Source organism: Diabrotica virgifera, chromosome 9, assembly GCF_917563875.1.
Source record: "Diabrotica virgifera virgifera chromosome 9, PGI_DIABVI_V3a".
Taxonomy (NCBI): domain Eukaryota; kingdom Metazoa; phylum Arthropoda; class Insecta; order Coleoptera; family Chrysomelidae; genus Diabrotica; species Diabrotica virgifera.
Genome location: NC_065451.1, coordinates 166,062,557 through 166,206,735, shown reverse-complemented (window position 1 = coordinate 166,206,735; position 144,179 = coordinate 166,062,557). Strand labels below are relative to the sequence as shown.

At 33.1% G+C, this 144,179-nt stretch overlaps 1 protein-coding gene across 1 annotated transcript; it reads right to left on the bottom strand.

The window, feature by feature from the left end:
• Positions 1–47,917: 47,917 nt before the first annotated feature.
• Positions 47,918–101,588, bottom strand: LOC126891572 (uncharacterized). Its single transcript, XM_050660747.1, has 2 exons — positions 100,950–101,588; positions 47,918–48,061 (listed from the first exon to the last, which is right to left on the bottom strand). Exons 1-2 carry the CDS (start codon positions 101,586–101,588, stop codon positions 47,918–47,920), a joined length of 783 nt encoding a protein of 260 aa, XP_050516704.1.
• Between the last annotated feature and the right edge of the window lie 42,591 nt (positions 101,589–144,179).

Sequence of the window (144,179 nt, the reverse complement as noted above, 5' to 3'; positions counted from 1 at the left end):
TTCGTACACCAGACATATATCATCTGCAAAGCCTAGATCTTCAAGCTGAATGAAAGCATTCCATCTAATTCCTGTTTTATTTTTCGTTGCCTTCTTCATGACCCAGTCAATTAAGATCAGAAATATGGTTGGAGATAGAATACACCCCTGTCTGACTCCACTGTCTATGTTGATTGGTTCTGTGAGTTTCCCATTGTGCATGATTTGTGCGGTATAGTTTTCATAGAACATTTTGATAATTCTTATATATTTTAGTTGAATTCCATATCTCTTTAATATTTCCCACATTTTTTCTCTGTTAATCCGGTCAAAGGCTTGTCTAAAGTCAATGAAATTTATATAGATTTTGCTCTGCCATTCTATTGTTTGTTCTACAATGTTTCTTAATGTGTTAATATGATCTGTGCATGCTTTATTACTTCTGAAGCCCGCTTGGTTTGGTCTTAACAACTGGTCTATAGTTTCTTTCATTCTTTCTAGTATCATCCTTGTCATGACTTTACTCACTGCAGAAAGTAGTGTTATTGCTCTCCAATTGTTGCAATTCGTTTGATCTCCCTTCTTGGGTATCTTTACAATTATACCTTTTTTCCAATCATCAGGTATTCTCTCCTCCTGCCATATTCTGTTTATTAGTACATACAGGATTTCTTCCGATGTTTCTCTATCTGCTTTCAGTAGTTCTGTGGTAATGTTATCTATTCCAGCTGCTTTCCCTCTTTTCAGCTGTTGTATTGCTTTACTTACTTCTTTTTTTGTGAATTCTGATTCGGTGAAGTTTAGTTCTTCCTTTATTTCTTCATTTTCCATTTCGTGTTCTATTGTACTGTTGGCATATACTTCTCTAAAATGTTCGATCCATCTCTCAACTATTTCCTTTTCATTCTTCAATATTTTCCCGTTCTTGTCTTTTACATGCTCAACGTTCATTTTTCCGCGCGAGCTTAGTTTTTTCGTCGTTTTATATAGAGTTCCCATGTCGTTGTTTTTTGCTGCTGTTTCTGCTTTTATTAACAGTTCTTCGTTATATTGTCTTTTGTCGTTTCTCGCACTTTTTTTAACTTCTTTATCTTTCTCTCTATATTCTCTCTTCATTTGTTCCCTATCTCTTAGATCATTTCTTAGCATTTTACATTTAAGTAGTTTCCTTTCGTTTATTTTTTCCCACGTGCTTTTCGATAACCATGGTTTATTACTTCTTTTTTGTATTCCTATCGTTTCTTTTGCTGCTTGTGTATATACATACTTGCATTTATCCCACAGTTCTTCTATCGTGGCATTTTCTGTGTTGTAAGTTTTATTATATAGTTCTCTTAACTTGGTCTTATATTCTTCAGTACTTTCATTTCCGTCTTTGAGCCAGTGAACGTTATCTTTCTCGTTGTTCCATTGGCGTTTTCTTACTTCTGGCTAGTTTGAGTTTGATTTTGGCTCTAATCAACATGTGGTCGGACCCTATGTCTGCCCCTCTCATTGCTCTAACATCTAAGAGTGAGTGCCTCCATGTCTTATCTATGGTTATGTGGTCAATCTGATTGTGTGTTTGTCCATCAGGGGATGTCCATGTTACTTTATGTATGCGTTTGTGTTGAAATATACTTCCACCTATGACTAAACTATTTTGGGTGCAGAAATCTATAAACATGTTACCATTCTCATTAATTTGTCCCAATCCTTCTTTCCCCATTACAGTTTCTCTTCCACTATTATTCGTTCCTATTTTGGCATTCATATCTCCGATTATCATCACAATATCTTTTTTATATTTATTTTGTATTTTATCGTATGCCATCTGTAGCTGTTGGTAAAACTCATCTTTTATGTCCTGTTCCTTTTCATTTGTTGGTGCATATACATTAACAATTATTAGATTTTTATATCTCGCTTTGAATCTAGCCATTATTATTCTATCCGAGATGGCTTCCCATTCTATTAGGGCATTTGTTGCTTCTTTTGAAATCATGAATGCAACACCACTCTCGTGTCGGTCTTTTTCGCCACATTTTCCCGAGTATATAACCGTTTTGGCGTGTTCAATTCTTGTTTTTCCACATCCCATCCATCTAATTTCAGATAATCCTAATATACTAATGTTATTTTTATCCATTTCTTTTGCCACTTGATGTGTTTTACTTGTTTCAAACATTGTTCGGACATTCCAACATCCTATGTAGGTTGTTTTTCTCAAATCCATTTCCGTGGCCATTTTCGTCATCGCGTTATCCGTCCTATTCCCGAGGCTTGTAGAGGTTTCTTTAGCAATATTATTTTTTATGTGGTGAGGTTGCTAACCTCACGCACAACCCTCCTCCTTTCTCATCCTGGGCTTGGGACCAGGCAATGGTGGAGTTATGTGTAGTATATGTGGTCCAAATTATATGCTTCTACCATTAATTACACAATAAAATTCTTATAATATTTGCACAAATCTGCCGCATATAGGTACAGGTGAAGATACGTTTTGCATTTATTAAATGGTTACTAACATAACTAAAAAGTGAAAACTATTTCCTAAAATCATTTTTACGCTCTTTTCAATGGTGGTATTAACTTTTTGAAAGATTAATACATACAGGGTGAAAGAATTGAAAAAAAAAACAGCATATTTTGACATAAAAACCAGGAAAAACACAACTTCTGGTAAACCAATTCTTTCGGTTCAAGATGTTGATCTTATACATCAAAAAAAGAACCTATATACCAAATTTGGTTAAAATCTGAGGTCTCGTTCAAAAGTTATCGTGCTATTAGTCACAATGTATAGTCGCCATTTTGAATCCCCGCCATTTTTGTAAAAGGCAAAATCTGAGATGGCCTCATATCTAAATTTGAACCTTTATATGTGCAGTATATGTGGTCCAAATTATATACTTCTATCATTAAATGCACAATTGTTTCAAATATCGGCTGCACTAAAACTTACGGTCATTATTGAAAAAATTTTAAAAATTTTCAAACAGAGTATATTTGTCAGTTCTACTCGTCTAGATGTAAGTTCTTCATGGTAAGCCATTTTAGGATTATTTATTGTTTTTAATATGTCATATTCCTTAATTTTCTTGCTTTAATAGATACTAGCATTCTACCTAGACATGTTTTGCCCTAGAGCTTTTTTTCGATATATTAATTAAGCATATTATGTTTTGTTTTTGTCGTTTTTTGAGGATTATACTGTTTATAAAAAAATGTCGATTAAAAAATTTTCGAAAATAAACACAGAAACTAAAATACCTACTCAAAATACACTTCAAAACACACTTCATAGTCTAGTCTAATTAGAAGCTTTTTGTAGTATGTATATAAATTTTCTAAACTTTGATTAAAGCATGGTATACCCGACTGCTACGATTTTCACTTTTAATTTTTTTCTTCTTTCTAGATGTCTTGGTACTAATACATATATACTTATCATAAAAGTAAAGCTACAATTAAAACTTTTAGTTCCATTTAGATGAGAGTTAATCGACAGCATTAACACATTAAAACATTAAATTCATTAGTCTTCGAACAGGATGCCATAATTTGAGCCTTCCGAACGTTGGTATATGAAAAACTGGCCGACTCATTCTCTACATTTATTTCCCTAAAGTCTCTTAATCAAAAATTTTTTAATTGCTCTATATAGACATTACCGCTTAAAGCAATTTCAACATTCATCTTCTGTGATCCGACCGCAGACCTACAGTGGCGGAACAAGGGCTTCTAAAAATAGGTCTTATTTACCAAACGATTTGAACCCAAATAAAGACAATTTTTATAATACAAAAATGCATATACCAGGTTTAAAATTATAGTTCATAATTCTGGTACTTCTGCATAATTCTAGAGTAAAAAAAGCAATAGACGCAGCTTGGGTTTAAGAAACTTTGTCCAAAAAAGTCCAAGGACCGTACAAATTTTTTATGCGATATCTTATATTTAATGAGAATTTAATTCGGTGCTGATAACTTACAAATTTTTTACAACAGAAGATAATATAATACTTTATGTATAACTTTTTATGGAAATATATAACACCGGAGTATAATAATTAGGGAGCGGATTTTATGCTAAATGCATATTGCTTGCATATTTCGCATATTTGAGAACTTTACCAAATTTTGCATATTTTTAAAGAAACTTGCATATTATGTGCCTTTTTTGAAAACATTTTTGTCCAAACCAAAAAAATTTTAAAATTTTTTAATTCGACACAAAATATTCTCCCGCACTTGCTGTCATATTTTTTCGAGAACTACCTGAAGTCGGCTCATTCACTACCTTTTCGGTTTTTCCGGATGCGTTTCCACCGCATCCAGTTAAAACGCATAGTGTGACAGGTCGGTCCGGTTGCGTTGGAAACGGATGTGTTTTGAGACATCGTCACGCGCTTACAAACTGCACCAGACTAAACGCATAGTGTGACACGTCGGTCCGGTTGCGTTGGAAACGGATGCGTTTCCACCGCATCCGGTAAAAACGCATAATGTGACACCGCACTTTCCCACAATGTGCGTCTAGTACGCTGTCATAAAATGATTGTAGGATGTTAAATACCCTATTGTTAAGAGAATATTTACACCTCTAAACATCGTTTTGCGATTCTCTAACGGAAATTTAAATATAATTTAAATCAGATCCCGTAAATCAGTAGAATTAGTCACCTTTAGGCCGATGCCACATTATGCGTTTTGACCGGATGCGTTTCCGCCGCATCCGGTGAAAACGCATAGTGTGACAGATCGATCCGGTTGCGTTGGAAACGGATGCGTTTTGAGTCATCGGTACGCGCTTACAAACTGCACCAGACTAAACGCATAGTGTGACAGGTCGGTCCGGTTGCGTTGGAAACGGATGCGTTTTCACCGCATCCGGTCAAAACGCATAATGTGGCATCGGCCTTAGTCGGTCAATGCGAATGTTTAGTTTTTGTTTAAAAGTACTTTTGTTTGTGAATAGTACAATACGCCGAAAGATTCTAGCCTGGTCTATTCCCAGATCAGAATCTATCCCCAGCTTCTTTACACCAATGGAAATTATTCTGCAAAGCATGTAATAGAATGGTGAGTTTAAGATTGCTTACTTCCTCTTTTTTCTTTAATAAATAATATTTGGCTGATTCCTCAACATTTTAAGTTTAAACAATTTGAAAAATTATGTGTTATTGCCGTAGATACCAACTTAGCGAAAATTTTCGGTTACACAACACGTCGGGACAGAACTACATAAGTCAAAATGCAAGAAGATGAGCAAATCGAAAGTAGTTTTGATCAGTTACCAATTGACAGTAGACAATCGTTGACGACTTCATCCAATGAACAATATAAATTTAAGTCGGATTTAAAAAAACTGGAAAATCCTATGGTTAAAGGTTTTTTGGAAATATATTGCAAGAAAAGGGGGGGGGGGCGACGAAAGTTCATTGAAAAAAATTACGTACCAGAAATTTACAACGATACCATAAAAAAGATTAAGAAGATAGTGGAAAATCGATACATTCATTTTATTGTAGATAAATATTTGGTTTCTCAAAATGCGCATTTTTTAAAATTTTTGTGCATATCTTGCGCATATTTCGTAATTTTTTACTGCATATGTATGCACATATTTCATCAAAATTGCTCGCATATAAATCCGCTCTCTAATAATAATAATATCGTATGGCATTTTTGCTGGGGAGATTCTTTCGGACAATTCCGACGCCATTTACATCTTTAACCCTGTTTCAACTAACCAGTGCCGATGTACACTAGCCCAGGGGGACCGACGGCTTTACGTGCTCTCCGAGGCACGGTGAGACGGCTCGTGTCGTTATTGGAAATGAAAATGGTGTGTCTTTGGCAGGGCTCGAACCCACGTGCACTGGCGTATGAGGCCAGCGAATATGCCGTTACTACACGGCCGCAACAATGGAGTGATTCCCACAGACTGGCTCAAGTCCATCTTTGTTGCGATACCTAAAAAACGCAATGCTAGAAAATGCTCAGAATATCGATTAATTAGCCTAATGAGCAACACTCTCAGATTTTACTAAGAATACTTCACATCAGAATTAGATGCAAATGAGAAAAAGATATAGATGATACCCGATTTGGTTTTAGAAATGCTGTGGGAACCAGAGAGGCATTTTTGCGCTAAATATCCTTTATTGCAAAATTATAAAAATAGATGACAAATAAACTAGTGTCATTAAAAATGTATACTGGAATCAAACTCCTACCGTAAAAATTAGAGATAACTCCATCGACGAAACCTCCATACAACGAGAAGTCAAACAAAGTTGCATTTTATTCGCATTGTATACTCGGACCAGTTACTTAAAAAGGCTTTTACGAGACAGCTATATAGAATAAAAATCAACGGAGAACTGCTCACTTACTTTTATGTTTTTTTACTTTTATGAAAATGAAAACATGTTGCAATAATCATCTCAGTTTACAACTAAGAAAAAGAATGCTTAAGCGCTATGTTTTGTCTGTACTTTTGACAACAAGAAAAATTATAAGGAAGCACTAAGGATGGTGAGCAAATATGGAGAACTGCCAAGGACTGTTAAACATCAAAAACTGTCTTATCTGTGACATAGTGCTGGGAAATCGATATATAATACTACAAATGATTATTAAAGACAAAATAGAGGGCCGTTAAAGTTTAGGAAGAAAACAAGTTTCTTGGTTAAAAAATTTCCAGAATAGCCGTTCCAGAGGCCATTAGGATAATGAAGACACTAGATTAGTGAACCTTCTATACACGTAGTTTTTCCAACTCCTTCCATTTTTGCCATCAGATTTTTGTCTATTTATATAGTCTTATTTGAGTTCTACATTATCGGTCGTCGTCATAGGTCCATAATCTGTTTTCCTATTTTTTTTTTTATTTACATAAAGTACCTCGACAACTATGGCCATTGGTACAAGAACACTAACATTAAATACATAATTAAATAACGAAAACATATTATAACAATTATATTACTTTAACTAATGACTATGGTATTAAATCTTCTTGTATAGCTAAGTAGTTTTTAAAAACGATATAGTTTTCATGATCTCTGTAGGGCTGTTGAGCATTTCTTTAACAGTAGGTTTCATATCAAGTGATGTATACAGGTTGGTGAAACAGTTACATTCGGTGAGGACGTGTTTCACAGTCAGGAAAACATTGCAATGGAGGCAAGTTGGACGAGTTTCTGAGGACATCAAGAAACCATGGGTAAGTTTGGTGTGGTTAATTCGGAGTCTTCTAATAATCGATGCTTCTCTTCTAGTTAGAAAGTCCAAGGAGAAATGACCAATATATGGTTGGAGTTCGTGTAAAGTTGTTTTACTCTGTTGCCATAAGTTTTGCCAGGCATCATTTACTGACTTTTTGAAAACGAGTTTGAGATCGCTAGCTAGTTGAATTGTAGTTATTCCGGTATTGAGGTTGGTAGCTTCTTTGGCAAAATGATCTGCTGTTTCATTACCAGTAATTCCAGTATGAGAAGGTAGCCATATGAGAGAGACTGTTACATCTTGAGCAGAGAGATTTTGGAAGATGTCATGAATGTTTTGAACCAATGGATGGTCAGTAAAAATTGTATTGATTGAATGGATAGATGAAAGGGAATCCGTACAAATGGCAACATGTCTGTTTTGATGGGAGATGCATTGAAATGCCAACAGAATACTATATAGTTCACCTGTGTAAACGCTACATGTTGAAGGTAGCCGAGAAGATCTTACAAGTTCATGTTTAGTGGTGACAGCACAGCCAACACCAGTGGTAGTTTTAGAAGCATCGGTAAACATAATTAAATCATATGATTTTTTTTTGTATGATTTCTAAAAATGCTTTCCTTACAAGACTGTTGGGTGATTCATGTTTGTTAAAGATGGTGAGGGAGATGTCTATTGAAGGAAGATGTTTAGTCCAGGGGGGAAGAGAAGGAATAGGAAATGAACTAGTCAACCGGAGGTCAATATTTTTAAGTAGTGGAGTAATTAATTGAGGTATAGGTTTTATGGTAACATGTTGAACATTGTTAGTAGAAGAAGAGGTATTGGATGTGGTAATTAGAGAATGGACGGGATTAAAGGGATTTGCGGATGTTGATGCAGTATATGAAAGAAGAAGAGATTGCCGTCTTAGGGTGAGAGGAGGTTCATTGGATTCACGGTATATACTGTCGATAGGACTGGAGCGAAAGGCACCAAGGCATAGACGAAGTGCGCTATTATGAACAGAGTTTAATAAATCTATGTCAGATTTAGAGGCTGAACAGTAAATAAAGCTTCCGTAGTCGAGCTTAGATCGGATGAGAGCTTTATAGACTCTTAATAAAGTAGTTTCATCGGCACCCCAATGAAGATGACTAAGGGTTTTTAGAACGTTCAATCTTTTAAAACAATTAGTTTTAAGCTCATGGATGTGATTTTTCCAATTTAACCTGGAGTCAAATATCATACCTAGAATTTTACACTCATTAACAACAGATAGAGGGGAATCGTTGAATAAAATTTGGGGCACGGAAGTGGAGGTCCTTCTGGAAAATTTTATTAATTTGGATTTACTTTGAGAGAGTGATAATCCTAGTTTATTAGATCTATCTTGAAGAAGATTTACAGCACCTTGTAAAAGTTTACATGTGATGGGAACAGATTTACCATGACAGTAAATGATTAGGTCATCAGCGTATTGAACATATTTTATGGGAGCAGGAAATGACTTGCATAACTCGTTGACTGCAAGAATGAATAGAGTTGAACTTAATACAGATCCTTGAGGGACACCTTGATTCTGAGGAAGAGATTGAGAAAGCTTACCGTTGACAAGGACTTTAAAGATTCTTCCAGTTAGAAAGTTTTTTATAAATGAGAGAATGTTACCATCCAAATTATAGTAGGATAATTTGTCAATTATTGCATTTCTAGAGATTGAATCAAAAGCTCCTTCAATGTCAAATATATTTGCTACGACATCTTGATGATTATTGATTGCTTGAGATATGTGTGTTTGAAGAAGAACAAGGTTTTCAAGAGTAGATCGGTGACGGCGGAAACCGGATTGAGCTTCAGGAAGAATATTATGTTTTTCAAGGAACCAAGTGAGTCTTTTATTTATCATTTTTTCAAGAAGTTTGCAAGTGGTACAAGTGAGAGATATTGGACGAAATGATTTAGGAGTTACGGAGGATTGATCAGGCTTTTTAATTGGAATTATTATAGAATTGCTCCAAATATCTGGGAATTTATGTGTGTTCCAGATAAGATTATAAATTTCGAGGAGTTTGGAGAGAGATGTATTGGAGAGATTTTTTAAAAAGATATAAGGGATGTCATCGGGTCCAGCAGCAGATTTTCTACATGTAGATAAAGCAAATTTTAGTTCATGAAGGGTAAAGGGGGCGTTGATAAACATAACATCATTTGTAGTTGATAAGGATGTGGAGGAAAATTTAGAGTGCAAATAACTGGGAGCGGAAACCGTATTACTTTTATTGAATTTATAGTCGAAATAATTTGCGAGTGTGTCGGAAATTACTTGGCTATCAGAGATAACTGAATTGTTGACAGTTAGGTGAGGAATCTTAAAGTTAGTTTTATTGCCTTGGATTTGTGAAATTTTCTTCCATATTTGAGTGGGGTTTGTATCGTGTCTTAGAGAGGAAGTGTAATTTTGCTATGAAGATCGTTTGCTTTGTTTGATAATGAATTTGGCTTTGGCTTTAAGTTGTTTGTGTAAAAAAAGATTTTGAGGGGTTTTATTTCGTCGATATCTATTTAAAGCATTTTTGGATAAACGAATGGCATTACTACAATCTGCGTTCCACCAGGGAACCATTTTGTGCGTAGACGAGATGGTTTTTTTACCGATATGAGATTCGGCAGCAGTGAGTAAGCATTCGTTAAAAATATTTAGAGTTATGTTAATATCCTCAGAAATAGTTATGGAAGATAATAATATATCGGTTGTTGAAGTAAATTCTGACCAATTAGCGTTTTTAATGTTCCAGAAATTTCTAGTAGTGGTTTCCTTATAGGAGGAGCTAGATATAATGATGGGAAAGTGGTTGCTATAATGAAGATCATCAAAAACTTCCCAGGAGAGAGAAGGTGCAATTTTGGGATCACAAAGGCTAAGATCAATGGCTGAGAATGAACCTGATGAAATATTAAAGGGGTTTTGGATCCAGTATTTAACAGAAAGGTATCTGAACAATTTAGAACATTTTCTATAACTTTGCCTTTACCAAAAGTATGGGGTGAGCCCCAAATTCTGTTATGGGCATTAAAGTCACCAACAAGAAGGTACGGATGGGGAAGTTGAAATATTAAGTCGACTAACTCTTCTTCGTTGAGGGGATGGTCAGGAGGAATGTAAATGCTGCAAATAGTAATTTTGTTTGGACACCAAGCAGTAACCGCCACTGCTTCTGAATTTGTAGTTAAAGGCAGGAGGGAGGACTTTAAATCACTAGATACAAATATTGAGGTACCACCGCTAGCTCTTGTACAGTTTGTGCGAATATGATGATATCCTTCAAAGTTTTTAAGTTTGCCTTGATGGTCGGTTTTAAAATTTGTTTCCTGGAGACAAAATATGTCGGGGTTATGAGAGGAAATAATCTTTTGAATTCTTTCTAGGCGAGGATAAAATCCATCGCAATTCCACTGTATCACACTGAATGTAACTAATTTTGAGAAGGAATGGAGGAGTCAGTTGTGTTACCATCTTCATTGAGCAGTTCAGTGAAATCAAGTTGATCGGAATAGAGTTGTTGCTTTATTTTCTTTACAAGGCGAGTTATACGATTTTTTAAAGATCTTTCTTTGACATTGGTATGGATTAGGACGAGGTCTTTCATTAAGGACGGTACATCAGTGGTAAATTTAATGGCTTCAGAAAGAGGGTCGTTTGTGACAAAGGAGTTTTCAAGAAATGCACTAAGTTGGGTTACATTAAGTGAAAAGGATTCTGGGCTATCTTCATATAGTTTAATAATAATAGAGAGAGATTCTTGATTAATTTTGTAACAGTCATGATCAGTTGATTTGGATTTTTTTGCTTTCTTTTTGGCAGGTTTTTGTATAGAAATTGATGAGGTCTCAGGTGGAAGTATTGAGTTAGGAATTGGAGGTGAAGTAGAAGTGGGTGATAGTTGAGGTGAAACAAAGTTACTGTCAGTAGAACGTGGTCTTTTTTCGCCAATTTTTTGATTACTTATCTCAAGATAGGAGGAAGGTGAAGGTATTTGTTCGGAAGATAAGTTAGAAACATTCGGAAGGGTGTTACAAGTAGTTAAAATGGCATGTGATGGTTGTTCAATATCTGATGAGTTAATTAGTATCGGAGGGGGCTCAAGGGAAGCAGAACTGTCTTGAATATTGGGACATGACTCTGCATTGTGTCCAACTTGTTTGCAAAGAAAGCATTCTAGTTTATCGGTTGATATAAATATTCTGTGAATTAAGTTATCAAAAATAACGGTAGTCGATGTTTGCAGAGAAAAATCATCACTGCTAGGTAAGATATAAGTTATGCGTCGGAAACTTAAAACATGGGCGTATTCATCATCAGGTGATCCACATTTAACGTAAGAAATAGGAGAGGTAAGTGTTAATCGTAGATCCTGAAGCGCTTTTTCAATTAAGGCGTGAGGAATAGACGGACTTACATAAGAAATTAGTAACCTTTTGGTAGGTGAAACCAGTCTGCGTATTGGAATAACTGTTGAATTAACTGAAATATTTTGATGAGTATTAAGAAGACTATCAACTTGCAATGAAGAAGACAGGTAAATACATATACGACCATGAGAGATTCTAGATGCGAAGTGTACGTTTTTGGGTTTAACAGTACTACCGACAGCTTTAATATAATCAAATAGTACAGTATTGGGCAGAGAAGGCATGAGGATCGCTTGGTCTCGAGAAGGCACAGACAATGGAGGCAAGGGAAGCGGTTTTGTAGAGGTAGCAGCTGCATAAGATTTGGGAACAGAAGTATTATTTGAATTATCGATATTGGATTGTATAATAGTAGTTGATGGGTCGGAAATTTGTGTGTGAGGTGAGTTTGAAGTTGGGTTTGACATGTTGCTGTGATCCTGGTTACCAAAACCACAAACAACTAGTTATATTTTAAAAAAGGTAAATTTAAGCTCAGATTACAGTCTGTAACTCAGTGATAGGCTTAATAATTTCTCAAATAATTGGTAAATCAAATAATATTCACCTAACTTCCAGTCAGCAGTCAAATCATGGTACTTTCCACTATAACCGTTTTTCTTAAGTTATCACTTGTATAAATCACTCTTTCTCCTAAACTGATATTGTGTTTCGAAAAGAAAAAGTGAAAATAAAAAGTCTAACATTTCGTTTTTGAAAACTATTTACAATCTCGAAGGATAAGAAATAAATTAAAGTATTTCCTTATAATTTTATTTGTTGTTTCATTTACGAAACCAATTCTTCCTATTTATGTGCCTGCCATGTCCTTTCATTTTTCAAAACTTTGGTTACCATCATATTTGTTCTAATTTTATTCACTGCCACTTTCAAAAACATGCTTCTACTAGTATTATATTCTTACATAACAATCATCCACACATAGCCACAATTGACCGGATTGACGTTATGAGCTCATACTTATATGTAGGATCATTGATAACAAACACAGGGTCACTACAGGAAAAAATAAAACGTAGATGTGATCCAGCAAAAGTTACCACAGTAAAAATGACCACAATATGGAAGGACTGTCAAATTGCAAGAGCGTTAAAGATGAGGTTAATAAACTGCTTAATATTCCCAATGCTGAGCTACGGATGTGAATCTTTGACCCTGAGAAAATCGGAAAGAAGAAAGATAGACGACAATGAAATGTTCTGTTGGAGACGAATGCTACGAATTCCTTGGACCGACCACAGAACAAATAATTCAATTTTAAGAGAGCTAAAAGTTAGCCAACGACTGTGCAGTAAAGGCCATCTCCAACAATTAAAATACTTTGGACATGTTATGAGAGCTAACACAAAAAACATGGAAAGACTAATTATACAAGGAAAGGTGAAAGACCGAAGATCACGAGCAAGATCCCCAACAAGATCGATCGATCAAATTACAGGAATATGCAAAAGACTTATGCATGAGTTAAAAGAAATGACCAAGGAAAGAGATCTTTGGAGACGGACAATACACGACATCACGTCGACCACTACACTTCCTCCGGGGAGTCGGTATTGAAGAGAGACTACTATTATACCAATCTAGCAGGTTTTTTGACCATGGCATCTTTCTTCGTCCGGTACCGCGTTTGCCTGCTATTTTCCCTTGCATATTACTTTGAAGCAACCTCTATTTGGAGCCTTTCATTACATGTCCAAAGTACTCAAGCAATATCCTCTTTGTGCTTTATATAATCTCGGTGGTCCTACGGAGCCGTTCTATTATAGTGGAGTTTCAAATATTTTGCAACCAAGCAATTTTTAAAATTCTTCTAGAGCACCACATTTTGATAGCCTCAAGGCGTTTTAAATCACTTTTATTCATAGATTATGACTCAAAACTAGTGTTGCCAAATGCAAGACCAAGACGAAACTTAGGCAGTTTTGGTCTTGGTCTTGCGCCAGTACACCTAGTCTTATGACGTAACCTATAGTTACGTTATGATTAGAAGGCGACTATTCTCATAACCCGGATAATTAATTGCAGAGAAGTCGTCTGCTGGGACAATGTACAAAATATTTTATTTTTACATTGTAATAATGACCTCTGATTGGAGTTCGGTCCTGGCAGGTATACTAGTTGGTGCGTATTTGTCAGCTCCAAACAAAATAGTTATTTAGATAGTAGCTAATGAGTAAAAATTTTTTATTTTCGCATATATAAGTGTATTATAGTGCGTTCAATTATTGTACGTAAGTACTCTTTAAAATTATATAAAGCCAAGTTATTTCACTGGAATTTATTATTTATCAGAAGTCGGTTTGATACAAAAAACCCTAAACACGTTTATTCGTTATCTATAACGACATGATAAAATCACCTGTTGTAAGACAGGTCCGTATTTCAGGATTTACTTAGTTTTGAATAATAAATAAAATATGTCAAATCCGACTGCCGGGACTTCTGACTACAGGAGCGCCCAAATGGAAAACACTACTAAAACTTATTCTACTGCCTTGATTGAACAACAATTTCCAACAAAAGAACAAGCCATTGTATTCCCATCCATTGAAAACCTTAAACTTCAAGATTATCTGATTTCACTAGGAAAGTTGATCGAGCCCAAAAATATCCTATTTTCCTCAAGGCTTTCTAACAACAGAGTGTGTATGTACCTTGCAAACAAAAATGTCGTTGAAAATTTCATGAATAACTATGGAGGATCCATAGAAATTAATAACCAAAAAGTCCAAGCACGCAAACTAATCACTCCATCACAAAGGCTAATTCTGTCAAACGCTTGTCCCTCCATACCGCATGCTGTATTAATTCAAGAAATTGAAAAATTGGGCCTTCAACCCATGTCTCCCATGTCATTTCTCAAGATAAGCGCCGGTTTGCCGGAATTCAACCACATTTATAGTTTTAGACGACAAATCTTTATCACACCACCGCTTGCCCCAATACCTGAATCCATATTAATGAATTATGATAACACCAACTATAGAATTTATTTTGCACAAGATTCCTTGATCTGTTTTTCATGTAAAAGGCCAGGCCACACTGCAGCAAATTGCAAAACAATCCAAGAATCAGTTTCTGAAAATTATAACCAAAACCCCCACTCCCAATCATCTTCGCAACCCATACCTTCCGAAATACTTTCAACCAACCCCTCAAAAACTCCAACCTCACAACCAATTATCAATATAGATACAACCCAGTCCACACAAAATAGCTCAAAACGCAGTTTGGATGACATTGTTACACCTCCTCTAGCGCAAGATGCTAATTCAGAAAACCAAAGTCTTGAACCATTTGTTAAACCTAATGTTGCTCCAGCTAAAAAACCAAAGAAAAGTAAGGGAAAGACTCCAACTCACGTACTCATGGAACCGACCAAGGCATTCATCTCAGAGCAAAACCCTTCATTTGTTCTTGATTTTGATCAAATATCCGATCTATTTGAAAATGTTTATGGTGCACAGGACCCAGTCAGCATCATAAAAAACTACACTAGCGAATTTGAAGCTTTAGTGAAAATGCTAACAGCAATATACCCGTATTTCAAACAAAGATCGATTAAAGCTAGATGTACAAAAATTAGAAAGAAACTATTGAAGCATTTACAGATGGCTTACTCGGATACTGAGGCATCAGAGACTGAAAGTGAGTTTTCTCAAGAATAGAGTCATGAACTTCTGTGACAATCCCAAATTTCAGTTTTATTTATTATAAATGGGCTTCTCATCAATTTTGCAGTGGAACATTAACGGTTTCTATAATAACCTTCCAATGCTCCAAATAATTCTGTCCAGACACAATCCAGATATAATTTGTCTTCAGGAGACTAATTTCAAAAATGAAAACATACAAGCTTTAAAAAAATTTAAAAATTACTGCAAAAACAGAACTAACCAAGATAAAGCCAGTGGTGGAGTAGCTATCTTTGTAAAAAAGTCAATTGAAACTACAGTAGTTCCTCTCCAAACTAATCTAGAAGCAATTTGCATTAAAGTTAACTCGAGTCCAAATATCTACGTTTGTAACTTATACTTACCTTCATCAACGCAAGTAGACTCAGAAGCATTAACTGAACTCTTACAACAAATTCCCCAACCCAGGCTTATTTTGGGCGATTTTAATGCTCACAACTTTTCATGGGGCTCTTCTACTATAAATACCAGAGGAAGATTGCTGGAAGAGATATTTGAACAGTCCAACCTTTCAGTCTTAAACGACGGCAGACCCACTAGATTTAATATACAGAACGGTGAATCTTCATGTATAGACCTTACGATATGCGAACCAGGTCTGACCCCACAGCTCACCTGGGATAGGCTGGATTTCTTGTATAACAGTGATCACTACCCAATTTTTATTCATAACAACAAAAACCAACGTGGACGGACATTTACCCCAAAATGGAATTTAAAAAAACCTAACTGGAATCTTTTTTCAAATTTAGTCGAAAGCGGTATGACCACATTTAAAAGCACCTCAAACATAGACGAGACCCTTAAGAACATTGTTACCATTATCACAGAAGCAGCAGAAAGAGCAATAGGAAAAACTTCATACATAAAACAACGCAACCCCGTCCCATGGTGGAACCATGAATGCAAAACAGCAGTTGAATCTAGCAAAAGAGCTTTTAACAAATACAAGCGCTACAAGACTCTCGAGAATAAAATTGAATATACAAAACAACGTGCAATAGCCAAGAAGACAACTAGAAATGCCAAACGCCAGTCATGGACTCAATATGTATCAACGTTAAATGCAAACACTCCAATGACTGAAGTATGGAACAAAGTCAGAAGAATATCTGGATTAAACAGCAATCAGAATATCAAAAGCCTCGAGAGAAATGGAAAGGCAGTTACTAGTAATACTGAGATTGCTAAAATCCTTGCTAACACATACAAAAACCGATCCAGTAATATTAATTATAAAAAATCTTTCATTAATTACAAACAACATGAAGAAAATAAGAAAATTAGCATTACTCCTAACACAGATGAACCGTTAAATTTACCCATTTCTCAATTAGAGTATACGGAAGCATTATCAAATATTAAAGAAACTAGCGCTGGCCCGGACGATATTCCTAGTATTTTTATTAAACACCTTCCAGCGAGCGCTCACAAACAACTTCTAGATCTGTTTAACATTATTTGGCTTCAACACAAATTTCCTGAAAAATGGCATGAATCCATAGTAATACCTATACAAAAACCTAATAGTATTAAGACAAGTCCCGAGTCATACAGACCGATATCTTTAACATGCGCCATGTGTAAGTTACTAGAAAAGATTATTAACAATAGACTAAGATGGCACTTGGAGAGACAAGATTTGATTATTCCAGAACAAAGTGGTTTTAGAGACCAAAGGTCAACTATAGATAATATCATAGATTTGGAGAGTGACATTTCTGAAGCATTCGCACTAGGGGGTAAATGTCTAGCGGTTTTCTTTGACATATCAAGAGCTTTCGATACAGCCTGGCACGACTATATAATAAAAAAATTACATAGTTGGAACATTCAAGGTCACAGCCTATTCTTTATTAAAAATTTCCTTCAAAATAGAACTTTCAGAGTTAGGACAAATAACATAACATCAGATATAATGTATCCAGAAAATGGTATCCCTCAAGGCTCGGTTATAAGTCCTACTCTCTTCATAGTGGCAATCAATGATATCCTCAAAAACCTAAAATCGCCTGTAAAGGCACGAGTCTACGCAGATGATCTTGTAGTTTTCTGCAAAGGTAAAAATATACAAAATATATTTCGTCATACACAGAACTTTATACAAGACTTAGAAATCTGGTCACAAAAAACAGGTTTCTGTTTTTCCGCTGAAAAAACTCGCTTCATCTTGTTTTCAAAGAGAAACGTCACAAATATCCCCAACCTAAGACTATGTGATGAAAACCTAAAGCGTGCAACGTCAATTAAGTTCTTGGGCATGACATTCGAAGAAACCCTAAGCTGGAAACTTCATATAACAAATCTGATGTTATCTTGTCACAAGCGACTAAATCTTCTAAAAACTCTGGCCAATAAAGAATGGGGTGCGGATCGCCAAACACTTTTAATGTTATACAGAACATTAATCAGATCAAAATTAGATTATGGGTCTACTGTGTATTCTACAGCGGCTAAGACGCTGCTGAAAAAACTTGACAGTCTTCACAATCTCGCTTTACGTATAATATCTGGAGCTTTTCGCACAACACCAATCGAAAGTCTGCATTGTGAAGTTGGAGAACCCTCCTTAGAAGACAGAAGAGTTTATTTAAGTGTAGCATACGCCGCAAAAATCAGGTGTAACTCAAAAAACCCTACTATACAAAATTGTTTTACAGAAAAGTTCCCAAATCTCTTCATAAATAAACCAAGAACGGCCAAACCCTTCTACGCAAGAATTAGAAGCTACTTAAATCAAATAAACTATGCGTTCCCAGAATGCTTTCCTTCCAAACTGTCCTCAATTCCTCCGTGGCAAATAAAGAACCCTCAGTGCCTAACACACCTCATTTCTTTCGATAAACATTCAACAAACCCACAGTTAATCAAATCCGCCTTCAATGATATACTCCGCAATTACAAGGAGTATACACAAGTATACACCGATGCATCTAAATCAAATGAAGGCACTGGTGCTGCAGTCATAACCCCAACATCAACAAATAAATACAAACTCCCTTCAGAGTACTCTATTTACTCTGCTGAATTATACGCTCTATACCAGGCCACCCTTGCTGTCAATGCGTCCAGTAATACCAAATATATCATACTCACAGACTCTCTAAGTTCGGTACAGTCAATCCAATATGTCTACCCATCTAATCCTTTGGTCATCAAAATAAAACAAGAAGTTCATACCGCTCAACTGAATGGAAAAATTATCATATTCCTCTGGATACCATCCCATATTGGAATTCAAGGAAATGAAGAGGCAGACAACGCTGCAAAAGAAGCTGCAACTAGTGATAGTGCGGAGTGTACGGAAACATTTACGAGTGCGGATGTGAAAGCGGCGGTCAAACGTAAAGTGCGGTATATGTGGGAAGAAAAGTGGAAAGTGTCATCGGCCAAGCTACGCGAAATTAAAAAATCGATAAAACCCTGGCCAACATTACCAACAAGCCGGAGAGACCAGGTAATATTAACGCGACTCCGATTGGGTCATACGCGATTAACTAATAGTCATGTTTTTTCCTACAAACAAGAACCAAGATGTGACAACTGTGAAGAAAAGTTAACAATCAAACATTTATTGGAGAATTGCGCAGCATTAACGCCAAAGCGCATATTGTACAATATACCAAACAAACTGAGTGACATTTTAGGCCTACAGTGCAATATGTCAAATTTAAAGAGGTTCCTAAGTGCAATTAACATTTTATACAATATATAAAAACACAAATGTATTAAAAATTATTGTTCACCACTATTGTTTCGCTAATAGCCAATTTGGCTGATGCGATTTTTGTTAATAAAAAAAAAAAAAAAAATGACCTCTGATTACGTGTCAAATTTGTCAAGTGTTCTTTAAATGGATATTTTGATTCGCTATGTATGTTTATGGTACTGTTCGTAATGCGCAAAAGTCCAATTTTCAAAATTTTTGTTACAAGTTTTTGTTTCTCATAGAGTATCTAAGAATATAGTGGAACTAATATAGTCCCTAAAACGACCCTCAGTTCTCACTGCAATACGCAAGAGTCTTGGAGGCTTAGTCTTGTTCTTGCTCAAGTCTTGCAAGGTAAGTCTTGGTTTTGGTCTTGCTAAAATTAGGCGGTCTTGGTCTTGGCCTTGGTCTTGGTCTTCCGAAAATGCAAGAACAAGACCAAGACTGCAAGACCAAGACAGATTTTGGGCAACACTACTTAACACCATAAAGTTAGACCGGAAACACGTAATAGCGAAGTAAGTGGATCCGAAATGATAATTTTAGGTCTCTAAAACATGATCTTGGACATCCAGATTCAACGTGACTGTCTGTGATACAATTTTACTGATATTCCATGTAAATAATTTCACGAACTTGCTCCAGTTTAAAGGATTAAATAAACATATCTACAGGATTATATATCATCCATTCTATCTGTGTCGCTGTTTGGAATTCAGGAAAATGGCCATCTGATTGGTGTACCTCAATTTATATCCCACTACACAAAAAAAGAACTACTACCAGATGTGAAAACTACCGCACACTGTCACTAATAACACATGCTAGTAAAATCTTGTTGCATATCATCAAAAACAGATTAAAAACCTATCTACATTACCAAATATCTCAAGAATAAAAAGGTACAAGGGAACAAATCCTGAACCTAAGACTACTCATTGAAAAGTCTAGAGAATTTCAAGTACCTATGATTATATGCTTCGTTGACTACCAAAAGGCATTTGATTGTGTAAGCTGTATACATCTGTGGTCAATTTTATCTGTGGTCACTTATTAAAAATCTGTACCAGTCTAATATAGCGACAATACTACTAGATCAGAAGTTCTCAAACCAATTAAAGACCGAGAGAGGTGTTAGAAAAGGATGCGTGTTGTCACTTGACTTATTTAACATTTATGGTGAAGATGTCATGAGGATGGTTTTAGATGGATGGGCCAGTGGAGTAACAGTAGCTGGTAGGAAAATCTCCAATTTAAGATTTGCTGATGACACTACACTTATAGCAGCAAATGAGCAAGAAATGTTTGATCTTCTGCGAAGAGTTTAGTACGAAAGCAATAAAGTTGGTCTGAAAATCAATAAAGCTAAGACAAAAATAATGGTGGTCGACAGATTTGACACTATTCAACTGACTAACATATTACAGGAATACCAGATAGTAAACCCCTTTTGTCTATCTCGGGTCTAGTATAACTAACGATGGTAACTGTGAAGCAGAAGTTCGGAGAGTATTGGTATGGCAAAAAATGCGATGAGTCGCCTAAATAAAGTTTGAAAAGACAGATCTGTCTCTCAAAATATCAAGATGAGACTGGTGAATGCATTTGTATTCTCAATATTTCTATACGGAGCAGAGACTTGGACTCTTCGCGCATGCGAGCGCAAAAATGATGCCTTTGTGGTGTGGTGCTTTAGAAGAATGCTGCGCATACCCTGGACAGCTCATAGGACAAATGTTTCCATTCTAAACCAACTCAGTATTAAAAAAAGGCTGTTCACAATATGTCTCCAACGAATTCTGCAATTCTTTGGTCACGTGGTTCGCAGAGGTGACGACAGTTTGGAGAGATTGATTATTTCTGGAAACGTTCCAGGGAGAAGTTCAAGAGGACGATCACCAACTAGATGGTCTGACCAAATAAAGCATTCAGCTGGAAACTCATTCTACGAAGCTCTTAGAACAGCTGAAGATAGAGACCAATGAAGAAACATTGTTAGGAATATTGGAAGAAATCACGATCCTCAGTAATGGGGAAACGACAGGAGAGAGAGAGAGAGAGAGAGAGCTCCAGTTTGGTATTTTTGACATATACAGGCAGTTTTATATTCTGTTGGTTATTTATCACGAATATCTTGATTTTCCGTATGTTCAGATGCAGATCTTCTTCTCTATAGATCTTCTTCTCTATAACGACATTGTTAAGGAGTGTTATGGGGCATTCCTTCTGAATTGACATTTCTTATAATTCTTTTTATATTTTGTTTCGAAGAAGCAGGTAGATCATTTATTGAGCTGGTAAAATCGCTGTAGAGTTATCGATTGCTTTTATTATTTGGATTTTGCTGTTTTAAAATAATTATTCTTCTTGTCGATTTTTCAAGCATATTCTGCTCCTCTTTTTCCGTTACGGGGTGAACTTCTCGGTTGTGTCTATAACTTTTGCTAGGTAGTCTTCTTATATCTTCTTACGTTTCAATCTGTTAAGTTCATTGAGTTCCATAGTTTCTTTTTTATTTTGTTTTAGTAGCACTTTCCGTTCTTTTAATAGAATCTGGAAATATGCACTTATTTGGTATTTCTGTTTTTGTTTTCGGGTAGTCACTTCTAAACTGGTACTGAGTAGTTCTTTGGGTACAATATAGTTCACGACATCTAAATCTAATAGTCCTTACTTTATTGTTTCGATGGTTCTAAAATTATTCCTGGATTTTTCGCTACTATTTTTAAAGTAATGTTCATCTATTTAACGTTTTTCTCATTTTTTTTTCTATCCCTGATGTTGAGTTATCTTTAATTTCACCTGATCGTCTACGGGGACATAGGAGTCGAGGTCAGTTCCGAACTCTCCCTGATTTACATTAAATTTTTTTATTCACTCTGACAAAAGCATTTCGTCATCCTCTTCAACATCCTTAATATTTGGAGTAATTACAGTCAATTTAGCTTGACGAAAGACTTACAAATTTTCACTGACTTAACCGCTTTCCATGCATTGTCCAGATACTGAACCGCATCAAGGATGGTAATGTTCACAGCAGTGGCGGCTCGTGATTTTTACAATAGGGGAGGCTATACCTAACTAAAATATCTAGACAAATTTGCACTAGCAAAAAAATCCGCCAAAAAAATGTAATTTAAGGCCCCATTTTTTGACCATTTTTTATTTACATTTTATAATATCATCATAATGCACAATTTCATAATATCATATCATTTTAAAAATAGTTAGTCTAATTGTAAAAGTGTATTACCAAAGTTTGTGTCGTTTATTTGTTAACAATTCTATCTCTGTAAGTAGATATACATATCAAAATAAATACAGATTTGAAGTTTTGCAGTCCATTCAGGTTGAAGGTTCACATTTTTTAAGATACTCAACTGAATTTTTTTAATTCTAAAAGCGGCCTACTGCGAATCCAAAAACACGGTAAATTACAGATATTTTGCTTTGGATTACAGATATGGGAAAAAGTTATTTGAACAAGTTGTTCCAAATATTATTCTAATCCCACATACCAAATTTCATCACAAAATTCGCACTTTTAGTTTCTTCATTATTTTTAGTCAGGATCCTAAAATCGCAGAGGAGGCTGCTGGCCGATTAGCCGCTCTTGCCCAATCTCCGGGCAGCGTGTGCGTTAAGCGATAATGTAGCTCTAGGAGGGAGACCGGGTCTCCTTAAACTACCATGCTTAAACCAGTGATGTGGCTGGCTTAAACGCTGCTGGGTTGCGCGGAGCATTAGCAAGTGACATTTTCCGGCCAGCAGCCTCCTCTGCGATTTTAGGATCGTGACTACAAATAATGAAAAAACTAAAAGTGCGAATTTTGTCATGAAATTTGCTATGTGGAGTTAGAATATTATTTGGAATTCATCTTCTTCCTCAAGTGCCATCTTCGTTCCGAAGGTTGGAGATCATCAGGGCTATACGTATTTTCGAAACTGCTGACCGAAACAATTCGTTGTTGCTACAGCTATACCATTCCCGTAGATTCTTTAGCCAGGAGTTTCGTCTTCTTCCTATTGACCTTTTTCCTGCTATCTTCCTCTGCATAATTATTCGAAGCAGTTCATATCTTTCATATTATTTGGAATAAGTTGTTCAAATAACTTTTTCCGATATCTCTAACGCGAAGTAAAATGCCCAAGTTACCAAAACAGTGTAGCACGTGTAAAAAATTTATGGGGAGGCTAGCCTCCCTTGCCTCCTCTGACCAGCCGCCACTGTTTCACAGGTTTCCCATTGTATATACAAAAAATTATCATTTTCAAAAGCTGTTTCCGATAATGGCACCTTAAACTTCCTATGAATTATTAGTCCATAGGCTCACTCGTGCAGTTGGCTGGTAAGAAAACTAGATTAATATTGATCAAATTAAGCTTGGGATGGACTTCATAGTTGTCAAATAAGCGAAGGATTTTTTTTAAGGGAGTTCCTTGTCCCACTTTCTCAATCCTTCTATAAAATTAGCAGAACATTTTATTACCTGTTCTTCCAACCTCCATTTTTTGGTGGTTTTTTTACAATTGCTTTACTGATGGCTTACAAACAGAACAAAAACCATATTATAGCCTAGATTATCGTCAGCCTTCGATAATCTTGTCTCCATAATTATTATGTCGTATATTATAAAACATATTTACCGACCCCTCAAAACTATAATTTCACTACGTTCTTGATATTGCATTTTTACGGCTCCTCCTTTGATTTTATCATCTAATTCAATATAAGTTTATAACCTGTAGACATAAAAAATCGTCTGTAATCGGTTCTGAAAAATTATTTCGGCTACCTACCTGTTGGCAACCCGTCTGTTCTGTTTAAAACATCAATCAATATAGAACCGTTCTTATAAAAAAGAAGATTTTCGATTATTTGTATACCTGTGAAAGAAATAAAGAATCATTAAGAGCGTTACAGGAGCGAATTAAGTGTTTAAAACTGACTTGGCTACTTTGTCGCCATTTTGTTCATTGTAAATAATAAAAAAACGGGGTTCGTTAGTTCTTCGTCATCATTAAATTTATAGGAATGAAATAAAAATATTTTTTCTACGGCCGTGCTAAAAGAGCCACTTTCACGCACGTATTTCGTTTCCGAAAGTTGCACTTTCCCGCACGGCGTGAGTAAAAGTAAATTTTCCCGCACGGCGTGCGGGAAAGTAAAATACCTTGTAATATGGCATTATAATATATTAGAATACATGGAATAAACTAATATTTAGATATTATTTACTAATTTATTTCAAATTTATCTTATTGTGTTCATGTTTTAATGAAATTAGCGCGATTATTTCATTCATAGGAGATTCTGACCAATAGAAAGCTACAGAAATCTAAATTAAATTGATAATTTTTGATAATTGCCCGTCGTCAAGTATATTACGTCAGATGCCCTTTGTTGCTATGAAAAAATACATTCAGTGACATTAATGACAATTAATGTTTTAAAAATTATAAAAGTGATGACTTTCAGCCGTCAAAAATTTATAACAACTGTGTGTTTAATTGTACTAATTTGTACTTACATAAATAAATTACAATAAAATTTTAGTTTTGAACAGTTTTGTTCATAAAATAATCGCAACAAATTGCACTCGATATCTAAAATTAATATAGAATTTTTGCCCTCGGGACATTTTGACATAATTTCATTCGCCTTCGGCTCGTGAAATTAAAACTGTCAAAGTGTCACTCGGGAAAAATTCAATAATTTTAGAGCTCTTGTGCAATTACTACTGATTATTTCATTTATAGGAGGTTCTGACCAATAGAAAGCTACAGAAATCTAAATTAAATCGATAATTTTTGATAATTTCCCATCGTTAAGTATATTACGTCAGATGTCCTTCGTTGCTACGAAAAAATACATTCAGTGACATTAATGACAATTAATGTTTTAAAAATTATAAAAGTGATGACTTTCAACCGTTTCAAAGTGATGAGTTTCAAATTAATATTTATAACAACTGTGTGTTTAATTGTACTAATTTGTACTTACATAAATAAACTACAATAAAATTTTGGTGTTGAACAGTTTCATTCATAAAATAATCGCAACAAATTGCACTCGATCTCTAAAATTAATATAAAATTTTAGAGCTCTTGAGCAATTACTACTGATAATTCGATGAAATAAAATTATTTTGACGTAATATTTAAAAGTCAGATCAGTGTACAATTGTACAATTACAATGGTTTTGAATCGTCGTCATGGAAACCAATATCGTCGTCGTGGTAACCCATTATATTGAAAGTTTGGTTTTGACAACCTTGTCAGAGAATTAATTTGTGTATTTTCACTTCTAAATAAAAATTGATATAACTCTATTTTTTGTGGCTTTTTTCCAAACGTACGGCCCTAGAAAAAGTATTGTTCCTAACTCATGCGGAAAGTGTCTTCCCCACACTCGACTGCTAGCCCGAACTCCGCTATCGCGTCGTTCGGGTCAACGACAGTCTCGTGCGTGAAAGTATCACTTTCCGCGCTAGTTAGGAAAATAACTATATAATCCAGGAAAATAAGGTTTTTCTCGTGAGACTGGCAGTGCCGGATTAACCATTAGGCAAACTAGGCAGTTGCCTAGGGGCCTCGTAGAGCCCAAAAGAAAAAAATCATAATTAGAATTAAATAAAACTATATATATGTTGTAAAATTTCATATACCGCGCAATACCATAAACTCGGTTTCACACGGAAATTCACAGCTAGTGAATCTGCAACCAGTGAAAATGCACGTGATGAAATAGAAATAGTTGAGGAAACATAGTTTCCGTAACTCAAGAAGATGAAAAACGATAGAATGACAGTTATATTCCAGTTCAAGAAAAGAACTTGAAACCGAAACTAAGTTAGAAATTGAAGTTAAAGGTAAATTGGGCCCAAAATTCGGAAAAAACATAGGATTATGGAATACCATAACTGAAGAAATATGGAAATTTTGGATTGGGAAAGGTTCTTCAGAATGTAAAAATCTTGATGGAAGTTTTTCTGCATCAAATAAAAGTTTTGAAGGTATTACAAGATTTTTTACACAATCTATGTTTTTTTGAAAATATATCAGTGTAACAAAACTTAAAAGAGATTGGCTATCTCTGGCTAAGTATGGTTATAAGGGTATGGAAAGCCTTCTTACTTATCTTCAAAGATCTGTGAAGAAGTAATAGAAGTCATGGGAAAACACGTTTTGAATACAATTGTTGAAGAAATTAAGGAAGCCAAATACTACTCTTTAAGTGTCGATTCAATACCAGATTTGTCTCATATTGACCATTTGAGTATTTATTAAGATATCTAGGAATGAGAGTTTTCTCACATTCATGCCCATATATAGCCAATAGCCATACTGGAGATAATCTTTCTTTTGCTGTTTTAATCGTTTTAAACGGCTGTGGCATTGATGTAAACAACATGAGGGGACAACCATTCAATAAACATGTTAGGCAAATATAATGGTATCCAGGCTCAGTTATCTAAGATTAACAAAGTTGCAATTTACATTCCTTTTGCCTCACGCTCGCTTAATTTAGTTGGAGTAAGTGCTGCTGAAAGTTGCGTTGGAGACATACCGTATTTTGGGTTTGTTCAGTCCATGTACAACTTTTTTTCAGTCTCTACTCACCGTTGGAAAGTTACGATCAATTGCTTAAATGAAACTCTACTAACCGATCCCATTCGCCACGATCTAGTCATTAAAATAACAAGCCGCATTAGATGGAGTGCAAGAGCTGAAGCAACACGAGCTTTGTCTAAAGATTACAACGTCTTTAAATCTTCTGTGCATTCTATTACTGTAAACACTAATCAAAAGGATAAAACAGTTCAAGAGGCTAAGTGTTTGTTGAAAGAAATGTCAAAAGAAGAAACATTCGTAATGAATGAGTTTTGGGCAACAATTTTAGAACGCATTAACACTGTCAGTAAATCATTACAGAGATAAGATATTGAACTTAAAACTGCAGATGGTGGTTGGAGGTGGAGGGGTTAACCGAGGTGGTTTTGGAGGGAGACGGCGGATGTCTTAAGGGGTCGCATAGCTTGGTTTGCCTAAGGGCCTCAAGATTCTTAATCCGGGACTGGAGACTGGCGCCTCCAGGCACTCTAAAGGTCAGTTTTTGCTTTATTTCAAGCACATACCTACCTATCTACCTTCAAAAAAATATATAAAAACATCATCCAATATGCCTTGAGGGGCGTCAAAATCCTTTTTTGCATACAGGCGTCAGTAGTCCTTACGGGGGGCATCTAAACATTCCTTATACGTATTTGGAACCTAGGAGTTTTCTATTCGTTCGTTGCAGCACGCGGTCATATTTTAACCAATAGGCGGCGAGGTTCCAAACGCATATACGGAATGTTATTCGGTGCCAAATTCATATACGGAATGTTAAATATGCTTACACCGAAAAAGATAAGTTTTTATTAGAGTCTGTTAAACGGAGACCAATTTTAAAATACTTGTTACTGTATTATTAAATAAAATAAAACAATTATAGTATTTGGAATTTTATTTGGTGCGAAATTCATATACGGTATGTTAAACATTCGTAGAACAAAAAGACGATTTTTATTAAAGCCAATTAAAATGAGCCTGGTTTTTAATAATATATTATGCAACGAGCATTTAATGATGGTCATTATGAAGCGAGTATAAGGGATACGAAACGAGCCGCCTAGCGGCGAGTTCATAGAGCACGAGATTCATAACGATAATTAAATGCAAGTTGTACACACAATTTTTTCTATGATCATTCACAAAAAAATATACTCAAATTTATTAATTTTGTAACGCAAACAAATCAAGTAGTTTGTCAGTCTGACAGTTTGTTTACATATTGAGAACTGTCAAAGAGTAGTAGTTTTCCTGTAGTTGGCTGTATACCATATAATACAAAAAAACGAATAAAGTCCTTTATAAAAAGTCTATATTTAAAATCTTTCAAAAGGCTACATCACAAAACTAGTTTTCGATTGGTTGACCAATCATCATCAGTGCTTTCCTAAAATGAATATAACCTGATCAAATGATGCAAAGGTTTTAAAATTTTGATTACGTTTAAAAAAAGTTGTAGGTTATACTCACGTGACCTTACCATGCTAACCACCAAAATATAATATTAAAAATTTTATTTACATATATTACATAATTAAAAATATTTTGGTGGTTAGCATGTAAGATCACGTGAGTATAACGTACAACTTTTTTTAACCGTAGTCAAAATTTTAAAACCTTTGCACCATTTTATAAGGTTATATTCATTTTAGGAAAGCACTGATGATAATTGGTCAACCAATCGAAAACTAGTTCTGTGATGTAGCCCTTTTTAGGGATTCTAAGTATAGACCTTTTATAAAGGACTTTATTCGTTTTTTTTTGTATTATATGGTATACAGCCAACTACAGGAAAACCTTTTTCCTTATGGATCTTTAATAATACATTAACAATAATTTTTCTATTCTCATACTATAATAATATCAATTATGATGTCACTACCTGTATCATAATGAACTTCATTATGATACAGATTTTCAATAAGTTACAGATTTTTAACCAATAGAATCGCGATATGACATTCGCGATAAAGGTGGCACACGCGCATTAACCAATGGCGAGTCAAATATATACGCTTTGACAGTTCTCAATATGTAAACAAACTGTCAGACTGACAAACTACTTAATTTGGTTGCGTTACAAAATTAATAAATTGGAATATATTTTTTGGGAACGATCATAGAAAGAATCGTGTATACAACTTGCATTTAATTATCATTATGAAACTCGTACTCTATACGAAACTCGACGCTAGGCGGCTCGTTTCGAATCCCTTATACTCGCTTCATAATGACCATCATTAAATGCTCGTTGAATAATAATACTATTAAAAACCAGTCTCATTTTAACTGGCTTTAATAAAAATCGTATTTTTGTTCTACGAATATTTAACATACCGTATATGAATTTCGCACCAAATAACATTCCAAATACTATAATTGTTTTATTTTTGTTTCATTAAACAGTAACAAGTATTTTAAAATCAATCTCCTTTTAACAGACTCTAATAAAAACTTATCTTTTTCGGTGTACGAATATTTAACATTCTGTATATGAATTTGGCACCGAATAACATTCCGTATATGCGTTTGGAACCTCGCCGCCTATTAGTTAAAATATGACTGCGTGCTGCAACGAACCAATAGAAAACTCCTAGGTTCCAAATATATATACGGAATGTTTAGATGCTTACGGCTGCCCTATATCAGCGGCACCGAGACGATGTATACTGGTCATAAATAACAAAATAGTAGAACAAGTAGAAATAGTAGATGGAAACGGAATACGTGGGAATAAAACTGCCAAGCTAGGGAAAATTGGAAGAAAAAGTACAAAAACAAATGTAAAGAGCAGCAGGATGTCTCAACAACACAATCTGGAGAAACAAATACCTCACAACTGAAACGAAAACCAGGATACATAAATCAACAATAAGTCCGCGAACACATCGGAAACAAGAACAGATACGGCAAAAACCAAAAGACTGCTGGAAACATAACTGAAAGTCTAAAGGGTCGTTTTCACGCTACGTCTTATTGTACGTTTTGTGTGTCATCAAAACGTACGAGAAAACGTACGTTTTGTGAATAAGCGGATTTAATTTTTTAGATTTGACAAGACGTACGCTTTGCTGTTTTCACGCTACGTCTTATTGTACGTTTTGTGTGATAGGACAAATCTTATCACACAAAACGTACAATAAAACCTAGCGTGAAAATGAGCCTTTACGAAAAATAATAAACCAAACTCTAAAAAACAAAGTAAGAAGTGAGGAATACGAGCGAGATATCGTATAGAGGAGATAAACATGTGAACTAAAAGAAGAAAAACAGAATGGAACACATAGAAAAAATGGCAGAAAATAGAATAGTACGAATAGCAAGAGACAAATCGCCAAACGGAAGATCATTGGGACGACCGAGGAAAAGATGGTCAAACAATGTCAATTGAGGCCAAAAACCGAAGTAAAACAGTCATGAGCATGATTTGTAAAGTAGGTAGAAGAAAAAGACATAAAATAAAAATTTTCAGGATATTTTAAGCACCACAATACTTAAAACTCCATGTAATATGAAGATTTTAAGTTGTTTATTTTTAATAAAAAAAATATGAAAAAAATGTTTTTAAGAAACGCTTTTCTTTAGTTACGAGCGACTAAAATTAAACATATTATAAAAAAATCAACTAAAAAGCAAAAAATTAAAAAAAATTTGAAAAATCCTAACACATTCGTCAAACAAAAGCGTGGCGCGTATTCATCGAATAAACGGTTTTCGCACCAAGGTTTCCTTTAACGAATGTGTTAGATTTTTTTCAATTTTTTTTTAGTTTTTGCTTTTTAGTTGATTTTTTTATAATATGTTTAATTTTAGTTACTCGTAACTAAAGAAAGCGTTTCTTAAAAACATTTTTTTCATATTTTTTTATTTTTTATTTTTTAGTCTTGCACTTTTCAAACACTAAAATATATCGTCAGGTTTATTAACAACAAGCAACAATGTATCGATCTAGAACATTTACAACGACAGCACGACGATCGGAATTTACATAAAAAGCTTAAGGAGACTGCTGGAATATACAGAAAACGAAGACCAACTATTATAGTTAATCAGGATAACCAGGTAGTGCTAGGTGAAAAAGAGAAAATTCATATATGGGAAAACTATATTCAGGAGCTCTTTCATGACGAAAGACCCATGAGTGAAGTTTATACAGACGACCAGCTGACTGGCCCTTCAATTACTAAAGAGGAAATAGAAAAGGCAATATTATATTCAAAAAACAATAAGGCACCTGGACCTGATGAAATCCCTTCAGAAATACTCAAACTACTAGGTGAAAGGGGAATTTCAGCACTACATAAAATATTTAATTTTATTTATGAAACTGGTTGCTATCCTCAGCAGTGGTTGTTCTCTACATTTATTCCCTTACCCAAAAAAGTCAATGCAAAAAGATGTGAGGATCGCAGACTCATTAGCCTGATGAGTCACACTTTAAAAATATTCTTAAAAATACTACATCAAAGATTATACAAAAAATGTGAATGGGACATCAGTGATTCTCAGTTTGGGTTTAGGCAAGGTTTGGGAACAAGAGAAGCAATAGTAGCAACACAGGTGTTGGTCCAAAATTGTTACGATCAGAGGAAGGACGTATTCCTGTGCTTTCTAGACTACGAGAAAGCGTTTGATCGTGTCCAACATCACAAGTTAATGCAGATCCTCAAGAAGCTTGATATAGACCAAAAAGACATAAGATGCATTGAAAACTTGTACTGGTATCAGGCAGCACAATTAAAAATAGACAATTCTATATCCAAATCCATACATATAAGAAGGGGTGTTCGGCAGGGATGTGTGCTTTCCCCTCTTTTATTTAACATTTATTCGGAAGCCATATTTCAAGAGTCTTTGGAAGATGCAGAGATGGGAATCAAAATGAATGGAGTATTAATCAACAACATACGATATGCTGATGATGCTGTCTTAATTTGCGACAACATAGCAGATCTTCAACAACTTGTCACTATAATCGGAGAATACAGTAAGCGAATGGGATTAGAGATTAATACCAAAAAGACCAAATTCATGATCATCTCCAGAAACTTGGATGCATTTGAAAACTCCACCATAACACTGAATACTAAGTCCATTGAGAGAGTGAGCAAATTCAAATACCTAGGAACGTGGCTTTTTGAAGACTGGGCATCGGACAGGGAAGTAAAATGTCGCATTGAGCAAGCTCGACAAGCTTTCGTAAAATTCAGGAAGGTACTGAGCTGCTCAGAGTTCGACCTTACACTGAGACTAAGGTTTACTAAATGCTACGTGTGGTCGGTGCTGCTATATGGCATAGAGGGCTGGACACTCAAAACGAGGGATATAAACAGATTAGAAGCCTTCGAAATGTGGCTTTATCGCCGTATCCTAAAGATACCATGGACGGCGAAAGTCACAAATGTGGATGTTCTTAAAAGAATCAACCAAGAACGTCAGCTTTTCGAAAACATCAAGAAAAGAAAAACGGCGTATTTGGGTCACATCATGCGAAACGAAAAATACCAGTTCCTTCAACTTATAATCCAGGGTAAAATTGAAGGCAAGAGAGGAATAGGACGCAAGAAAATGTCCTGGCTCCGAAACATAAGGCAATGGACAGGGATTACCGACATACAATCACTGATCCACATTGCAAGAAACAGAGAGTTAATGGAAAATGTGATCGCCAACATCCATTAGTGGATTTGCATTTGAAGAAGAAGAAGATGTTTATTAAATATGTATAGAACATAATATTATGATGTACAAACATGAAAAGTAGTCGGAATCGGCCAAAAATCTGAAACTTTCTTGATTGTTTGATTGAAGTTGATGTTTTTGAATTGTTTATTTATGAAGCATAACGTAAACAATTAACGTAAAAAGTGAAATTATGTATACATAGTTCATATAATTAGTGGTAGGGGAGCCCAAGCGCGGATTTCGGCAGTTACTCGAGCGCGTCAGATTAATATATGGGGAGAAACCTGGTAATCTGCAGATGTACTTCTACCATATATTGGCTCTTAACACAGGGGAGTTCGTTAAGGGGGGCCCGAAAAAAATCTATCCTTAAAAATAATCGAAATTGTCAGATTAAGATAAGGTAAGTTAAGGACATGCAAAACAGTGTATATTTCAAAAATTTGATGATTAGAGCGGGGCGTAAGGAAATGGGCGCGTTAAAATTTCAAAAAAAAGCGAATAATTTGCGAAATGAACGTTAGATCGAAAAACTAAATAGTACGTGTTCAATATTTTTCAGAAATCTATCGAATGATACCAAACGTGACCCCCACGGAGAGAGGTGGGGCATATATTTAAAATTTTAAATACAAATCCCGCGATATTGCGCAAAATAAACATAAGATCGAAAAACTGCTAAATACACTTAATCAATATTTTTGAAAAATCTATCCAATGGGTATAAACAAGACCCCCCACGGAGGTGGAGTGGGGGGTTACTTTAAAATCTTAAATAGGAGCCCCAAATTTTTATTCCAGATTTGGATTGATTCTTTACGTAAAAATAAGCAAGTTTTATTCGAGATATGTTTTCAAATTATGGATAGATAGCCTTATATTCGGAAAAAACGATTGTTGGAAATGGAAAATTAAATTAAAAAATGGAAAGCCTCCACTAAAATGGAAAACTTTACTTAACTTTTTTTTGTTTTAGAACCTACTCTTCACAACCCAACAGGTCCCCAAAGCGCTCGAGTGACTGCAAATTTAGCATACTTCGCTACCCTACTATAGCTACAATCTATAAAAGTTTCAATTTTCTTCATTGTAAAAAACAAGAGAATTTAAGCATTTTCCGTTAAAATCGTTTTTTTGTTTAAACAATTAATAAACAATAATTTGTTTATTCATTATTGGTGTATTGTTTCCGCGAATGCATATGTCTGCAAATTTTTAGTCATTTGCATTGAAGAAAAGGCAGCCAAATTAACGTCCAAAAATTTGACCCAAACGATTGAACTAAAGAAAAGCGTTTAATTATTTAATACGACAAAACGAATTCTAATGTTAATTGTAGCACAAAACGTCTCTACCGGTGGTTTTTCTAAGACTACGATAAAAACACGAATTTTTTGAATTCGAGTTTTGGTTGAAGTTTTGTTTCGTATCGTATTGAAATTTGAAACGAATAAACGCCGATTTATATAAACAAATATATGAGCGTTCAAAATTTGAAACTTTATTGTTTATTTATGAAGCATAACGTAAACAATTAACTTAAAAAGTGAAATTATATATAGTTCATATCATTAGCTACAATCCGTAAAAGTTTCAAGTTTCTACATTGTAAAAATCAAGAGAATTGAAGCATTTTCCATTAAAATCGTTTTTTTTTATTTAAACAATTAATAAACATAAAATTTTTTTTGTTGACTATTCGTGTATTGTTCTCACGAATGCATATGTCTGCAAATTTTCATTCATTTGCATTAAAGAAAAGTAAGTCAAATTAACGTCTAAAGATTTGATGTAAACTATTGAAGTAAAGAAAAGCGTTTAAAAAAGTTATTAATATTTATAAGATTGTTCTGAAGCTAAAATTTGTGGCATTTTTGTAATTAACTATTCTAATTGGAAAATAAGCCACAATCTAACTTGAAAAAATAATTTTATTAACGTTTCGACTTCCACTTTGGACGTCGTTGTCAAAATAAAACATATTAATAAATTAAATAAAAATGTTGCTTAGTAAATAATCCTTATAATACTTTAATTTAACCTGACTCATTTATATCGGCAATTCGGACATAATATAATATACATTTTAAAGCAGAAGACTTTAAAATGATATTGCCAATATTTATGAGTTGCGTTCCTGGGACGACTTTATTGAAACATAGTTCATTCGATTACATGAATCAACTTTAACTCAAGAGCATCTGTCACAAAAAAAAATCGTGTCCGAATTGGAAGTCGAAACGATAATAAAATTATTTTTTAAGTTAATTTGTGGCTTATTTCCCAAGTAGAAGAGTTAAAATTTATAACAGACCGAAATTTCTGACTTATTTTGCAATTTTCTAAGCTGCAAATAAGGATAGAAACGTTTAGAATACAAAAACAAAATTTAAAAATTTTGAAGGTTTTTAGGTATATCACTTTTAAGTTTCTAACTCTCAAATTTGTTTCAAATGCTTCACCTTTTGCTGATAGACGAAAAAAGCGAAAAATAACTGATTTTTACTTTAATTGACTAACAACTAATTAAGTTCAAAAAAATTACTGCAGGAAACATAATATAGGTACTTGGTATGTTATAAAGATCCATATTATTCAAAACAACTGGCGTTTGCCTGGCGGTTAGTATCACACAAGGGGTATTTTTTTGCTGCTGAAATAAGTCAAACTATACGGGGTGTAACAAAAATACAGGTCATAAATTTAATCACATATTCTGAGACCAAAAATAGTTCGATTGAACCTAACTTACCTTAGTACAAATGTGCACATAAAAAAAGTTACAGCCCTTTGAAGTTACAAAATGAAAATCGATTTTTTCCAATATATCGAAAACTATTGGAGATTTTTTATTGAAGATGAACATGTGGCATTCTTATGGTAGTAGTATCTTAAGAAAAAAATATAGTGAAATTTAGACACCCCATAAAAAATTTATGGGGGTTTTGTTCTTTAAATCCCCCCCCCCCCCCAAACTTTTGTGTACGTTCCAATTTAATTATTATTGTAGAACCATTAGTTAAACACAATGATTTAAATTTTTTTTGCCTCTTAGTACTTTTTCGAAAAGTCAGTTTTTATCGTGATATTTTGCATATTTGTGAAATCCACCACATATTTGTATATGGCTAAGTACGATTATGGAGACTTGATAATAATAGGAAAATTTATTTATGATTTACATGTTTAGGTATATTTTGAACCATATTAAAAAAGAAGCCACATCTCGATAAAAGGTGCCTTATCGAAAAAATAGAAAGAACTAAAAAAGTTTTAAAAACACTGTGTTTAACTAATGGTATCGCAGTAATAGTTTAATTGGAACGTACACAACCATTTGGGGGGTTTAAAGGAACAAAGCTCCCATAAAATCTTTATGTACACATATTAGAAAAGAAACTGCAACTCGATAAAAACTGCCTTGTCGAAAAATAATAAGAGCCAAAAAAGTTTTAAAAATATTGAATTTAACTAATGGTATCACAATAATAATTTAATTGGAACGTACACAAAAGTTGGGGGGGGGGGTTTAAGGGAACAAAACACCCATAAAATTTTTATGGGGTGCACAAATTTCTTTATAATTTTTCTTTAAGATACTCCTGCCGTAAAAATGCCACATATCCATTTTCAATTGAAAATCTCTAATAGTTTTCGATATATTCGAAAAAATCGATTTTCATTTTGTAACTTCAAAGGGCTGTAACTTTTTTTATGTGCATATTTGTACTAAGGTAAGTTAGATTCATTAGAACTATTTTTGGTCCCGGAATAAGTGATTTAATTTGTGACTTGTATTTTTGCTACACCCTGTATATTTTTAAGCATAGAATCGTGTGTTTGTCCATAATTATTAGCAATTTTTAACCAGACGCTTATTTTGCGTGGTTATTTTAACAAAACAGTCTAATATAACAAGATCCGTTTTACGAGTAATAAAAAAAGCTTGTACCTATATTAAAAAACTTTCGACGGAACACACCCTAACTAAAACATTTGTCTGGATTAAATTCGTACCTACCAAAAGCATTGCGATATCTGCAGATCCTTTTTCATCCACAACGTGTCATACTCTATCCCCTATCATGTCACGTGTACTAAAGTTACCTGCCCCGTGTACACACAGAGCCCTAATTAAAACTGATTCACCCTTTGTTTTTATTGAAGATGATTCATCGCAGGGAATTAAAATGACTAAAAATACACTTATCAAGTTTCCTGAATTCAATCACGGATATTAGGCCACTGGCATGTCATGTTTTTTGTTGGCTTTATGTTTATTTTTTTGTTTTTATTTGCTTGTTTGTTTGGACCATGTTTAAACAATAAAATTTGTGTTTGTTTTCAAAAATGCAGTTATTGTTTTTTGTAATAGGATGTGTTTTAATCAAGGAAAATACATTGAAATTTTTATAAAAATCAGCGATAAGATTTTTAATCATATTTATTCTTTTTTGTCATATCTATTCATTTCTTTTGTGATACTCTCGTGGTACTCTCTCGAGATTTGGGGCACAATCGTATGTGTATTTTTTATAATATGTTATTTGCAAAAACACGAGAATATTTAAAGTTTTACTATTACATACAGGGTGAGTTTTTAGTGCGGGATCGGTCGATAACTCCATTATGGTATAAAATATCGAGAAAAGTTATTTAAAAAAAATGTAGGCAATGATATTCTCCACGCTTGGAAAATATGTCCAATTCTACAGGGTGATCAGTAACTGCGTGGTATATCAAACATATAATTTTTTAAAAACATATATATTTTTTCATATTTATATTCCGCTCATAATTCTTGTTCATATAATATATGGTTTTGCATTACTATACAGAGTATTTAACAAGTTATGACCATTTTTATTTAGAAATCACTATGAGATTAACACCCTGTATATAAAGAAGTAATTTGTAGACAATAATTTGTTTTATGTAATAAGATAACCAATATACTGTAGTTTTAAAATTAAGTCCAATTCACATTATTGACGAATATTTGTCCACAGGGTGAACTACAAAACCTAATTACGATTTTCTCTTTGTTTTTAAATGGATCACCCTATATTTTATTTTTCAACATTATTGTATTTAATATACTCTTTCATTTTCGGGAATTTCGGAAATACATTCAATTTTTCTAGTAGAAATAAGTTAGTATTGAGTGATAATTAAACAAATTTATTTTTATTAGATAAACAACTAACACAACATATAAACCATAGCAATATGCAGTGAATATACCAATAAATGTGATATTAAGAAATTATCATATTTCCCTAATATACAAGAATCGTAAAATTCCTACAAAGGAAACTTGGTATTGTATACAGCGTGTCTACTTGAGTTGGAAACATATGGGAAACTTTTTTATTATTAATTTTACGAAAAAAAGTTATTCTTTATAAAAAGTTCTGCATGCCCCAAAACCTAAGATTCAATTATCAGATATCAAATTTTCTCAATATTATACGAGGTATGTCAAAAAATATTAATTTCGGCTAAGGGTAAAGTACCTTTATTTCTCTCAATATCGAAATTTCTTATGATAAAAAGTTGTTTGGAATTAAAAACTAGGATGAAATATGCAATTACATGCTTCTTATTGAAAAAAAAAATATTTTTCTCAAATTTATGGATACCCAACATCGTTTTTAATTATTACAAATATCATAACACGTTTATTATTCATTTTACGAAAAAAAAGTTATTCTTCATAAAAAACTTTGCATGGTCTAAAATCTAAGACACAACCATGATATATCAACTTTTATTAATTTTATACGAGGTGTGTCAAAAAATATGAAATTCGCTCAATATTATAGCACCTTTATATTTCACAGTATTTCAATTAGAAGGATGTAATTGCATATTGACACATAGTTTTTAATTCTAAACAACTTTTTTAATAACCGTTTTCAATATTGTGAAAAATAAAGGTACTTTACTCTTGAGTGAAATTCATATTTTTTGACATAACTCGTATAAAATTAATAAAATGTCATATCTGTTGGTTGAATCTTTGGTCTTAGGACATACAGAGATTTTTATAAAGAATACCTTTTTTCGTAAAAGTAATAATAAAAGAGTTATCGTATGTGTAATGAATAAAAACGAAGTTAGTATCAATAAATTTGAGAAAAATTTGAAAAATATTTTTTTTCAATTAGAAGCCTGTAATTACACATTTGAGCTTGGTTTTTATTTCCAAACAACTTTTCATAATAAGAATTTTCGATATTGAGAGAAATAAAGGTACTTTACCCTTAGCCGAAATTCATATTTTTTGACATACCTCGTATAATATTGAGAAAATTTGATATCTGATAATTGAATCTTAGGTTTTGGGGCATGCAGAACTTTTTATAAAGAATAACTTTTTTTCGTAAAATTAATAATAAAAAAGTTTCCCATATGTTTCCAACTCAAGTAGAAACGCTGTATAATAATATAACAAGATTATTTTTATTCAATAAATAACTTATATGACACATAAATCAAAACAATATACAACTGATGTAACAGTTTTAAGATTGGTATATCAACAGCATTCTGAGCCAAGAATTTTTTAGTAGAACATTCATTTTTATAAGCACTTTTAAACTGCAAAACAAAATTACGATTTTCTCAATTTTTTTAATAGATCACCCTATATTGTATTTATGATACTCTTTCATTTTTATATAGCATCTCCTATACCTAAACTTATTAGTTTCTGAGATATTTTTAGTTTTCTTCATTTGCCGGGAATACATTCAATCCTTATAAATATAAATAACTTAACAAATAAGTATTATGTAATAATATAACAAATATTTTCATTCGATAAATAACTAACAAAAAATAATAAACCATAAAAAAATTTAATGAATGTACCAATTAATGTGATGTTGGGGATATAAGTCTAAAGTGAATGTTGAAAATGACCACTTTCAACGTCTATGCAATTTTGTAACCGATATTCAAATGACCGAGCCACATTTCTAACATTTTTGTAAGTCAATATTATTAAGACCTATTATTTATTATACCTATTAAGAGCTTGTTTTATTCTATTTTTCATATCATCAAGCGTTGTTGGATGCTTCTGGTATACAAGGTTTTTTATATAGCCCCACTAGAAAAAAATCAATTTTGGAAGAACTGGAGCACCGTTGTATAAAAATCTCAACCGTCAAAAAATATGGACAATCACATAATCTCTAACAATATCACCTTAAACATTTATAGATCACCTAGTTTGAGTGTTAACAAAGTAGGGATTTTTTGATGCATATTAATGAAATTTAATATGAAAATTATATTATTAATAACTGCGGGTCACAATCTGTAATTAGGAATGTGTTACTAAAAACTTCTTGGCTTAGAATGCTGTTGATATAATAATCTAAAAACTATTAAATTAGTTGTATATTGTTTTGATTTATGTTTTGAGTAAGTTGTTTATTAAATAAAAATAATCTTGTCATTATCATTCAATACCAACTAATTTCTACTAGAAAAATTGAATGTATTCCCGAAAGTTGAAGAAAACTAAAAATATCTCCGAAAGTAATAAGTTTAGATATAGAGAATGCTATATAAAAATGAAAGAGTATAATAAATACAATATTTTTGAAAAATAAAATATAGGATGATCCATTTAAAAAAATAGAGAAAATCGTAATTTGGTTTTGTAGATCACCCTGTATACAAACATTCGTCAATGATTTCAATTAGACCTAATTTAAAAACTACAGTATATTGTTTATCTTATTACATAAAACAAATTATTGTCTACGAATTACTTCTTTATATACAGGGTGTTAATCTCATAGTGATTTCGAAAAAAAAATGATCATAACTTGTTAAATACTTTGTATAGTAATACAAAACCATATATTATATGAACAAGAATTATGAGGGAAATATAAATATGAAAAAATATATAGGGTGTCCCATTTAAAAAATTATATATTTGATATACCACGCTGTTATTGATCACCCTGTAGAAATGGACATATTTGCCAAGCGTGGAGAATATCATTGCCTACATTTTTTTTAAATAACTTTTTTCGATATTCTATACCGTAATGGAATTATTGACCGATCCCGCACTAAAAACTCACCCTGTATATTAGTTTTGTGTTAATGAACAAGTATTGTATTGTATTGTATCGATACATTATTAGAAACTGGCTATAAATAATTCACAAGGTAGAAAATGTTTTAACATAATACATTTAATATAAAAAAATACTGGATCCCTTGTAAAAGGTATATTTAAAAGACCGTAATAGGAGTTACATCACATTAACAAAAAATTAAGTTGACATTCAACTCTCAATATCTGAGGTTTATCCCTTTCACATTACATCCACGTACGTGGGTTAGAGTCTTGTGTTGCCCTGGGTAATATCCAGGAATTTTTGCAACATCCAATATTATTATCAACAATGTGTAGTACCATATAATAATTTGTAACATTTAAAGGGTTCTTACTTCTTACCCATATAGTCCAGGAACCGAAGCTTTTCACCTCGCAATTTTTACACAATGGAACGATTTTCGTGAAAATTTGAGAGTAAGTAAGTAGTTGATAATCCAATGATCAAAATCTATATGATGGCCAAAGGTGCTTTTACCATGGGGGTGGTTGCCACCCCATCTCGGGGGTGGAAATTTTGTATTATATTTTGACCACAAAAGTTGATAAAAACATTCATTCTAAGCAAAAAATGTTCTATAATTTTTTTTTGATAAAATTAATAGTTTTCGATTTTTTTGCTATCGAAAGTGTTAGTTTTACATATAGCGAAAAAATTAATGATTTTAGATATACTCGTTTACGATTCACTCAATTTTTGCAGTAGAAAATTTTTTTTCAAACCAAGTTCTTGGGATACATCATCAACTTCACAGTGAAGACCCAACAAGAGAAGTGTCAAATGCCATCCTAAAACTCAGAGACAAAAAAGCCCCAGGAATCGACGAAATCTGTTCGGAAATGTTTAAAAAATGTGGTGATCGACTCTTTGCAGCAATTCATAAACGGATAGTTCTTATATGGCAGAATGAATTGGTACCAGAAGAGTGGCTAAAGGGAGTAATATGTCCGTTGCATAAAAAAAGTGATCAACTGGATTGTAAGAACTATAGAGGCATTACTTTGTTAGTGTCTGCATATAAAATCTTCGGCAATGTATTGTTTGAAAGACTTAAACTTTTTACAAAGGACATTGTAGGTCAATACCAATGCGGATTTACTGCTGGAAAGTCAACTATACATCAAATTCAAGCACATAGGCAGATTCTAGAAAAGTCACTAGAATATAACATAGATACCCACCATCTCTTCGTCGACTTCAAAGCAGCCTGTGACAGTGTTAAAAGAAGTGCATTATATAATGCAATGATTGACTTTGGCATCCCACCTAAGTTAGTTAAGTTGACCCAATTAACAATGCAAAACGTAAGCTCGTGCGTTAGAATTCAAGGAGAAAACTCTACATTCTTTGACGTTAATAATGGTCTAAGACAGGGAGACGCGCTGGCGTGTCTTCTCTTTAATATTGCCTTGGAAAAGGCAGTCAGACAATTAAATATTAGAATGAATGGAACTATTTTTAGTAGATCGACGCAAATTCTCGCATTCGCTGACGATATAGTGGGCAGAAGTATGAGAGACATGGGGCAGTATTTTACAAGGCTTGCGGACGCAGCAAGTGAATTAGGACTTGTGGTAAACGAGGAAAAATCCAAATATATGTTGGTTTCTAAAACCTCCCGAAATATCCAACAGAGAATTCAAATTAACAATCACACCTTTGAGCAAGTCAAGGAATTCACATATCTTGGATCGCTAGTAAACTCAATAAACACGACAAGCGATGAAATAAAAAGACGCATAGCAATAGCAAACAGAACTGTTCACGGTCTCCATAAACATTTAAAAAATAAAAATATAAAACGTGCAGTAAAGCTCAATATATACAAGACCTTAATAAGACTGGTTTTGATATATGGAGCTGAAACGTGGACCCTATCTCAAAGTGACGAAAGACTTCTTGGTATTTTTGAGAGAAAAATTCTTAGAAAGATTTTTGGGGCAGCAAATGAAAATGGGCTATGGCGTCGAAGATACATCTTTGAACTGTATCAGTTATACACCGATCCAGATATTGTGAAATTCGTTAAAGTGCAGAGTCTTAGATGGGCTGGACACATTGCTAGGATGTCAGATCACGAATACACTAAGAGATTAACATTTTCAAAACCAGAGGGCACAAGAAGTAGAGGACGACTACGAAGAAGATGGATTGATAATGTGGAAGAAGACCTAAAGATTCTATGGGTCAGAAGATGGAGGGAAGTTGCCAGGAATCGACAGGAGTGGCGACTTCTTTGTGAGCAGGCCAAGATCCACAACGGATTGTCGAGCCACTTATGATGATGATGAAGTTCTTGGGAATTAAATAATAGGGTGGGTCGAAAAACAATAATGTTTCATTTTTTAATCGCTATACCGCGGAAAACTTGCCTTTGGGGTATATAAGTAAAACGCAAAATAAAATAAAGTTATATATTGAACCCCCAGCTAGCGCATCATACTTAAAATTTAGATTTTTTCAGAAATCAAGACATTTTTCAATTATTTTTACAATCTTTAGCCAATAATATTTAAACGTGCTACAGTGAAAACTGTTTAGTTAATAGTTTAAAAAATAGGAAATAAATTTGAAACAGACAATATCTTTTAATTTGCGGTAGCGCAAAATACTAAAAAATTGTTAAAATTCACATATTAGCACCTTACATGAAGGTGTGGTCTGTCTAGTATGTTGTGTTGGGTGTTAATAGCATAATCCATTTTTTGTTCTTTTACTTTACACCCCATTTAATTGGAATAGAAATATTATAGTGTGTTTAAAGTTATAAAGGATATAAATGAAACAACTTATAATTTTAATAACATGTTTAATTGAAACAAAAAAGAAACCAAATTGTAGCCAAACGATGTCAACAAATTAAATGAAATTTTGACTTTAGGAAGAGTATTTTACTCATTATTTCTGAGTGGGTACGTTGAAGCTGCGCTTGCTGTCAAACTTTGGCATTGAAGCTCTGGATGCTACGGCAGATCTTATGAAACCATCTCGTTCCTAACCACTAGGAGGACTAGTTAATCGCAATCTTTTGAGTAAAGATGAATAGTATCTTCTAGACATAAGTTGTGCGATAAAGTCAGGCAACTGCCCTGTGGACTTATCTGTTCGAGAACCGGGTCCACTTTCCCGCTCTCGATGGTTGACTACAGCTAACAGAGTTTTGAGACTGTATGTAAGTGTGGAAACGTCTTCAGTTGAACATAAATTGTTAGTACCTATCCTTCATTTTTAAATCATACATGCCTGTATGGTTCAAAATAAAGTACAGCAAATACATAACATATGCACTTGAACACGTTTTTGAGGCTATCAAATCAACCAGATTTCTACCAGAGAATTTGATTAAAGTAGTTGATCCTGTAATCGAAAGAAATGCATTTTTTTCCACCCAGAAAATTTGCTACTGAGGATGATAGTGGATGAAAGGAAATACATAAGAGAATTAGGATTCTGAAGAATAATCAAAGCAAGGATGTTAGCTACAGAAACAGTTAGGGTTTTTCGACCTCCAAAAATCACCTTTCATGCGACTGACTCTACTGAATTATTTGATTGGAACACCACTGAAATTACACCACCATCACTGTTACGGAGAGTCTCTGATATGAAGTTTGGGCTAAAATCACTGCTGGTGAAACACCCGAGGATTGGAACTTTGGAAAATTTCTATGTCATACTCAAGCCGTGGAACGCTGCGTCAAGGTAATGGCTGAAGCATCTAAAAAAGTCGTCGGTGCTAAGTAATGAGATGGTTTCATAAAATCTGCCGCAGCATCCAGAGCTTCGATGCCAAAGTTTGACAGCAAGCGCAGCTTCAACGTACCCACTCAGAAATAGTGAGTAAAAGACTCTTTCTAAAGTCAAAATTTCATTTAATTTGTTGACATTGTTTGGCTATAATTTGGTTTCTTTTTTGTTTCAATTAAACATGTTATTAAAATTATAAGTTGTTTCATTTATATCCTTTATAACTTTAAACACACTATAATAATCATATTCCAATTAAATGGAGTGTAAAATAAAAGAACAAAAAATGGATTGTGCTAATAACACCCAACACAACATACTAGACCACACCTTCTTTTAAGGTACTAATATGTGAATTTTAACAATTTTTGAGTATTTTGCGCTACCGCAAATTAAAAGATATTGTCTGTTTCAAATTTATTTCCTATTTTTTAAACTACTAACAAAACAGTTTTCACTATAGCACGTTAAAATATTATTGGTTAAAGATTGTAAAAATAATTGAAAAATGTCTTGATTTCTGAAAAAAAAAAACTAAATTTTAAGTGTGATGCGCTAGCTGGGGGTTCAATATATAACTTTATTTTACTTTGCATTTTACTTATATACCCCAAAGGCAAGTTTTCCGCGGTATAGCGAATAAAAAATGAAACATTATTGTTTTTCGACCCACCCTATTAAATAACCTACAATTTCGTATTAAACACTTTTTCGTATCTCTGATGCTAATCTTTCTATTTTAAAGAAAATGGCATTTTTTACCAAACTGCAAAAATTCGTCATTCGCTTTTAACTCCAGTTTTTAAAAACTAATCATTCTAAGTTAGTAAAACTTCTAGAATCTATTAATAGTACATAAATAAAGAAGAATAAATAAGGCCAATGACTATAAACACCGCTATCCTGATTATTCTGCTTCAAATTGGAGGTCTCATTTTTTTTTTTCAAAAAAATATATTTATTTTTTAACCTTAACTTTTTTATTTTTCATCTTAGAAAGTTTGATAAAAACAAAATCCACAAAGAAAAGAAAAAGTTTTCCTGTAGTTGGCTGTATACCATCAATCACAAAATTGAAAAGAAATCCTTTGTAAAAGGTATAAAATTTTTTTTATTAAAAATCCCTTAAAAGGGCTACATCACAACAAAACGTTTTCGATTTTTATAAAAAATCATCATCAGTGTTCGATAAACTGGATGCTAGCTGAGCCACAAAAGAAAAATATCTGGGTAAAAACCCTTTACATAAAATATAGATGCCTTAAAAGTGCATACTTCAATAAAAAGGCCTGTGATGGTCACATGGCAAACAGGATAATGCCCTAAGGTAAGGTTGAGTCCCTGAGTTGCCATTAAGTCATTGAAATGTGATCAACTCAATTTGGATCCCACGTGTTGGGAAACCTGTATACCTTACCTTAGGGCATTATCCTGTTTGCCATGTGACCATCACAGGCCTTTTTATTTAAGTATGCACTTTTAAGGCATCTATATTTTATGTAAAGGGTTTTTACCCAGATATTTTTCTTTTGTGGCTCAGCTAGCATCCAGTTTATCGAACACTGATGATGATTTTTTATAAAAATCGAAAACATTTTGTTGTGATGTAGCCCTTTTAAGGGATTTTTAATAAAAAAAATTTTATACCTTTTACAAAGGATTTCTTTCCAATTTTTTTGATAAAAACAATTTCGTAGGTTTTTACAATATCTATAAGACTATTAATATTAAATCTTTTTAAAATCCTCAGTCGTAAATAGAGGTGACTTTGCAAGGGTTGGTAAAGGTGATTTTTGCATGTTAGTACAAGTTTTAATTGTCAATAGCTCACTTAATTTTTGCCGTAGAAAAAATTTATTTAAACCAGTTTCTTGGGAACTAAATAGGCTACTATTTTGTGTTAAACATTTTTTCATATCTCTGATGCCAATCTTTCTATTCTGAAGAAAAAATCATTTTGTTCCATACAAAAATTCATTATTCGTTTTTTAACTCCATTTTTTTAAAAACTAATTATTCTAAGCCGGTCAAACTTCTAAAACCTATTAATATAATAATACATAAGTAAGAAAGACCAAGTAAGGTGAGTGACTAATTTTAATTAGGGTGGTGATTAGGGGGTTGCTTCTGATAACTTTTTCGCTGAAAAAAATAGGGACTGGCATTCTTTTCATTATAAGTCACTTAATTTCTGAGCTCGAAACTTTTTTTTTGTTTCTGGAGATAGATATTTTTAAATACTTTAAATTAGTTTGAACAAGTTATCTTCGAAAAATGCATAGTTTCCCGTCTTTTGACTTTGAAACTACAATATTTAGCATTTGACGAAGAAGAGCTAACATTTAATAAAGTGTAGCTCGATTACTATTGGTCTTACAGAAAATTGGTAAAAACGGTTTTGTTTATTTTTTTAAAAGCTACATTTTTGTTAAGTAAAGTTGTTTTGATAAAACCAAAACTTTTGGAGTTATAAGCCGAAGAGACTGATTAAAAACATTGTTTTTTTCGATATAAAACTAATACTTTCGATAGCCAATAAATCGAAAACTGTTAATTCTATCAAAAAAAATGTATAGAACGTTTTTTCCTTAGAATCAACGTTTTTACCAATCTTTGCGGCCAAAATATAATAAAAAATTTCCACCCCCGGGATGGGGTGGCAACCACCCCCATGGTAAGAGCGCCTTTCAGTATCATATAGATTTTGATACTTGGCCGATCCATTACTTATTCTCAAATTTTCAAGCAAATCAATCCATTCTGTAAAAATTGCCCCATTTTAAGCTTCACTACTTGGACTACTAACATTTTAGTGGCTCACGCACGCATGCTATTGGTTTTTAACACTGATGATGGGTTTTTTAATTCAAAAACGTTTTGTTAATGTGATCCTAATTAGGGTCTTTTAAATATACCTAAAAAACAGCGAATAATAAGCATATTATTAAACGGTCGTAGAAAAAAAGAATAATCATAAAATATTCAAGTGTACTGATGTTTATTTAGTAATACATTGTGTATCAAACTATTCAGGTAAATAAATAATATGTTTAGAAGTGCTGTCACTACTTACCTGTTATATTTTATAGTATGAGTGAAAGATTAGTCCTTGATCTACTTTAATTAAAGTGCAACACAATCTTCCTAATAAGCTGTCAATTTTAGCAAGCTGGAGCAGCTAAGGTAAATCATTACGGAAAACAAGTAGTTGGCAAGGAAGAACCTTTATACATGGGATAAAGGTTTGTTGCTAATCCCGGTGGTGGTTTGATTCAGGGCTTACAAATCCTAAGAGGTCTCAAGTTGTTGACTAGGTTGTTTTAGCTGGCGTAAACAATAGGGGATGTATTTGAATTTACGATGAGTTGAGGAAACTTACGATAATGTTTGCATCTAATACTTTTCGGCTGAAGTGACGTAATAAAAATATTTACTGTTTACAGAATGATTTTTCTTACATATTTAAGTGGTTAAAAAGTTTGAAAGTTATGTTTAGAAACTTAAGGCTGGAGTTGTTTTCTTGTTCTAAATTTTTTTCTAACTTTCTCTGTGTTGAAAAGATCTCCAGTCACGAAACGTAGCATTTTGATAAACGTAGTCGAATTTCGAGTTTTGTTCGAGAATCAAATAGCGTTCTTTTGATTTTTTCGGAAGATTTTATGGCATTCTATTCAAAATCTTATTTCTAGATTCGGATTTAGGCTGTTATCGATCCAAGATCCCAGGAACTTAAATTTATTGACCTGTTTTAAAATATGCCCGTTTATTGGGCAAGTTTCAGGTACATATAATTTGGCTTTTTCGGGTTGAGATCCCTAATATATTTTTTAATACACTTAACGTTGTAGAAAACATTACAATAAAATTTCTAATTTATAATATAATATTTATAAATGATAAATGATTTGAATTACGGTTTTAGGGATAACATTAGTATCGGCATCGGCAGTTGTTTAAGAAATATTTAGTTATAGTCTAGTCGCAACATAGAGGGGGTCCCGTGGGAAATTCTGAAATTCTAGCTCGCCGTGATTTGATGGTAGTATTATAGATTTTAACAAATTATGGTAAAATTAGGGATTTTTCAGGAATTATTAGAAGCCCTGTAAATAAATTGATATAGTGCAGTCACTGAAAGTGGACATGAGCTATTACCTCCGATTTCATTGAACCTCCATAGATTTGCATGAAAATTGGTGAGTGGTTAGAGGATATCTCAAGGAACAAAGGTGACATGGTGCCAACTTGCGCTTTTACCCTGGGGGTGGATGCCACCCCTCCTCAAGGGTGAAAATTATTTTATTAAAAATAACCCCACAATTCGATAGAGGGACAAATTATAAGCAACATTTGTAATATAAAGTTATTAAAATAAATCAAAACTTTTTGAGTTATTAAAGATCAAAAATTTTAATTTTTCGTGAGAAAAATGCATGTTTTAACCGATTTTTTATAAATAACTCAAAAACTATAAGTTTTTACAAAAAAGTTACAATTATCAAAATTGAGGCCAATAAAAAATCAAATACACTCCTTACTAGAAAAACCTTTAAACTTTAAGTAAAAGTGAGTTATAGGTAATTGAATGTATATTTCTTTCATCGAGTACCCAAATCTAAGTATTCAAGCTTAAATACCGGGACAATGATGCATTTTATAACATAAACTTATTAAACATTTGTTAAAGTTTTTAGAAATAGCCCTCGAACAAGTTGAGAGCTTTAAAATTTATGCACTAACAATGTTTCAAAATTTATCTTTTAAAAATATTTCCAAAAAATGTTATTGTTCTTTTTTTGTAAATAACTCGGTCAGTTTTTAAGATATAAGGTTCGTCTAAAAACTAGTTAAAAGTTGATTCCAATAGCTCTTAAAAAACGTCAAAATTAGTCTTTTAACCCTCTTACTTTTTAAAAAATAAAAGGTTAAATGGCCCCGGTTACATGGTTCCCGCAGCAAAATTGAAATTTTAAACGTTTCTATCTCGGTTATTTTTTACTCTACGGAATTAGTAAAATGGGAAAAGTATTTGGAATAGAAAAAACCAAAATTTAGTTATCATTTTTTACGTATATTGAGTATTTTTGGAGTTATTATCAAAAGAAAATAAAAAGTACGATAATTTTAAAAATTCTGATTTTTTTAAATTATATCTTTTTTTCAAAAATATGCATTCGAAACCGGTCAAAATTGTTGAAAATCATTAACTGTGTTAACTTAAAGAAATTTCTGCGAGGATTACTAAAAATTTTAATTTTTATGGAAATGACGTATGTTTTATTTTTAACTTTTTCCTAAAAAGTTCTAAAGGGTTCTCTTATTTTCATCATAACTTGCTTAATTTTGATGCTCTTAACTTCTACTGGAGCTAATTTGATAGGTATTCCGAAGTACTTTGACAAGTGTTTAACAAGTAAATTCTATAAAATGCATCGTTTTCCCGTTATGTAAGCTTGAATACTTAGATTTGAGTACTCGTTGAAAAAAATATTCATTCAATTACCCACTTACTTTGAAAACTTACTTTGAAATAACATAAGTTTAGTTCTTTAAGGAAAGAGTGTATTAAATTTTTTATTATCTTTAATTTTGGTAATAATAACTTTTTTACAAAGCTTATAGTTTTTAAATAATACGTGAAAAACAGCTTTAAAACATTCATTTTTTGTAAGAAAAAATAAAATTTTTGATATTTAATAACTCAAAAACTATTGATTTATGTTGATAACTTTATATAACAAATTATGCTTAAAAATTGCTCCTATATCGATTTCTGGTATTATTTTTAATAAAAAAAATTTCACTCCCGAGAAGGGGTGACATCCACCCCCAGGGTAAAAGCGCAAGTTGGCATCAGGTCACCTTTGTTTCTTGAAGTGTCTTCTAACTACTCACCAATTTTCATGAAAATTGGTGAAAGTTTCAACGAAATCGGGGGTGAAAACCTTCAGTGACTCCACTAATAGTGGTTTTCTCTGGTGTATATTGGGTCGCTGAATCGAATGCGACTAGTCGCGATTACTCAAAATATGTTCTTGTTTTGTTAATAACAAAATAATTGTTTAGTCGCCGAAAAGCTCGAAATAGTGCGCTATATACGCGTATTATAATGTGCGTATTAAATTATGCATATAGACGTGCTTTTCCCGATTGATTTTGACGTAAATTGTACCCGGAAAATGCGGGTTTTTCCAACAAAATCTTTAATTTTCAATTAAAATTTTAGATAAGTAATTGTTCATCAATAATTAAATAACTTGGTAGTATAAAAAGTCTTTTCGTATAGATTACAATTCTAGAAGCCGATGGAAATTGAATGAAAAGTTTAGCAACAATTGAATTGTTAATTAAAAATTTACGGTAAATTTAATTAAAAATTTTGATACTTAAGAATAACTATAATTTTGGTATAAAAAGACATTGTACCTATATAATGTATTTTACATAATTAAAATTGAACTATTTAAGCGGCCTCAGGAATATTTTAAAATTATAAGCAATTTTTTGGCTTATAAAAAAATAGAATATCTAGGGAACTATTAAATTAAATTAAATCACTGGCACTGAAAAAAAAACGGCACGACGCTTCTTTTAAAAGAAAAAACGTTTAATTGTGATGAGTGGTTCCTGAGATACAACCACAACAGGATCATAATTTTCAAACCATCACCTTTTCATTTCGGTCCTCTTTCTCCACACCAATTTTCATATCTTCGAAATACTCATAACATATATTATTATAATAACAAAATTCCAATCAAAAATTATGTTGGAGAAAATGTAATCTCTTTCCAGTTTTAGACTTTTTTCAGATAACCTTACTACAAGTGTACGTTTAACGTTAACAACACAAATATTCTCATTTAAAAGCTGTATACAATCTTTATTTAAACAAATTAAAAATTTTTGTTATAATTAATAAATTAATTTATTATAACAAAACAAAAGCAAATTTGACATTTAATAATGCGTTAGTTATATGGCTCTACTCGAGTTACTTGGGAACAAAAAAAGAATGACGAAAATTGCTCTATGGGAAGCCGCGAAAATGCATTTTTTTAACGTATAAGGATTTTGAACTTTGAGATTACATTTTCTCCAACCTAATTTTTGATTGGAATTTTGCTATTTTTGGCAATTTTCACTCGTAATATCGATAGTTTTTATTATAATAATATATGTTATGAGTATCTTGAAGATATGAAAATTGGTGTTGATAAAGAGGACCGAAATAAAAAGGTGATGGTTCGAAAATTATGATCCTATTGTTTATATCTTTGGCCTAAATTTTCGTCAAATTTGACCGGTTATATCTCAGGAACCACTAATCACAATTCAAGGTTTTTCTTTTAAAAGAAGCCTCCTGCCGCTTTTTTTCCAATACAGTTTTCATCATTTAATTTAATTTAATATTTCCCGAGAAATTCTATTTCTGTATAAGCCAAAAAATTGTTTATAATTTTAAAATATTCCTGAGGCCGCCTAAATGATCCAATTTCAATTCTGTAACGTACACTAGATAGGTACAGTGTCTTTTTATACAAAAATCGTAGTTATTCTTATGTATCATAATTATTGTGGTTATTATAGCGACCATAAATTTTTAATTAACAATTCAATTGTTGCTAAACTTTTCATTTATTTCTATGGGCTTCTGGAATTATAATCTATACGGAAAGGGATTTGATATTATGGTTTGCTCAACAGTAAATGGTTGAGTTCAATTAGTGCGGTCGTAAATATTATTAAATTTATCTGACCTGGCCTATTGTTAAGACCCACCAGGTTAATCAAGGATGTTTATAGTGGTAACTAATTGAACTCAACCATTTACTGTTAAACATACCATACCAAGCTATTTATTTATTGATAAACAATTCCTTATCTAAAATTATAATTCAAAATAAAAGATTTTGTTGGAAAAACCCGCATTTTCCGGGGAAAATTTTCGTCAAAGCCAATAGGGAAAACACGTCTCTATGCAGAATTTAATTACGGTGAATTTTTATTTGAGTGTTTTTGGTGTAAAGTTAAAATCTCTTGAGTTATAGGGCAAAAATTGAAAAAAAAACGATTTTCAGGCATCATTTTATTTATAAAAAAAGCAGCACACTATCTGCGGACTTTGCATACCTATATAATTGATATTATACAATCATAAGATTCGATTCCAGCAATAAAATTGCTGGTAAATAACTTTTCTCAACAATGGCCTATGCTCCGATAATCTGCCAGACTATGAAAATTGTTATTATGAAATGTTGTTTGGAATAAAAAATTATGTTCTGATATATGCCATTACATCCTTCTAATGGAAAAAAATATTTGAAGATTTTTCTCAAATTGTGGATACCAGCATCATTTTCATTTTTATAACTAACTATTTTATTTTTAATTTGACGAAGAAAAGTTATTCTTTATAAAAAGCTCTTCATGGTCTAAGATTTAAGATGCAAGCATTATATATCAAATATGAATTTCGATCAACAGTAAAATACCTTTATTTTTCACAACAATTAAATTAGAATGATATAATTGAACATTAAAACATAATTTTTAATTCTAAACAACATTTAATAATAGCAATTTTCCATATTTTAAATTTAAATAGGTACGTAAATAAACAAAATTTTCGTTACGATAATGCTCGCATTTTCAGCTTGTTTAATCTGCAACCACGTGTCGGTTCACGCACCCCCCTCCCCCCAGCGCATCCGTCGGTCGCTGGGCCAAACAATAAAAACTTCTTTCGAGAAATATTCACGCTATTTTACCGACACAAACAAATGTTTTATTTTTCGGTGTTTACACTTATTTTTAATTGATTCCGTCAACACACCCACCATCGGAACAGTATATTCGCCAGACCTCCAAACAAGTTTGAGCATGCTGAATGCTTGCTGAGCATTTCGTATCCTAATACGAATGTCGTCTTCTGTATTATACCTCCGTTTTCTGTTTATGACACTTCCAAGATACGTACAGTTTTCCACATTTTTAATCTGCACGTTGTCGTTACTAAATAACGCTTTGTTAATTGCATTTATTCTCATGGATTTGGTTTACTAATTTTAGTCCAAGTAATGAAGCTTAAAATAGGACAAAACCTCGCAATTTTTACAGAATATATCTATTTGCTTGAAAATTTGAGAACATGTAGTGGATAGTCCAAGGATCAAAATCTATATCATGCCGAAAGGCGCTTTTATCATGGGGGTTGCCACCCCATCTCGGGGGTGGAAATTTTTTATTATATTTTAATCGCAAAAGTTGGTAAAAACGTTCATTCTAAGAAAAAACGTGCTATACATTTTTTTGATAAAATTGATAGTTTTCGATTTATTCGCTATCGAAAGTGTTAGTTTTATATCGTAAAAATCAATGTTTTTAATAAATTTTCTGGTAATAACTCCAAAAGTTTTCGTTTTATCAAAACATCTTTACTTAACAAAAATGTACCTTTTGAAAAAATAAACAAAACCATTTTTATAAATTTTCTTTAAGACCAATAGTAATCGAGCTATACTTTATTATATGTTGGCTCTTCTTTGTCAAATGCTAAATATTGTAGTTTCAAAGTCAAAAGACGGGAAAACTATGCATCTCTCGATTATAACTTGTTCAAACTAATTTAAAGTACTTAAAAATATCTATCTCCAGAAATAAAAAAAAAGTCTTTAGCTCAAAAATTAAGTGACTTATAATGAAAAGAATGTCACTCCCTATTTTTTTCAGCGAAATAGTGATGGCAAGCAACACCCTAATCACCACCCCATATAAAATTAGTCATTGATCTTATTTGCTGTTTTTTATTTATGTATTATCAATAGGTTCTAGAAGTTTGACCGGCTGAGAATGATTAAAGCTTTAAAAAAACTGGAGTCAAAAACGAATAACGATTTTTCTAGTGTGGTAAAAAATGCCATTTTCTTCAGAATAGAAAGATTAGCATCAGAGATACAAAAAAATGTTGAAATATGAAATTGCAGCCTATTTAATTCTCAAGAATGTGGTTTGCAAACATTTTTTCTACGGCAAAAATTGAGTGAGCTATTGACAAACAAATCTTGAATAATATGCAAAAACCACCTTTACCAACGCTTTCAAAGTCAGCGCTTTTTGCGACTAAGGATTTTAAAAAGATTTCATATTAATAGACTTATAGATATTGTAAAAACCTACAAAATTAATTTTTACCAAACTTTCTTAGATAAATAATAAAAAAGTTACGTTTAAAAAACCAATATATTTTTTTTTGAAAAAAAAAAGGAGAAATCCAATTGGAAGCATAATAGTGTAAGTTAGCGGTGTTTTTAGTCATTGGCCTTATTCATTCTTATTTATTTATATATTGTTTATAGATTCTAGAAATTTGACTGGCTTGGAGTGATTAGTTTTTAAAAAACTGGAGTTAAAAACGAATAACAAATTTTTGTAGTTTGGTAAAAAATGACATTTTCTTCAAAATAGAAAAATTAGCATCAGAGATACGAAAAAATGTTGAAATATGAAATTGTAGCCTATTTATTTCTCAAGAATACGGTTTGCAAATATTTTTTTTACGGCAAGAATTGAGTGAGCTATTGACAAAAAAAAACTTGTAATAATATGCAAAAACCAACTTTACCAACTCTTTCAAAGTCACCGCTTTTTGCGACTGAGGATTTTAAAAAGGTTTCATATTAATAGACTTATAGATATTGTAAAAACCTACAAAATTATTTTTTACCAAACCTTCTTAGATAAATAATAAAAAAGTGACGTTAAAAAAATCAATATATTTAAAAAAAGGAGAAATCCAATTGGAAGCATAATAATGTAAGTTAGCGGTGTTTTTAGTCATTCGCCTTATTCATTCTTATTTATTTATGTATTGTTTATAGATTCTAGAAGTTTAACTGGCTTAGAATGATTAGTTTTTAAAAAACTGGAGTTAAAAGCGAATAACAAATGTTTGTAGTTTGGTAAAAAATGCCATTTTCGTCAGAATAGAAAGATTAGCATCAGAGATATAAAAAATGTTTTAATATAAAAATGTACGCTATTTAATTCCCAAGAACTTGGTTTAAAAAAAATTTTTCTACGGCAAAAATTGAGTGAATCGTAAATGAGTATATCTAAAAACTAAAAACTATCTAAAAAATATATGAGTATATCTTTTTCTATACAAAACTAACACTTTCGATCGTGAATAAATCGAAAACTATTAATTTTATCAAAAATATTTATAGAACATTTTTTTCTTAGAATGAATGTTTTAATCAACTTTGTGGTCAAAATATATCAAAAAATTTTCACCCCCGAGATGGGGTGGCAACCACCCCCATGGTAAAATCGTCTTTCGGAATCATATAGATTTTGATCCTTGGACTATCCACTACTCATTCTCAAATTTTTAAGCAAATCGATCCATTCTGTAAAAAATGGGAGGTGAATAGCTTCAGTTTCTGGCCTTTTTTATTTTCAAACCTATTTTATTGGATTCAGTGTAAAGTGTTTCCAATTGGTCAGCCACATCTTGGAACCTTTGACCTAATAGGCATATATCGTCGGTGTATTCCAGATTGCTAAGGCATGTGGTTAACGTTCATTGTTAGGAAAGTCCAAAACGAAAAGAAAGAAAGAAATTAAAGAAACGTCAAAAAATTAAGCTAGTTATGTGTAAATATTGAAGAGTTACAGGGAAAACATCCGTGATAATCTTCTCCAAGTTTTTGCTTTGCTTCTCCTCTTTTTCTTTTTATTTAGGGATTCACTCTTTGTATAACCGATCCAACCCCACTTTCTGAATTTACTATCCTTTATATTCTATCCTCTTTTGTTCGGTCACGTGTACCAGATCTGCTTTTCTGATAATGTTAGGCCAGACAATGCAAACAATTATTCGTAGGCATTTTCGAACAAAGACCTGCAGTTTATGTGTACATAAATATTTTTGTCATTTTCCAAGTTTCACATATTTATGAAGAATGGATCTGGCATGACATTTGATTGGAATATTCGGATCTTTCTCTTTGTAGTATATTGGCGAGATTTCCAAACAGGGCTGAGCATGTTGAATAATTCTTGTTGAGCTTTTCGCACATATATTCATAAAATTCTCTTTCCATCTCTCTAGTTGGTCATCTGTTGTAATAAGTAATTCACCTGTCTTAGATCTTGCAATGTTCGAACTGTTGGGCGCAATTTTTGTTTATTTAAATTTAAATCTAATGTATAAGTAATTATAATTAAACTACAAATAGATTAAATATTTTTTCAAATTAGTAATGTATACAAGTGACAAAACAAAGAATGTTGCTTTTCAGATGCTAAATTAAATAAAAAAAATATGAAAAAATATTTTTAAGAAACGCTTTTCTTTAGTTACGAGTGATTAAAATTAAACATATTATAAAAAAATCAACCAAAAAGCCATAAATAAAAAAAAATTAAAAAAATCTAACACATTCGTCAAAGAAAAGCGTGGCGCGTCTTCATCGAATAAATGGTTTTCGCATCACGCTTTTCCTTAACGAATGTGTTAGATTTTTTCAATTTTTTTATTTTTGGCTTTTTAGTTGATTTTTTTATAATATGTTTAATTTTAGTCACTCGTAACTAAAAAAAAAGCGTTTCTTTCATATTTTTTTCATATTTTTTTTATTTTTTATTTTTAGTCTTACACTTTTCAAACATTAAAATATATCGTCCTGTTTATTAAAATATGTATAAAACATATGATGAACAAACATGAAAAGTAGTCGGAATCGGCAAAAATTTTTAAACTTTATTGTTTATTTATGAAGCATAACGTAAACAATTAAGGCAAAAAGTAAAATTATGTATAGTTCATATAATTAGCTATAATCTGTAAAAGTTTCAAGTTTCTTCATTGTAAAAAACAAGAGAATTTAAGCATTTTCCGTTAAAATCGTTTTTTTTTATCTAAACAATTGATAAACAAAAAAAATTTTATTGACTATTCGTGTATTGTTCCCGCGAATGCATATGTCTGCAAATTTTTAGTCATGTGCATTGAAGAAAAGGCAGTCAAATTAACGTCCAAAGATTTGACCCAATCGATTGAACTAAAGAAAAGGGTTTAATTAATTAATACGACAAAATGAATTCTAATGTCTGTAGCACAAAACGTCTCTACCGGTGGTTTTTCCAAGACTACAATAAAACACGAATTTTTTGAATTCGAATTTTGGTTGAAGTTTTGTTTCGTATCGTATTGAAATTTGACACGAATAAACGCCGAATTATATAATATAAACAAATATATGACTGTTCAAAATTTGAAATTGTATTGTTTATTTTATGAAGCATAACGTAAACAATTAACGTAAAAAGTGAAATTATGTATAGTTCATATCATTAGCTACAATCCGTAAAAGCTTCAAGTTTCTACATTGTAAAAAACAAGAGAATTTAAGCATTTTCTCTTAAAATCATTTTTTTTATTTAAACAAATTAATAAACATAAATTTTTTTTATTGACTATTTCTGTATTGTTCCCGCGAATGCATATTATGTCTGCAAAATTTTCATTCATTTGCATTGAAGAAGAGTCAGTCAAATTAACGTCTAAATATTTGATGCAAACTATTGAAGTAAAGAAAAGCGTTTAAGGGCACCCAAAGTCCGAAAATTTAACTTTTTAACTTTTTTGGGTTATGATTGAAAATTATTCTCTGAAATCTTCTCTTTCCAACGATATATAACACATTATAGTAGAAAATATCCATGGTTACCAAACTATTTGTTTTCTGAACGTCTGCACTCAACTTACCGTGTACCGGGAGCTTTTAGAGTGTTTTATGTTTCTGCGATTTCCCGAATACTAGGTTTTTAACTTTTGATGTCAGATATCTTTGTTTCCTGAGATGATAAAAGTTCCAAATTTTTACAGTAATTGTAGGTAGATAATATCTAGTCCCGCGTAAATTTTTATTGAAAAATCTACAAAAACAAGTAAAATAAAAAATAAAATCTTAACTTTTTTGGGTTTTTTTGTAAGAGTATTTTAAATTTTTTTAAATTAAATGTTTCTTTCACTCTAACTTTACAAAAATCTACACGGGACTAAACAATACATGTAGTTTCAAAATAAAAGAAAAATTAGGTCTCTAAGTGCTTTGGTTACAGAGCTATATGACATAATGTTAACATTGTCGTTAAATGGGACTTTGGGTGCCCTTAATAAAAATGTACTGAAAAATACAGTTAGTTATCGATAACTGTCCTTCATTGTATATTCTTTCGCAACTCTACATAATTTAAAAGACATATCTCAAAATATACATTTACATTAAGAATTTAAGAACTTCAGCATTTTTATGGCTTACTTTTGTATTCCATAATTAGTGGAAGCATCAATCGAACAACATATTATGTACCTATATAGTGTCGGTCTATTGGTCGCCTTCTCAGAAAAACTCCATTAACCTATTTGATATATGAGATTTTTATCTTTTTATGGTATCACATCTGATTTATAAGCAGAAACTTCATAGGTACCTACAATCTTGATAATTATTTTTTGTTAATAAGAAATTTAATACGAGTGTTTCTTCTCTGACGCCTTTAAGTTATGTAACATAGACCGGTGGTACTGGATATAATGAAAAATTATAAAGAGATTAATCAGTAACGATCAAAATAACACTACACGGTTAAGGTTTGCGGTTTAAGGGTCATTTTTATTAATAGATACAATTACTTTAAAAATTAACAAAATAGAAGTTAAATGTAGACAAGAAAAATTGATAATTATTATATGTTGGCAAAAAAAATAACAGAAAAAATTTAATAGACACAATAGTCAGAAGGTGTCTAGAAATACTAACTATTTACTAACGGTCATACTATAACGGTGCATATAGATTTTCACTTCGGAAAAAATCAAACAAGATAGAACTTTTTGTAATATTATTAAGAAATGTTTAATAAACAACATATCAAAAGGTCCTACTCGAAAGTGGTGCTTCATTTTTTATTAAACAAATGAACTACGAAATTTGATGTTTTTTTAAATAACTCCGAAAATATAAATTTTAGAACCAAATTGACTTGACCATTGAAAAATTCAGAAAATTTTACAAAAAACCTTATATAAAGAATTTCCTAAAATTAAATCTGTATCTTCTATACTTTTTTATTTATAACGTTAAAGTTACCCTTCTCGCAAACATTAGCGCACTGTAAACTAGCGTACGGTTGAGTTATTTTAATGTAATTTTTTAACTAATGGATCAAATGAAATTTTATAAATTGAATCTAACAGAAGAATAACTAAGTTATCTTATGGTTATAATAAAAAGAAATAAAGTATATGGGCATAAGTACGGTGGGGGCGGAAAGTATGCCTTACATCAATTTTGTTTAAAAATGATTTCAAAATGTGTAACTAATACAATATTTCTTATAAAACCCTCAATTTTGCACAACTTACCTTTCAAGCATCGTAATAAATGATGTTTCATTCAAAAAAAAAAAATCTCAAAAATTTAATTCCAATGATATGAGGTCTTAAAAAATCTTCATAGTTTTATAGAATTACCACCATTTTAAGACGGTATTACTCAAGTTTGAACAGATCTATTACAGTTTTATAAGTGCTTTTTAAAGTTTAGGATGTCGTCTTTAAAATGCACTAAATTATTTTACTTTAAAAATGAAATAGACTATTTCTTTTTGAGAAAATTAAGAAAGATAACAAAAATGTAATACAAAAATCGAAAATTACCAGCTAAAAAAATGTTTATATAAGGTGATCAAAACTTTTTTCTGTAAAACTTACCTAAAATACATTTAATAATAAACTTTAACAATAATAAATGTTCAGCAAAAAATTTTTTTAGCTCTTATACAGTATGTCTGCGTAACTTGGTATAATGGGTTTTATCTCATTATTTAGATATTTTAGAAATCCTTAAATTACCTTAAAGTATTCGTTAGATATTTATTTATAAAACAATAAATATTACGCATATTTATTATAATAATTGCAAAGTAGAACACCTTAGTTAAAGTCCACGTTTTGCTTACTCAACAAGGTTGTGATTATTCATTTTGACACACTAACGAGAATATATACAAACATATTTACAAAACGAAGTATTTGATAAATATGGGAACACGATCAGATTTGAGTGATTAGTGGGTCAGTCGAATTAGTTAGTTAGGCTTGGGAGGTTGCTGCCGTTAGAGCAGAATAATGTCACCTATCAACTGAATACATTTATATGGTATTAGTTTAATCATATAAAGAAGTTATGAGTATATAGTGTATTCCTGTTAAACAAACCCCATTCCAGTATAGTAAATATCCAACTACCACCATATGGCGACCTGAGAGGCGGACTGGACTTCTGAGGCAGTAGACAACAGGAACAAATATGGCAAAAAACTGGAGGAAACGAAGAAAATTTGGGGTAAAGTACCAATCCCCATACTAATTGGTATCGTTAGATGGAATGGAGACTATATGGAGCTGGAGAGACCAACGACAAGGGAGTCCAAATGGTAGACGTCGACATGGACGAAGGTTTGGAGACTTGGGACCACGCCCAAACGTCAAGAGGACAAATGGAAAGGAATGGATAATACCCAGTGGACAGATGTGTAATCGTGAGTAACTTTTTAGCTATTTTTTAAATTGCATATACAGTCTCACAGATATGAATTTTTTTTATTAATATAATATAAATATAATCATTTAAGAAGAACTGGAATTATTAGTTATTACTTAAATATAATTAAATGATAACAACTACCACCATAACCTATTGATACATTTTTTATTATCAATCTTACGAAAAAAAGTTATTCTTTATAAAATACTCTGCATTGTATATAATCTACGATGCAATCATCAAATATCAAATTTAATGAATTTTATACGAGGTATGTCAAAAAATATGAATTTCACTCAAGAGTAAAATATTGTTAAATTTCACAATATCGAAAATTGTTGTATTGTGAAAATTTGTTTTAGTGTTCAATTACATCCTTCTTATTAAAATATTGTGAATAATAAAGGCACTTAACTCCTTAAGAAAAATTCATATTTTTTACATACCTCGTATAAAATTAAAAAATGTTTAATATCTGATGGTTGTATCTTAGATTTTAGACCAGGGAGAGCATTTTATGAAGAATAACTTTTTTTCGTAAAAGTGATAATAAAATAGTTATCATAATTGTAATAAAGTGATGATTAGTCTTCGTAATTTGAGAAAAAATTGAAAAAATTTTTTCGATTAGAATAATGTAATTGTATATTTAAACATAGTTTTTAATTTCAAACAACTGTTCATAATAGCATTTTTTGATATTCTGAAATATAAAAGTACAGCTGGTTCCTAAAAACACTGATACGACTCTTAAAGCGTATTTTGTAGAAAATTGAGCAGTGTATTTTGAAGGATAAATACTTATTATTTACCTTCTGTCACTGTCACTGCCAAATCTTAAAATTTGTCACATAACTTATTATGTTCAACCTCAAAAAATAATAACAACAACCCTATTTTATGTAAAATCCATCATTTATAGATAGGTATACTCTTTATAAAATACAGGAATTCAAAATAATATCAAAATTTAGACCGTAATAATTATTACAATTTATGAGTTAACATAATATGTAATCGGTTGTTTGTTGTTCGTTTGAGTATTTAAGTATTTGTCTGTCATAATAAATATAATATAATGTCAGACCAATCAAATACACTGCTCAAAATGATCAAATCTTACTAATAGTCGTATCAGTTTTTTTAGGAACCAGCTGTACTTTACTCGTTATCGAAATTCATATTTTTGACATAACTCGTTTAAAATTGATAAAATTTGGTATTCTCCTTTTCATGAACATTTTTCAGTGCGTCACAAATTATAGAAAAAAAGGTAAGTCCGTGATAATACACATTTATGACATTTATTCTAACGTGACATTTTAGTTAAATCTGACAGTTGTCAAATTTTATTTTCAATTTGGAATAAAACCAAATCAATTGTGTCTATTGCATTTATAAAATGGTATTTTATTTGATTTGTATGGTCTTATAAATTGTACAGATTATATTGATAATAGTATTATTTTATTTAATAAATAATTCTTTTTTGATTATGGCGCCATCTATCGACAACTAGAATAATCACCAAACTAGAATAATTACCAAAGTATTCACAGACGTGCCTTTTTTTCTGTCACATACAATTTAATGCGTTAGAGAGAAATCGAAAAACTGTGACGCACTGAAAGATGATCATGAGAAAATGAATATCTGATGGTTGAGTGTTAGATTTTTGACTATCCAGAGCATTTTATGAAGAATAATTTTTTTCGTAAAATTGATAATAAAAAAGTTTCCTATGTGGTTCCTAGCTAGGCAGACATACTGTATAAGAGCTTCTGTATAAGAATTTTCAAACTGAAATGCCATATTCGGATTCAGTATAATCAAAAACAAAATATAAACATATTTGATCAAAGTGAAACGATGAACTTAACGATATTTTTAAAATTATTAATACAAAAAATTGTTATTGTTTAAACAATTAATAAACAATTAGAGGCCAAATCCGCGAGTAGAACTTTTTACTTTAACATATATCGTCGGCTTACTGCCAAAACCCACTAACTCCATTTTTAAAATTTTGAGAGATCTACTTTTTAAACTTTAATTTGAAATTGAAGATCGACTGAATTTAAAAAAATTATTTAAGAACTGAAAAATATTTTTGTCATATTTTTCAGTTCTTAAATAATTTTCTTAAATTCAGTCGATCTTCAAATATAAACTAACAAAAAATATTTTTAGAAAAATATAAGCTTGTTTGAATTTTTTCGAAACAATGCATATTTTCGTTCTAATTGCACTCCCCGACAATAAAAATTACATTTAATTCATTTTATTCATTTACAATAGTGTTTGTTCGACCAGATTTCTCATAATCTAAGTGTCCAATCCGTTGAAACCGTTCTAGTAAACGACAGCCAACAAGTTTCTCTTCTTGATTGTCGTCTATCACTGAATTGCTGATGATAAATTCTTATTGCTAGTAGCACATTTTCATTACACCCTCCTAGTACAAAGACCATACTAATCAGTTCCTTATCTGAAAAATTTATATTAGTAATGGTAACAAAGCAACTGGAACTTTAATAATAGTATAAGTCAAGTTTTTACGTAAATTTAGTGTGGAAGTTATAGCCAACTAGATAGAATTTTGTATGTTTTTTTGATTTTATTTATTATCATTTAAATTATTCAATATATCATTACAATATTTTAAGAAACGCTTTTCTTTAATTACGGATGAATAAAATTAAACATATTATAAAAAAATTAACCAAAAATCAAAAAATCAAAAAAATTGAAAAACTCATAACACATTCGTCAAAGAAAAGCGTGGCGCGTCTTCAATAAACGGTTTTCGCACCACGCTTTTCTTTAACGAATGTGTTAGATTTTTTCAATTTTTTTTATTTTTTGATTTTTGGTTGAGTTTTTTATATACGTTTAATTTTAGTCATTCGTAATTAAAGAAAAGCGTTGCTTAAAAATCTTTTTTATATCTTTTTATTTTTTTACTTTTTAGTCTTACACTTTTCAAACATTAAAATATATCGTCATGTTTATTAAAATATGTATAAAACATATGATGTACAAACATGAAAAGTAGGATATTTATGAAGCATAACGTACGTAAAAAGTGAAATTATGTATAGTTCATATAATTAGCTACAATCTGTAAAGGTTTCAAGTTTCTTCATTGTAAAAAACAAGAGAATTTAAGCATTTTCCTTTAAAACAGTTTTTTTATTTAAAAAATAAATTCTTTATTGACTCTTCGTGTATTGTCTGCATTGTGTATGTCTGCAAATTTTAACTCATTTGCATTAAAGAAAAGACAGTCAACTTCACGTCCAAAGATTTGACCCAAACTATTAAACTAAAGAAAAGCGTTTAATTAATTAATACGACAAAACGAATTCTAATGTTAATTGTAGCACAAAACGTCTCTACCGGTGGTTTTTCCAAGACTACGATAAAAACAAGAATTTTTTTGAATTCGAGTTTTGGTTAAAGTTTTGTTTCGTATCGTATTGAAATTTGACACGAATTAACGCCGATTTATATATAAACAGATATATGAGCGTTTAAAATTTGAAACTTCATTGTTTATTTATGATGCAAAACGTAAACAATTTACGTAAAAGTGAAATTATGTATAGTTTCAAGTATAGTAAAAGTTTCAAGTTTATACATTGTAAAAAACAAGAGAATTTAAGCATTTTCCATTAAAATCGTTTTTTTTTATTTAAACAATTAATAAACATAAAAACATTTTTTTATTGATTATTCGTGTATTGTTCCCGCGAATGCATAATATGTCTGCAAATTTTCATTCATTTGCATTGAAGAAAAGTCAGTCAAATTAACGTCTAAAAATTTGATGCAAACTATTGAAGTAAAGAAAAGCGTTTAAAAAAAAGACATCCAGGAGACTCACGAAATGTAAAAATATATAGGACGTCCCATTAAAATAACGAAGTTAGAAACAATTTCCGGTATAACCGGAAGTAGTAAATGGACGAAAATATTTTATTAAACAGTTTACACTTCAAAACTTCTTCATTCCAATTTTATGATTCAATTACTATTAGTTCTCGAGATATTTCTAATTGGCAGTTTATCCGCCGCAACGTGTATTTACCATCAAATAAATAATAGAAAAATACCAGCAACAGGAAAAAGATGTAGATGGTCTATACTCATAGTCCTTGGAAAGGCATTTGACACGGTACCGAGGCAAATATTATCGGAAATAGAGAAAAGAGGTATTAGTAACAAAATGATAAAGGTAATTAAAGAAAACCAACTCTTTCCTAAGGATAAACAAACAACAGGTTGACCCTTGGGACTAATGGCACTGTACACTTATATGGTAAGTACTAAATATGGTCGTACAAGCCTTGAAGATAATCTACGTCAAGGCGTCCAAAAACAGCAACAACACCAGAAATCGTAGAAAAAATACAGGATTATGATATTGGAAAATCGTCAAGTGACTGAAAGTTATTTAGTAGAAGCTCTAGGCATCTTATTAGCCGGTGTAAGCAATATTATGACTGAAGTATTGGGTTTCATAAAGCTGTGTTCACAACGGGTGCCGCATTCGCTAGCAACGGAATAAAAGCACATTCGAATGCGACGTAAGGAGCTCACGCACTGAATCGGCTCGGACCGGTCGGCTCGGAACGATACGATCGGCAAAGTGTACCCGCGCACTGACTCGGTCACCTCGGCGTCCTTGGCATCAGTACATCGGCAGTCTCACACCGTGACTGCAGTTTCGTGTCAGCAACGGTGTCATATTATAGACTTGTCATTTTTAAAATGAGTTCTAATAGTTCATCAGATTCTGAATAAGATGTTATGATTGCCTTAGCATGCAATGAATTACAAAAACGAAATCCAATTCGGCAAAATTTAGGGCCAATGCTTTTTAAATGCATCCATTTTTTTGAATCCTGAGAAAACAAATAAGAATTTAAAAAAAAATTAAACGCAGAATGAAACATTGCAATATTACCAAGGGCCGAAAGTCCCTAACAACTTCCATAACGTTTATTTTAATAAATTACAGAGATGAAAACGAAGGGAAAATATAGTATGATTTTTAATTTTAAATATATTATCATACATTTTTGTAATCAGTATTTCAAAAGCTTTTAAATAAGGTGTCACATGATGTACTTTCCTATTTAAAAAAAAAATCAAAGGTATGGCTGTCACCTGAAGAAGAATCGCGTAAAGTTCGAAACATTGATGCTGTAATATACTATGATTATTTTAAAAATCGACCTGTTCGAGCGTTTTGCTTATGTGCTGAAAGTAAATAAGTTAATATGGAGGATAACACTTATTCCAGCGCACTGTATAAGTACAATATAATTGGCACATTTTCAATTAATCAGTCAAACTTTGAAGTATTAATAGATAAATATATGTATCTAGTACTAAGGGAACATCCAAAAACTGGAAAAAGGGGGAGGTGGACTTTGTTTATTACGACGGTGTACGTCGTATATTTTTATTATTTGTGGTATACTTTGGAATGTTTAAATTTAATTTTTCTATAACCGTGTTAAAATAGTTATTTATGAAACAGTTCGTGAAGTATGCTTTTTGTGAACGCACGCGATGTTTATAGCACGAGCGACACAGTTTCATAAAATATTTTATCTACGATAAACAAATAAAAAAACTGTAACTCTTCGGCACTGGAATTCATTTCTATTCTACAATTTTTAGAACTTTGACATTTAAAAATTCTAATTTCTTTCAAACCACAAAACTGTCAAAATTTTTGTTGTATTTTATTGCTCATTATATCATCACCATGACAACACGAAAGTTAAGGATATTTGATTATATGAAAGTGTGTCAAAAGCAGTGCGAAAAAAGAAAATCCCATTTAAAATACATTGTTACTTCACGCACACTTTAAATCCTTCACGTACATTTAACAGTACATTTAAAATTGTACTTTTAACACTTATATCATAAATAACTATTAATTTAAACACAAGGTTCACGAATATAATTATACCCTATTTTAGAATAAACAAAAATTTATATTACTTTTATCGCATACTTTTCATTGCGTTTCATATTTCCTTTTTATCAGTCACAGTCATAATGTTACCATATAGCACTTTTCTGCCGAAAGTCTGGCAGCAATAAATATTAAACTGTTGTTCATTTATTTACTGATCTGTGTGAAACAGTTCTTAAAAGAATGACTAGAAATAAATTATTCTATTCTATTTAGTTTAGTAGGTACATTGTATTTCTATATTTATGAAAGAAATGGCGTTGAAATAAAAAAAAAACATAAGTATTAAGATTTATATGATGTAAGTAGTTAATAAAGCATAGGAATATGCGTTTCTTAAAAATTAAAGACGTGTACCTTGCAATGCAAAATACTACTAAAACTAAAACATACACATTACACAACGGCGCCAACGGCATCGGACCATTCGGCGGGTTTTGCCTCTACTATCATTCTCCGCCGAAGCCGAAGCGACCGTTCCGAGTCGAACTTTCGTAAGCGGTGCGCGGTGGCTCATTTAAGGTCGCGTCATATTATAATGCACGTCGCGTTTTCGGCACGTAGCGTTTGCAGACCGGCAATCGGACTGCCCGTTCACATTTTCATACATACAGTAAAACCTCGCAAATCCGAACCCCGCTAATCCGAACGTTCGGCAAATCCGAACCAACGGCAAGTGAAAAAAAATAAAAAATTCAAGACAAAAACTTAAAAACATGTTTATTATACAGAATAAATCTAGTAAATTGAACAATTTAGAATTAATAGGACTTTGACATTTAAAATTTCTTAAAAATGACTACGTAGGTACTTTATATGTAGTGCTTATAAAGGTTAAATATAAACTTAATTCGGTTCTCTTGTAGTTAACTTGTAGTCCAAAAATATTGTCCACGCTCTTGCGAGAACGTTTTGCGACTCAAAATCAACGAAAACGAAAGTTTTGTTTATTAATTAGGCTGACTTTCGGATAATCCGAACTTTTCGGAATCCGAACAGGCTGTCCCCCCAATTAATTTGGATTTGCGGGGTTCTACTGTAGAACGTTTCCGTTGGTTTCAGTTTGGTGCGGTGCAGATGTGTTTATTGTCACAAAACAATGAAAACACATGCATACATGACAAAATTGCCTCGAAAACTATTTTTTAAATTAGACCGGGCAGTATCGTCGCCCCCGCTAGCGAAATTATTCCGATTCGATATTTTTAAACAAACTTACTCAAAAAGAGGTCCTTATATAAAAATATTTTTTTCATTTCCAGCAATATTTTTTTAGATAAACTGGGTCATTCTGGGCAAAAAAGGTCTCTTGTCATTTTTCTCTAAAATTAATTGTTGTCGAGTTACATGCGATTAAAAATTTGAAAAATGCGAAAATGGCCATTTTCAAGGCTTAATAACTCGATTAAAAATTATTATTATGAATTTCAATAAGTGACCAAATCAAGTTTCAAACCCCTTCTTCAAGGTCCCAAAGAGATTTTTGTTATTATTTTATTACAAAGCTGTTATTTTTAATTATTAACAATTAGCGCTATAGTCCAACTGTATCGTCGCCCCCGTTAGCGAAACTATTTCGATTAGATTTTTTTGCACAAACTTACTCAAAAAGAGGTCCTTATAACACATCCACAGGGTGCCGGGCGGTGCCGTTGTCAAAAAATTGTTTTAACAATTTTTGTTAAAGAAATTCACAAAAATAATTTTTTCATTACGAACGACTTTTTTTTAGATAATTTGGGATATTCTTAGCAAAAAAGGTATCTTGTGATTTTTCTCTAAAATTGATTGTTGTCGAGTTATGCGCGATTTAAAATTTGAAAAATACGGAAATGGCCATATAACTCGGACAACAATCAATTTTAGAGAAAAATCACAAGAGACCTTTTTTGCCCAGAATAACTCAAATTATTATTAATTTGAGTTTAATTAAATTATTAATAAAAAATTATTTTTGTGAATTTGTTTAACAAAAATTGTTTAAACAATTTTTAGACCACGGCACCGCCCGGAACCCTGTTGATGTGTTATAAGGACCTCTTTTTGAGTAGGTTTGTGCAAAAAAATCTAATCGAAATAGTTTCGCTAACGGGGGCGACGATACAGTGGGACTATAGCGGAAATTGTTAATAATTAAAAATAACAGCTTTGTAATAAAATAATGACAAAAATCTCTTCAGGACCTTGAAGAAGTTGTCTGAAACTTGATTTGGTCACTTATTGAAATTCATAATAATAATTTTTAAACGAGTTATTAAGCCTTGAAAATAGCTATTTTCGCAATTTTAGAGAAAAATGACAAGAAACCTTTTTTGCTCAGAATGACCCAAATTATCTAAAAAAAATATTGCTCGAATGAAAAAATATTTTTGTGAATTTGTTTAAAAAAGATTGTTTAAACAATTTTTCGACCACGGCACCACCTGGCACCCTGTGGATATGTTATAAGAACCTCTTTTTGAGTAAGTTTGTGCAAAAAAATCGAATTGGAATAATTTCGCTAGCGGGGGCGACGATACTGACCGGTCTAAATACTCTGTATCAAAATCAAAGAAATACCTAAATAAACAACGAGGGGAAAACGACCCGTAGCGGTCGGCGTCCGAAAAATATTGTTTTCGAATGAACCGAACGCAAACGTAAGGTGTCTTATACGCTACGTTACGCACAGTATGAATTGTTCAATTTAAAAACCATTAAATTATATTTTTCGGAAACGAAGCGCTACGTGCCGAAAACGCGACGTGCATTATAATATGACGCGACCTCTTAGCCGAGGCGATCGGTCTATGCCGATTCAGTGCGCGGCCTGACTCGGCAACATTTAGAGCGTTTTCGAAAGGGTAACATAGATATTTTGCATCGATTAATCACTATGGATGAGACTTGGTCTATCGCCATGATCTTGAATCAAAATAAGAGGCTAAAGAGTGGGGACAATCTGGTTCCTCGACTCCAAAGCGAGTCAGTGTCCAGAAATCGGCCAAAAAGGTGTTAGCATCAGTTTTTTGTGACGCGAGAGGAATTTTGTTTGTAAATTACTTGTAACCAGGAAAGACAATAAAAATCTTGATATTATTTCAACCTTTTAGACTAGCATAAGGAAATAATTCGTGAAAAAACACAAGAAAACAATCCTTTTTCATCAGGACCACGCACCGTGCCATACGAGCATTTTAACAATGGCTAAAATCCATGAATTGGAGTTCAAATTGTTGGAGCATGCACCAGATTGATCAGATTTTGCCCTTAGCGACTTCCATCTGTTTCAATACCTAAAAAAGCTTATTCGCGTATAGCGCTTTTTATCAAATGATAAGGTCATTACAGCTGTGGATGCTTATTTTGCAGTCCTTCAGATTCTCACTTAGGAGAAAGGAGACTATACATAATAATAAAGAGTATTTCCATAAAATTGTGTTTTTCTTATCGACCGGCAGAACTTATTGAACAGCCTAGTACATACTTAGTGAATTTTGTCTCAAGGTACAAGCGTTTTCCTAATTAAATTATTATTTGTATCATCTCGCCATTAAAACACCGAAGTGTAAAGCTTATTATGTAGGTTTAGTATTTCGAACTAGGTTAAAAAATTTGTTACAAAATTAGCGCGTCTAGACGCACAATCGTCAAGACATACATAATTTTCGCGTCACTAGAGTTGAACGCCAAAATGCACTCCAGCCGTTTAGTTCATTCATATTAAACACGCTTTTCAAAAGCTGAACGGGCATTTATAAGCGAATAAAAGGAAGAAAAAAAACGGACTTCCTAAAAACTGATTTCTGCTTTGTGTGTGATTAAAATATCGGCTAACAGAGGGATTAGGACGACTGTCGCACATAAAGGGGGAATTTTTGTACCTGAGTACGACCTAATAACTGAGAAGATATTACAGAACATTTTCAAAAAGACAACAAAGGCATTGACTAAAGTATTTAATGCAATTCTAATCACGATCACACCTCCCTAGTCAATGAAAAGTTGCCGAAATTCTCATGACACTAAGACCTGGTAAATGTGCCAATGAGTCGACATCCTACAATCCTACAAGTTTTCTAACAACGATCTCTAAAGTATCTGAGAAACTTCTCATAAAACGGTTGGAGCTGATCCTCATGCAGCTTATTTTTATTTCACGACATCAACTTGGGTTCCGTAGCAGACATGGAAATTGTTAATCGCATGGTAAAACATATAAATGATGACCTTAAGATCAAGAGGTTTTGCGGTGAAACCTTTTTGGAGATCAGTCAAGCTTTCGACAAGGTGTGGCACACTGGGCGTATATATAACATCAATAAACATCTTCCCCTCCATTATTATCTAATCTTAAAATCTTACATATCCAACCATTATTCTCTAGTTAAAGCGCACGAATCCCGGTCCAAGATATTCGAGATTAAGTCTGGGGTACCCCAAGGCAGCGTTATTGTCCCTGTTTTATATTTGTTATTTACATTTTGTACATAGCACATGTACTGGATATCCGTCCTGTCCTGCTTTCGTCAGTCATGTCCTGCTTTCGCCAACAATACATATGTGTAGTAATTAGCTGCGAAATTAAACTCAATTTTGGGTGGTTTTAACTGACTTTATTATAAAAGTTTTAGTGTAAACTGATACTGTTATAAATAGTCGACCCAACCATACAATAAAATAGGGTGAGTGTTTAAAAGACTACAAGACAAAGTGAAAAATATAATTTTTAATAGGCAAATCAAGTTCTGAGGTGTTGAACCAGCTTTGAATTGCTGACGCGGTAATATTATAGTCTAGTAAAATAAAATTACACTACATGTAAATCAAAATGTAAATTCGTACAGATTGAAACAAATTTTATATCAAAGTTTAGGTGGGTACAAAAGATATTTTCAAAAAAGTATCCAAATCATACAAGGGGATCATTGGTTAAATAATTAAAAAGGGGTACTTTTTGCATAAAAATTACTTTTTTAAATGCTGAGGTCATCCAATTACTAATGAAGGTTTATAGGATTGTTTTCTTTAAAGTTGAAGGGTAAATATTTCACATAAGACTAACTAAATTAAATTTGGCCCCCTATTTATTTGAATAAATATACATAAAACTTTAAAAACAAATTTACAAAAAATTATTTTTAGCGTTTTAAATAAGCACTATAAAATATCTTATTTTACAAGATAACTTGCGCTATGTTATCAGTATTAATGAAAAAAAAAATTAGTGCAAAAATATTTAATATTTTTTGAGATATTGAATTTGTTTATTACATATTACTCTATTTTCAATTGCAAAAACGCGGTTGTTGCCAAAGAAATATTAACCTTTATTAAATCTTATTATTTTTATTTTTATGTATATTTTCGATAAATGTATTGATAAAATCAAATTTCAATTAAACTTCCCCTTTTTGGGTTAAGTTTCATTAAGTATGTCGAATCACTAAGTTGTAGATTCTAGACCTAAAAATATTAAGATTGGTCTAAAATCACTTAAATAAAATGTGAATATTTACTGAGTTACAGGGTGTTTTATTTAAAAATAAAAATTATTTTTACCAAGTACTTTCAAACTATTTGACGTATCCTTATCATACTTGACAAAAAGTGTGAGTACTATACAGTCTACTAAACTGTGATAAATAAAAGTTTCTAGCTACCACCAGAGGCGTACGACAGGGGACAGTTAATGGTTGACCCTTCCCAAATTCTACGCCACTTAGGGGATTACTATTTTAGCAAAATTTTTCGATTCTCCAATACTTTCTATGTAAATAATATACTCCTTACTGGTAACGACTAAGTCATTATTTTCGAGATATTGGACGTTAAAAATGAAACGGCATAGTTATTTTGATTCATTCATTCATTCATTTTAAACTTACAATATCTCTCAAACTGATGACTTTATCGATACCAATAAAGTTATTTATATACAAAGTATTGGAGAATCGAAAAATTTCGCTACAATAGTAATTCACTCAGTGGCGTAGAATTTGGAAAGGGTCAATCATTCACTATCCCCTGTCGCACGCCTCTGGAACTAGCTAGAAACGTTTATTAATCACAAATTGGTAGGGTGTATAATAGCCACACTTTCTGCTAAGTATGATAAGGATACGTCAAATAGTTTTAAAGTACTTGGTAACAATGATTTTTAAATTTTTAAATAAAACACCCTGTAACTCAGTAAGTAGCCACATTTTATTTAAAAGATTTTAGTTAAATCTTAATATTTTTAAGTCTAGAATCTACAACTCAGAGATTCGATATTCTTAATAAAATTTAACCCTAAAAGGGCCCGTAGTAATATAACTCCAAGAAAAAAAAGAAGAAGAAAAAACGACAAAAAATTTTTGTTAATTAGTAAAAAATTCCCAGGAATCCAATTAGCGAAACGGCATTTCAAAATACTTAATCCTTGCGACGTTATTAAAAAAACAAATTATAAACAAATTTGAATAATTTTCAAATGCTATTTTAGGGGGGAGTTTAATTGAAATTGGAATTTATCAATACATTTATCAAAAATTTACATAAAAATAAAAATAATGAGATCTTAAGCAGGTGAATATTTCTTTGGCAACAACCGTGTTTTTGCAATTGAAAATATAGTAACATTTAATAAACAAATTCAATATCTCAAAAAATATTAAATATTTTTTGACCAATTTTTTTTGCTTAATACTGGTAATATATCGCAACTTAGTCTGTGAAATAAGATATTTTATAGTGCTTATTTAAAACGCTAAAAATAATTTTTTGCAAATTTGTTTTTAAAGTTTTATATACAATAATTTAAGTAAATAGGGGGTCAAATTTAATTTAGTAAGTCTTATCTGAAAGATTTATGCTTCGACTTTGCAGAAAAAAGTCCCATAGATCTCTATTGATAAGTGAATTACCTCAGCAGTTAAAAATGTATTTTTTTGCAAAAATGACCCCTTTTTAATAATTTCAACAATGATCCCCTTGTATGATTTGGATACTTTCTTGAAAATATCTTTTGTACCCACCTAAACTTTGATATAAAATTTGTTTTAACCTGTACGAATTTACATTTTGACTTTTTTTATTTTATTAGGCTATTATTGGAAATTTTATTGATAGACAGTAAAACTGAACAGAGCCATACTTGGAATTGTGACAGTTTATTAAATTTTAGACTTTAATTGAATATAATTAAAATATAAAATTAATCTTAACATGGATAGTGACTCAGCTGATGAACGTTATAATAAAAGGAGGAGAAATGATAATGGAAAAAAGAACTTTTCGAAAATAGCAAGAAGATCAATAGAACACCAGTCAAATATAACCAAGATGAAAAAATTGATAAACTATTGGAGTTGATAAATGAGATGAGAAAAGAAATGCGAAGAGAGCAGAAAGAAATGCTACATGAAATTAATCAAATAAGTCAATAAGACCAATTCATAAAAGAATAGTATTAAAAAGTAAATAAATAGAATGAGATGATGAAATAAGAAGCAAAATGTTGAGAAAATAGAAAGATAAAAGAAAAAAAATACTGTGGTATAATCGGCCTCCAAATGCAGACAAAATATTCTAAAACATTAAAAAGTAGTTACTAGGACCACTTTTATTGCAGAAAAATTGGAAGTTCAGGTAAAAGCAGCGAGAAAGATAGGAGACAGAGTATTACCACATGCTGTGGGTGAAAAAACGTGATATAATTCAGGAATTTTTGAAACCTATCAGGTGTTGTAAAGGACGATGCCAGGAATAACTTATTCTAAAATTTAACCAAAAATTTTGTGCGGTTTTTTATTTATGACGATTTTCATTTGTTAAATTTGCAATTTTTAAAGATTTTTAATTTTGCAGCTTAGGATATTCATTTTACAAAAAAACTTTTAAATAGAAAATTGTAGTGAATTAAAAAACCTACAATTTGAGCTATGGCAAGTTTAATTTCGTTAATACTTTATTGCAAAACAGCCTGCGAAAGTCCAAAATGGCCGTTTTTTTCAATTGCCTTATTTATTGTAAAAATAACTTTTATGTATTTTTAAAATGAAGATCTTTCAATATTAAACATAAAAAAAATTGTAGTACCCGATTGGTGAATTTGTTGCTTAGATATTATAATTTGTTTATCACAAGAGGTCAAATGTCCAAGGCTATAACTTTTGAAAAAAAATCGTACAGAGTTAATCCAAGATCCACTCTCCTTCTAATGACTTATATTTTCATATTCTGATATAAATAAATGGGTATAACATTTTTCAACTTCTCATTTCGGTTTTGAAAATAAGGGGGCAAATTTCGTTATAAACATTTAGAACTGAAGCCGCCCCTGTACATCCTATGAGTGTCTAACTTGGAGAATATTGTTGCTGAAGACAAAATAAAGATTCAAATAAAAATTTTCTACGACCATCTGAAGCCGTGATAATTGTTTTTGTTTTCTTAAATCGTAGTGACTTTATTTATAACAATTAAGAAATAATTTCACAGTCATTGACTAAAGAAAGAGTTATATTATCTTAAAATATTATTTTAACCAAAAATTACATTTAATCATAAAAAATGATTTTTAAAGTGCAGTGCAGATTTATTTTTCGTTACGAATGTGATTTATTCTGTAGGTTGCCCTTAGCAACTTATAATACATTGAATCACGGGTTTTGCTTTAAATTTTAAAGCACCGCTTGGATTGACATGAAATTTGTCAAAAACATAGATAACATCTTAAAGAATAAAAATGATATTGGGCCTCTGTGTGCTCTTGTCATGGGGGTGAGTTTCACCCCTTATAAGAGGTGAAAACATATATGTTCAAAATAAGTTCGGAAGTGGATAAAACGTCTAATTCTAAGCACCTTTTGTTCTATAACATTTTTTCACCAAGTTAATATCTTTCGAGTTATTTTCGAGTAAATACTTTCATTTTTCAGCAACAAAAAAAAAACGCGTTTTTAGGCGGTTTTTGACAAATAACTCAAAAAGTAAGTATTTTATTGAAAAAAAGAGTTTCAACAAAAATATAGCAAATTAAAAATTGAAAAAAATGGTGTATGCATGAAATCTCTAGACCCAGTAGAAACAAAGTTCTAGAATGGAAAATAGGTTCATATCCGTCAAATTTCAAAGTGAATTATTTCCACATGAAGTAACCAAAATATCATGCACTTTCTGGAGAAAAATCATTACAGCTTTTTTAAAGTGTTTAAAAAAATATGTATATCTGTTTTTAAAAAAGTTTATATCCTCAAAAGTAAGCCAGTTACGCTGAAAATAAAGTTGATCTCTTTTTTTTTTGTCAAAAAACTCAGGAAAGTCTACTCCTAATTAGTATCAAAAATGAAATTAATCCATTTTACATTTTACTTCAATGTTGTTTTACTCGTGTATGTGTCGTTTATATCTGTGAGTTTCATCGGTTTAAAGTGCTTATTTTTGAAGAGCCTGTACTTAAAAGGACTTGAACTAGTCAATAACCACGAGTGTATGCAAATTTAGAACAGCCATATCTTAACAAATTTTTGTCTTCCACAAAAAACAAATAATCCAAAATATTCATAACAGCAAAAACTACATTTTTTTACTGTTTGTGATTTTTGGTCACACTAATAAATTTGAAGATATTTAAAATAAAAAACATTTTTTCAAAATTGAAAATTAAAACAGATTTAGTTTAAAACCAATTTTTTTAATAAGCCCTTTGAACCGATGATACTTACAGATCATACAAACAATACATGAGCAAATTAACTTGTGAAGCGGTAATGATTAATTTGATTTAAGATGGTAATTAGGGGGTGACTTTTCCGAGTTTTTTAACCAAAAATAAAAAGAGATCAACTTTATTTTCAGCGTAACTTGCTTACTTTTGATGCTATAAACTTTTTTAAAAAACAGATATACATATTTTTTTAACACTCTAAAAAAGTTGTAATGATTTTTCTCCAAAAAGTGCATGATTTTTTTGGTTATTCACGTTGAAATAATTCACTTTGAAATTTGAGGGATATGAACCTATTTTTCATTAGCTAGAACTTTGTTTCTACTGGGTCTAGAGATTTCATGCATACACCATTTTTTTCAATTTTTAATTTGCTATATTTTTGTTAAAACTCTTTTTTTCAATAAAATACTTACTTTTTGAGTTATTTGTTAAAAACCGCCTAAAAACTTGTTTTTTTTTATTGAAAAATGAAGGTATTTACTCGAAAGTAACTCGAAAGGTATTAACTTGGTGAAAAAATGCTATAAAACAAAAGGTGCTTAGAATTAGACGTTTTATCCATTTCCGAACTTATTTTGAACATATATTTTTCCCCCATTATAAGGCGTGAAACTCACCCCCAGGACAAAAGCACACAGGGGCCCAATATCATTTTTATTTTTTAACATATTATCTGCCAAATTTCATGTCAATCCAAGCGGTGCTTTAAAATTTAAACAAAAACCGTGATTCAATGTATTATAAGTTGCTAGCCGTTGCTAAGGGCAACCGACACAATAAATCACATTCGTAACGAAAAATAAATCTCCACTACATTTTAAAAATCATTTTTAATGATTAAATGTAATTTTCGGTTAAAATTATTTATATTTTAAGATAATATAAGTCTTTCTTTAGTCAATGACTGTGAAATAATTTCTTAATAATTGTTATAAATAAAGTCACTACGACTTAAGGAAACAAAAACAATAATCTCTGCTTTAGTTGGTCGTAGAAAATTTTTATTTAGTTTTGAATCTTTATTTTGTCTTCAGCAATAATATACTGCAAGTTAGAAACTCATAGGATGTACAGGGGCGGCTTCAGTTCTAAATGTTTATAACGAAATTTGCCCCCTTATTTTCAAACCAGAAATAAGAGGTTAAAAAATGTTATACGCATTTATTTACATCAGAATATGAAAATATAAGTCTTTATAAGGAGAGTGGATCTTGGATTAACACTGTAGGATTTTTATCCAAAAGTTATAGCCTTGGACATTTGACCTCTTGGGATCAACAAATTATAATATCTAAGCAACAAGTTCACCAATCGGGTACTACATTTTTTTTATATTTAGTATTGAAAGATCTTCATTTTAAAGCCTTAAAAAATACATAAAACTATTTTTACAATAAATAAGGCAATTGCAAAAAACGGCCATTTTGGACCTTTCGCAGGCTGTTTTGCAATAACGTATTAACGAAATTAAACATGCCATAGCTCAAATTGTAGGTTTTTTCAATTTACTACAATTTTCTATTTACAAGTTTTTCTCTAAAATGAATATCCTAAGCTGCAAAATTAAAAATCTTTAAAAATGGCAAATTTAACAAATTAAAATCGTCATAAATAAAAACCGCACAAAATTTTTGGTTACATTTCAGTATAAGTTATTCCTGGCATCGTCCTTTACAACATCTGATAGGTTTCAAAAATTTCTGAATTATATCCTGAAATCGATCTATTTTTCACCCACAGCTTGGACTATATGATGTAAGCTGGTGTTTGATAATGCTGAAGACAAAGAAAAAATCATGCAAAATAAATCCAAACTGCAAAAAATTAGGGACCAACGCATATACAGTGCTCTTCAGATAAAACTATCCACCTTAAATAACTTTTGAACCACTGATTTTTAGAAAAAGCGCAAAAACACGTCAAATAATACTTGAAGAACGAGACATTATGACATATTTAATCTTGCAGGGAAAGGCACCCTCTCATGTTAATGTGGCTAAATGTTATGTAATAAATTTTTTAAAAAAAGAATATGTGTGTACTTTTACGCATATTAGAAGTTATACTTCTATTTATTTAAATATTAAACTAATTTTAATACTTACTACTTCTCAAAATTTTTTATTAAAATAGTGATAAATATTAAAATATTAAAAGAATAAAACACACACAAACAAACACATTGAAAAATGCCACAAGTGATTTCTGAACAATGCAGGAAAAAAATTTAACTAAATACGTATTTTCTGAAAAAAAATATATAATAAATAAACTAACAATCATAAAATGTATAAAAAAATAAAAAAATAAAAGTTTCCATTGGGGTTCGAACCCGCTTATCAGCGAAGTTAGTATTGAAATTCATTCACCTTAAACTTTTACCCACGGAGACCATGTGTCATCATGTGCGAAGATCAACTAACTAAACGGATTAAACTTTTGATGGTTCTGAATTTAACCAAATTATTTTGATCTTGAATTGAAATTATTTAGAATTGAAAGAAATATTAAAAACAAAACATAGAGTAAGATAACAATATATTAGGTGAATATTGATAGAAATTTTGATGGTAATTAAATTATGTAAATCAAAGCATTACATACTATTTTGGTAGGTTCTTTTTAAATTTTCCAAATAGGTAGGTACCTATGAAATTTTTTATTAGGATACTGAAACATTTACAATTATTACGTACCTTGTAACGTTACAAACGTCACATCTTTGATATTTTATTTTTAAATAATTATTTTACCTTATTTCCTTTAATATTTCATTAATAATTATCTTCTTATATTTGGTTTACCCATTTCCCCCTTTAAAAATCGGTTGGCGCCCTCTTTTATTATCCTCTTTTATTATCATTTGATTATATTTTTTTATTATCATTTTTAATACCCTCTTTTATTATCTTCTATTTACTATATCTCTTTTCATGTAAATCATCATACTGAACGCACCCTGTATATACTCTCTAAATATCTGTATTTCAATACTGAACATACCTGCTACTTCATAGTACTTGGTCGTCGCTTCAAATGTCGTTTTTAATGACAGTGTCACTTCATCCGTCATCCCTACCCGCTGACACAAAATCCAAATAGAAGGGAAAAATTAATCTATTTAAAGAGATGAGCCCATAATGCCCTATCTATTTCCATATCATTTCTCTTGGGGTGAGTTCTTATCATATTAGTTACATTTCTACATCTTACAGTTTTTCTAATGTTTTTTTATCTAACCTAACTTTCAATGTCAGACCATGTGTTCTGATATTTTAGTTTTGAATATATTATTTTTTTTTAATTTACATATATGCACGTTTAGTAATCAAAATTTTAACTATTCTTCTCATCTATATTTCATTTAGTTTATTCCTGTCATCTGCTACTCTTCCTGACGATTAGAACGGCAGATGGCACACGTTGGTTTTTCTTCTTGATGATTGATATGTGTCTCTATTTTATAGTTTTTGGAATAAGATCACCGTTCTCCCTCCGGGAGTTTCAACAACCCTCAAATCGCCGGCGATAGAACAACGAGGACATGGCATTCATACTGCAACCCCAACAACTACACTGCAACGACCAACACCTGTAGGCTTGGTTGAGTACAGCTTTTAGAACCCCAGAGCCCGTTGCAGAACCAGCAGCAGTACCATTCGACATCAAGAAGTTACCATCAGCTACCAAAAGCCATAAGTATAATCCAGAATTGTTAGTTTTTGGCAAGAATTTGAATACATTTGTTAATGCAATTTACTAAGTCATATTTTTATTATATCTTTATGAACAATAAACATGATTAGTTAAAAATATTCTTTTGTTTGCTTCCATTCCAATTTTCATAGTTCATATCTAAGGTTAGGACAAGAAGAACACACACCTGAGTGACTGAGCTAAGCTAAGGGAGTAACGATGGCTATCTTAGTTGGTTGAAGTAATATTTTCGAATATTGTTTCAATTAGCTGGGTAGTCCATCGCTTACTCGTTTCAACCTGTCGCTTTTAAAAACTATTTAAAAATTCACTACAATATTATAAATTGGTTTTTTGCTCTGCCATCACAACAATAAAAACTAATATACACAACATTAATTTGTTTATCCAAAATCTCCATATTGAACAATTATTGACAGATAATTTTTACATCCAATCAGATCCCGTATAACGTTTATATCATACTGTCTGTGTGCGAATGCGCGCAGTATTATAAAATTTTATTCTCAATCGCGCCTAAAGAAGTATAACTTCAAAAAATATGTTTTTCAACCCAGTTTTCTTGTTTCTGTATTTATTTTCTCATAAACTAATCACTAGGGAGCGGATTTATATGCGATCAATTTTGATGAAATATGCGCATATATATGCGATAAAAAATTACGAAATATGCGCAAGATATGCATAAAAAATTCAAAAAATGCGCATTTCGAGAAACCACAAATTTTCTGTTTTATGCTATTCTAGGGGGTTCTTTTATCTTCTTCATGTGCCGTGCTCGATTATCGAACGTTGGCTATCAAACTGGCTATAGCAACTTTGTTAACGGCAGCTCGGAAAAGGGATGCAGAGGATCTGTTATACCATTCTCTCAGGTTTTTAAGCCATGACGTTCTTCTTCGACCTGGCCTTCTTCTTCCGTCTACCTTGCCTTGTATTATTAAATGGAGTATATTATATCTCTCTGGGTGTCGCATAACATGGCCAAAATATTCAAGTTTTCGATTTTTAACTGTTCTGACGACTTCTGTGACTTTTCCCATCCGGTGCAAAACAACTTCGTTACGAACTCTATCCACCCAACTTATTCGTAGGATTCTTCGGTATACCCAAATTTCAAAGGCTTCCAATTTCTTGAGAAGAGTATCTGTTAAAGTCCAACCTTCGACACCGTACAAAAGAGTAGAGAACACATAACATCTCACTAATCTAATTTTAAGATTCAAAGTAATGTTGTTTCCACCTAAAAGTTTCTTTATCTTACAGAATGCAGCTCTGGCCTTCTCTATACGTATTCTAATTTCTTTGCTCATGTCCCAGTTCTCATTTAGATTACAACCAAAGTAGGTGATACTGTTAGTTCTCTCTAATTGTTCACCATAAGCTGTTACTACTTCCGGTTGTATTGGCGTCTTACTGACAACCATCACCTTGGTCTTTGCGGTGTTTAGCTTGAGTCCATATTCATCACACGTTGTGGTAATCCTATTAATCAGATGTTGAAGTTCTTCATAATTGCTCGCAATTAACACCGTGTCATCCGCATATCTCAAATTATTAATATTGACGCCATTCATTTTGATACCACATTGAGCATTATCCACTGCTTTATTGAAAACAAACTCAGAATAGATGTTAAATATTAGTGGGGACAAAATGCAGCCCTGCCTTACTCCTCTTCGTATCTGAAGTTCTTCAGACGTGTCCCAGCCAATCCTGATGTTTGCACGTTGATGCCAGTAAAGATTTTTGATAATGCGTAGGTCTTTATCATCAATACCCACTTTCTGAAGAATAGCAATCATTTCCGTATGTTTTACCCGATCAAAGGCCTTCTCAAAGTCAATGAAACACATATAAACCGGATGTCCGACATCTCTGCATCTCTGTACCATAACCTGAATACTAAACAGTGCTTCTCTGGTCCCAAGGTTATTGCGGAATCCAAACTGTGTATCACCAAGCTGTTCTTCTATTTTTTGGTACATCCTAGAGTGCAAAATTCGTAGAAATATCTTTAAAACATGACTCATCAAGCTAATGGTTCGGTAGTCACTACATCTTTTCGCGTTTTCTTTTTTAGGTATCGTCACAAAAGTCGACAGCAGCCAATCCGTTGGTATATAGCCATATAGGTTCTTGGTATAGGTTCTTTTATGGGGGGCGGCAATCTTATTTATTATCTTTCAAATAAAATCGTTTTTTTATATATGCAATTTATTCACAGTTTTTACAAAAACTGCTACCAATAGTTACCTATTTAAAATAAAACAACAATATCACTATAAATACATTTTCGATTATAATTCACTACAATGTGTTTTTCCAAATTCTTTACGAGGAAACATATTCTTTGATCAGATAAAATATTTTTATAACTTAAAAAACTCCTTTCAACATCAATATAAGTAATTGGGGCGTATTTAAAATAACTTGTTAATTTCCGTTAGAAAATCGTAGAACTATGGTTAAGGTGTAAATTCTCTTAACAATAGAGGATTTAAAAGAATCACCAGAATTATAGGTACCTACTAAATCTAATAAAAGTAAGTAAAATTCGGATTTCCTGGTAAACCATCCTTCATCACTTTAACATCCTACAATCATTTTATAACGGCGTACTATAGGCACTATAAGTTCTCAAATATGCGAAATATGCATGCAATATGCATTTAGCATAAAATCCGCTCCCTACTAATCACTTTAAGCATACATTTTTGAAATCAGTACAAATAGGGAAATCCAATATAAAATAAAAAAGATGGAAGTAATTTAAAAAAATTAAAGGATGAGACAGGGGGTAAGAGGGTGCCTTTCCCGGCAAGGTTAAATATGGCATAGTGTTTTCTAAAAATCAGTGGTTCAAAAGTTATTTAAGGTGGATAGTTTTATCTGAAGAGCACTGTATGTGCAAAAGGCACTCGAGTCTTTATTCATTCATAATAAACACGCTTTTGAAAATCTGAACGGCCATTTGGAACAGAATAAAACAAAGAAAAAAAACGGACTTCCTAAAAACAGATTTCCGCTTTGTGTGTGATTAAATATTGGCTAACTGAGGGATTAGGACGAGTGTCCCACATAAAGGGGGAATTTTTGTAGAGTTTTAGAGCTTTTTAAAGGCTTTAGTGGTGGTGTATTTGTTTCGGTATTTCTTTTAGGTTCAGTGCTAATAAAGGATTAACTAGGCTAATGGGAACTGCCAGTTTATAAAGGTATATTTTGAATGTAATTTGTAAACAGCTCAAAGGGAAATATTTATTAAATATTTTTTGATTGGTGTTATTGTTTTTAAAGAACACTTGATTTATATTCTCTACAAGAATAAAAAAATGAGTAGTGCACACGATATTCCAGCTACATAAGAGATAATATTAATATTACGTGGCGCAAACATGTATTTTCATTTTAAAGGAAAGTAAAATGAAATTTTTTTTTAAGATTTTTCCATAGTATTTTGCCAAACTTGAAGTAAAACACACCACAAAAGAGCCTCAAACTGCGACTTTTATCAAAACTACAATTTTGTGGCGCATTTTGCTTTAATTTTAGCAAATACTATGGAAAAATCCTTAAAAAAGACTATAATTATATGTACATACTTATATTATGCGCGCCACTCATTTTTACCGCGCTTAGCGGTTTTTTATTCTTGTATCAGGAGTTTTTTAAAGCTTTTTATAAATTAGTTAAATGTATGAGAAAGACTAAGTTTTCAATCTACTAGCATATACAACAATGTACAGTGCTATAAAACTGCTTAGCCACACCATGAAAATATGGGAAAGCGTGATTGATAGACGGATACGTGAAGAGACCGAAATATCCGAGAATTAATTTGGCTTTATGCAGGGTAGATCAACAACAGATGGAACTTTCATTATAAGGCAGTTGATGGAAAAATACAGGAGTAAAGAAACAAACGCTCATATGGTATTCATTGATCTTGAGAAAGCATATGATAGAGTTCCTCGAGAGATTCTGTGGTGGGCACTCAATAAGAAAGGAGTCCCTGGTGAGTATGTAAAGATTGTGAGGGATATGTATGAGGGAGTAACTAGTGTTAGGACAAGTGTGGGAGAGACTGATAAATTTCATGTGAATTTTATTTTATTTAGCGTATGGCAATTTGATACACAACATTATCACACATATGTTATAGTCTAACATCTAATGTATTAATATATTCAATCGACGCTGGTGTTGCAGAGGCGAAGTCCAGAGGATCTCCATCATACTTTCTCCGAGGGCATTCGGCAATCATATGCTGGATGGTCTGTTTCTCGGCGCCGCAGTCGCACTCAGCAGAGGTTCTCATTTTCCATTTATAAAGGGAATCTGCGCAGACTCCATGACTCGTTCTTATCCTGTTAAGAGTTGACCATGATTTTCGGGGGAGGTCAAAACCTGGTGGAGTTTCTGTGATGCATGGTGTGTTTCTCATTATTAGGTTCGGTCTGTCGCTCTGCATGTTCTTCCACTGGGAGTTCATTCGGAAATTGTTGGAACTCAAGTTTATTGCATTTCTAGTCGGAGGTTTTCTGGAGCGCAATCGATGTGAGTTAGCGTCGGCGACATATGTGTGTATAGGTAACTGCGGGTTGTTAAGCAGCTTTTGGAATTCTCTAAGCAGAGCATGCTGACGACGAAAGTTAGGTGGAGGTATGTGGCTCAGTAGTGGAAGCCTCTCCACAGGTGTAGACTTGATCGTTCCAGATATGAGACGCATGGCGACATTGAGCTGAGTATCTATAATTTTTGTGTGAACGCTGTTCAGCCAAACAGGGGAGCAGTATTCAGCTGCGGAGTGTACGAGTCCAAGGGCTGAACACCGAAATGTACTTGCTGTTGAGCCCCATGTAGTCCCGCAAAGCTTCTGTATGATGTTGTTACGGGTTCTCAGCTTTGCTGCGGTGTTCTCAAGATGTTTCTTAAATGAGAGTGTTCTGTCCAGGGTGACGCCGAGGTACTTGGGATTATAGTTGTGCGTGAGCAGTTGGTTATCAATGTACACTTTAAGTTTTGTGTGCGCCATATTGTTGTTCAGGTGAAAACAGCTAACCTCGGTTTTTTTGGGGTTAGGTTAGGGTCTCCATTGTTTAAAGTACTTAACCAGGCGTTCCAGATGTTCCGTTAGGATTGCCTCGGAGTTTTGTATTAAGGAGATTTGAGTTGCAAGTGCCCAGTCTTCTGCATATCCAAATTTTTTAGATCTGGTAGGGGGCATATCAGCTATATACATACTAAATAGCGGCGGTGCAAGTACGGAGCCCTGGGGGAGGCCGTTGTTAAGCGTTCTCTGTTTGCTCACTGTAGTTCCCATGGTTACACGAAAGTTTCTCGTTACACGAAAGTTTCATGTGAAAGTAGGATTGCACCAAGGTTCTGTGCTTAGTCCGTATTTATTCTCATTAGTTTTGGACCAGATAACAGCGAAACTACAGGGTAACATTCCATGGTGCTTAATGTATGCTAATGATGTGGTGTTAGTAGGAAATAGTGAAAGAGACTTAGAACAAAAACTGGAACAGTGGAGACAAGCTCTGGAGGAAAAAGGTTTAAAACTTAGTAGGACAAAAACAGAGTATTTGGAAGGTCATTTAAAGATGGAGCTACTACAAATAAAATGGTATTTTTGGATGGTGAAATAATTGTGAAAAGCAATAGTTTTAAGTACCTAGGATCGGTATTACAGAGTAATGGAGAAATAGATGGAGATGCATGCAGTAGAATTAGGGCTGGATGGATGAAGTGGAAAGAAGCGAGTGGTTTGTTGTGTGACAGAAAAATTCCAATGAAGCTGAAGGGAAAATTCTATAGAACAGCCATAAGACCGGCTATGATGTACGGAACTGAATGTTGGGCAGTGAAAAAGAAAGAGAAACAACGAATGCAAGTGGCGGAAATGAGAATACTTAGATGGATGAGTGGAGTGACAAATAAAGATAAAATTAGAAATGCGTATATTAGGGGAAGTCTAGGTGTGGCACCAATTGATGCCAAAATGAGAGAGCATAGGTTAAGATGGTTTGGTAATGTTCAACGTCGAGACGTTAATCACCCAATACGAAGAATAGCTGAAGTTCAGATTCCTGGAAGGAGTAGGAGAGGATGACCAAAGAAGACCTGGGGAGACGATAAGGCAGGACATGTTGGTAAAGGGGATTAACATTCATATGACCCAAGATAGAATTCTGTGGAGAAATGCAATTAGGGAAGCCGACCTTGCATAGGGATAAAGCAAAGAGAATGATGAGCACAAAAAAATGATATAAGAAACCAAGCAGAAAATGGACATGGATGAGTCCCGATAAAAAGACAAAGAATGAAATAGATTATGTCTTAACGAAAAAAAGAAACCTAGTAAAAGACGTATCGGTATTTAATCAGTTTGATCTAGGAAGCGACCATAGACTAATAAGAACAAAACTAGTAATAAACAAAAAACTAGAAAGAAAAAGAATACATGAAAAAATATACAAATGGACATCTGAAGAAATAAAAAATAGTGAATTTAATAAAAAGATAATGCATGCATTAAATCAAGTTAACATTCAGCAGATAAACACCAATGATATTGATGATTTGAATAACCTGATAACCGAATCAGTGAACAAAAGCCTTCTGCAACTGAAAAAACCAAAAACAACATACAATGGACTAGAAAAAGAAATATTTCAACAAATAGAAAAAAGGAAGATCTTAAATAAATCTAACAAAAAGGGAACCGCAGAATATAGAGAACTTAATAGGCATATTAGAAAAGGAATAAGAAAACAAAAAAGAAAAGAAGAAGAAGAATTAATAACAACAACTACATATTAAAAAAAATAAGAGTATGAAATGCCTCAGACCGACACTAGGACGACGTCAGATAATATCATTAATGGGAAAAGACGAAAATGAAATCACAACTAGAGAAAACATACTGAAACGAATAAAAGAATTTTACATGGAACTCTACAGAACACATCAACAAGACGATGAAATGAGACCAGCACGGAAATTAATAAAAAATATTGGATCGGAAATAATGCCAAAAGTAACAATTTCAGAGATAACTACAGCATTGGGAAACATGAAGAGAAATAAAGCTGCAGGAGAAGATAGGATTACCACAGATATGATATTAGAAGGAGGTAAGGAACTCATTGCATTTGTAACTAAGCTTATAGACAGTTGTTTACACCAGGCCAAAGTCCCTAAAAGCTGGAACAACTCTAAAGTAATCTTATTACACAAGAAAGGTGATAATCGAAAGTTGGAAAACTACAGACCCATCAGTCTATTGTCACACCTATTTAAAATACTCACCAAAGTCATAACTACCCGACTAACAAGAAAATTAGATGAATACCAACCATATGAACAGGAAGGTTTTAGAAATGGCTATTCAACTCCCGATCACCTGTTAACCACAAAAATATTGATAGAAAAATGTAACGAATACAAATTTCCAGTTTTTATAGCATTTGTAGACTACGAAAAACTCTCGATACTATAGAACACACGGCGGTAATCAACGCAATGCAAAATTGTAGAATAGACAGCAGATATATTAACTTAATAAAATAAACTATGAACCAAGCTGCAACTACATACTACCTAAATGAAAATGAATACACGAACCCTGTACCATTAAACAGGGGAATCAAACAGGGAGACACTCTATCACCCTAACTGTTCACCTTAGTTTTGGAGGACGTTTTTAAAAATCTCAATTGGAAATATAAGGGAATAAACATAAATGGCCGCTACCTCAGTAATCTACGATTCGCGGATGACATAATCCTGATAGCTACTGACCTACAAGAACTGCAAACCATGCTTTCAGAACTACACACAGAATCTTCTAAAATAGGACTGAAAATGAATTTAAACAACACAAAAGTCATGCACCTTGAAGAAACGATGACAATAATAAACAACAAAGTTATAGGAAAAGTTGAAGAATATAATATATACTTAGGACAAAAAATAATACTAAATAGGGAAATTCAAACGGAAGAAATAAAAAGAAGAAGAAAGTTAGCACGGGCAGCATTCGGCAAACTGAACTATATACTCAGAAATCAGCAATCAGACTTCCTATGAGATGGACAGATGATCTGAAACGAACTGCCGGGAAAAACTGGCTACAAGTAGCGTACAACAAAAAACAATGGAAAGGAAGACTTGAAGAGGCTTATGTTCAGATGTGGACGTGAATGGCTAGACGAAGAAGAAGAAGAAGAAGAAGAACATAAAATAATATCAAAAAGATTACTCTACATTGAAAATGGTTCTTCATTTTTGATTTAAATGTATGAACTTGAATGTAATGCTTCTCGATTACACGTTTAGAGTTATAAATGGTCGATTTTGTCGGATTATCGCTCAAGTGGTCTAGTGCTTACGACACTAAACTTGTGATAGGGCATAGGGAATCTGAGTTCATACCCCAACCATTCCAATGTTTTTTTAATGCTTTATATCCATGAAATATACACTAGATTTTTTTATATTCGGAACAGATTAAAAAAATATTGGTTAAACGGATTATACTTTTAGAGCTTGATAACTTCTAATCGGTTTAATTGATTTTGATCACTAAAAATGAGTTTGAAAACTATTGACAAGTGGTATCTGATGCCCCTAGGTCAAATATGATATCTAAAGTTACTATAGAATTTAGTGAAACTAAAAGACCGTTTTCCCATAGGAAATGGATTTGATCACCCTTATGAGGTCTATAACATAAAAATTCGAATTTTCGCGCAGATATGAGATATACACCGTTAGACTAGTCTGGAGTCCTCCTACAGACGCTCAATTATTGGCGCCATTAGTAGGTGGAAATTTTGAGTAATTGTCGAAAAACCAAAATTTTCAAAATTCAATTTTTTAGCTTTTCGGCCACCGCCGAGCCGTTTGTATATCCGATTCAATCCACGTCCAGGCACCATTTAAAAGATGAGCTCAAGCGCTACCGATTTGGTTTATTTGCGGTTTTAATTTCTTTCTTTGAACCTGAGATATATTCACTCAAAAAATACGCCTTGTTGTACCTTCTTCTTCTTCTTCTTTTGGCATCATAAACCTGGGTGGGTCTTTGCCCGTTTGGCTATGTCCTTCCATTCAGATCTTTCTTGGGCCCTTCTCCTCCATTGCCTTATATTCATGGTTTTCAGGTCGTCTTCCACGTCATCCAACCATCTTGTTCTGGGCCTTCCTTTTTTTCGCCTTCCTACCTGCTTCCACTGTAATATCTTCTTTGTCATTTTCATATCTTCTTGTCCCTAAAGATGTCCCAGCCATGACAGTCTTTGACTTTTCACAAACCTTACAATATTATACCCTTCTTCTTGTTCTTGTTCTTCTTCTTCTTCTTCTTCTTCTTCTTCTTCTTCTTCTTCTTCTTGTAATCGGACTATGTCCTGTTTCTTATGTTACAGTCTCTGCTGCGATCCGGAGCTCCAGCTTTCGTACACTTCGCGTCAAAAAAAAACTGGTACAAGTCTTATAACCGAAAATCGAGTTTTTCTCGTTGTGTGAATTGGTCTTGTCACATATGTCATTCTTATTTCTATGCAACGTTGCCAGTTCAACTAAAATATTATATCAAACCAGTTAAAAGCAAGGCTGTGCGGCAGACCGCAAGTTTTTAGTAGTTTACTAAAAATTAAAACAACATCGAACATTCTCGATTAGTCAGTCACATTTATTTAAACATGCATCCTAAAAAATTCTCTTATTAATTTTGTAATGTTCCATCATCTCAATTAAGTAACCATAAATTAATTCGTGTTCTTTTATAATTTATGACAGATATTACATGAATGACAGATAATAACTCTAGACTTGACATTAAATTATTATGTTTTATTTAAAATCGAGAAGTGTGAAGGGTTTGTCGTAAAGTGTAGCACAAAACTCTTTTAGAGTTGTGGGATATTAATAAATAAAACACACTGGAAAAATTAAAATTTGAAATTAATACAAAATGAATACCTTTTACAGTGAACAAGTGTGGAACTTAATATTATGTATTACAATAAAATTCGAAACTGCTGAAATATTAAGGACATAGTTGTGTTTTATCAAATGTATTCATTTTTTTTCGCGTCATGAGAAATACGAGAATGGATATTTTTGAAACATTTAAACGCAGAATGAAAGATTACATTATTACTGATGGCCGAAAGTCCCTAAAAACTTCTATGTTTATTTTAATAAGTTACAGGGGGAAAATAAAGAGAGAATTTAGTGATGTTTAATTGCAAATATTTCCTTCAAAATATTTTTTTTATTTATTCTAAGGGACTTTCGGCCCTCGGTAATATATTATATTTCATTTTGCGTTTAAATTTTTCAAAAATTCTTATTAGTTTTTTAAGGATTCGAAAAAAATGAAGGCATTTTATTCCATTGAAATGTTACATTGTAATTATATTCAAAATATAATTAAACATATTTCAAAATTTTGTAAAAATATAATAAATTTTCACAGAAATACGCCAAAGTTGGGCCACATACATTACCATAATGTGTATTGGTTGCGTTCGGTCACAGTGAAGTTATTATAAATATTGACAATTTCAACTGTCAAAATTTTTATTTTATCATTTATTGTTTAAAAATTATAAAATTGATAAGATAGCCTCAGTTGAGGAGAAAGTAATAATAATAAAGATGTTTTATTCAGTCAATAGTGTGCGAACAATCGGGTAAATAATAACGTGGGCCTAACTTTTACACAAATACCTACTGTGGCAAATGTACATAGGTAATTTTCAAAATGTTGGAATGTGTTTAAATCCTAGAACAATTTCAGCTTTTGTTTTTAATACAGATTTTAATCCTCTACAAATAGCTTCTCACGAGTTTTGCTGTAAAATGTTTAGGGAAGCAGGAATTTAACAGTATAAAATTTTACATTCAGTTACCTATGGCCCGTTTTACTATTCACCACCATGATTTTTGAACGTTATTTTTTGTATTTAGATTTAGTGCAATTCCATTATCTGTGCTGGCAACAACGCCGTGATTCACTAGCCATTGTGTCCAGTCTGAACACAGGTTTACATTGGGAAAAAAAAGTGTACCAGTTTTTTTTGACGCGAAGTGTACCATCGTTTTTTGGGTCTTCCTATGTGTCTCTTGGTATTGGGCTTCTGTGTTTTCGCCCAATGTGCCATACATTCAGGGTCCATCCGATCTACGTTGTCTCTCCACATGCGTTGTCGTGCTCTTGTCCATCTCACTACGTCTTGAATGCCAAGCTCTCTCAATTTATCTTCGTTTCGTTTCTATCTCTGAGTGTGATACCTCTTATGGATCTTATGGTTTTCATCTCTGTTGTTCTCATGATTTGTTTGGTCTTTGTTGTCTCGGCTCTTGTCTCAGCTGCGTATGTCAGTACGGGTCTAACACATGACTTATAAATGCGGACTTTGCTTTCGGTGCTCATATATTTATTCCGCCAGATTATATCCCTCAGGAAACCAGATATTCTCGCTGCTTTCGTCGCCTGCTGCTTCGTTTCTTGCCACAGATGCCTGTTGCTAGATATTTCCACACCCAAGTATCTACAATCCATTACCTGTTCGATTATTTAGTCGTCCACTACTAATTTACATCTAATTGGGTTCTTGGATATTACCATCGATTGAGTTTTCTCTGTAGATAGTGTCAGGTTATACTTTTCGGCGGTTATTTTGAATTTTTGTAGTAGGCTTTGTAAGTCATCTTCGTTTTCGGCTATTAATATTGCATCATCTGCGTAGCAAAGTATTCTCTATTGTAGATCTGTAAGAAGCGTCTATTGTAGATCTGTTTGGACGAACAGATCCTGTTGTTCTTTGGATACACCGACTTTGTTGTGTACTTTTTGAGATAGAATTTTTGTCAATAGTGTTGATGTAGAATTAAGTAATGTAATTCCTCGGTAGTTCATAGGATCTGTCTTTACGCCTTTCTTGTAGATGGGTATTGTTATACCCTCTCTCCATTCCCCTGGTACTGTCATGTTGTTTACAATGTTTTGGAATAATATTGTTATCTCTTCTATTTTTTTTTCTTCTTCTTCTTCTTGACTGGCTTTACAACTCGGGGTGAGTCTTCGCCGCATCCACTATGGCCCTCCATCGTCTGCGATCTTGCGCTTTGATTTGCCATTGTTGTACCCCAATCCTAGATAGATCGGTTTCAACATCATCCTTCCATCTTTTTCTGGGAAGTCCCACTGATCTTCTACCGTCTGGTCTCTCGAAGAACACTGTCTTTAGCACTCTGTCTTCCTCTGATCTTACTACATGACCTGCCCATCTTATCCGATTAGCTTTTATATGTCTAACGATGTTTTCAGTACCATATAGAGTCACCAATTCAGCATTGCGGCGCCTTCTCCACTCTCCTGTCAATTCATCTCTTTGAGGACCAAATATCATTCTGAGGACTTTCCTTTCAAATATCAGCAATTTATTTATTTCTCGTTGATGTAGAGTCCATGTTTCACTCCCATATGTAACAACTGGGCGAATAATTGACATGTACAGTCTTAATTTAGATTGTTTTTTCAGCAGCTTAGATCTTAATAATGATGATAGGGAGTATAATGCTCTATTTCCCGCAGCTATTCTTGCTGAGACCTCTTTTTCTATGTGATTGTCCTCTGTGATTACTGTTCCCAGATATTTAAACTCTTTTACTACTTCAAAGTTGTGGTCATTATTAGTTAAGTTCTGCCTAACTCTTGGTCTTGGATTTTTGGTCACCAGCATATATTTCGTCTTCTCTTCATTTAGTCGAAGGCCCAGGTTACCTGTTTCCTCCTCGAGCTGTGGAAACACCTCTCTTACGTCTCTTGTAGAATGAGCGACTGCATCTAGATCATCGGCAAAGGCCAACAATAGTTTTGATCCTCGATTTGCGAATCCCCCTGTTAGTTCAGACGATATTTTACTTATTGCGTATTCTAAAGCCAAATTGAATAGCAATGGTGATAAAGGGTCTCCTTGTCTAAGCCATGATATACTAAATGGCATCGATGTTCTGTTTTTATATCGAGTATCCGTCTTGTTCCGAGGCAATAGTTTCTGTTTCGTGGCTTCAAAATTTTCATATGTACGGAACGCCGGCCCATAGCACAACCCCCTTGTCGGAGGACCATTTCACCCGCTCTCGTCCGTTCCCGACCCCACTTTCCACCCGGGTTTGATACCGGATCTCCGGCGGGGTTGCTCGGTTTAACAGGAGGTACCAGCGTGAAGGTGAGAGTCGGATTTGAGTAGAAGAGGCTAAGTGGAGTAAACTGGAATCAACTCCATATATTCGCATTCTACCCCTTTACCCCCCTCTATTTTTTTGTACCCCCAGTATTTAATTAATTCATTTGGTATATTGTCCGGACCTGGTGATTTTATCATACCCTTCATTCAGTTTATTAACCTCGTCGTTTCTCCTGATTCTCCATGTGCCGTCTTCATCTTGCACCGGGCCATATACTTTTCTCAGCATCTTTCTGTCGAAAGACTCTCGTTTCTTTCTTCTATTGTTGTACCTTCCCAGTACTAATCTGAATCGGTTCCGAGCCCTTCTTGGAGCTTTGGTCCTGCTAAAGAGCAGTGGTATAAGTAGTGAGCTTTGTGGCAAAGCATTTTTGACTTTTCTGAGGATGCTAATTTCTGATCCAATAATTATTTGAAATACTCTGTGGTTAAGCAGATTTTTGATTACGCTGGCAAGGAATAGTGCATAAGAATTTATAAATAGTTCATCCTCGCCAGTCTGTATCGAAAGCAGCTGGCTTCTACATAAGTAAAATACAGACCGTACTTATGTAGAATCTTGCACCATAATAACATTCAATTCTTTACTTATATAAAAATATTCAATTTAGTCCATGTGGTGAGACCGCTCCCATCTAAAAAAATTTAGGATTCGTTTTCTTTGTGGATTCCTGTTCAAAAATATCACCCGTGTTGAGCTGGCCCACCCACTTGCAAAAATTAAAAAACAAATAGCCCTGATTTATGAGCTATTTATGAGCTCTGATATTCCGCAAAATAAAAATTTTGAGCTCGTTCCACTGAGCAGGAATTTAATACATACTTTAGTGGGGGGGGGGGGGCTGAATCAGCCCCCCCACTACTTAAAAATAGGAATATTGAATCGGTTTTTGCGGCAGAATTACGAGCTATTTATGAGCTCTTGAAATTATATAGTTTAGATTTTTGAGCTCATCCCCTTCACCTCCAAACAACCCTTTAATTGATTTAACTTAAGAGAAAAATGCTGAGAAAACTTAAAATATATCGTATTGCGGATATAATTCCTATAGCTTATATACTCTAAGAATAAACTATTAAATCACGTGCATTTCGATTATTGAGCTACAACCCCTTCGCAAGAAAACCACCCTATCTTCTCGGATTAAGAGAAAGTTGTACTTAAAATGCATTAAATTAATTATTTGGCGACTACATATATCATTTAATAATTTATAAGCTTCCAAATTACGCGCATTTAGATCAGTAAATTGCAATTTATTTTGTATAGTGCAGTCACTGAAAGTAAAAATCAACGATTACCTTCAATTTCGCTGATCCTTCATCGATTTTCACGAAAATTGGTCAGTGGTTAGAGGATACCTCAAGAAACAAAGGTGACACGGTACCACCTTGCGCATTTACCTTGAGGGTGGATACCGCCCCTTCTCGGGGGTGAAAAATATTTTATAAGAAATAACTGCACAAATCTATAAAAGAACAAATTATAAGCAAAATTTATTATATAAAGTTATTAAAATAAGTCAATACTTTTTAAGTTATTAAAGATCAAAAATTTTAAATATTCGTGAAAAAAATGCATGTTTTGAAGCGGTTTTTCGTAAATCACTGAAAAACTGTAAGTTTTTACAAAAAAGTTAATAGTAGTTTAATTCGTATAGCTCATATTCTAAGAATAAACTCTTAAATCACGCGCTTTTCGATTACTGTGCTACAACTCCTTAGCAAGAAAACCATCCAATATTCCCGGCTTAAGAGAGAGTTGTACTTAAAATAATTTAAATTAATTATTTGGCGACTAGATATTGTTTAATAATTTATGAGCTTGCAAGATATACGCATCTCAATTATTGAATTGCCATTTCCTTTCTATAGTGCAGTCACTGAAGGTAAAAATCAACTATGAGATTCGATTTCGGTAAATCTCAATTCATTTTCACGAAAATTGGTGAGCGGATTTTGATGCTATCAACTTTTTCTGGAGCTCATTTTTGATAGGTATTTCTAAGTACTTTAACAAGTATTTAGTATCTAAGTGTTATAAAATGCATCTCTTTCCCGTTATTTAAACTTGAATCCTTAGATTTGAACAGTCGAAGAAAAAAATATACATTTAATTACCAATAACTTACTTTAAATTAAACTTCAAAGGTTTTTCAAGTAAGCAATTTATTATATTTTTATTAGCTTCAATTTTAGTGATAAAAACTTTTTTGTAAAAACTTACAGTTTTTGAGTTATTTATGAAAAATCGCTTTAAAGCATGCATTTTCTTTCACAAAAATTAAAATATTTGATTTTTAGTAACTCAAAAAGTATTGATTTATTTTAATCACATCATATAACAAATTTTGCTTACAATTTGTCCCTCTCTCGATTTGTGGAATTATTTTTAATAAAGTAATTTTCACCCCCCAGAAGGGGTGATATATACCCCAGGCTAAAACCCCAAGTTGTTATTGTCAATTCGTGAAAATTAATGGAGATTTACCGAAATCGAAGGTCATAGTTGATTTTTACCTTCAGTGACTGCACTTTTCTTGCGAAGGGGTTGTAGTTCTATAATCGAAAGGCGCGTGATTTAAGAGTTTATTCTTAGAATATAAGCTATACGAATTAAACTACTATTAACTTTTTTGTAAAAACTTACAGTTTTTCAGTGATTTACGAAAAACCGCTTCAAAACATGCATTTTTTTCAAGAATACCTAATTAAAATGTTTGATCTTTAATAACTTAAAAAGTATTGACTTATTTTATTAACTTTATATAATAAATTTTGCTTTTAATTTGTTCTTTTGTTCAAGCAAGCAAGCAATTTGATTTAACCCGACCTGTGGGATTTGTTCACCCTCTCGAAGGAGTACATTCGGGTGTAACAAGTCATTGGGGCGAGGTGTTTTGACCCGAGTTATACAGGGATCACCCCACCTCGCTACAATGCCCCAGGCCATCCCTTTCCCCCCCATAGCACGCTGATGCGCGATGGAGGCACAACTATCGTAGCCAAATGCTCTTCACAATGGAACCCTGGGTAATAAGATTCCACTGTGGTATCCTAATCGAATGCAAAAAACTAGGCCCAGCGTGATGCGCTCTATGCCTTTATCTTCTTAATAACTTATCCGCGATACTAAAAATTGCTTGCTTGGGCCCCGAGTCATCGTGCCGAGCCCCACTGAGCCCTGTTGGGCCCTGCTGGGCCCCGCCCGATGACTCGATGCTGTAATTTTTTTGTGTTTTTGGTTTTTTTAATTTTTTTGGGGGCTTTCGCCATTTTTTTTATTTTATATGAATTTTTTTGGGGGCTTAAGGCCCTTCTAATTTTCTAATATTTGCTTACCTTGGAGGTGGTCGTGGTACTTGGACTTCGTGGGTAACGCTATCTTCGGCACTTGTTTCGAGCTACGAACACACTACTATCACTTATCACTTTTAGTTTATCCTATAATTTGTTGTTTCGGGCGTCTGTGCTTCCATCGGTGGAACTCGTCGTATCTTAGCGTCTCTCGCAGTATGTAATTTGGGTGATGTTCTAATTCTGCGAATTTGACCCTTGCCTTATCTGTCATGGTTTCTGTGACTCTCACCTGTTGGAGTTCTCTGAACAGGAATCTTTCAGCTACATATCTTGGGACTCTGACGGCCTCCCTCAAGCTGTTGTTATGGACTGCTTGGATCTTCTTCTTGTGTGTATTACATACGTGTCCCCATGCGAGAGACGCATAAGTTAATACCGGTAGGATTATACTATTTATCAATCTTAACCTTGTTTTGAGTGTTAGTTTACTTTTTCTGCCTGTGAGTCCTCTTAGATTCGCTCTTGCTATGTTGGCCTTCTGGACTGTGGCTTCTACGTGTTTTTGGAAGGTTAATCCTTTATCCATAATGACTCCTAGGTATTTGGCTTCGTTTTTCCACTCGATGGGCCTGTTCTGCACCCTCAATTGTTCCTCTGGCTGCTGTCTCCCTTTCTTGTATAGAACCGCTTGTGTTTTCTCTGAATTTATGGCTATCTTCCATTTGATACACCATGCTTCAATTTCTTCTAGTGCAGTTTGTAGGTTGGTCACTGCTATATCTGCGTTTCTATGCTTGGCCGCTATTGCTGTATCGTCGGCGTAGAGGCTCATGAGGGTACCTGGTGTTCTAGGTACATCTGCGGTGTATATCGTGTACAGCAGGGGCGACAAGACCGCTCCCTGTGGTACTCCAGCCTCCGGGATTCCGAGTTCGGACAGGACTTGTCCTATCCGAATCCTGAACCTCCGGCCGCCCAAGTACGACGAGATTAGCCTCGTCATCGCTCCGCTGTACCCGTAATCCCGCATTTTGAATAGGAGCCCCTTGTGCCAGACTCTGTCGAATGCCTTGCTTACATCCAGGAACGCTGCTCCAGTGTACTGCTTATCATTGAAACCGGCTGCTATGTACTCGGTTAGCCTGAGGACTTGTAGTTCGCTGGAGTGCTCTGCTCTAAATCCGAATTGAGCCTCTGGGATGATATTTAGTCGGGTTGTTTCCGCTTGCAGTCTGCTGAGGATGACTCTTTCCACTATCTTGCTGATCGCTGGAAGTAAGCTGATTGGCCTGTAGTTCTGTGGGAATGTGTGATTCTTGCCAGGTTTTGGAATCATGATGACACGGGCCTCTTTCCATCTGTTTGGGAATGTCTTGAATCTTAATATTGCGTTTATAATATTTGTGAAATACACTATAGCTTTTCTGGGCAAATATTTTAGGGCTCTGTTGGTTATTTCGTCGAGGCCAGGCGCTTTTCTCGGTGAACTATTTTTGATATGTTCATTGATTTCTTCCGGTGATGTTGGGGGGATGAAGTCCTCTGGGTCTTCTGGTCCTTCTTCTTGTTCTTCGACTTCTTCCAGGAAGTCGTCGTCTTCATCTTGGTGGAAGTTCAGTCTGCATTCATCTTCGAGTGTAGTCCTCATTGCCTCTGCTTTATCTTCTATGGTGTATACCATGCCGTATCTTCCATGTAGTGGGGGGATGGGTTTCCTGTCGCTTCTCAACATTTTCTGGAGCTTCCAGACATTTCTCATGTTTGAGTCTTGTTCTTCCATCTCTTGTACAAAGTTGTCCCATTTTTCGCTACGGTGGAGTTTTAGGGCCGTTTGGACCTCCCTATTTAAAATATTTGCCCAGGATTTATCTACTCTGTTTCTTGTTCTTTTTGCTGTTTTCTTTGCTCTATTTTTTTCCCTTATCAACTCTTGTGTTTCTTGTGGTATGTCTTTGAACCTTCCCATGAATATCTCGACATCTTCCTCTGTTGTGCTGTTTCTAATTGCCTCTTGGATGATATTTTCGAACTCTAGGACTTTTCCTTCTATTTCTTCTGGATTGTTTATTACTGGCACTATGTTTATTCCTTCACTTACTAACCTTTTGTAGTTAGTCCACTTTATTTTCTTTTTTGTTCTTTTTGGCGGGTTTGTCTCTTCCCATGTTCCGATTTCTAATAGGATGGGGTGGTGGTCAGTTGATCCTTCGTCCAGCGTGATTAATTCTGATTGCAGTCCTAGGTTTTTGGCTACAACTAAGTCGATGTGTGTCGGAAGTGCGTTTCCTGGGTAGTGGGTAGGTTCTTCTGGGCCCATTGCCATTGTATCTTCGTTGTTTTCTATGTATCTGTTTAGTAGTCGTCCATTCCTGTTCGTAGCTCTGTCGTTCCAGTTGGGGGATCTTGCATTCAGGTCTCCTATTATGATGGATGGTTCGGAGATGTTTAGGAACGCATCTAGGTCATCGTCCATTAAAGGGTCTTGTGGTCTTACGTAGGCTGATGTGATCCTTATTGCGCCTTGCCTCATGTTAACTTCTATTGTTGTGGCTTCCATGTTGACCAGTGGTGGAGTAGTGTAACTGGTGTGTCTAATACCCTTTTTTACGAGGATGGCCGTTCCTCCTGATCTTCTAGTGAGGTCGTTCCTATATACGTCGTATCCAGGAAACTTTAGGTTGAAGTTGTTGGTCAGTTTTGTTTCCTGAATTGCTACGATGTCCATCTCGTATCTGTTGGCGAGTTCATCTAGTATGTTCTGATTTGTGGTTATGCCGCCCGGGTTCCAGGAGCCTATCCTCAAGTATCCCCTCTCTGCCATTAGTTCTGTGCCTGCCTGGTGCTGAGTATCACCTCTTGGGCTACCTTAGTCACGATGTTTGTGACCATCCTGACTAGGTACTCTTCATCTGGGAGGGTTGGTCGGTTGGACGGTGTGTTGTTCTGCGCTGGTTGGTCTCCCTGCGTGGCTTGCGCGTAGGATACCCCGGTTGCCTGCTGTCTTCGGTTTGGTGGTGGTCGCTGTTGTGACCTCTGTGGTGGAGGCCTTCCCCAGGTTGGGCACCTAGGACATCCTCTGTAGTTGGCTGGGTGGCTCCCATTGCAGTTGGCACACGTTGCCTTGACTTCTCTGGCTCTCTGGCACTGCTTTGAGTGGTGTTCTTCGCCGCACTTCACACATCTCGGGTCCTTGTGACACGAGTTCTGGGCGTGATGGTACCCTTGGCAGTTGAAGCACTGCGTCGGTCCTGCTGCCTTGTGTAGGTCCTCTACCACAACTTTCATGTGGCACAGGTTCGTTACCCGCTTTGCTTTTTCCACGTCTTCCTGATCCAGTGTCATAACAAACATGGGTAGTGGCCTCCTTTTCCCTACTCTCGTAGACATGTTACGTGCTGTGTGGCAGGTTATTCCATATTGGTTTGCCATGTCTTCTTGGATTGCCTTCTCGGTGGTATTCGTGGGCAATCCTCGTAACACTAATTTTGGTTTCCTGTCTTCGTCGAGTGGAAAGGCTATCCATTGTAGCCTCTTTTTCTCTTTGGCGGCGTATGCTTCTGCATATTCCTCCACTATCCTTGTCATCTTTCTGTAGTCATCCGGGCTTTTAGCCTGGATGAGCGTCTCTCTGCCACTTCTGGAGATTTTGTTTGTGGTGATGATGCCTTTGCCCTGGGCTATGGTAAGAATAGCCCCTGTCTCGCTGACACTCTGTAACTTAATTACAGGCGGTTTTCTGTATGGTGTTACCTGGTTTTCAGGTAACACGGCTTCTTCGGCGTCTTCTTCGTTTTGGTTTGTTTCCATTGACACTGTATCAGTTTGACTGGAAGCGGCAAGCGCGTCCCTATCTGTGCTCGTGGATGGCACTGGTTCCTCGGGGAGGGGTAGCTGTAGCTGGGGAGCTAGTTTCATGGCTTTTTCTTGGTTGGACGTCCATGTGGCGTCTTCCTCGTCGGTTAGTGGAAGGTGTGTCACCAGGGGTGGAAACTCTTCCTTTCTCTTTTTCCTCTGTCGGGTGGACGCCTCCTTCGTCGAGGTGGTAGCCTTCTGGCTGGGTGGTCGAGTCTGCTCGGTGGTCATCTCTTTGGTGGCAGGCTGCTCTACTGGTGGCTTTTTGTCCGTCTTTTCGGGGTTTTTCTTCTCCGATTTCTTTGCGAGTTGTTTCTGGAGAGCTATCAACTCGTCGAATCTGGCATCCATCTTTTCGCTCATTCGTCGAATCTCCGTATTCAGCTCTTTGATCTCTGCCTTCTGTTGTGCGATCACCTCTTCGTATTTCTTGTTATTTGCATCAACGTTTGCTGCAAATTCTTTCATCAGGGTTCTGAGTCGGTTGATTTCTGCGTTGGCCTTTGTCAGCTCGTCTTCGCTGGCGGCATCCTCTTCAACCCGCTGACGTTTGGTAGTGCCCCCGCCTTCGGCGCCTGGGACGTCTTCGTCCATGTCCTCGACTTCCTGGGTGGCCTCGATGTTCTGGGAATCCTCGACTTCCTGGGTGGCTTCGGTGACGTTCTCGGTGGTCTCGACGTTCTGCGTGGAGTCCTTGCCTTTTGACTTCTTTTTCTTTTTTCTTATTCTACGATTTTGGATCGTAAAACCGTCTTTTCCATCTTCCTGGTCGCTCGAGTGGTCATCGCTGCTCTCTTCAGGGTGCTGTAACAGGAGGGACTCTTTAGAGTCTGCATATCTTGGCGGGGAAAGCGCCTTGGATCTGGGGGGTGACCGAGATCTGACTCGTGTCATCTTTGGTTGGGAGCGGTAACCTAACTTTTAGAAGAAGCCTTTTTTTTCAGCCGATTGGCCCGACACCACATCGACTTCAGGGTTGGCTCCCTGCACAACAGCGCGGTAGTTCTCGTACCTAGACAGAACTAGGTACGGGATCCTCTTGATTTTCTCAACTCTCTGACCTTAGGGGCCGGGGCTGCAAGATGTATTCTAAATAACTACACCTTGCAGTGTCGAGGCACAGTGTTTTAAACTGTACCCATTCCTAACGGAGGCACAGAGAGTATCCCGTAGCGGGCTCACGTCGAGCCCGCTATTGCTTATTCTGCTTTCCAACCCTTGTTTGCAATGTCTCAGAAAATTCAATGAAATCAAACTTCCTGAGTTTCACCACATCCAAGAGGTTGGCTTTTGCCTCTGCTTCCACGTCTTCGCGTCTAGCGAGAGCGAGCGCTCTAGTGTTGCTGTGCTTACATTCACAGCCGTACTTTTGTTCTTTTGTTGATTTATGCAGTTATTTTTTATAAAATAATTTTCACCCCCGAGAAGGGGCGGTATCCACCCTCAGGGTAAAGGCGCAAGGTGGTACCATGTCACCTTTGTTTCTTGACGTATCCTCTAACCACTGACCAATTTTCGTGAAAATCGATGAAGGTTCTCCGAAATTGAAGGTAATCGTTGATTTTTACTTTCAGTGACTGAACTATACAAAATAAATTGCAATTTACTGATCTAAATGCGCGTAATTTGGAAGCTTATAAATTATTAAATGATATGTAGTCGCCAAATGATTAGTTTAATGCATTTTAAGTACAACTTTCTCTTAAGCCGGGAAGATAGGGCGGTTTTCTTGCGAAGGGGATGTAGCTCAATAATCGAAATGCACGTGATTTAATAGTTTATTCTTAGAGTATATAAGCTATAGGAATTATATCCGCAATAATATTTTAAGTTTTCTCAGCATTTTTCTCCTAAGTTAAATCAATTAAAGGGTTGTTTGGGGATGAAGAGGATGAGCTCAAAAATCAAAACTCTATAATTTCAAGAGCTCATAAATAGCTCGTAATTCTGCCGCAAAAACCGATTCAATATTCCTATTTTTAAGTAGTGGGGGGGGCTGACTCAGCCCCCCCCCCAATAAAGTATTAAATTCCTGCTCAGTGGAACGAGCTCAAAATTTTTAGTTTGCGGAATATGAGAGCTCATAAATAGCTCATAAATCAGGGCTATTTGTTTTTTGATTTTTGCAAGTGGGGGGGGGCAGCTCAACACGGGTAAAAATATCTCCTTTAAACAAATCTGAAGGATGCCGGGCAAAATTTTTGGGCAGAAATTGTTAAAACAATTTTTTTAAACAAATACAAAAGATCACCTTTTTCTGCCCCGAAGAATATTTTTTGGGTCATTCTAAACAAGAAAGGTATCTTGTGATTTTTCTCAAAAATTGATAGTTTTCGAGTTATAGGGGATTTAAATCTGAAAAATGCAAAAATACGCATTTCCAAGGCTTAAAAACTAATATTTAAATTAGTATTTCTGAGGTTCCCAAGTACTTGAATTGTAGTTTAAACATTTGTTTTTAAGATTCTGTGGACTGATCGGGTCTAACTTCAATTTACACCGGCACCGTTGTTATTTAATTGTTAATTATGCATGTCCATCTTTTTCCAAAAATCTCCTATTTTCCTCCAAAAATATATTTTTAGATTTTTTGGGACATTCTAAATAAAATAGGTTTCTTGTTATTTTCTCAAAAGTTAATAGTTTTAAAGTTATAAGCGATTTAAAATCCGAAAATGCGCTTTAAATCGCTTATAACTTTAAAATTATTAACTTTTGAGAAAAATGACAAGAAACCTATTTTATTTAGAATGTCCCTAAAAATCTAAAAAATATATTTATCGCCAACCGTCACTAAAGCCATTCATTCAGTAAAGTAACATTTTATTGTACTGAAAGAAGAATTTTACTTTACCTGCTGCGATTAATCAAATTAACTGAGATTGAATGTAAGTAGTCGATGGCAGTAATCGAATGGCGAGTATTTGAGTGGACTTCCAATTTATTTCCTTTAATTATTAAAAATATTGTACGCAATTTGCGATATTATCAGTAGTAATTGCACAAGAGCTCTGAAATTATTGAATTTTTCCCGAGTGACACTTTGACAGTTTTAATTTCACGAGCCGAAGGCGAGTGAAATTATGTCAAAGTGTCACGAGAGCAAAAATTCTATATTAATTTCAGAGGTCGAGTGCAATTTGTTGCGATTATTTCATGAATAAAACTGTTCAAAACCAAAATTTTATTGTAATTTATTTATGTAAGTACCATTAAACACACAGTTTTTATAAATATTTGACGATTGAAAGTCATCACTTTTATAATTTTTAAAACAATAATTGTCATTAATGTCACTGAATGTATTTTTTCGTAGCAACGAAGGGCATCTGACGTAATATACTCAACGACGGGAGATTATCCAAAATTATCGTTTTTATTCAGATTTCTGTAGCTTTCTATTGGTCAGAATCTCCTATAAATGAAATAATCAATTAAATTTATTTCAAAAAGTGAAATTCTGCAGTATTTTGCAATTATATTCATATAAAATAAAGTAAAACTTTACCGATTTAGTAATTATTCAATATTGATAACTATCAATTAAAAATCGAAAGCGGTCATCTTGCAAGTTATCTGTCATCACTGTCATCAAATTATTATGGCGTCTAAAATTTAAAAAGTTCTTAAATTGTAAATTGCAAGTAACTGTTAAAACCAATATCAAATTATGTTGGCAAATATTATTTTATATCAATAAAACATATCTTAACCGATTGTCAAATATACCAGCAAACGAGAAGTAAACTTCACCTTCCCATGGACATATCTGAGCTTCTTAGAGACAATACAAATATCAACAATATCATACAGTTTTTAACGGAAATAGGAATAAAAGACATTTAATTGTATTACAAATTTTTCAGGTATACTTTTTGTTAGTACCTACATATAAGGTGAGGCAAATAAAGGGCCTATAAGAAATATCTCGAGAACTAAAGGCAACAGAATCATTAAAATTTGAATTGAGGGATTTTGAAGAGTCGTCTATTAAATGAAAATATTTTCATCTATTTGCTTCTTCCGGTTATACCGGAAGTTTCTTATAACTTCGTTTTTTTTTAAATGGGACACCCTGTATATTTTTACATTTCTGGATTCTCTTCGATGTCTTCTTTCTTAAAATATGAGGTTTTGTAATGTTATACAGGGTATTTTAAAAGATAATTACGTTTTTTTATTAATTTCGTAGCAATATTGACACCCTGTAGAATTGTAGTAGTTTAACATCTTAAACTCTAGTTACGTTCAAATGACTTTTAATACAGTCTACTATTGCTAAGAATCATTAGTATGGCTAAATTTTTAATTTTAGTATACAGGGTTGGTCGAAACTCGGAATGAGTATTTTCTGAGTTTTCTTAAATAGAACACCCTGTATTTTAGTATTGTAATGAAATGATATTTTATGGTACTTTTTTATTTCTTAAGCATTCCCTATACCAAACTGCTTTAATTTATTTTGATAAACCATTATTAGTAATTTTAAGGATCAGTCTGGAATAATATGTATTTATTTGTGAAAAATTATTTGTGATTGAATATTTTCACGGCCAACCTAATAAAATTTTACGTAATTTGTGTTGCAATTAATGTTTAGTTTGAATCACTAATAACTCACAAATTAAAGCAATTAGGTATAGGGAATACTTATAAAATAAAAAAGTACCATGAAATATCATTTCATTACAATACTAAAATACAGAGTGTTCCATTTAAGAAAACTCAGAAAATATTCATTCCGAGTTTCTACTAACCATGTATACTAAAATTTTAATATTAGCTATACTAATGATTCTTAACAATAGTAGACTATTTAAAATCGCTTGAACCTAAGCAGAGTTTTTAATGTCAAACTATTACAATTCTACAGGGTGTGAATATTGCTACCAATTTAATAAAAAAACGTAAATATCTTTTAAAATACCCTATATAATATTACAAAACCTCATATTTTAAGAAAAAATATATTGAGGAGAATCCAAAAATGTAAAAATATACAGGGTGTCCCATTTAAAAAACGAAGTTTTAAGCAACTTCCGGTATAACCAAGGGATGAAAATATTTTCATTTAATAGATCATCCTTCAAAACCCCTTCAGTCCAATTTTCATGATTCTGTTGTCTTTAGTTCTCGAGATATTTCTAATAGGCCAGTTATCTGCCTCACCCTATATATGTATTTACTTAATATTACAATCTCTTTTTATTTTTAATATGTATTTTCCATTGTTGTCGTTTTTAACCCCAGTGGTTCGGACGACATTAAATTTAAAAAATATATGTTGGCGATAAAATTTTTTATGCACCACGTCAGTAAAGACTCTTTATCGAACTCGTTTTTGCTCGCCTCGCTCGCTACGCTCGCTCTTCTCGTAATATTAGACTCGTTCGATAGAGTCACTTTACTCACTTGGTACATAAACAAGTAATTGGACTTCGTAAGTCCTAGGTTTTCACCCAAAGTAATCGAAAGTAGAACTAGAAGACGATATTTGAATTTTACGTGTAACTTTGCGTGGATTGATATACGAATTTACTAATTTTGAGTCATTTTTACTAAACTTTGACATTTGTCACCTCATTTGTAATTCTACCCGGTATAATGGAGGAGGAGTTATATTGGCGGTCGTACGGACCGACAGAAAGATTGCCTAGGTCAAATATCTCACCTTTAGTACCATCCTTGGATTATAAGCTTTCATTTGACACCTCATTTATCATTCTAGCTGGTATAATGATGGAGGAGTTATATTCGCGGTCGGACGGACCGACGGAGAGACCGCCTAGGTCAAATATCTCAACTTTAGTACCATCCTTGGATCATAAGCTTTCATTTGACACCTCATTTATCATTCGAGCTGGTATAATGATGGAGGAGTTATATTCGCGGTCGTACGGACCGACGGAAAGACAGGCTAGGTCAAATATCTCACCTTTAGTACCATCCTTGGATCATAAGCTTTCATTTGACACCTCATTTATCATTCGAGCTGGTATAATGATGGAGGAGTTATATTCGCGGTCGTACGGACCGACGGAAAGACAGCCTAGGTCAAATATCTCACCTTTAGTACCATCCTTGGATTATAAGCTTTCATTTGACACCTCATTTGTCATTCTACCTGGTATAATGATGGAGAAGTTATATTCGCGGTCGTACGGACCGACGGAAAGACAGGCTAGGTCAAATATCTCACCTTTAGTACCATCCTTGGATCACAAGCTTTCATTTGACACCTCATTTATCATTCAATCTGGTATAATGATAGAGGAGTTATATTCGCGGTCGTACGGACCGACGGAAAGACAGCCTAGGTCAAATATCTCACCTTTAGTAGTATCCTTGGATTATAAGCTTTCATTTGACACCTCATTTGTCATTCTACCTGGTATAATGATGGAGGAGTTATATTCGCGGTCGGACAGACCGACGGACAGACCGCCAAGGTCAAATATCTCACCTTTAGTACCATCCTTGGATTATCAGCTTTCATTTGACACATCATTTGTCATTCTACCTGGTATAATGACGGAGAAGTTATATTCGCGGTCGTACGGACCGACGGAAAGACAGCCTAGGTCAAATATCTCACCTTTAGTACCATCCTTGGATTATAAGCTTTTATTTGACACCTCATTTATCATTCAAGCTGGTATAATAATGGAGGAGTTATATTCGCGGTCGGAGGGACCGACGCACAGACCGCCTAAGTCAAATATGTCACCTTTAGTACCATCCTTGGATTATAAGCTTTCATTTGACCCCTCATTTGTCACTCTACCTGGTATAATGACGGAAGAGTTATATTCGCGGTCGGAGGGACCGACGCACAGACCGCCTAAGTCAAATATGTCACCTCTAGTACCATCCTTGGATTATAAGCTTTCATTTGACACCTCATTTGTCACTCTACCTGGTATAATGACGGAGGAGTTATATTCGCGGTCGTACGGACCGACGGAAAGACAGCCTAGGTCAAATATCTCACCTTTAGTACCATCCTTGGATTATCAGCTTTCAGTTGACACCTCATTTGTCATTCTAGCTGGTATATTGACGGAGGAGTGGTGATTACAGACATACGGACGGACAGACGGACGTGGATAATACAAAGTTTTCACTTTTTTTCAAAATTGGGTGAAAACAATAACTATTTTCTGAGGAAAATAGGAGATTTTTGGAAAAAGTGCGCGCCGCACCGGCAAAAAAAGCAGATGGCCACGCATAATTAACAATTAAATAACAACGGTGTAAATTGAAGTTAGACCCGATCGGTCTGCAGAATCTTGAAAATGAATGTTTAAACTACAATTCAAGTATTTGGCAACTTCAAAAATACTAATCTAATTATGAGTTTTTAAGCCTTGTGTGTGTGTGTGCTATCGGATTTCTTGACTGTGGACTTAATCCATTAGCCGAACCAAATTTGTTTACTAGCTAAAATCTCATGAGATATCTGTTATACTCTCATTATATTTTTGAATATGAATGACCTATTTGATAATAATGATTTACAAATATAAGTACTTATTATTTTAATGATAGCTTCTTTCATTTTTTTTTATTTTATATATATATATACACACATATTTTTTTTTTTATTATTTTTTTTTCTTTTTTTTTTTTCTTTTTTTTTAATTATTTTAATTTATTTTTTTTTGTAATTTATTTATATATTTTTTTTTATTTATTTTTTATTTATTTATTATGTGTTTTTTTTTTTTTTTTTTTTTTCCTAACCTAAGGATTATTAACTGGGATACATAAGTGCTCAGGGGTCTTTCAGAGCAAAATCAAACAAGACCAGACCACGGATAGGAGGGTCAACAAATGGGGTAAACAAAGGTAACTTATATATATAATTTCACAATTTTAGTTTTATATTATTAATGTGTTTAATTAGGATCTCGTAGATACTTTTATCTTTTGTAGCAATCAGTGTTTGTAAACTAAAAGGTTTTCTTATGTGTTGTTTAGTATGAATTTGATTTATAAAATGTTCTACTTCTTTTTCTTTTAGTTTGCAATCTAATATCATATGTTCTGCGGATCCTAATTCTCCACATTCACAACAGTTTGTGTCAGACAATCCTATTTTATATTTATGTTCTGGAACTAAGGAGTGACCAAACCTAAGTCTACATATATATGATATGAGGACCTTGTTGCCTTGATAATCACTAAACCATCCTTTAGATGGAATATCTGTTTGAATACTTTTATAATACAGTCCCTTTTTGGAGTTGGTATACCATTCTTTCCAGTTATTCATTTTGTTGTTATTAATATAAGCATATGCGTCATTTAGTGTTAGCTTATATTCACAGTTAGTTTCTAGTTCTGTAGCACTCTTTGCTAGTTTGTCTACAATTTCATTGTGTTTTAAATTGCAATGAGCTTTTATCCAGCAGAAAGATATTTCTTTGCCTTTGGCTTTGAGTTCGATAAAGTTTCTTATTATTTCTATAATAATATGATTGTTATGTCCTGTCCACTTTTCCAATTTACTTAGAGCACTTTTGCTATCTGACAGTATTACGAATCTATTGTTGTTATTGTTGATCGTGGCTATGTATTGCATTGCTTTCAGTATTGCTATTAGTTCGCCTGTAAATACCGTGGTATCTTCATCCAGTCCTATTCCTTCTTTGTACTGTGTTTTAGGGTCCCATATGGCAGCAGCAACTTTAGAGTTAATCTTTGAGGCATCTGTATAAATTTGGTAATACTGTGGGCATAGTGTTTCTATATCTGCATTAAACATAGAGTTCCTTAAATTCGCTGGAAAGTTCGAATAATCTTTCATGTAAATTGGCTGTATATTAGGAGTGCTATTTAGATATATTTGAAATGTGGGTGATATTTTTGATGTGTATAATTTATTTTTAAATTGGCGCAAGCTGTTATATGTTTCAGCAAGTAGTAAAGAAGGTTTTTTCTTCCAGTATTCACTCGTTAGGTCATGTATAAAAAGTTTTTGACACTTATCCCCTATTAAACTCTCTTTAGCAATACTTTTAAGTATAAACTTTTCGCATAGAGTTTTTCTTCTTAGGTATAGTGGTGGTTCATTACACTCTATACTTAAATTTGACAATGGGGTGCTTATGAGAGCTCCGATAGATAATCGAAGGCATTTATTTGATAACACGTCTACTTTTTTAAGATGAGTTTTGGCTGCCTGATTATAAAATATGCATCCATAATCTAAAATAGATCTTATGTATGATCTGTACATTATTAATGAAATATTTGCATCTGCTCCCCAAGTTATGTGACTTACTGCTCGTAATGCATTATAACCTTTTTCAGCTCTTGTCACAATGTATTCAATATGGTCTTTCCAGCTCAGTTTTCTATCTAATATCATCCCCAAATACTTAATTTTAGGTTGAACTTTGAACTGGACGTTTTGTATTTTTACTAGTTCGGGAAGTTTTTGCTTTCTGGAGAATATGCAAATTTGTGTTTTATTTAAAGATATTGTTAAATTTAAGTGATACAAGTCTTCAAGTAAACAACTGTATACTTCATTTATTATTTTGCAGCCCTTTTCTATCTCGTTTTGGTCTACGTAAATACATATGTCATCTGCAAACTGTAATATTTTACCTTGGGTACTATTTGATATGCTTTTACCTATATCCGAAGTATAAATAGCATATAATATTGGGCTTAGAATACTTCCTTGAGGTATCCCAATGTTTGATATTCTGGGACCTAATAGTTTATTCCCAATTTGGATATACAAGATTCTATTACTGTAAAGTTTATAAATTCTCCAGCATAGTATATCTGGGATTCCTATTTTCTTCATTTGGTGATACAGGCTTACCAGATTAACATTGTCATATGCATTTTCGACGTCTATAAATGTAGCTACAACTGACTTATTAGTAGAAAATGAGTTGTAAACATCTAGTACCAAGTGTGATAAGTTTTCCATTGTTGAACATGATTTTCGGAATCCAAATTGTGTTGGAGAGAGTCGAGAATTTTTCTCCAGCCAAAATTCTAATCTTTGTTTAATCATTCTCTCCAATGTTTTCAAGATACATGACGATAGCGAAATGCCTCTGTATGAATCAGGACAATTTGCGGGTTTGTATTGCTTGAGAATTGGGACTATAATATATTCTTTCCATGAGTTTGGAACTTCCATGCTTGTCCATATGCGGTTTATTATATTTAGTAGTTGTATTTTTCTTTGGATAGGCAAGTTATATAGCATACTATAGTGAATACTGTCCTTTCCAGGAGCTGAGTTGTTATTGTTTTTTAAACAATTTTTAAGCTCTTCCAAATTAAATAATTCTGTTAGAAATTTACTGTCTTCAGTGATTGTACTGTTCGTTGTACATGTAATTTCTTCCTCTAGGACCCAAGGTCTGGCAATTTTGTTAAAGAATAGTTCGATCCATTCATTTTCAACTATTGGATTTTTAGGTGGATTATAGGCGTTTTTTAATTTTCTAATCTCACTCCATATTTTACCTATCGGTGTATTTTTGTTCAAACTATTACATACATTTTTCCATGAGGCTCTTTTACTATTTAAAATAATTCTTTTTTTATATGCTTCTGCTTGCTGATATTTTAAGTAATTTTCGTGATTAGATATTCTTTTAAACTGTAAAAAGGCCTCTTTTTGCAGTCTAATAGCCTCCCTACATTCATTATTCCACCATGGTTTATTAAATTTTGCATTGGTCAGTTTTCTCTTCTCTGGAATGCTAATTTTACTAGCATCATTTATAGAATCATAAAACATTTGATATTCTTGTTCTGTATTTTGTCCTATATTGTCTTTTTGTTTATTGCTTAACAAGTAAGAGAAAACTGTCCAATCCGCTTTTTTAATATCCCATTTAATTCTATTTCTAATTATATCATTATTATCAAAACAGGTATTTACATTACTATCATGTGCAAATTCGATAACTACTGGATAATGGTCTGAACCCAGACTCATATTTTCTGTGTGCCAAGAGCATTTATAATAGATATCTCTCGAGCAAATTGTTAGATCTATAGCTGACTTATTTTTATTCATGGACCTCCGAATTAATGTTTCCGAACCGTCATTTAAGAAATTAAGTCCACATTCTTCCATAGCTTCAAAAAGATTTATCCCTTCGCGATCAGTTTCATCACATCCCCATATTTTATTATGGCAATTGAAGTCTCCCCCCACTAAAAATGGTTTGTTTAAACTATTAAAGAACCTGACCCACTCATTTTTCGATATACCTAGTTTAGGTTTTGCATATAGAGAATATAGATTTAAAATATTTTGATTTAAAATGACTTGTACTGCAACACACATTACATTATTTATTTTATAAAAATCTAAGTTATTCTGAAAATTTATGTTTTTATTTAATAATATTGCGACCCCTCCAAAACCTTGCGGTCTATCTTCGCGAAATATATTATATCGAGAAAAATTTATGTTTGTGTTTGGTTTCAACCAAGTTTCACTCAATAATATAGCCAAAAATTTATTTTCAAATATGTATTTTTCGAAATGTCCCTTATTGTGTATTATCGATCGTGAATTCCACTGTAAGATTTTTTTACTTGTTAGATCCATTTAAAATTTTTTCTAGACTATCTTTAAATTCTTCCATAATTTGTTTATTTTCTGTCGGCAAAAGTTTTTTACCTAATATATTTTTAAAAATTGTTAATATATTTTCACTAAGGTTTTTGTTTGTTGTTTGGTTATTTTGTGTTACCTGTTTGTGATACATTGGAATATTCTTAGGAATTGGTAGAGGCGGGTACGCAGAGGTGCTAGGATTGTTTAAAATATTTTCATGTTCTTCCGAATATGGGTAAACCGATTTATTTTGAGTGGCTTCGCTCCATTTTCTTTTTGTTGTTATTGTATATCTATTTCCTGCATTTGATGTTTTTAAGGCTGAGGTATAACTATTACTGTATTTTAATTTTGCTTCTTCAAATGCCATATTTTCGTTTACCATAAGATATTTGATAGCCTTTTGTTTCTCAAACTCAGGACATTTTGCTCGGTCCAGTGCTGAGTGTTTTCCAAAACAGAATAAACAAGTAGGCTCTGTTAACTCACATGCTTCAGATTCATGCTCCTGTCCACATTGTCCGCATCTTTTTTTCCCTCTACATTGACCAGTGACGTGGCCATACCTTAAACAATTTAGGCATTGTATTACTCTCGGTATATAGGTTTCGACTTGATATATCATTCTCTCAATGATAACTTCTTTTGGTATCATTTGTCCTCTAAAAGTCACCACTATCGTACCCGTCTCTATCAGCTCGTTGTTTGATTTTCTTTTCATTCTTTTTACACTTAATACCTTAAAATTACCATATTTACAAACAATAATGTCCTTTAATTCGTTTTCTGAGATAGCTTTATCGACCCCTTTAATTACTCCACTTTTTTGTACCATAAAATTAGGAATGTATATGTCATAATCTTTTTCTAATAAATTTTTACTATCAATTAAAATATTTGCGCTTTTATATGAATTACATTCAATTCTAACTTTATTTCTACCAATAACGCTGATGTGAACTATATTATCTCTTACCGTAGGTTCTGCAGAAAGCACAAGACGCGCGGTGGCGATTCGATGTAGACGGCCAATGTGCCCGTTTCGGTTTTGTAAATAGACAAAATACGGTCCTTGGTCTCCTTGTGTATATTTATTTTTAATAGGTTTAATTAGCAACTGGTTTTCATTAGAATTATTGTTATCGCTTACCTGATAAACTGGAAAAAAGTTATTTGATTGTGTTTTTGCTACCTTTTGTACCTGTGAACTTGCATTTTGACTTATTTGTGTTTGTTTTTCCTCCTGATCCAGTTCCATATTATTAATATTTATCGTCCCTCCCCGATCGGGTGGATGTCCTTTGCCAATGGTATTGACTTCCATTTTATTAATTACCGACTCACCAAAACTAATTTTCACCGATCACACACGCAAAAACGAACTGTTCGCTTCGAATGCTAAATCGATACTGTTTTTAAGCCTTGAAAATGCGTATTTTCGCATTTTTCAGATTTTAAATCCCCTATAACTCGAAAACTATCAATTTTTGAGAAAAATCACAAGATACCTTTCTTGTTTATAATCACCCAAGAAACCTAAAACAATCTGATCTTTTTAATTTGTTTAAAAAAATTGCTTAAACAATTTCTGCCCAAAAATTCCGCCCGGCACCCTTCAGATTTGTTTAAAGGGGATATTTTTGAATAGGAATCCACAAAGAAACCGAATCAGATTTTTTTTAGACGGGAGCGGTCTCACCCCATGGACTAATTCTTATTCAACCAAAATCCTTTCCAAATTATCTACAAAAATTTCGAATCGAAGGAATTTGAGTAAGTTATTATTTAATTAGGTTTTCGTAGGGTTCAATATGTAAACTATATCACACTAACATTTATTGAAAATTTAGTGAATATTTAAACAAATTTCAGTTTGTATTCTCTATGTCTCTATGCCTAATAATATTCGGTATTAACTTAAGTGATCTATAAATAAACCCTTGGCATAGACACAAACTCGGGATTTGGATCGATCCGTACTGATAATTGGTATTATAATTAGAGAACAACATTAATAATTAATCTAATTAACGATAATTACCAAAGAGGTTCAAAAACATATTCTGGCAGTGCATTGGGGCCGTAGTGTTAAATTACACGACCTGCTTGATGTTTATCATGGATTTTATTGACTAATAAACCGACCGAACCCCATTTTTATACAATTCTGGTGTTTATTATAAAGAATGCATCGTTACAAGAGAGCTACAGAAGTTAAATACTATTCAGTGACGGCTGGTCAGGGTCGGCAGGGTCGGCAATGTCGACCCACACATTTATGGATACATTATAGATGTTTAAATATTTAATTTAATCAGAGTTGATGATATTGGTTTCTGTGAAATAAAAAAAATTTCTGTGAGATAATACAGACTAAATTTTATTCATTGTTTTTAAAAGAATTCGATCGATCCGATACGTTAAGTGATCGCTGTGCGCTGTGCGTAAGAGACTTTTCAAAAATGATCCTATAGTCGCGCAGCCGATTGCGATTGTGTGAATTCTTATTATAAAGCCCGGCTCGGCAAGCCGTCCCCAGATTGAAGATTTGCATGTAATAAGAAGGTATGGAATATTAGCCGATAGGCAACCAATTATACATTTCCCGTACTATTTGAATGGCAAGTACGGCAGAAAACAATCTGCCGAGCGGTGATCTGTAAATGGTAGCAAGGCACGTACAGCCACGTACCTTGCTATCGCGTCCGGGATAAAACATAATATTATTATGTAAGTAGGTAGTTTTACGTCGTTTAATGATTGATATTGTAATTTTTTTAAGTTGTTAGGAATTACCATTTAGGTGACAGGATGAGTCGGAGGATTCGTTACATCAAGTTAATTATGGAGAATAAATAAAATTGTTTAATAAATTTTCTAATTTACTTTCTGAATCGAATACATTTAGCGGCGTACCTAAAACAGCACAGAATGAAAGAATCAATTAGTACTTACATTTTGATGCTTTTCAGTATAGTAGAAGTAGACGAAACTACTGATAGAGGTAACATGTCATTGACAAGTGTCAATTGTTCTTCGATACGCGTTACGTCTAATATTTATGAGAGGTGTTTAGGTTTTCAGACGTGAGTAGAAGCCATAAGACAGAATATATTTTTGGTGTTTTAAAGGACATATTAAAATTTTTTGATATCAAAAATAAATTGGTAAGGCAAATTTATGACGGCGCTGCCTTGATGTCCGGTGAATTGTATGGTCTCCAGGCAAAAGTTAAAGCTATTGTACCAGGCAAAACTATTGTTTACTCACTGTTATAAGTCATTGACCTCTTTGACGATTCAAAATTTAAAAGTTACGCCAAAGAATTTTCAAAATATCTATTAGACAAATTCATTAAAAATTATCCATCATTCTTTAATCAAATAAAATAAGAAAATGGATTAACAGGTTTATATGCTGATCCAAATATTTTCGGAAGGTGTGATAAGTTACAAAATATGTATTATTTTATATACTGCAATTCATTAGGTACAACAAACTGTTCCCGAAATTAATAAATTATTGTGCTAAAATGTGGGCAAATTCTGCCTCAAATGAACGGGATTTCTGTTGTCTCAAAAGGGTTAAAACGTATTGTCGAAACACCAATGAAACAAGAGAGAATGTCAAACTTGTTTCAAATTTCAAATGCCAATAGAAAAAGCTTTTTTAAAATCTCCCCAAAGCAATAATAACTTTTACAATGACGTTATAACCCATTTTGCTACTTCGAAACAACATAGACTAAATAGACTTAATTAATAAACAGGTTTAGGTTCTAAATTTATAAGAAAAAACAAAAAAAAAAGAACAAAAAAAATAAAAAAATAACTGAAAAAAAAAAAAACAAAAATCAAAAATCTCCTATGAAATTGAAGCCTTTTCATTAGATGGCATACCTATCTGAGGAGACAAAACCTTGCAGACCCTGTTCCTAAAGCCACGAGCCGCCACTGATACTATTCGAACTAGAAGATGTCCTTACAGACTTAAATATATCGCAAACAGTAATTAACACAGTATACAGTGTATAAAAAAAAAACAGTATTGTGCTAGACCAGCCGGAAAACAAGAGAAACTGAGCGAAAACACAAGAAAGCTTATCAGAAAAAGAAAAACCAAGAGATCAGAGCAGAAAGGCGACTCAACTGAACTCAGAGATATGAACAAAGATATCTCAAAAGCAATTCATAAAAATCAGAGGAAGTATAATATGTATTGAGAAAATACAAATAGGCCAGGAACCAAAGCTTTTCACCTCGCAATTTTTACAGAATGGATCGATTTGCTTGAAAATTTGAGAATAAGTAGTGGATAGTCCAAGGATCAAAATCTATACGATTCCGAAAGACGCTTTTATCATGGGGGTGGTTGTCACCCCATCTCGGGGGTCTAAATTTTTATTATATTTTGACTGCACAAGTTGATAAAAACATTCATTCTAAGTAAGAAATGTTCTATACATTTTTTTTGATAAAATTAATAGTTTTTGATTTATTCGCTATCGAATGTGTTAATTTTGTATATAGACAAGGCGGAAACGGCGGGTTCGTTGGGAAAAATATTCCCATGAGATATTTTTGCATAATCACATTCGTGAGACATCCCTGAATAAGGTTCAAAAAGTCGCCCACGAGAAAAGTGGGCCAATTTTTTTTTAACAATTTTTTTTAATGAAATTGCAAAAATCTATATTTTTGACCCGGAATAATTTTTTTAGGTTTTTTTGGACCATTTTGAACAAAAAAGATATCTTATAATTTTTCTCTAAAGTTGATCTTTTTCGAGTTATAAGCAAGTTAAAATTTGAAAAACGCGAAAATGGCCATTTTTAAGACTTAATAACTAGGTCAAAATTATTATTTTGAAAGTCAGAAAGTGACTAAATCAAAGTTTAAAGTCGCCGTTACATGATCCTGAAGAAATCTGTTTCATTAATTGACTACTAAGCTGTTATTTTTAATTAATAACAATGAGTGGTTAGATCGTATTGACGCTGCTGTAAATGTGAGTGCGAGTAAGATGCACAATTGGACTGCTGGAATGGCTTCTCTCTCGCACTCAGCATTTACAGCCCCGCACACGTGCATGGCGCTAATTATTATTACTTAAAAATAACAGCTTAGTAATAAAATAATGACAAAAATTTCTTCAGTATCTTGTAGGGGGGCTTTAATCTTTGATTTAGTCATATATTGACTTTCATAATAATAACTTTTAACCGAGTTATTAAGCCTTGAAAATCGCCATTTTTCGTTTTTTTCAATTTTAAATTGCTTATAAGTCGAAAACGATCAACTTTAGAGAAAAATTATAAGAAACCTTTTTTGTCCAGAATGGTCCAAAAAATTAAAGAAAAAATTGTGTGGGCCAAAAGTATTGATTCTTGCAATTTGATTAAAAAAAATTGTTAAAAAAAAATTGGCCCACTTTTCACGTGGGCGACTTCTTGAACCTTATTCTGGGATGTCTCACGAATGTGATTATGCAAAAAAATTTCATGGGAATATTTTTCCCTTCGAACCCGCCGTTTTCGCCTTGTCTAATAGAAAAAATCAATGGTTTTCGATATACTCATTTACGATTCACTCAATTTTTGCCGTAGAAATTTTTTTTTCAAATCAAGTTCTTGGGAATTAAATAACCTATAATTTTATATTGAAATATTTTTTCGTATCTCTGATGCTAATCTTTCTCTATTCTGAAGAAAATAGCATTTTTTACCAAACTACAAAAATTCGTTATTCGCTTTTAACTACAGTTTTTTAAAAACTGATCATTCCAAGCAAGTCAAACTTCTAGACTCTATTAATAATACACAAATAAATAAGAATGAATAAGGTCAATGACCAAAAGCACTGCTAACTTACATTATTATGCTTCCAATTGGATTTCTTCTTTTTTTTTTTCAAAAAAATATATTGATTTTTTAACCGTAATTTTTTATTTTTTATCTTAGAAAGTTTGGTAAAAAATAATTTTGTATGTTTTTACAAGGTCTATAAGACTATTAATATTAAATATTTTTAAAGTCCTCACTCGCAAAACGAGGTGACAAGATTTAATTGTCAATAGCTCACTCAATTTCTACCGTAGATAAACTTTTTGCACAGCAGATTCTTGAGAATTAAATAAGCTACAATTTCATATTTAAACATTTTTTCGCATCTCTGATGCTATTCTTGCTATTCTGAAGAAAAGCCATTTTTTCTATACTACAAAAATTCGTTATTCGCTTTTCTACAACCTGTTAATAATACACAAATTAAAAAACCAAATAAGGTCAATGACTAATTTTAATTAGGGTCGTGATTAGGGGGTTGCTTGCGATCACTTTTTCGCCGAAAAAAATAGGGACTGACATTCTTTTCATTGTAAGTCACTTATTTTTGAGCTAGAGACTCTATTTTTATTCCTGGAGATAGATATTTTTGAGTACTTTAAATTAGTTTGAAAAAGTTGTCCTCGAAAAATGCATAGTTTTCCCGTATTTTGACTTTGAAACTACAATATTTAGCATTTGACGGAGAAGAGCCAACATATTATAAAGTATAGCTCGATTACTATTGGTCTTAAAGAAAATTTTAAAAAACGGTTTTGTTTATTTTTTCAAAAGGTACATTTTTTTAAGTAAAGTTGTTTTGATAAAACGAAAGCTTTTGGAGTTATTAGTAGAAAACTTATTAAAAACATTGATTTTTTCGATATAAGACTAACACTTTCGATAGCGAATAAATTTTATCAAAAAAATGTATAGAACGTTTTTTACTTAGAATGAACGTTTTTATCAACTTTTGCGACAAAATATAATGAAAAATTTCCACCCACGAGATGGGGTGACAACCACCCCCATGGTAAAAGCGCCTTTCGGCATGATATAGATTTTGGTCCTTGGACTGTCCATTACTTATTCCCAAATTTTCAAGCAAATCGATCCATTCTGTAAAAATTGCGAGGTTTTGTCCTATTTTAAGCTTCATTACTTGGACTAAAAATGTGATTGAGGGAAATGGAAATATGAAAATACCCAGAAGAAAACTTTGTGATGGTAAAACGGAAATTGTTAAACTAAAAGACAAGGAAGGTAGCGTTACAAAAACAGAGAGAAAATACTAGAGATAACAAAAAGTTTCTATGAAGAATTATATAAACGCCAGTTAACAGAAGAAGACAAAACACAAATTAGAGAACGCAGAGTAATGAACCAAGGATCCAAACTTCTGCATAACATAACGATAGAAGAAGTGAAACGAACCCTAAAAGAAATGAAAAACAACAAGGCTCCAGGATACGACCAAATAGTAATATAAGCTGTTTAAGTAGGAAGCAAAAAACTCCTGGAATAAACCGGGAGATATTAACAGAACTTCAACCACGATTTTCTGAGTCCTGCCCTTGCAATACTGGAAGGTTAGAAAAGGTACTTACAATTTATGGAAAAATCCAGGGGTTTCCTGTGGCATTTTCCTGTGAAAATTAGATTTTACATGAGGAAAAAAATGGGGAGTTGCGATGAATTTCTGAGTCCTGCCATATCCACAGAATGACAGAATACAGTGGAACCTCGATAACTCGGATTAATCGGGACCACGACCGATCCGGGTTATCGAAAATCCGAGATAGCCGGAGAATATGGTAAAAATTAATAAAATGCGGTATACTTACAGATAAACTCCGTTAGAATTGAAATAACATGAAATATTTTTATAAATATGCACAGTACATATTACCTACTCATTACAATTCTAAAAAAAACACCAAACCCAAACAATACAAGACACACAATACTAAAGACCATTGTTTATAAAAGAATTTTTTAAATAGTCTTTCCTAAACAATGCTGACAGTTTGAAATAAAAAGGAATAGATACTACAGACAGCTGGCTGTTGTTTCTGCGGCGTGTACTATGAGTAATTTTTAATCTCGTGTTCAAATTACACACATAAGTACACGACACAGAGAGTCTAGACACATTATCTCTCAAATATTATATTACATACACTTTTATTGTTGAAAGGATTGTCTGATAATTAACTATTTTGATTGGAAATAAGCCACAATTAAATTGAAAAATACAAAATATTGAAAATCAAAATGTTTATCTGATGAAAATCGGTCCGGGTTAGCCGGACTTCCGGGTTATCGGGGGCCGACTTATCGGGGTTCCACTGTACTATCAATTTTGTGAACAACATTTTTTGGGCAGGAGGGTTGCAAAAGGACTAAGGGAGTATATAGATATACAAACAAAAGTAATGAAAATAATGAAATTCTTATAATTTTCTGAGTGCTGCCAATTTAATAAATTAAACATAACTATTTGAAAATGATCGAAAAAAATGTTGGCATGACGTCACCTAATGTTTAACTGCAATTGTCCCTTGGAAAATTCTGTGGAAAATTTTTACCCTGGTTCCGTGATTTTCTGAGTCATAAAATAAATTTTATTATAAAGTAAATCAATTTAATTAGACAGTATTCAAAATGGCAGGATGTTTAGTTACACCTTTTTTACTATACATAGTTAAAAAATGTGTAAGAAAATTCGTGGAAATTTACACGATTTTCTGAGTCATGCTGTTTTGCACATATATCAAGAATGTTAATATAAAGCTATATACAAAGAGGCAGGATGGTTGTGTAGTTATTTCGTATATAAAAATAAAATCTTAACTCTGTAAAATTACTGCAGGTCGTTATTCAAACATATTCATATCACCACAATTTTCTGTATCATGCCATGTCAAGCATGCTTAAAAAACACTAATCTAAAACCGTTTACAACGTGGCAGGATACCCTCAAAGATATTTAATACATAAAAATTAATTTTTGTATCGTTAAAACAATCGTACGGTATTAAACATTATTTTCCTGAGTAATGTCTCGGATTTTTACACACCTTTCAAATCTAATACCAAACTGTAACATCTATATTTTAAAATCTTTTTATATACTTGGCTTGGTTGGTGTCACGGACTCCGCAAATTTTGTAATCCATTTTAAAAATAGTTCTAGGCTACCTAGACACCTGAAATTTTCAGGATAGCTTAGAACTAGCTAACAATGCAATATTTAACTGCTATTATACAGGGTGATTAATTATATAGTGGGGTCAAGCTCCGTAGATCCGGTATAGTAATGTATAGCGATAAAACTTAATAACAAAAATTGTAGCGAACTTTGAGCTTTATATTACAAAATTAGTTAGAATGTTACAGGGTGTTCGATAACATAGTGGCAGATCAAACTTATATTTTTTTAAATAGAACATCCTGTATTTTATTTTATATTCGAAATCTTTGTAACTTTTCGATTACAAAAATATAAAGGTTTGGTATATTATACGGGGTATTTACAAAGTTATAACCAATTTTCTATGAAAATCGTAACAAGTTTAACTACATGTATAAATAAAAGCAAGCACAATTTCAATGGTTTATTGACGTCATATTTTTTTATTTATTGTCAAAATTTTCGTAAATGTTTGTTTTGCTAATTTTTTATATTGAATACAGGGTGAGTCAAAACGCAAGTACATTATTTTCTCAGTAATTTTAAATAGATTACCCTGTATTTTATATCATTATCGAAAAGTACCACTACTATACTATAATTTTTGTATAACAGTCTCTATGTGTAAATTTATTAGTTTTCGAGATATTTTCATTTTTCAGGGCAAAATTATTAATAATTACGGGTCTAAATCTTTCCAAATTTTAAGAAAGCCATGGCTAAATAATTGTCTAAAACTTACAATTTACGATTACTGATTATCAATCTGTAATCAAAGTTGGCTACAATTTTTGTTATTAACTTTTATTACTATCTATTACTTATAACGGATCTACAAAGCTTTACCCCACTGACCAATCACACTGTATGGATAAATCGATTTTTTTTTAATTTCAAACTATTTTAAAAATGTGACGAATGCAATGATATTTTAAAGTATGTTAATAAATCGATATCTACAAATTGATGGTGCCTCAGTGGCATTAGACTGCACATCGAGAGGTCCCCAGTTGGAACCCGGCTGTTGCGTATCTTTTTTTAAATTTGCTTTAATAAATAGTTAAAAGTTTATATACTTAAAATTATATATATCATTTTAAACAACCGTGGTATGATAAAAAATACTATTTTATATTAGTGTAATTTTTAGAATCATAATTATAAATAACAGTTAATACATCCAATAAAAATTCATATTTTGTCATGTTGTGTCCTACATATTTACGTACATGTACAATAACAAAACCTTGATATTATAAAATATTTATTTATGAAACAGTTCGTGAAGTATGCTTTTTGCGAACGCTCGCAATTTGCGTAAGTTCGCAAAAAGTACTTCACGCACAGTTTCATACAATATTTTATCTACGATAAACAAATAAAAAAAGCTGTAACTCTTCGTCAATGGAATGCGTTTCTATTCTACAATTTTTAGAACTTTGACATTTAAAAATTCTAACTACTGTCAAACCACAAAACTGTTAAAACTTTTGTTGTAATTCATTGCTCATATTGTCATCACCATGACAACGCGAAAGTTAAGGATTGTCACCATGACAACGTGAAAGTTAAAAACAGTGCGAAAAAGTAAATCCCATTTAAAACACATTGTTACTTCACGCACACTTTAAATCCTTCACTCACTGCTATCTATAATGACAGTTTTCACAAACTAAAAACTTATACATAATACGACATATAGAGTTACTTTATAAAGTACTTTATTTACTCTATGTCATATTATGTATAAGTTTTTAGTTTGTGAAAACTGTCATTATAGATAGCAGTGCGTGAAGAGTTTAAAGTGTGCGTAAAGTAACAATGTATTTTAAATGGGATTTACTTTTTCGCACACTTTCAATGGGTTTTTTGGCACACTTTCATATAATCAAATATGCTTAACTTTCGCGTTGTCGTGGTGATGACAATATCAGCAATGACTTACAACAAAATTTTTGACAGTTTTGTGGTTTGAAATTAGTTAGGATTTTTAAATGTCAAAGTTCTAAAAATTGTAGAATAGAAATGAATTCCAGTGACGAATAGTTACAGTTTTTATATTTGTTTATCATAGATAAAATATTGTATGAAACTGTGCGTAAAGTACTTTTTGCGAACTTACGCGATTTATAGTACTCGCTCTGTTGTCGCTCGTGCTCTAAATATCGAATACTTAACGAACTGTTTCATAAATAACTATTTTTATTAGAGTGTAATTTTTGAAGTTTTAAACATTTTATCGTTAAATCGTTGATCGTTAAATTATTTTATATTCTTTCCTATAAATAATAATAAAAAAAATATGAAAAAAAATTTTTTAAGAAACGCTTTTCTTTAGTTACGAGTGACTAAAATTAAAAATATTACAAAAAAATCAACTAAAAAGCAAAAAATAAAAAAATTTTAAAAAATCTAACACATTCGTCAAAGAAAAGCGTGGCGCGTCTTCATGGAATAAACGGTTTTCGCCCCACGCTTTTTTTGACGAATGTGTTAGATTTTTTCAATTTTTTTATTTTTTTCTTTTTAGTTGATTTTTTTATAATATTTTTAATTTTAGTACTCGTAACTAAAGAAAATCGGTTCTTAAAAATTATTTTTTCATATTTTTTTATTTTTTACTTTTTAGTCTTACACTTTTCAAACATTAAAATATATCGTCATGTTTATTAAAATATGTATAAAACATATGATGTACAAACAAGAAAAGTAGTCGGAATCGGCAAAAATTTGAAAGTTTATTGTTTATTAATGAAGCATAACGTAAACAATTAACGTAAAAAGTGAAATTATGTATAGTTCATATCAGTGGCGTAACAAATTCCGTCGGGGCCCCCCCGCAGAATTGGAAATGGGGCCCCCCTTAAAAAAGTACCCCATGCGACATGTGTAACAAATACACATGTCCAAAAGTTTGGAATATGTACAAATAATATATCTACGCTTATGGTGGTTTCAAAACTGTTGTGATATTCATTCTAAAGCGTTTTTAAATGAAAAAGATAAAAATGTGAATCTTTTTTGACACATTCAACTGATTAGAGTATTTACACATTATTTCAGTTTTTGTTTAAATTTGAATAGAACCGTTTAAAAATGCCTAGAAACGTGATATCTAATTTTGACAGATCTAGAGTAATTGTTTTGTGACAACAGGCCTTTATTTAAAGTGATATCGCGAGTATTGTTGATGTTACTCAGAGTGCTGTATCGAAAATTAAAAAAAAAATCCAATATACAAATGACTTGAAGGATCGCTCCAGAGGTGGTAGAAGTCGATGTACAACAGAAGCACGATACCGGCAGATAACATTGATAGCTCGAAGAAATCGTCTGGAATCTAAAAGTGGTATATCCAGAGAAATTACTAGACTTCAAGGACTGAATATTTCACGGCAAACAATAACACGCAGACTAAATGCGGTAAATTTGTATCGTAGAAGACCCTTACATGTTCTTAAACTAACCTACCAACACAAAATAGTAAAGTTGCAATGGGCTAGAGAAATGGTGCATCATGGTCCTAACTGGAATAACGGGATGTTCTTTGATGAATCAAAAATTGGCTTGGTTTCTCATTATCATTATCAAACTAGTCATTGTTGCCTTACAAATTACCTAACTTCTTTATACGACCTGTAAGTTTCACCGGTTCAAAGTGCTTATTTTTAAAAAGGTTCTACTTTAAGGGCTTGAACGAGTCACTTATCACGAGTATATGCAAATTTTAAACAGCCATGTCTTAACCAACTTTTGTCTTATAGAAAAACAAAATAAAGCCAAAATATTTATAAAAGCAAGACCTACCTACATGTCTTTACTCTTTGAGATTTTTCGTATCACTAATATTTTAAGGTGTTTTGAAAAAAAGGCATTTTTCCAAAATAAAAAACTTAGACTTTTTCAAAAATAAGAACTTCGGACCGGTCAAACTTACAGATCATATAAACAATAAACATTTAAAGTTAATGGTAAAGCGCTAATAAGAAATTTTATTTGGGGTGCGAAAGAGGGGCAGATTTTCACGATTTTTTTTTTACCAAAAAAGGGACAAACTTTATTTTCAGCGCAACTCGTATAGTTTTGGTGCTAGAAACTTTTATAAAAAATAAAAATAAAGCTTTTTTTTGAAATATTTAAAAAAAGTTTTAAGAGTTTTTCCCGAAAATTGCTTCATTGTTTGGTTATTTCATGTTGAAATATTCGATTTGTAATTGAACAAATAAGAATAATTTTTCATGTGCTTCAACTGTGCTTTTACTGTGTCGATAGACTTCATGAATAAGTACACCATTTTCTGAATCTTATAAGCTATATTTTTGCTACAAATATTTTTTCGATATCTAATATTTAATTCGATAAATATTTATTTTTGAGTTATTTGCGAAAAACCCGTCTGAAAACGTTGTTTTTTTTAATAAACATTTTCATTCGCAAATGACTTGAAAAGTATCAGTATAGATAAAGAAACTATAGAAGAACAAAAGTTGCTTATAATTAGTCAATTTATACATTTCCGGACGTATTTTAAACGTCTGTTTTTCACTCCAAGGAGGGGTGCAGAGCCGTGCGGTACATCTTTTCAATATGATGCAAGTCTTCGAAATGCCGCCCCCTAAATATTATTGAAACTTAATACTAGTATTTATTTATTTTTATTATAGGAAATTACACAAAATGAACGAACACTTTAATTTTAAAAACAAAACATACTTTAAATTAATGAAATAATACAGTAGAGCGTCGATTATCCGAACGTCGATCAACCGAACGACCGCTTATCCGAACTCTCAACTTGTCACCTAACCATTAGTAATATTCACCAAGCGTTAGTAATTAATGCTTAAAAATGTTTATTCTGTTGCAAAGACTGTACTTTTCTGTTTAATAATTATTGTCCTATTTGTCATTAAAGATACACATATCAGAGTAAGTATGTAGGTATGTAAATATATGGCTTTCATTCACCTGTGGATAAAAAATATATAGGGCTCTATCAATACAGTCCGATTATCCGAAAAAACACCGATTTTCCGAACACCCCTGTCCCCCAATTAGTTCGGATAATCGACGCTCTACTGTATGTTACATATTAACATTAAATAACATTTATGAAAATTACAATGTTATCCTTTTGATTTTAATTTTGGCAAACTCGTTAATCAGATTGGTGTAGTCTAAAGTAGCAGCTAGTGAGGACTCTATTGAAATAAGTGCTAATTTTTTAGTTTTGTTTGTCTTATGGAGCTTCGTAAATAGTTTTTAGTCATTTTTAATTTTGAAAAACTTCTTTCCCCAGCTACCGAGACAGAGAATGTTAATAAAATTCTTAGGGCCGGTACTTTCTGCACCTCGCATGACAAAATTCCTCTAACCGGGTTTAAATCGGAACAGATAATACCGGCCCTTAGTGATACAACTATATTTGGGTATAAAGAAATTAGGTTATTTTGGTACAAATCAAAACCTCTAAAGGTTTTATGGAGTATGGTATCATTTGGGATAAATCATGCAATAAATCTTCTATAAAATCATTTGCCTCTATATCCGATTCTTTTTCTATGAAAAGTATTGAATGAGTATTTTCTAGTATTTTTATAGTATTTTATCATCTTTCCCTTTTCTTATATTTCCCACAATTTAAAAATATATAAAAATTTAAAATTTTTTTTATGAGTTTCTAAAAGCGAAAATCGATCAATCAAAGAATTAAAGGCAATGTTTAAAACGTAGATGAAAAAATTTACTTTAAATTTATCTTTCTCTGTTGAGAGCTAATCCACAGATCAAATTGACGCATTTTTCCCTTGCCTCAATATTCGTTTTCAGCAGGAAATTCGGAACTTATTTACAAGATTTTCTGCAATCTCATTATCAGTAATTTTCATTTGGTCATAGCCAAATTGTCAGTAAATTTTCATTTTTCCATCGCTTCTGACATTTTTGCACAATCTGACTACATATTGCAACATCTTCGAGACTGAATTTATATAAAATAAAATATTATGCCAAAAGAATTACACCGCATATAAATTTATAATTATTTTTAATAGTTTTTACTAATCCTCGTGCTTTGACTTTAGTTTCTGAATTATTGTTGACGTCTTCTATTATTTGGAATAAGGCATTATGTATTTCACAAAATTGAAATCTTACAGGTTTCAATACATCTATTCGACTTAACCATCTAACAGTACTCAACGGTTTTAGTATTAGTTGTGAAACATGTTTTTTCAGAATTTCCCAACGCTTTGTAAAACCAGAAAAAAAGTGTACAGTTCTTGTATAATACAAAAAAAAGTTTGTTGTTTCTGTAGAAGAAGACCTTAGTCCTTTATGACTAAGGTGGCATGCGCAGGGCACGTAAAACGCCCACGGATATTTTTCAAATATTCTGTTTTGCACAACCTTTCTTATTCCTTTTATATTAACCCCGTTATCATAACATTGTCCTCTGAGCCGTTATAAATCAAGAACTATTTTTTCCAAATTTGTCAAAATAAGTTCTGCTAAACCTTCACCAGTTAAATATTTTCGGCTGACACTTGGTCCTACATATAATTTTAATTATTGAATGGCTCAATTTTTGTTTTGATTTTACTGATTATGCCGCCCCCTTGTGATGATGCCGCCTGATGCGGCTGCCTCACCGCATCATAGCACCGCACGGCCCTGGAGGGGTGTCACCACCCGAAGTAAAAGAACCAACGGCATAAATCCTACTTTGAAGTGGAGTGTAACTAGAACCTAAATCCAAATTGTCAAGCAAATACGTCCGTCGTGACGCTGATAATTTCACTCCAAAATTGTCATTTACTGAGGTATTGATACCGAGGTTTACTGAGGTATACTGGTGTATTCATGCATTGTTTATGATGACTTACAATTTTCATCTTTATTGGTATAGAATAAAATAGAACAAAAATTACTAAATGATTACATTCGTATTATTCTATGTGATGAACAACTTTCTTGGGCAAAAGGGCATGCCGGTATACTGGGTAATGAGAAAGTGGATGAGTTGGCCAAAGATGCAATAAAAAAAGGTGAGATACTAACTCACATCTTATCGACAGATGCAATAAATGACGTCAAAGTTAGAATAAATAAAATATGGAAAAAAGAATGGAAAAATATTACAAGCATGTCAAAAAATTTATATTTTTCTTTACATCAAGAACTTCCTCCGCCACCTGAATACATATTTAAATATAACCTGCCAAAGCAAGATATTTCTACTATCGTCAGATTAAAAACTCGACACGGGAAATATGAGGCACATCTGCACAAATTAGGAATAATTAATTCATCAGTCTGTTTTTGTGATAATGTTTCGATTAGAGATTTAAACCATATTTTCTTGAAATGCAAAATTAACGAGAGATATATAAATCAATTATATTACAATTTACGACAAACACAAGTTCATTTTCCAATTAATATAGAATATCTACTAAGTTGTCATAAAATGGAAATATTTAAATTACTCATAAACTACTTGAAAGAAACAAATATAATCATTTAAGTGAAATACGTATAAATATAACAAAACTAATAAATTGAGGTAAAAATAAAATAAAAATCTGTGGCTAACGGACTCGCATCCAAGCCATTTTTTCACACACACACACACACACACACACACACACACACACACACACACACACACACACACACACACACACACACACACACACACACACACACACACACACACACACACACACACACACACACACACACACACACACACACACACACACACACACACACACACACACACACACACACACACACACACACACACACACACACACACACACACACACACACACACACACACACACACACACACACACACACACACACACACACACACACACACACACACACACACACACACACACACACACACACACACACACACACACACACACACACACACACACACACACACACACACACACACACACACACACACACACACACACACACACACACACACACACACACACACACACACACACACACACACACACACACACACACACACACACACACACACACACACACACACACACACACACACACACACACACACACACACACACACACACACACACACACACACACACACACACACACACACACACACACACACACACACACACACACACACACACACACACACACACACACACACACACACACACACACACACACACACACACACACACACACACACACACACACACACACACACACACACACACACACACACACACACACACACACACACACACACACACACACACACACACACACACACACACACACACACACACACACACACACACACACACACACACACACACACACACACACACACACACACACACACACACACACACACACACACACACACACACACACACACACACACACACACACACACACACAAACGTATGTTTGCAAATAATATAAAAACACATTTTTACATATATTAGACAACAAGATGGGGACCTTGACATATTGGGGCTTCATGCTGCGGTGGCCTCTGTTACGCCTCTGGATAATTGTATCGAAATACTAAACGTAGGTAAAGATTAAAGAGAAAACACATTTCGGCAAATTTCAATTCTCAAATCTTTCAACAATCACGTACAAAGCATTATAGTTTATTGTCGTTACCATAAAATTTCGGTAGGCCGGAAGGGATTAAGTTTCTTCATAGATATTATAAGATGATTCACTCGGCAAATACGTCTATTTAGAAATTTACGTTTTTAATTTTAAACACATAACGTAAAATAATATAACAATAACAGATTTTTACATAATATTAGATGACAAGATGGGGCCCCTAAGCGATTGGGGCCCCCCCGCAAGCTTCACGCTGCGGGGGCCTCTGTTACGCCCCTGGTTCATATCATTAGGTACAATCCGTAAAAGTTTCAAGTTTCTACATTGTAAAAAACAAGAGAATTTAAGCATTTTCCATTAAAATCGTTTTTTTTTATTTAAACAATTAATAAACATATAATTTTTTTTAGTAACTATTCGTGTATTGTTCCCGCGAATGCATATGTCTGCAAGTTTTCATTCATTTGCATTGAAGAAAAGGCAGTCAAATTAACGTCTAAAGATTTGACGCAAACTATTGAACTAAAGAAAAGCGTTTAAAAAGGTTTTATTATAAAAAGTTCTTTTTTATAAAAGTGTAATTATTAAGCGATTAGATCATATTTGTATCTAAGTAAACGTAATAAAAGTAATAGGAAGAAAATCAATCATTTCACAATTAATTGGTTATAATAGGGATTGTACCTATTATACAGGGTGTCCAGAAACTCTTCTAAAAAACGAAGCCCGGAGATTCCTCAGATAGGTTCCCATTGTTTTCAGTCTGGTGGGATACAGAGTAACATTACGTTGTTTTGTTTGCTATTAGAGTGAAAACTTATTCTTTTGATAGCAGTAGTTGCCGCTAGGGCATCTATGTCATTTCGTTCGTTCCAATCCGTGACTGCACGCCGGGGTTTGTTTTGGTTGGATCAGAGAGCAGCTTATGTGCCTCCTGATGAGAGACTAATAAGTTTCGAAACCGGTAGAGGTGCTTGCTGCACTCTCTGATTGGACTAGAATATGGTGCGGCTGTATTTTCGTTTTGCAACGAAATGTCTAATGCCAAATTTTTTAAATTTTGTAGTTCGTATGACCACATGAAATATGGTCATTAAGAAGAATGATGCGCATATCGTGGGAGGATAGAGTTCGAAGCGATGACGTCCTTAAGAGAGCCGACGTGGAAAGACTAAAGGGAGCTCTTTGCCTTAATTAAAAAACGCAAGATTAGTTACTTTAGGCACATATGAAGAGGAGCAAAATATGAAATACCACAGTTTTTCCTACAAGGGAGGATGGAAGGTAGGTGAGGAGTCGGCCGCAAACAACTATCCTGGTTAAGGAATATTAAAGAATGGACAGGAATACACAACACAGGCGAGATGTATCACGCCGCCAAGAACAAAGTCTTAGTAGTGAGACAGTCTTCTACTCACTTTGGTGTACGGCATATTAAGAAGAAGAAGGGGAGATACCTATTAAATAGCTCTACTGTCTTGCTTGTTTCCAAAAGCTCGGTAGTTGTACCGTCGCATCGTGTTCTGGATCTTTATTATATTTTAACTCTTTTAAAGTTCTTTCTCTTTCGAATCCCTCTATATTTGGTATGGCCTCTGATCCCACGTTTTTTATTTTTATCCACAAGGAAGAATTTCATGTAGCTGGCTATAAACCATTAATTACAAGTAAATTTAATGAAAAAATTTTCTTGGTAAAAGGTATATTTATTTAAGAAGCACATAAAAGGGCTACAAATATTAAAACACGTTTTCGCTCTGTAACAGTATCATCAGTGTTACAAGAACCTAAGCCACCCAAAAATACTATGGTTTCTTTAAAAATAGACTAAATGTCTTACATAAATGGAAACATTATAAAATCCAAAAGATGGATATAATCCCTATGGATATGGCCTTATGTCAACATATCCATAGGGCGCCTTCAACGTATTGACCTAATTATTTACTACTTAGCCACTCACGTACCACGTGGGGAGTCATACGTTGCCCTAAGGCCATATCCATAGAGGTTATATCCATCCTTTGGATTTTATAATGATTCCATTTATGTAAGACATTTAGTCTATTTTTAAAAGGCTTTAACCTTAGTATTTTTGGGTTGCTTAGCATGTTCTTGTAACACTGATGATGCTCTTGTTACAGAGCGAAAACGTTTTGTTTTAATATGTGTAGCCCTTTTATGGGATTTTTAAATAAATATAACCTTTTATCAAGAAAAATTTTTCATTAAATTTACTTTTATATTTTTTTATATATTAAAGACTTCTCTTAGTCCGAATTTTCGAAAAAATAAACATAAATAGCATAATACCTGACCATCAATTTTGCTTTCGACAGAACTACTCAACAATACAGCAGTGTAATCGGACTGTAAATTAGATAAAAGGAACTTGAGAGGGAAAGATCATGTGTGCAGCAGTATTCCTTGATGTGAAAAAGGCATTTGATAAGGTGTGACATAAAGGCCTGTTGTATAAAGTGAAAAAGAATATGTCTAATGAAATATACCTGATATTAAATTCATACCTAAGCGAGCGATTTTTCTAAATCAAAGTAAATAACTCACTTTCCAAATATCATCCTATACAATCCAGAGTACCTCAAGGTAGCGTTCTCGGTCCATTCCTTTATCTCCTTTACACTGCTGACATACCTGCTGATGATGACATTACTATGACCACATTTGCCGACGATACAGGAACCCTTACATCAGACGAAAACCCAGATAAAGCTTCTAACAAATTGCAAAACTATTTTAATTCATTTCAAACTTGGTTAACAAAATGGAAGGTTAAAGTAAATGGTGAAAAGTCTTCACAAATTACGTTCACAACAAGAAGGATCGAATGCCCACAGGTTCATAATAATAACATTCCCATCCCCTTAAAATCAGATGTCAAGTACCTGGGACTCCATTTGGACCGAAAGCTGACATGGAACCAAAAAAAAAACAAGAAAACACAACCAAGAAAACACAACTAAACTTAAAGTCAGACAAATGTATTGGCTGCTAGGTAAAAGATCCCAGTTGTCATTAGAAAACATAGTAACATTAATATACAAAATTATACTAAAGCCGATATTGAGTTATGGTATAAAGTTATGGGGCTGCAGCAAACTGAGCAACACTAAAATACTCCAAACTTTCCAATCAAAGACGCTGCGTATGATAGCGAATGCACCATGGTACGTTTCCAATATAATTACCCATAATGACCTTGGGATACCATTCATCGAAGATGTTATTAAACTACACGCAAACAAAGCCCAAGAAATAAATTTCGCCCATGAAAGGCAACCTATTCAACAACTCTACCAGTCGCCACATGTGGGCAGAAGACTGAAAAGGACATGGCCATAGGACCTAACTGATTAGGTGTATTGGAGAACCATCGATGAATGATGCCCAAAGCATGCCAGGATTCAAGACTGATTGCTACTATTTGCTAAATACTCTGTGTTGTAATTAGTGTAGATTGTAAATGTGCACCTAATAAAATGATAAAAAAATTATCTATCTAGTCTATGTCATATTATGTATAAGTTTTTAGTTTGTGAAAACAATCATTATAGATAGCAGTGCGTGAAGGGTTTAAAGTGTGCGTGAAGTAACAATGTATTTTAAATGGGATTTACTTTTTCACACACTTTCAATGGGTTTTTTGGCACACTTTCAAATATCCTTAATTTTCGCGTTGTCATGGTGATGAAAATATGAGCAATGACTTACAACAAAATTTGTGACAGTTTTGTAGTTTGAAAGTAGTTAGGATTTTTAAATGTCAAAGTTCTAGAAATTGTAGAATAGAAATTAATTCCAGTGACGAAGAGTTACAGTTTTTTTATTTGTTTATCGTAGATAAAATATTGTATGAAACTGCGCGTGAAGTATTTTTGCAAACTTACGCGATGTATATCACTCGCTCCGTTGTCGCTCGTGCTCCAAAAATCGCGTGCGTTCGCAAAAAGCATACTTAACAAACTGTTTGATAAATAACTATTTTATTTTTTATATAATCATGAGGCACATTTTATCGTAGAAAATATGCTATTGTACCTACTTTTTTATTTGATATTAAACGAACTTTTGGATGTGCTTCAGTACATCTTATTAAAAACAGATGAATATCATTAACAAATGTACATAATTGAAATGTATTATATGATATTTTACAGACCTCAACCTCCCATATTTCATAGTAATTAAAAAACCAAAAACAGGTACGCGACTTGCTATAATGGTTTAATAATGCCCGATGTGCCGATAAAGAATCATTTTATAATACCGAATGGGTAAATGTGTTATATTTTACAGTTTATGTTCGTTTTAGTACGTTATTTCGGATATGTTAATTAGTATTCCACGCTAATGGTAATCGAAAGGGTGTAGTTCTTTTATTTGGGGTGAATATTAGGTTTTGCGTACAGCGAAAATCCTGATAATACATTCAACGAATAAATGTGAGCCAATATAGGGAGATACATTAATAGACACGTAATTTATATTATATCTGCTCGTCAAAAGTTAGGGATATAGAATATTCTGCTGAATTTTTATAGTAGATTTTTTCGTGAACAGATTAACGGATTCCGCTAATTATTTTTTTTATTATTTTAGACTTTTCTTTAGTATTTACACAGTTATGCAAAGGTTTACTCAAACTTTTTTTTGTACTTATACCGGGTGGAAGAAAATAAATGGTTTTCTTATGTTAAGTTTGAGACGCCCTGTGGGGAGGACGAGGTACAAATGGGAGTAAGTATAAAAATCGAATTGTAGTCTTATGTTTTGTGAACATTTTGTTTTTTGAATGTCCCTGATATCTTTAGAAATAAAAAAAATAGACAGTTTTGTAATTTAATATGTATTTTAACCGAAACAAAAGTTCGAGACACCTTGTAGGGAGAAAAAGGCACAAAAGTGAGTATACCTCGATATTTTGTTGTAGTCTCATAATTTGTGATTATTATGTTTTTTAATTTCTCTGATATCTTTAATAACAAAAATACTAGACGATATTACTCTTTAATATGTGTTTTAACTGACGCCATTCGTCACATCACACATGTGAAACATAGAAAAACATATTAAAGAGTAATACCGTCTAGCTTCTTTGTTATTAAAGATATCAGACAAATAATTAAAAAAATTAAATATTGAAAACATATGAGACTACAACATAATATTGGGGTATACTCACCTTTGTGCCTTTTTCTCCCTACAAGGTGTCTCAAACTTTTGTTTCGGTTAAAACACATGTTAAATTACAAAACCGTCTATTTTTTTTTGTTTCTAAAGATATCAGGGACATTCAAACAGGAGCATGTTCACAAAACATAAGACTACAATATAATTCTGATGTATACTCACGTTTGTACCTCGTTCTCCCTACAGGGTGTCTCAAACTTAACATAAGAGAAACATTTCTTTTCTTCCACCCGGTATAAGTACAAAAAATAAGTTTGAGTAAACCTTTGCACAACTGTGTAAATACTAAAGAAAAATCTAAAATAAAAAAATAGCGGAATCCGTCTGTTCGCGAAAAAATCAACTATGAAAATCAGCATAATTTTCTATATCTCTAACTTTTGACGAGCAGTTTAATATCGTCGCTTTAAAACCATAACTTGATAACTCCAAATTAGTAGTTTTGAGATAAACGGGTTTAAATATTTTACCCATATTTGAGCTGTTACCATAATATTGTTAAACAATTCAATCTGCAGTTCGAAAATAGGTACTGTTCCTTAACTATTTGGCTACTGATCTATTTAGGAATTCGGTGTAAATTTGTTTTCCAATATGGAAAATAACATGAAAAACTAATGTTATCAACTTTTAGCACTACCATAATGTTAACATTTGGTAATATCGCATGTCGTGCCAAGTTGCATCTAAGTGAACTTTTTAACAAAACTAATATTTTATACATTATTTTGGTGAAAATTAGTCGTCTGCCATGGGGGTTGCCAGATGTGCTAACAATTCTCGAATTTTTGCATTAACATGAACCGAGTAAGTTCTAGTTCAATTACCTAGGATCCTACATCAGTAATACAGGATCTTGTGAAACAGAAATACGTAGGAGAATAGGCATGGCCAAAAACGCTATGAGTCGATTATCGAAAATCTGGAAAAGTCGCTCCTTGTCGAAGAACACCAAAATAAGATTGACAGAAAAAGGATTGACGCCTTTGAAATGTGGTGCTGGAGAAGAATGCTTCGGATCTCATGGACGGAACACAGAACAAATCACTCAATCCTCCAAGTGCTTAATATTCAGACTCGACTTTCCTCTATTTGCCTCTCCACCGTCTTAAAATTTTTCGGCCATATTGCAAGAAGAGGTGATGATAATCTTGAGAGACTTTTAACTTCGGGAAACGTTGAAGGGCGCAGAAGTAGAGGTCGCTCACCTACTCGATGGACGGATCAAGTACAGAAAGCCAGTGGAAAAACATTCTCTGAATCCACGAGGGAAGCTCAGGAGAGAAGCCGATGGAAAGAGATAGTTGCTCGTATTATAGGGAATCACGACACTCAGCAATGGGGAAACTACTGAGGAGGGAGGAACCGAATAAATAGATAGCAATTACGTGGTAAGCTCAATGGTTTCAGAAAAACACGTGCTACAACTAGATAACTAGTGTGAGTTAGTTGTAGCATTCCGTGTATGTCGTATTCACGATTATTTCGATTAATCAATAGCTTGATAACTTATCTTGTCAAGTTTTAGCACTGAATATTAGGGGCATTTGAGTTTTATAAACTTTCGTCACTCATAAACAAATACCCGTTTGAAGTGACTTATTAAGTTTTTATACAATATGGAGGCAAATAAAATACATCTTGTGTGTGTGTGTGAGAGAAAAAATGGCTTGGATGCGGGTCCGTTAGCCACAGATTTTTATTTTATTTTTACCTCAATTTATTAGTTTTGTTATATTTATACCTATTTCACTTAAATGACTACATTTGTTTCTCTCAAGTAGTTAATGAGTAATTCAAATATTTCTATTTTATGACAACTTATTAGATATTCTATACTAATTGAAAAATGAACTTGTGTTTGTCGTAAATAATTTATTGTAATACAATTATTGTAATATAATTGATTTATATACCTCTCGTTGATTTTGCATTCAAAGAAAATATGGTTCAAATCTCTAATCGAAACATTATCACCAAAAAAAGACTGATGAATTAACTATTCCTAATTTGTGCATATGTGCCTCATATTTTCCGTGTCGAGTTTTTAATCTGACGATAGTAGAAATATCTTGCTTTGGCAGGTTATACTTAATATACAGTATTCAGGTGGCGGAGGAAGTTCTTGATGTAAAGAAAAATATAAATTTTTTGATATGCTTGAAATATTTTTCCATTGTTTTTTCCATATTTTATTTATTCTAGCTTTGACGTCATTTATTGCATCTGTCGATAAGATCTGAGTTAGAATCTCACCATTTTTTATTGCTTCTTTGGCCAACTCATCCACTTTCTCATTACCCAGTATAACGACATGCCCTTTTGCCCATATAAATAGTACTTCCACTTTAGATACATCTTCTGAATTAGTTTTTTCAAAAACGTCAATTTTGGAGTTATCAAGTTATAGTATAAAGGCGACGATATGTTATGCTGTATTAGTTATATTTATCTGAAAAATTCGAATGGAGTACAAAAAACCAACTTTGACAGAAAAGTAGCTAAAAATTGACAAGTAGTGTAATTTGTTTTCGAGAATTACATTGCAAGAAATTTTAAAAGATGGTTTAAATAATCCAAAAGGATTTTTGTCTCCAATTCACAGATGCCTCAAGATAATGCAAACAGTATATGAAACGAAAGCTAGCAATGCGATGTCTTGTAAGTGCTATGAATGAATTATAAAAATAATAATGTAGTTGTTATAAATTTTACTTAGAGTCTGAATTTATATATTTTATACCTCTGTATAGCTCTGCCATAGCACAAGATGTTTTCGGTATTTCGAGGGTCACTTTTGTGGGAATAATACGAATTGGCAGATTTCTACCAGTTTCACCTATATACACACAGGCCTACACTGAGTACAATAATTGGTACACTACCTTTGTTTGCTTAAGATTACCTAAAGGATAATAATTTTGTCTCTGAATACAGATATGCAATGTTTTTAATGTTTTTTCTTTTCGTTATTTTTACATTGTCAGTAACTTTTAGTATTTGTATTAACTTAGGTGTTAATAATGATAGCACGAATGATCATAAATGGGAGTGAATGATACCAATAGATGTTTTGATTTTGCGAATAGCAGGGTATTAAACGAGACAATTAATGTAACAGTTACAATCCCTGTTAAACAAGTGATTCCTTCGATAGATCTGTCAAGATAAATGAAAGATAATTTCCCATAGGTGCTATATTCACATATATTCAAACTAATGGTTGTACTAAACAAATCTTAAACTTTAAAGAAAAAAGTCGACTAATTAGGAAAAATTGACCGATATGTACCACCAAAGATAGAACGAGCGAAGATAAGTATATGCGTGTGCACGTGCACGAGTTAACTTCAAAAATGCGTCTTCACGCGTAAACTTCTAAAACGTGTCTCGTTCTTGATGCGGGAAGAATTTGATCCAATAATTGCTCCCCGTTCGGCCCGCGAAAAAAAAAATAGTTATCGATAATGGGAAGGTGAGTTGAGAGAATGGAATACATGCTTCGTAATATTTATACAACCAAACATGTGAAATCACATTGTTTCTTTGAGCAGTATTCGTTTTTCCGATTGGTAGGTTGCTAACCTTGCCATTCAACCCTCCACATTTTATCCGGGCTTGGGACCGGCTGTGGTAACCGCAGAGCTACTCGATCCACCCCGCAATTACCCCAGGCAGTGTTTAAAAACCAACACCTGAAGTTAGAACAAACGAAGAAATAAACTCGAGGAGGGAGAGGTAAAAGAAGCATTAAGAAAATTAAAAAATAGAAAATCTCCAGGAGTGGACAGAATATCGAAGGAACTTCTAAAGTACGGAGGACAAGATCTAACTAAACAACTATTAAAACTAATACAAAAAATAATAGGACAAAACAGAATATCGCAAGAATGGAGATCAAGCATCCTAATACCTCTCTTCAAAAAAGGAGACAAATCGGACCCGGAGAATTACAGAGGAATTAACTTATTAAACACAACATTAAAATTAACAACCAAAGTGACAACAAATTGAATGAAATTATAACATTACCAGAAGAACAACAAGGTTTTAGGTCGGGAAGGTCATGCACTGACGCTATATTTATAATGAGGCAAGTTCAAGAGAAATCGTTGAAAAAAAAAACAAACCGGCATATTTATGTTTCGTGGACCTTAAGAAAGCATTTGACAGGGTAACATTAAAGGACGTTATCCATTTGTTATACTCGAGAGAGGTACCTCTAGGAATAATTAGAACGATCGAAAACGTCTACCAGAACAACAAAATAAAAGTAAAAGTTGACGATGAATTAACTGACCCAATTGAAGCCGGCAATGGGATAAGACAGGGGGATTCCTTTAGTCCTTTATTGTTCAACCTGATCATGGATGAAATAATAAAAAAAGTAAGAACTAAAAAAGGATACCAAATGGGAGAAAAACAACTTAAAATAATCTGCTATGCGGACGATGCAATACTAATCTCTCAAAGTGAAGACGATTTACAACAATGCTGCACCAATTCAACATAATCTCCAGAAAATTTAACATGTTAATTTCCTCACAAAAGACAAAATGCATGGTTATAACAGCAGATCCAACAAGATGTAAATTGGAGCTGGAAGGTCAGATAATAGAACAAGTGATGGAGTTTAAATACCTATGCATCACACTATCTAGCTACGGAAGGCTCGAAGCAGAAGTGAAAGATCAAGTGAATAGAGCAAACAGAGCCGCAGGTTGCCTGGATGGCACAATATTGGGAAATAAAAAATATCGGAAAAGAAATGAAAGGCAGAATTTACAAAACAGTCATCAGACCAATAATGACATACGCGGCAGAAACACGACCCGACACAGAGAGGACAAAAATATTGCTCGAAACAGCGGAGATGAAAACCCTTCGAAAAATCGATGGTAAGACTCTATGGAACAGAGCTAGAAGTACAGATATACGACGGAGATGCAAGGTGTATAACATTAATAACTGGGTAAGAAACAGAGGAATAGAATGAAATGACCACATAAGCCGAATAACAACAAATAGGATAGTCAGGACAGCGAGAGACGGTTCCCCAATAGGAAGACGATCAGTGGGAAGACCACGAAAACGATGGAACGACAATTTACTAGAGGCACATTGAAAAAACAGACAGAGTCATGTCTATACAAAAAGAAGAAGAATAAGAAGAACATGTGAATTTAAAAACTGATTATTATAAATAATATTCTGATATGTTCCAAAAATTGTGCCAGATTATTCACACTAAACGTATTATGTAATTAGAAAAAGTATCCTGTGTAGTCTATGTAGATTATAAACTTTATTAATCAAATCAAAATAGTTTTCAACAATTGTAGATCTGTCTGTAGTTAATGCTGTAGTTAATCTTTCTGAGAAAGCCTTATAACACGTTATTTTTTTAACAGGGCAATTTTTTACACCGTTTCTTAATCTGCTGCAATGTAGCATAAAACGTAAAACTTTCCTATAGTGACTTTTTACAAAAACCACCAGCACGCTTATGTCGATCGTCGACATAAATATCCCTTGTTTGGTTCGGAACAAGTCAGAATATTGCCGCGGTGACTGCGCGGCATCGGCTAATTTGCCGGTATTGTAGAGTTCATTAATTTCAGTAGAAGCGATCATCTATATCGAGCTATCTTCATTGTTTTTCACTTATTTTATTCGCACTTCTGGCGCTTGATATCCGATCGGTGCACTACTCAGATCGGATTCCAATTAATTTAGATTAAGTAGTTTAGTTTGTTTAAGTTAAACGCCGAACGGCGCGGCGGATAGAACAAAAATGAAAGTGTCGAGAGGATTTTAAAAAGGGAGGAACAATAGGGTATGATGTTTGCTACATTTTTTTGACCAGAAATGGAAAATAAATACAGTCGAACCCGCTTATTGGAATAGCCTTCTTGCCAAACTAAAGTATTCTTATAACTGGGATATTCTAATAACCGATGGCTAGTAGAAACGTTTGGAGACCTGAAATGTCTATTCTTTAAAGCGGGATATTCCTATAAGAGGTATTCTATTAAGCGGGTTCGACTGTATTGTTGAATAAAAAGTAATTTCTAATTTGCTCAATTGAGATTCCTAATAACTGTCACACTATTTTAAAATCAATTTTTAAACAGGAAGTGGCAACAAACCAGAGCACCACAAGAAAAAACAAATTTAAACAATGCTAGTCAAAAACTGAAAAGAGAGATTCAAAATATAAAAAACGAGTCAATCAGTTATTACCTGAGAGAGTTGACGGATGATAGCAGCACGGAGTACTCTCTATGGAAAGCAACAAATAGGCTAAAAAGACCAGTAACCCATTTTCCACCCATTAAACTAGAAGACGGTAGCTGGGCTAGAAGTAATGAACAAAAGGCAGAGAGATTTGCCACTTATTTAGAAAATACATTAAAACCGCATGATGACCAAAATAATGATCAAATATTAATAAAGCCTAATCAGACAGAGGAGATAATCAGGTCAACATCCCCGAAGGAAGTAGCTGATGAAATAAAAGACAATATAAATCCTAACAAGGCACCAGGATATGACCTAATTACTGGATAATTACTAAAAAACCTGCCTCGTAAAGTCATAGTCAAATTGACCAACATAATCAATGCTGCATTTAGATTGAGATATGTTCCAAATTTATGGGAAATAGCTGAGGTTATAATGATACCAACACCAGGAAAATCACCAAATGAAGTGTCTTCATAAATATAGACCATTATCACTTTTACCAGTGATATCGAAGCTTTTTGAGAAACTTCTGCTAAAAATAAGTATAAGATTTTACAATGATATTGCCAATATTGATGAGTTGCATTCCTGGGACGACTTTACTAAAAGATAGTTCATTTTATTACATGAAATCAACCCAACTCAAACTCAAGAATATCCGCCATAAAAAATCAGAGCATGTGATCTGTCTTTAAGAAGACAACCAGTAAAATTCTCGCGCTAGAAACTCCATAGTAAATCACGAGGGAAAACCAGGAAAGACCTCGTGATACTATCCCGACATCGTAAGTATTTGGGCTTACATTTAGTTTACTGTCAAATCTAATACCAAATTTCGACTGTAATATACAGGGTGTCCCGAAAAGTTTGGTCATAAATTATACTACACATTCTGGAGTCAAAAATAGTTCGATTGAACCTAACTTACCTTAGTACAAATGTGCTCATAAAAAAAGTTACAGCGGTGATAGCAGCGAAGAAGCAGCAGAAAAATTACAGTTGGCAATAAATAAAATACATAACTGGACTAAAAAATTCAAAATCAAATTTAATTGAATATAAATCTATTCACGTCAATTTTACAAATAAAAAAATCGAAAACATTTCAATTAAAATAAATGATGCCTGCAAAATATTTAGGTATCACACTTCATGCAAGGTTTTGCTGGAAAGGCCACATTAAAAAGAAAAGGAAAGAATTAGGTATCCGCTACCAATAAATGTATTGGCTGTTTGAAAGAGGCTCTGAATTGTCCACATATAACAAAATAATTATATACAAACAAATAGACCAGTACGGATGTATGGTTGCCAACTCTGCGGCTGTGCCAATTCAAGTAATATCCAGATTATCCAGAGATTACACAATAAAGTATTAAGGACCATCGTTGATGCTCCTTGGTATATCCGAAATGTCGACCTCCACAAGGATCTTGAGATGGAAGATGTAGACAAAGTTATTAAGAAGATGGCAGTTTGTCACGAACAACGGCTCCACAGTCATGTAAACATCGAGGCCATCCAGCTCCTCGATTTTACTGGGTTAGAAAGAAGACTCAAACGAAGAAAACCATTTGAGTTCGTGTAAAGTGTTAGTGTAAAAGCAGAGATTAGTGTTGTATTGTGTGTAAGTTTTAGTTTTAAAATAATAGGACACCATAGGGTTAAGATCTTAGATTATGTATCATTTAGTAATTTAAGTTAAAGCAAAACTGATAATTTGTCAAATGATGACCAGATTTCCGTAGTCTAAACACGGCTTGTGTTTAATAAAATAAAAAAAAATAAACGGGAGGAACAATAGGGTATGAAATTTGCTACTTATTTTTTTTTTTCTGATCAGAAAAAAAACAAATAGGTGTAACTAAAAATTTATTTTTTTAATATACGCTCAACTGAGTCTCATATATTTTATGCGTTTGAACATATCTTCGAAGTATTTTTCTTGGTTTATAGAAAGATCAAATACAGACTCTGAAACATCTCTCTTGTGACATGTCTATAATGTCTAAAGTTAAATACTAGGTTTATATGGGATTAAGTTTCAATTAGTTGTTGTGAAAATTAGATTTTCAATTACATGGCATCGGTCATGTACGCAAGAACCGTATTTTTAGCTGAAAAATCTCTAAAGGTGGAATTCGCGCCCCCACACATTATTCCAATTACCACTCCAAAAATTATGCACTTGGAAATCACCTCAAAAGAGTCCCAGGAGAAAAATTTGAAATCAAAATTGTAATAAATAAAAAATTCCGAAAAACGTCATGACTTATCATGGAGTAGACTTGGTGATGGACTACCTTCCACTATTGGGAGCATTCCAAGTCTGCATCCATCTGCATGTCCTAAAAGACCTTAATAGGAGGGTCCATGCCACGTTAAATACGCAAGTTACTACCATTAGAGACGAATCGAACGAAGAACAGACAGTTAAAAAGATTACGCAAATAACTTGTTTTCCTTTGGTTATTCTATCTTTTATGGCTTCATCACTTCTCCCTGTCTTTGTCAGTTTTACTCCCAAATATGTAAATTGGTCACATTTCTTAATGGTTTCATCTTCTTAGTCGAGGTCATCTGCAGTATTTTCTCCTCCTACGCAAAGATATTGTGTTTTTTGGACATTTATTTCGAGGCCCCATTTTATGTACTCTTCCATTAGTTTTCTAGCCATATACTCCAGGTCTTTTTTGTTTTGGCAATAACTACCTGGTCATCTGCATAGTGCAACGTATACAGGGTGTCCCGAAAAGATTGGTCATA

What these genes read in the sequence shown, in the direction of transcription:
- LOC126891572 (XM_050660747.1), bottom strand. Translation starts at nt 101,588, where the DNA reads ATGACACGAGTCAGATCTCGGTCACCCCCCAGATCCAAGGCGCTTTCC. An exon ending in AGACGGACAAAAAGCCACCA is followed by an intron (nt 48,062 to 100,949) that starts GTAGAGCAGCCT and finishes AAAATATATTAG; the next exon opens with GGATCTCAACCCGAAAAAGC.